The sequence below is a fragment of the Lontra canadensis genome, unplaced genomic scaffold, assembly GCF_010015895.1.
Source record: "Lontra canadensis isolate GAN:19392208 unplaced genomic scaffold, GSC_riverotter_1.0 scaffold23, whole genome shotgun sequence".
NCBI classification, from domain to species: Eukaryota; Metazoa; Chordata; class Mammalia; order Carnivora; family Mustelidae; genus Lontra; species Lontra canadensis.
The window spans coordinates 3089062-3233240 of record NW_022631017.1 but is presented as its reverse complement, the minus strand read 5'-3'; the positions used below and the strand labels follow the sequence as shown (position 1 = coordinate 3233240).

General features: G+C 45.5%; 1 protein-coding gene and 1 non-coding gene across 2 annotated transcripts; one reads left to right on the top strand and one right to left on the bottom strand.

Moving 5' to 3' along the window:
* Window positions 1-41033: 41033 nt before the first annotated feature.
* Window positions 41034-136977, bottom strand: LOC116870394 (chloride intracellular channel protein 5). Its single transcript, XM_032862020.1, has 6 exons — window positions 136777-136977; window positions 83948-84057; window positions 80468-80593; window positions 72535-72641; window positions 48138-48322; window positions 41034-41318 (listed from the first exon to the last, which is right to left on the bottom strand). Exons 1-6 carry the CDS (start codon window positions 136837-136839, stop codon window positions 41151-41153), a joined length of 759 nt encoding a protein of 252 aa, XP_032717911.1. The 5' UTR covers window positions 136840-136977; the 3' UTR covers window positions 41034-41150.
* Window positions 136978-139965: 2988 nt separating this feature from the next.
* On the top strand, window positions 139966-140072 carry LOC116870620. Its single transcript, XR_004383266.1, has one exon. It is a non-coding gene; the product is annotated as a U6 spliceosomal RNA (small nuclear RNA).
* Window positions 140073-144179: the final 4107 nt, after the last annotated feature.

Below are 144179 nucleotides of genomic sequence, written 5' to 3'. Positions count from 1 at the left end.
AAAAAGTTGCAATTCAATAGAGAGAACAGTAGCCAGTGTGTTGAGGCAGAATTGTTCATAAGATGGCAGGAGCCAGGCTGTCTTAAATCTCTTGATGTTAGAAGAACACAATGTAAATTGCCACACGATGTGGTTTTCATCTGGCAGCGTGGCTGGCCATGGGAGCCTATAGTTTTCAGCCTTCATAGAGGACTCTCTGTAGTGGCTTCATCCTGACTTTCCAATGGATTCTCTGTCAATCATGTAATATTTTACAGGAAATGGGTCCAGCCCAAGGCAAAATTCTTTATTCGCTCACTCTCTCATTTTATAGATGTTTATTAAGGACTTGCTATGTGCCAATACTGAGCTGAATACTGGAGATAAAAAGATGACTATCCCTCATGCCTGCTTGACCTTTACTTTCTAGCTATGGAGAAATTTGCAAACAAGTAATTATGAAACGATAAGGTAAACCCAATATAGAAGCATACCTTGGCTAATCAAAGAATCTGGTTAGGTGAGTTCCCATGGGTATCATCCATGAATTGGTCACACAGAATTTGGCTTTAGTATTATCGACTGGACTTGAAAGCTACACCTACATACATAGCTCATTCATTCATTCATTCATTCTCATTCATTTTATTTTGGGTGATTCTGACAAGAATTAATATACCAGACACCTTAGTGAGTACTTCTCATTCATTATCTTAGTCAGCCTCCCAACCACATTCTGAGATAGGTGTGATTGTCTCCATCCCTCAGGTCAAGAAAGAAGCTTCAGTATAGGGGTTGAATCTCTTGCCTGTGGCTATGCAACTACTCCAGGAATAGGATCCTAGCTTGGTGGACTCCAAATTTCATGCTCTTTGTAATAATGCTTCCTTTTAAGGTGCTTTGAGGTTGTGAATACCAGTGGCTCTTCGTGGACATCAACGATCATTGCCAGATATTTTCGAAAAAGCATAGGTGTTCCAATGAATATAACATTTGCTCTAATATATTTTTTAAATTTTTTTAGATTTTATTTATTTATTTGACAGAAAGAGAGAGATCACAAGTAGGCAGAGAGGCAGGCAGAGACAGAGAGGGAAGCAGGCTCCCTGCTGAGCAGAGAGCCCGATGCGGGGCTTGATCCCAGGACCCTGAGATCATGATCTAAGCCGAAGGCAGAGGCTTAACCCACTGAGCCACCCAGGCACCCCTCTAATAATTTATTACAATTTAAATCTCAAACCTGTTCCTATAATCTTAAGCTGTCACCTTAAGATGATGCTCAAGGCCTTCGGCTTAGAATAAGCAGTATATTATGCTTTGGTTCTTTAAAACGTATTTGCTGAGCCTACTATGTGCCAGGACTGCATTCGAGCTTTGTCCTTACTGCTCTAAGTCCCATCAATACATTGTCTCTGACATTATCCTGATTCTTTACCAGGAACTGTTGTCTGCCTCCCCACTACAGAATTTAAAACAAATACAATCCCACAGCATTTTAAACAATTTTGAAGACATTTGCCCTTTGTCATCGAATGAGAGAGAATAGTTAGAATGAACAGCTATTAGAAGGGAAAAAATCCGGTCGCATGTTCAGTTTGGTAAGCATATGCAATTTTACTACTTATATTTTAATTTATCTTCCTTTCAGATGCAATTAAATCTCTGTCATTAGGTCATATCTGGCCTGGCCAAAGAAAGCATTCTATTTAGAAAGTGGACCGTGGGTGCTGCCAGCTTCTATCCATTTCACTTAAAATAAAATAGACGCATGGACTTGTGACTTGCAGACTATTTCACCCAGTCGGTTTGCCTGTGCTCCGACATGCAGTGGATGTTAAGCTTGGGAAATCTGGATGGCAAAGGAAAGTCCACAAGGACTTTATTATATGTTATTTCTTTAGGACGCTTATCATTTGTTGAACAGGAGGAACACAGGGGAGGCCCGGTTCTGAGCATTGTTCAAGGGAAAACTGTGTGAAGCTCAGTTAGACTCAGTTTTACACCAAAATTCTATTCCTTGTCACCAACCCAGGACTTGTCATCTGAGGGCACCAGCCCACTTGGGGCTTTTCTGGAAACTTTGCTATTATTCTCCCACTTATGCCGAGAATCTGGAACTTTCAGTATAAAGAATGGCTCCACAGAGGCATAAAACTGTACTTTACGGCGCTCCATCACCTGGGGAATGTTAGGTGTCCTTGGGGGCAAGCAGTGCCACACCCCGAGCCTATGGCCAGAAGCAAATAATAGGTGTGCTATTTCACACGCAATTTCAGCAGCAGCACATCTTAGGAGTAGTTCATTAAGAAGCTCAGTGACATCATCCAAAGATCCAGATGCTTCTATCCCACTCCTCTGTCATCCTCAGAGAGCCAGCCTTACGCTCAGTTGTGTCCCCTTATGGTAGCAAGACATCTGCAGCTGCAGGACCGTCCTATCCAGATGTGGCCACATCTGGGGGGAGGAGATACCATTTCTTCCTTATGCCTCTTTTTAAAATCAAGGAATCCTTTCCCCCCTAAGCCCTCAGAGGATCTTGCCTCGATTCTCTTTGGTCAGAATTGCATTACGTGACCTGACTTCCACCAGTCACCACGGGGAATGGAGCCACCCTACGGGCTTGGGCCCATCAGAGCACCTGCCCTCAGGTGCGCTGCAGAGAGGGAGAGGTGGATCCCAGAAAGAAGATGAGACTGTGTTATCCAGAAGTTGGGCAAGTGGTTGTTTCAGTGGGTGGCCCACAGCATTTGCTACAAGTGGTCAGGCCTGGCCTGTCTAACCTTCAGACAACCTTGTGTGGAAAGCAAGTCCAACCTTACAACGTCCCACAGACAGAAGAGAAACCCAAGCATTTTCGTGTTTGTGCAAGGTCACCTGGAATTAAATGGCAGAGTGAAAAGGCCAACCACAGCCTTTAGTCCTTCCAAGCCCGTTGTGTTTGGCATTACTTCTGTCCTTGGTTTCAACATAATCGGTGACTTTCCACCCCACTGGTGCTTCCTCTGTCTGACTTCAGCTGGGATCTGTCTTCTCCCCATGATCGATGTGAGGTCAATCCTCACAAAATGCTTTACTATGCCAGGCACTGGGCTCCGCCATTCATCCCACAAAATCCCTAATCACACATAGAGTCTGAGAAGATAGGGTTCAATTCCAAGATATTGATTCTAAGATCATGTTCTTAACCATTACACTCCTCCTGTCTGTTGTCAGGGCTACCGTGGACTGGCCTGAGGTTAATTCAACAGGTCACAAACCGGTGAGGGCTTTGGGATGGAAACTGATTTAGAAGAATAGACCACGGGCCCTTGGTCCATGTGGGACCACTCTCATGTGGGATGGTAGAAGAGCCCTAGTATTCAATCCAGTTACTCATAGTTACTAGCTTTTAGATCATGGTAAATAAATAAATAAATAAATAAATAAATAAATAAATAAATTCCAACTGAACCTCAGTTTTCTGATCTGTACAATGGCGATTAAAGTAATTCCTACCTCACAGCTTTGTTCTTGCCAAGATTAAGGAAGATTCTACATGGAAATGCTCTGTGAGTTGTCGAACATTCTAATGATTATTAGTTGATAATTATTATGGGCATCACCTGCTTTCAGAGATGAGGGTGTTCCATGCACATAACTCGATTTCTCTGCCCTCTGAGATAGTTAGGGAGTTAAGAAATGAGAAGCTATGAAGTGATACTGACAGTCTAGTAGACGGCTGGGGACCATCAGCAGCTTCCTCCTGCCTGGGGCTCCTCGTCTCTGCAGGAGATTTACTCTCCCTCGCCCCGTCCCTCCTCCCAGGCTATCTTCCTCACCTCTCCACATGCCTCTGCTCTTGCCCTCAAAGCTGTTCAATGCTCTCCTTGTCTTGTAATTTTTTTTCTCTCGGTGGCAGAGAAGGGTAAGGTTGTACATGGCGCTAACACAAGCCATGGATGGACATCAATCCTAATACAGACACACTTTGGTACTGGGCACTGTCCTGTGTTGGCTGAGAATTTGTTCCTTGGAACTGACTTCACGTGGGCTGCAGGAGACATGGGCCGGAGAGGACAGAGCCCCAAGATGGGCCCGAGGGATATTACAGGTTAGAAGAGACCTCAGTGACCACCTAAACCCTCCTGTTTCAGGTGTTAGTGGATGATCCAGAAAGAGAATCAATATTCAAACATATTTCCCAAGAGTTAAACCCAGTTAAATAGGCTTCTTGATCCGTGGTTGAATTTTGGTCTTTGATGGGCTAATATACATCTTAGTTATCTAAGAAGGGATTTCCCAGAATGATCCGGTTCCAAGATAGCTTTTCACAGAGCATTGGATTAAACCAGTTTTCCAGAGGACACTGATTACTCCCATATTATTTTATATTTGGGGAAACTGTGGTTCACAGAAGTTCAATGACTTACTCCAGGTTTCAAGCTGGCCAGAGGAAAGGGCAGGCTCCTAGCCCACCATGCTCTCTGTAAAGTAGTTCTCAATCTTGAGGTACATCAGCATTACTTGCAAGGCTCCTTGGGTCCCACTCTTGAGTTTCTGCATCAGTGGGGTCTAGAGAGGGGCCCAAGAATTTGCATTTCTCATGCACTCCCAGGTGAGGTTCATGCTGCTTCCCTGGGGTTCACACTTTGAGAACCCCTTTGTTACATCCCTTGACTCTCCTGTTAGGTACTCTGGCAGAAAGCAGATGTGTGAGGTTTCTAATCTAAGGAGAGGGGTGAATTCTAGACATGGAAGCTGCTTTAGCCCTAGAGAAAGTAAGCAGTTGGCCCCAAGATGTGATTCATGGGGCGCTGGGAAACCAGCTCACCCTTCCCTGAAGTCTCCCACCCTTGTTGAAATTCTTCCCCTCCCCTTTGACCCCCTACCTGGAATCTTACCAATCAGAGATTCATCGCCATTTGTTGTTTGTCTTTGTCTTAGGCTGTTCTTTTACAATATAAATGCTCCTAGAAGGGTTGAGAAAGATTGTCAGTCATTTACACTTGAGTAAGAGTTAGTTAAGTCAGATTCCCCCTTTGTACTCAGCTGACAATACTCTCATGCGAGAACAGGAATTTTGATGGGGTTGGAGAAACTGCAGAGAGAGCCCCTATTTTTGGAGATTGGAGGGGAAATTTAACATGGGTTGGGGGATGTCCAGTGAGTGAGTGTGCCCAGGAGCTGACATGCCACTTTGGGTTACTGCTCCTTCTTGCCTTGTCGCATTATCCTAAGTCTCACTAGCTGCTGAACCAAGGTGGGGCGAAGGAGAGGAAAGGGAATGCAGATTTTCCTTTTGGATCACAAAGGCTTGCCCTCACTCAAATATGGGAATCTAAGGTGGTGGCATAGACCCGAATGACTCCCAGGGACCCTGTTGACTGAGAGGACTCCCTCTGGTGACAAAAAGGCAGATCTGGTGAAGGAGTCTGAGTGCTGGGTGGTCTGTGCCCTGCTGTGCCCTGTGTGTGTGGGAACATGTGCATGCTTCTTTGCTGAATTCGATTTCCCAAAGACTTTTGGTGTATTCTCTTGCACTGTAACAAAGACCATGCAGCCTCTGTCTCCAGCTTCCTCATTGTGTCTCCCTCTGGATCTTTCTCTCTTCTTCCTCTTGCCAGCCTCTCCATCTCTCTCTGTTTCTAATCTCCATCTTTCTTTCCGCAGATGGAGATATGAAGAAACTTTTCTGGAAAGATTTAAATGGTCAGCTCCTGGACTATAGCTTTGCCCATTTTCAGGGAACATCATTTGCAGAGAATTCCATCAAAACGTCACCTCTCAAAGTCATGACTCTTGGGTGGCAGTGGCTGGTGCCTTCCAGAGTTCCTGCTCCTGAGTAGTAAGGAAGAATCAGGTTGGGGAAGAGTAGAGCCCCCTTCAGCAGGCCAATCCCAGGGAAAATTATAATTCCCTTTCAGCTTCTCTTCTGCCACTTCAGGACATAGGCAGCTGCTCGTAGGGTCAACCCTAGGTAGTAGATGATGGGAATTTCAGACCCCAGAATGCTGGTTGGGGAGATTTGTAGCTGCCCGTAGTTCTTAGAGTACCTCTCTCACACTGTGTCTCAGAGAGAGATCTCAGGATTGGTTACTGACCTTCTACCGTAGTCACTGAGCCTTCTAGATCCCCCCAAGGACTGTCTCAAAGCCATCTTCTCCCCCAGTTCCTGTCTTTTGTTCCCCAGTCTCGGGCTGTGCACAGCAAGGACCAACAGCCGTGGAGAAGTGTGGAAATCATTTACTACAAGCCCCCAAGAGGAATGCTGAATTTCGGATCAAAGTTAGAATGGACCCATCAGGCAGTATTTATCCGCCCCTTTCTGAGTTCTGATGACTGACATTGTTCTGTTTTTATTACTGGCCCTTGGAAGCAATTGTTTTAGAAAAATATTGTCTAGACCTGAAATTGAGTGAATATGACATTAATTACAGAGGCTTTCCCCTGAGTGTCTCTTTGCCAGCTGTGTTCTCTGCGCGGGAGCTGCTGGGGGCTCGCAGGGGATGAGATGGTGAAGGGCAGGAACCACCAGCATAGAAAGCCTACAGGAGGCCAGGTTCTGGGCTCTGCCTTTATTTAACCCAGAGTCCTTCAGTTCGCCCTCTCAACAACCCAGGGAAGGTGGTACCATTTACCCTGTTTGACAGATTTGGAAACTGAGGCATGAGAAAGTCAGATATTATGTTCAGGGATGCACCAGGCAAAAAAAGGTGCTATAAGGAATCATATCCAGGTCAACTGAGGTCTGAAATGTATGCTCTTTCCATCTCTGGCCCATTGTCACTAGGTAGCTTGGAAGTGACATGCTCCATGCAGTAATAAAGTCACTTAAAATGATAAGTCCTTTGTATGGAACTGAAATGGGGCTCAAACTCAGGATGGCTATGCCTGACCTTTGTGTCATGGCACCAGTGGGTCAGGACAGGATGTGGAAGTACTATCCCTGCACACTACTCCCATCTTGGGAGGACTGGCAATCATGTAATCATGAAAAGGAGTGGCTATGGTAGCTTCTATCTATTTATCTCTACCTATGTTCCACTAAACTCAAACTAGATACATCCCCAACTCCGCAACTCAACTCGTGTTCAATTGGATTCACAAAATTCCCACATTCCTTCTAGCACCATCAAACACATGCAGAACAGTGGTGGAGAGAAAGCAGGAATAGAAAGAGACAATGGTCTCTACATCTTTGTGCAAATATTGCAAAATCATACAACCATGTGACCACATGACTGGGGCTCCTTCCAAGGACTTGTGCAAATGAGAGAGCCTGAAGTTTAAATTTCACTAACATCACAGGAAATCTTTTTCTCGTATGTGTGTGTGGGTCTGGAAGCATCTCCACTACAGGCATTAAGATGGGATTACTAATGAGAATATGTCTTTCCCCCCTCTGCACTAGAGTTACAGGAGGGTTGAGAACCAGAACTTTGGAGTTTATGAGACGCCAATCTTGGTGCTCTGGGGCTGGTATTCTTTCTAGTACAAGTGTTGGCAAACTTTTTCTATGAAGGATGAGAAAGTAAATATTTTACCCTTTGTGGGCCCTGTGGTCTCAATTGTAGCTACTCAACTCTGCCTTGTAGGGCTACAGCAGGCCTAGACATTGCGTAAATGAAGAGCATGGCCATGTTCCCATGTAATTGTATTTAGAAAACAGGGGTGGTTTGCTGACCCCTGTTCTAGTCCATCTCCCTTAAGCAGATCATTTGCTGTATTGAAGACTGGGGTGCCCTCAAGAAGGGGGTGTAGCTTGAAAGTCTGCTCTGTTGGTTAAAGTCATTTCCAGTTGCTACTATCCTTTGGTGCCTTTGGAGCAGGAGGGATTTGAAGGAAGAAAGGGAGATGCTTGTGAGAGGGACAAGATCAAGGACTATTTAGGTATGCAGATTTTTTAAATTAACATATAACGTATTATTTGCCCCAGGGGTACAGGTTTGTGAATTGTCAGGTTTACACAATTCACAGCACTCACCATAGCACATACCCTCTCCAATGTCCATAACCCAGGCTCCCTCTCTCTAACCCCCACCCCCTAGCAACCCTCAGTTTGTTTTGTGAGATTAAGAGTCTCTTATGGTTTGTCTCCCTCTTGATCCCATCTTGTTTCATTTTTTCCTCCCTACCCCTCATGACCCCCTGCCTTGCCTCTCAAATTCCTCGTATCAGAGAAATCATATGATAATGGTCTTTCTTTGACTTATTTTGCTCAGCACAATACCCTCTAGTTCCATCCACATCATTGCAAATGTAAGATTTTATTTCTTTTGATGGCTTCATAGTATTCCATTATATATATATACCACATCTTCTTTATCCATTCATCTGTTGAGGGACGTCTAGGTTCTTTCCACAATTTGGCTATTGTGGACATTGCTGCTGTAAACATTTGGGTGCACGTGCCCCTTCAGATCACTACATTTGTATGTTTAGGGTAAATACCCAGTAATGCAATTGCTGGGTCATAGGGTAGCTCCATTTTCAACTTTTTGAGGAACCTCCATACTGTTCTCCAGAGTGGCTGCACCAGCTTGCTTCCCACCAACAATGTAGGAGGGTTCCCCCAGGTACGCAGATTTTATTTGCTGCTTTCTCCTCCCATTTTTAAGTCAAACATACTCTAACATATAGAAGTAGACACTTGGCTCTTTTAATCTAACTTGGGTCACCTCACTGGATGTGATTGAAACACTGGGTCCAACGAATCTGTTCTGTCTATAAGTTTTTGGGTGTTTCCATAATCCTTCTGGCACCAACCCTTGTCATTCAGATCCACCAGTGTCTATTTCGACAGCCAACATGCTGGCATTACCAACATCTTACTTTTCCTGGGCTGAAATATTAGGATGATTAAGGTAAGGTTTCTGTATTTATCTTTTTGAAGAGAGGCCTTACAGGAAAAACACAGAAACTATTCTTTTTTTTTTTTTGTTTTTTTTTTTTTTTTTTTTTTTTGCTTTGGAAACTTCAAACTATTTCACCAAATCACTATGATTATTGTATACTTCAGAGTTAAAATTAGGAATAAATTTTAGTATTACTTTCCCTCTCTTTTCTTCTCCTCCCTCTCATTTTAACTGAGTTATAAGAAAGGACTTGATTAAATAAAGTGGAAGGCATCATGTTGTAATTTAAAGCATTTTGGATTTTCAGTTTTCCTCATATATACATGTCTTTATTATATTTCCACTCCCCCAATTAGATGTTTAACATCAGTAACAGATCCATATATTGCATCTAATGCACACTGAAGGGATAATGTCCAATATCAGTCCAGGGAGCTAGCTAATGTTCGACATAAATAGTATAAAAATATTATATTTAACCCTTCATGTATGAACAGTTCCATTTATCAACGCTACCAAGAGAAGTAAATGACGCTGCTTTTTATTTCAGTCTTGGCACAAAGAGCAAGTTTTGGCCAATGGTGAGTTAATTCATTAAAGAAAGCTAGTGATTATAATTTTTACAAATGTGAAGTATTTTGGTTCTGGTTTTGATTGCAATTGCTTCCCTGGAAATTATTTTAGAAGATGTTATATTTCTCCTAGGAACTGTGTAGGACCTGTGAGAAAGGATGGGTCCAGAGTTGCACTTTAGATAAGTGGTAAAGTTGGGACAGTCTGATGCTTGGTCCTTTATCCCAAGAATTTCCCTCATGGCAAGCAGGTTGGGATTCAGTGCTGGTTCTCTGGTAGCATGAGGGAGTGAAGGGTAAAGAGCAGAGCTTCTGAGTTCAGCCTGAATGAGGTTAGCATCCTATCCTTGGCACTCTGGCGGTGTATTTGGACCGTAATTAATCTCTAGAATCGCTGTTGTTTTTTCATGTGTGATTGGCAGTGGTAATACTCAATTCTTTTTGAGTTAAATGAGATTATTATGTCAGAGCATTTGATAAGCTATAACTTAACTAGTTAGGTTAGATATCTCATCTGTACCTCACCTTCTGTAACAGTGCTTACTGACTTTGGATACACCTTTGGATTACCTGGCTTCCACTTAATACTCTGACAGAACCCAGATCAGTAAAATCTAATAAATAATTGAAAAAAATCAGAGTACTTGTGTCTGAAATCATTTAACTGCTCCCACACCAAAGGTGGGCATGAGTGAGCCAGAGGTCTTAGCCCACCCAACAGTGTTTCATTTGTGTGTGGAAATTTGGTAGGAAGGAGGCGGGGATTGTATAACGATAGATTATATTTTCACAGCTCTTTCGTATTACTTTTTATAGAGCTCTTCATAGATGTTACTGATTTTATTCTCTTGGCAATTCTGGAAGATTTTTCAGTTTCAAAAAGATTTTCTCATTTACAAAAGTTCATACAGTTTTGAAGTGGCAGAACTGAGACTTGCTCCCAGATCCTCAGACTCCAGCTCATTCCCAGTCTCTAAACTTGGTGTTAATCCACTACCAGAAGATGCTCTGTTACCTGTTCTGTCTGGTGTTGCTTTCCACCCAGCAGACTGGTGAAGGCACAAGGAGAGGGACACCCCCTAGGTCTGGGAGGAAGTTACCTGTACCCACACCTCCAGTCCTGGGCAGCTTGGTGCTGTGGACAGCTGGGGGAGGGGACTCAGGCACTCCGCTGCCTCCTGTCTTCCTCCTGAGAACCCAGGAGAAGTGGTTCGTGGAGGTGTGGCTTTCCAGAAGAGAACAATTTCCCCCCAAACTGGAGGACTAACTAACATGAGATTGCCAATTTTTTATTTTACTGAATGAGGTCATAAGAAAAACAAAAACAAGAACAAAACATCAGTCATCAACAACCAATATCCTCTCAATGAAAACATTCAACACCACCTCCAAAAAGGCAGAACATAGGCTCAGAAAAAAGGATAGCTTTTCTATGGACAATCCCCTCTCTCCCTGTCTGCCTTCCTTTCTTCCTTCCACTCCCCTCCCTCTTTCCTTCTCTCTTTCACTTGTCCTCTTTTTCCTTCCCATCTCAGTGCTGTCCAGTCCACAAGCAGACCCAAGCCCTCTGTCATCCCTGGAAAGACATGCCTCTTCATTTTGGTAGAGGCCCCTGGATAGGAGTGAACGAAACCAACTGTGTGATTCTTGGAGTCTCTGAGGTCTGCGCATTTCCAAGGAATGTGAAGGATTAAAAATACTAGTGCACCATGATATAAGAAAGCATGCAGCAGAGCAGAGTCAGGCCACCAAAGTACTGAAATGGGCCCACAGAAAACAAAGGGGACCCACCTCTCCTCTTCCCAAAGGAGGTGCCAACAGCCCAACTGCCATAGAAAACATGAAGTCTGAGAACTGCCCATGTGTTTGACAGCCCTGGAGGGTTCCCTGAGGAACAGTCTGGGTGGGTCCTGTCAGGAGAGGGTGGAGGCTGTGTTGCTTGGAGAGGCTGCTCTGAGCTGGACATTCCACTCTGCAGTTGGGGGATTGGGTTTCTCTCACGCAATCACCGTTGAGCATGAATCACTTCATTTCCTTTATGTTGTCCCACCCTACTTACCCACACCCCTTCACACACACTTCAGCCTCCCCCAGAGTTCCCAGAAAATCCCCACCAAGCTCAGTTCTTCGATAGTCTGAACTATCTCTTGGAGTGGTTCCTCTGCCCATATGGGGAGCAGGGGACACAAGATCACAGATTCATTCAGTCTTCTGTGAAGACCGTTAACATGCTGTCCAGGGACCAGCGTAGTCAGCGTTATCTGAGGGCTCATGAGAAGTGCCCTACCCTAGAACCATAGAATCGGGATTGACACTTTAACAAGATCCCCAGATGATTCACGTATACTCAAGGGTCTGAGAAGTGCCACTCTAGGACTCTAGGGTTGACTTGCTTCTGCCCATAGCTGAGGTGTAGCTGATAGCTTTCAAAAAAAGTTCATAATCCCCATACTACTGTGGAGTGAGCACGAGTCAGTGATTCACTGAACTCAATCAGGAAACCTGCGAGATCCTAAAATTAGTTTCAAATAGAATAAAAGAGACTGCAGTATAGTCAGTGCAAGAAAGATTGCTAAAAACAGAAACTTTAAATACAACAGGAGTTAATGTTCTACAGGACAACAAAAACTTTGAAGTTATGTCTTCTATTAGGCAGATAGTGTTTGCATTTCTATCAGATAAAAATTATACATAATATATCAATCTTCTGTAAATCAACATCTAACTTTACAAAGTCTGGACTCTTAATATTAAGTAAGTCAGAAAAATCTATGTCCTCAAGGACAAAACCAGATGGTTCTTAGGAAGGCTTGTGAGACATGCTTTAACTCTGAACAGGAACTGGCTAATCTTTTGTGTCATTTCCAAATTTTGGATACTCTTTCTTTTTTTTGGATACTCTTTCCTAACATGAAGTTTGACCAGAAGGATGTTGCCAACTTCCTTCTGCCACAAGAACACCTCTAATTTCCCAGCACACATATCCCATTCTACGAGGCTTCAACTCCCCTCATTGGAGATACTTTGAGATCAGAAAATAAGATTGAGGTGCTGCCTCCAGAAACAAGCATGAAGAACATGGGGTCTACCTGGGACAGAAATGGGAGAAATGAGAGACTTCTGTATTGTTCTTCCTTTAGCATGCTGGCATGGAATTCTTTAACTGATTGACCACTGCGATTCCAGACAGAGTCCAACCCTAGGAGATGAGATGCAAAATGGGCAAGTATAAAAGATGGATTCAAGGAAAGAACAAGTTATTGGATACCAGGATAGGGGAGACGTGACAGTAAGCAGTTCTATGAGAGTCTTCCCCACAAACAACAGGATCAGTTGGTCACTTAAGTCTGTCGCCTAAGGAGGGCAGACTGATGGAAGTCTCTAGGGGCCAAAAAGCAAGGGAGATACAGAATTCATTTTTAGACAGTTCATTCAGCCTTTATTGACCAACTGTTGTGTTCTTGGCATTGGGCTACTGGGATGAATAAAAATCAATCCACACTTCAGGTATGGTTCAGTCAAGGCGTTTTAACTTGGGTTTCATGAAGAGGCTTTGGGGGCCCCCTAAAGTTACAAGCATAACTTCATGTTTGTGTCAGTTTTTCTGGGGAGAGAGTCCCCAACTTCTGTCAGTTTCCCAAAATATCTGTGTCCACACACAGTTAGAATCCAATTATCAAGTAGAAACAAAATTTTAAGAAGAGGGCACAGACTCACAAAATCTGCCTTATTAGCCCCAGAGGCCAACAAAATGGGAAAAATAGTCAACATAGAATAAAAGTAATGCCTACTTAGAAAGCTTCCTTAGGGAGAGTCCCACAGGCCTCCCAGTGTGAAATGGACCCACAGAACAATGGTGGCTTTCACAATGGTGGTTTTCCTGACCTGCCTTTCCAGTTTACTGCTCCTTCTCCCTGCAAGGTTTCCTCACTTCTTTCTGCTTCTCTGGGGACCTAGCCATACTCCAGGGCTCAGGTCCTCCAGAGAAACTTCTAGAATTCTCTAACTTCCAAAGGGCCCTTTCTCCTCTAAACTCCATGGCCCTTGCTCTGTCTTGCCTTATTAATGGGTCGTGCCTTATTTTCTGTGTGTCATAAGCATTTTTAGAGCAGGGAAGGGAATGGAGAGTGTGTTACTCCTTTGTGTCCCAGCAACATTTGGGTCAGTGACAAGCTGCACTGTCCTTAAATGGTTGTTGTGCTTTCATTTTTGGGGGGTTTTTCATTTTTGTTTTGTTTTGTTAATTTTTGGGGGCTCAGGCCTTCTGCATTGGAAAGGGGGCATTCTTCGTGGGCGTCTCCCGACAGGATTGGAAAATAGAGAAGGACACATATACAAACCAAACAGCATGAGGCGGTAACAACTAGAAATCAATTCCGCCTTGTGCGTACAGCCCCCATTTTACTCCATTTCTAACTTGAACCATTTCCTTCGCAAATTCTTTGGCGCAGAAACATTTCAGTACCGCTTGAGGGAGTGGAAAAGAAGATACGTTCAAGAAAAAAAAAAAAGGAGTTTGGTAGGGCCAAAACTGTAAAAAGAAATACAAACTATGGATTCCGAAGAAATAAACAAAAGACAAGGAGCGACTTCTCCAGACAACCCGGGCTCATCACGGTGCATGCATTGCCCACAACTATGTTTGCACAAATATATCAGGGGTATCAAGAATGTTATAATGATACTCCATCACCCATGGTTCTCGTTTTAACCACTGTAATAAGCAAAACATACAGAGCACATTGCTGGCTTTAAAGACTATAATTTTCTCTGAGGAGAAATATTGCAAAAAGGGAAAAAGGAGAGAGAGAGAGAAGAAAACATGATACTTTGTTCTGTTCCTAAAAAAAGCATTTTTCCCTTTCTCTGCTGCTCTTTCCTTTCATTAAACTGTCCTTAAGTGCTTTTAGAGAAAACTAAGTAGGCCACAATTCTGGGCTGCTGACTACATAATTATAAGTCTGGGAGGCTGTAGGGATGGCCAGAGAGAGGCCTGGTCCCCTTCCTGAAATCCAGAGACCCGTGGGGATTGTGCCAGTTGTGGCTGGACTCCTCACGTTGAAATGATTTCTCATTTTGAAGGAAAATCAGGGACATTCTTATCCTTATTAGTCCTCTGAGAACTTGGGCCACTGCCAGATTTTATTGGAAAATTGCAACAAAAGAAATTAGAGATAGTGAGTTCTGCAGGGGTCTTATATTCGAAGGGTTACACTAGAGGCATATCGAAACCAGATTATTTCCAGATCAGTTCTGCTCCGTGAACTAAAATATATTTTTTGCCCTTTAAATAGTCACATTTCCTTCATATTGTTCATGTCTGCGTGTGTGTACAATGTGTGTGCGTGTGCGTGTGTGTGTGTGTAAGAACCAGTTATAAGATTACCAGTTATGATAGAGAGATGGGTGTGTATTCTACCACCAAGGGGTTCGCTTCAACTGAGCAGGCATCATCTCATCTGCTGGGGCCCAGGAGATGGCTGGGAGGACCCCTGAAAAGAGACACAACAGGAGTCAGGACACAATACCCTCTGGAAGAAAGCACTGAGATTTAGTAGAAAATGGTCATTGCAAAGGCCTCAGAACCAATGTGTCTGATGCTTGGATCTCTCCCTGGGGTCAGTGTCGGAGCTTCCCTGGGAAGGCACAGCATGGGGAAGGAGTCTGGGCTTGGAGGTGCACGCACCTGGCATTGTGTTTTAGTTGGGTGGTTTGTGTTATTGTGACCTGGGCAAATTGTCTATCTGGTTTCCAAGATGAAAGGATTATAGCAGAAAATCTCCTAGTCACTTCTCATTCTGAAATCCAGAGAGTGCTCATCTCCTAGGCACATCCAGATAGCAAGGGGGGACTCAAAGTAGACATGTGTCCTCTCTGCATCTTAGCCCTCCCCCCACCCATTACTCCCGTACCACAGCATAAACCCTGACAGTTCTTAAGGGGATGCCCTCACGTTCCAGAACAAAAACCATTGGGGGGAGGAAAATGTCAGAAATGTGAACTAAAACAAATCATAACTTCACATAAACTCAACATAGTGAAGTCACGTGCTATGTATGTCTTTATCCTCTGATAGTGTAAAGATCACAAGGATTAAAATCAGAAAGAGGAACTAAAAAGAAAGGAAAACCCTGTGCACAATCTCAGGAAAAGACCCACCACCAGGTTGTGTCTATCTCCCAGCCCCCAGCCTCCCCAATTTTGTCACTCAGCATCTCTGTAAGATAGGAGCATTCATCCCAAGGGAGACCTTTCATTCTTCTCGTAATCAAGAAATACCTTCTCACCTCATTTGATCCTGAGTTTTGCGTTGTGATTAGCGTCTCCAGGTTTCTGAACTCTGTCGAAGTTTCAAATTCTTCCCTCCAGAGCCCTTGGGGTTGGATGCACATTCTATGCAATTCTCATGAGACTCTAAATACCAGAGACATGGCCTCCATCATGAAGCATTTCCGCCACGTTGGCTCCACAGCATGGGCTGAATTTCAAGAGCCTTTGCGCCCAAGGACCATGGCCCAGGCCTTGGGAGGCTGATTTAGGTCAAAGACACTGGTTTGGGCACTCTTCCTTTGCATGTGGTGTTTCCATGGGCTATCAAGAATTTGAGGGACCGGCCTTAGCAAAGTTAAAAAATGTTCAGATGTGGGCTTGATAAGTCATAGTGTTAATAGAGAAATGTGGGTGCTTAAAATAGAACAAGAATTAGGGAGCTCAGGGCAAACCTTCTCTCCTCTTCTCCTCCAACTGTGATTTTTAGAGATCATAAAACAGTTGATTCCATCCAGGAGCCTCAGCTGGAGACCTTGGCCTTTCATCTCCCTGGCCCAGAGTGAGCCTGGCATCCTGCCGAAGGCCTGGCACTGGGAAGCAAGCATCAGGCTTTCTTTCAAATAGATGGTTTGTTCATCTCTATGTCCCGGTTTCTCCCACACCAATTAGAGTTTGGGCAACACATTAAAATCCTTCAGAAAAGCAGTTCCTTTAGCATTGTTATCAAATGCTTTTTCCAAACTTCGGAAACTTCTTCTTGCTCTCTTTCTTGCTCTCTTTCCAAGAAGTGCTTTGCACCTGAGGCGCCCACTTTATAAATGTCAGCCTGGCTTCCCTGATTGTTCTCTCACAGAATGCTCTGTGAAAGGAGGATTGGGGCCATATTTTATCCTGCTTGGCAGTGTTCCCATGAGAGCTGTGGAATGATTCTCCCCATGGATTAGAAGGGGTGCATGGAGTTATCTTGTTTGTGGTCATAAGCTGCACAGGGGCAGAGACAGAGCCTGCAGGCTGTGCACAGAGAAAGCAATCAGTGAATACTTATTGGATGCATAAAAATCAATTAATAACCCCCTTTTATACTTCCTTTTGCATTAGCAACATTGAGGTGTGGGAGATGTAGCTAAAGGGCACCATATTTTATCACACACTTCTCTTTGCAAACTTTCTGTTGGCTGGAACTGGAGTCCACCTCCAACAGAATTATTGGTGAGTGTTGTCTCTTTGGTAGAGACATCTACTGCCTATGCCTTTCTGGCACTTTCTGCCACAGCCTCCCCCACCCCAGTCATGGAGGGGCCCCTCCAGAGCCTTCCAAGGCAGGGCATGGTCACCACCACAAGTCTGCCACCATGTCTGACTTTGTGTTTCTACTTAAAACTATTCTGTGACCATCAGCCAAATCTTGATGAAATATATCACTTGGGTCCCCCCTCCTGGGATAATATATTTGCATTTAATAGGAGCTCTTAGGAGATCCTGTGCTCTCACGTCTAGAGGTGTTTTCGGAGTGACGATTTAGGCAATGGGAATTTAACCACAGGTATTATAATAATTTATCTCTCCTTTTGGCCTAAAATCCCCTTGAGGGCAGTCTCCTGTTTTATTCATTTAGGATGCCTGGAAACACCTATCTCTAGCCAGTCATCAGTAATATTTCATAAATAAATATTTCAAGAATAAATAACATTTCACACCTACCTAATATAATAACTTGAGAGATGATATATATGAATTAATATATATGTATTGATATATCCTGTCCATATGGCATATTTGCATCTTCTACAGTTCTGTTCAATGGTTTTAATCGCTTTTGTTGACAGAGAAAATGTTTAATATAGAAGTTCCCAGTGATCCGCATTTCTTAATATTCATGGTCTTGTATAATCCCCTTCTCTTGAGTAACTTGCTTCTGGCCAACAGAATATGGCAACATTGATTAGGTTATGTGACCAGACTCTACTTCCATGACTAGATTACAAAAGACTGTCACTTCCCTTAAGGTAGCAGATACCTTTGTTGGCTTTGAGGATGAAGGAAGTCACCATGTTGGAGAGGTCCAAATGTCCAGGAAGTGAGAGCAGCCTTTGGCCCTTTGGCTAGTAGCCAACAAGGAACCAAGACCCTCAGTCCAACCACTTGGAAGGAACTGAATTCTGCCACAACCACAGAGGCTCAGAGGCAAATTCTTCCCTGGTGGAACTTTTAGATTAGACCTCAATTCCAGCAGCCATCTTGATTGTAACCTTGGGAGAGATTCTGAAGCAGAGGATCCTGCTGAGCTCGGCTCCCACTCTTGACCCACAGGAGCTATGAGATAATAAATGTGTGCTGTTTTTTAGCTGCTAAATTTGTGGTAATTTGTTATGCAGCAACAGAAAACTCATATAGAGGTCTTTTATCCCGTTTGTCCTCCAACTTGTCACACATCCCCAGTGACATTTTAAATGAAATCAGCCCTGGGAAAAACGCCCAAGATTGGGAGTGATGGTTGGATCTTGGAGAGTTGCCCTTCCCATTCTGTCTCCTCCTTCAGCAGGAACACTTCAAGAAAATTTAGAGTGTTGGCCAAACTTCTCAGTCTCTAAAATCCTCTGTGGTTCTGATGGACAGAGGCTGAGTCACAGCCAAGAGAACCTTCCCTTGTGTCTCCCTGTCTAAGTTGAACTTCATGTCCCCCTACAGGGGACATGAGAGCCTTCCCCTGTGCCTCCCTGTCTAAGTTGAACTTCACATCCCCCCTGTGGGCTACTTTGGTCCTTAGAGGAGTGCTTCTCCTGTCCTAGGCCTTGTGCCTTAGGCCTGAAGGAAATGCCGACCCCTCCAGCAGTGGATACCAATCCATTTTCTTTCATAAATCACCTGGGAAGTGGGTGGAAGTGGGAAGCAGATTTGAGGCTTACAGATAGAGAACCTGATTCAGAGAGTCTGAAGTGAGGTCTAGGATTCCTAATTTTTAATATGCTCCCACGGGATTCTGATGGTTTGTAGTGAAGCCCCTTGAGAAATTCTGATCCAGAGTCTCTGACACATTTCTCAGTTTCCTAAAAGCACACCCTTGACATCAAGATGTCCATGTTTTAATGACTAACAAACAGTATTAGATCATCCTTGTGACCTTGAGAGTTTTAACCTCTTTAAACTTCAGTGACCATAACTGTCATCTGATTGACTGATCTAGATAAATCTCCATTAGTCTTATAATCTAGGCCCTAAGTAATGAAAGGGATAGTTCAATAATAAAGTAAGAGCACACAAATGGCATTTACTGTGCATCAGACACTAAAGTCATTCTACATGAACACTCTTAGCTCCGAAAATAATCTTATGAGGTAGGTACCACTATTATCTCATTTTACAGATGAGGATACTGAGCCCCAGGAAGACCAAGTGATGTGCCCAAGGTCATAAACCTAGTGGATATTGTGGGCAGCAATCAAATATTGTCAGCATGGTTCCAGAGTCCATGCTTTCAGGGGCCATGCTAGCCCACCTCTTGCGCAGTTTAAGTGTTCGCGAGTTTACAAAATGGCAATATTAGGGTGGACTGCACTTATTGGAGATGAATATGAGTTACGATTATCCTTTATTGTGGAATAGGATCGCTGTTGGCAGGAGGTATGGGAGGAAGCGATTATAAACACAGGGAACACCCAGAGAAGAACTGTGGAAGTAGGCCTGAGCGTGGTGGGTTTTCTCATCTGGGCCACTGACAACTAATGGCTGAGGATCCTGTTGCGCGGGGCTAAATGTATCCTAACCGATCAAGGTTCTACCAGGAAGCCAGGGTCTTTAGTGAAATAACACCAGTAAGAGTTAACAACAGTATGTGCTTCCACACACGTTATTTCATTGCATCAGAAATGAGAAAACAGGGCGCCTGGGTGGCTCAGTCGGTTAAGCATCTGCCTTCGGCTCAGGTCATGATCCCAGGGTCCTAGAATTGAGCCCCTCATCAAGCTCCCAGCTCAGCAGGAAGCCTGCTTCTCCCTCTCCCACTCCTCCTGCTTGTGTTCCTCTCTCGCTGTGTCTCTCTCTCTGTCAAATAAATAAATAAAATTAAAAAAAAAAAAGAAAGAAATGAAAAGTCACCAGCTTGGGAGTTGGAGAAACTATCCTCTCCAGCCTCTGTTTCCCCATCTGTAAACTTTGCAAAATACCATCACCTCCCTCAAGTCATGAGGATTAAAATGAAATCATATTTTCATTCCATTCAGCTCAGCATCCAGCACTGACCACCTCTAGAAAGCAGATAGGAAGACAGTGATCACGACAGCAAATAATTATTGAGCTCCTACTGCATGCCTACCTCCTTTCAGTGTATTCTTTCATTTCACCCTCTTGGAGAGAGGTATGGTTCAAAGCCCCACTTAGGATTCTGAGTCAGCAGAGCTCCTGGGGAGCAGGCATGGGGAGGGCAGGTGGAATTATCTTTCTTCCCAGTCGATAATTCAGGAAGCAGTACAGGAAATGGAAATGGCTTGCTGAGGATTACACGATGTCAGAACTGGGAACTTCAGGTTTTCTCCATCTAAAATCCTGAGTCTGGGCCATAGCATGTCAGTGGCCTGTCCCAGTGTCTTGGTGTCTCATGCCCAGTGGTGATCATTTGCCTTCTGCTGGCCTTTCTTGTTAACAAACTCAATAGCGTCTGTGGTTTTTATTAACAATATTCGCGGCCATAGACTCTGAAAGAGGAGACGCTGTCATGCCTTGCATGGCTCAGTAGAGGGCTGTGGCTCCCACCGGATGTGCCCAGAACACCCATCCAAAGGCCTGGACGGACCTGATTTAATGAGGTGGCTAGCTAGGTCTCCATGGTAGTGAGAAGGAGCCTTGTTGGGAGAAGCTTTGCATCCTCCAGGAGCTCTTTGCGGGGTGATGGACCAAACTGTCAGCAGTGGGAGGTCTTGGGGAAAGATCTGGGACTCTTCTTATGTGGAAAAATCCTCTAAGCAGGTACACCATCTTTTCCACTTCCCTGCAGGGACCACCCACATGCTGTGTACACTGGAATGGGGAGGGGAAGTGACCATGTGTTTTTACTTAGGTGTGGGTCGCTCAATTGTGTAAGTGTCACTGCCTACATGGTTTTAGCCCCCTCGTGGCCCCTGGATCCTGAACAGTGGCTCTGACTCCTTCGTTCTGGTTTTGATCATGCAAGTTGAAAACGAATCCACAGAGGTTAGAGGAGGACCGAGTCATCAGCGCACCTTCTTTATCTCCAGAGGGCCCAGTGTGTTTCATGAGCTCACGCAGCCCGTTGGGGCTAGAACCCGGCCGGCCCTAGAACCTGGAGCAGCCGCAGGCCAGGGTGAAAACAGCCATCAGGGCCAAAGAGCACCCAGCCCTGATTCTGTTTTCTCCAGAAAACAGAGTGGCCGGGTGACCTCCTGCATTCAGGAGTATACTTCACATCGTTCTTTCTGTCATCCCGCTGGGTCCCCACATCAGCCTACAGCATTCATGCTACTTTTCTATCCACTGTACAGATGGCTGTGGCCCAAGGTCACAGAGCACATGGGGGTAGATTTGTATGTGTGTGTGTGTGTGTGTGTGTGTGTGTGTGTGTGTGTGTGTTTCTCACACTGCTCAAGGCTAGCCTGGATCTGTTTGAACAGATCCAACATGTCCGGGACTGTCCTTTACTGTGGGCCTTACTGTGGCGGGAACCCTCCCTTCTTAGCTTTATTTTCAAAGACTTGAGGGATTCTGGAACTACATTGCAGGTGTCTCATTTTCACTCATTTTTTGCCCATACCCCTTCCCTGACACCCTGTGTCCCTTATTTGGAGACAGCTGAGTTTGGCAGTATGATGTGAAGGCTGCTGGAAACCCCTAGCCCTGAACCCCTTCCTCGGCTGGAGTCCGCTGTTACTAGCTAAAATCTGAAGCCCAGCTCTTGACTCCAGTCCCCTCTAAATGCAGACCTTCTTTGTGGAGACAGTGCACCCCATAATTCTTGACAGTTCAGCTTCTGTAATTTGTTTCTGGAGCTTTCCCAGCTCCTTGCCTGGAAAACTAACAATAGGAGAACATTTGGGTCCCAGGCAGTGAGGGAGGAACTGGATCGTGGGGAGAATGAGGGATCACGGGGGAAGTCGAAGAGCTGAACTTGGACTTCAACCACAGCCCCAGTGGGGGCCACCTCAGCTGAGCATGAGTCTGTACTCAGAGCTCCTTGGCACACAGTGTGGCCGAGGCCAAGGCAGGACTCACCCAGCCACACAGAGAGGAGCGACACGGCAGAGCAGGGGGACCTGCCGTGCCGCGGGTGTTGGCAGAGGCAACCAGGGAGGGTGTCTGTGGGTGGCACGAGGACCCGATTCTGGTATTTCCATTCCTGCCTGATGAGGCCAAGTGAGCCCAGTCTTCCCAGGGCAATTCCAGCACAGCTCATTTGTGCCTGTTTTACAATGGTGTTGATAAAATCCCCACGGAGCCCCGGAGCATGTGTGAGGAGTTCCCACCAGAAATCTAAACAACGCCCTGGCGTTGCTGACAGCTTAATAATGTGACAAAGTTCAACTCGTTCAATGACAGGGACAAGAATGCAGCTGGGCTGGTCTGACCTAGAGCTTTACACATAACCCCCCTCTCCCAACGCTGACCTAGCATTTGACAAATAACCTTTTCTTAGCCTCCTCGAAGGCACCAGACAGAACCAAGTGCCACGAAGGGGCCACATGCCACCGTTAAAATGTTAAATGGAGTGGCAAGGGCCACCAGAGTCCCTGGGGGCTGACATTTATCTTTATTATTATTATTAATAATAATGCATGTATTGCTTTTTGGTGCATTCCAGGGTTTTTTGCACTCCTAAATCACGCGGCTATACATCAGCAGGCCCGATAAATCACCCAATGAACCCAAATTCAATGCAGCTGTCAGGCCAGATCCTAGGGAAGCGGAGTTAGCTTAATTGAGCTACAGCAGGGAACCAACGGGCGTTGCCCAGAAAAATCAGAATAATAGCAGTGTTGCTGGTGACATTTCAAGAACTAGACGTGAACTGCTAGCTTCAGCTTTAATTTTATAAGAGGGAATGGGGGGGAAACGGGTGCAGGGAGAAATCCAGACTTCAACAAATATTTAAGCTTTTTTTTTTTTTCCTCAAAGCCGGTACAGACAATGAGTTCCACATTTAGAAAGTTCGGTAGAAGGAATTCCACTTTTTCTCGTTTCTCTAGCTTCTTCTCATTTCTTCTGCCTGCTCACCTCCTCCACTCCATGCCCCTTCCCTGTAAAAAGAAAGCTGAAAGCAAAGGAACAACGGGATTTGAGTTGGAGCCAACTGAATGGGCCAAGAGGTTACATATGGAGCTAACAAATCATGGAACCATGAAGGATATTACTGATTTAAAGTTATGTATGTTAAAGCCCAAATCTTAACAGCATTCATAAAGGTAAAGGTAAGTAATGGAGAGGCTTAACCGGCAGAAAATAAGCTTTTTCCCGGCTGCCCTGCCTCCCCCATCAGACTTGCAGTGTGTCTCAGCCAGAGAAGGCTGCCCAGCCACTGAGTCTCCCTGTCAGGTGACAAAAGGGAAGGCCTTACCCTTACCAACCTAGGAGGGACAAGTTCAGCTGGATCCTGCATTTATATACGAGGCCTCAGTTACCATGATTTGGTTTATTTTTGTGTGCACAAGTGTGTGTATTTCTTCTTCAGATGTTTTGGGGTTACCAGAAAAACCATTCCCTTTTCCCTCTTAATTTTTAAAACTGTGTGTAATTTCAGAGAAATTTGATCCATGTGTTTCAGATTCATTTGCACATAATCATGAAAAATCTTTCTGGAAAGAGCGATTTTCCTTCCCTAGGAGACTTTGGTGCCCTTTTTAAATAAGCCCCGGGAGTGCCCTTCTACCCCAGGTCATCCTCTCCCAATGCAGAAGGCTGTGTTTGGCCAAAGGAAAACCAGCCTGACCACCGAGGGCATGGGGTCTGGTGTGAAATGTTGAACACGTGAATTTGGACTGGGTTTTGGCAGAGGGAAAATTATTTCCCCTGGCCCCAGTGTTTACACAGAGAAAGAAGTCTTCCTTACAAAAAAAAAAAAAAAAAGATGTGAAGATGCACAGATCTGCTGGGGAACATGTCCTGTGGAGCTCGGCCTGTGAGGGTTAGCCTCCGGTTCACAAGTTCCGAAAAGGCAATTGCTGCTTTACTTTGAGGTTCTTTGGGAAAATGCTGTCGCCCAGAGACTCCCAACTACCAAAAACACCCCGGAACCCTCTTGGATGGGTTTCAAGGGCCGTAGCCTGTCTGCGTCCAGGACACGCATTTCCCCGCCCTCCATCCACAACAACCCAGCCACTGCACTGAAGCCACAATGGCATTCCTTCAATCCAAAACAAACATGTCATTACCAATCTCAGATTAATTGATGCCATTTGTGTGCCCTGCCTGTTGGGTTTCAGCTGGAGACCGCCCAACAGCAATGGCCACCGCCCTTTCAAACCTCAAGGCGCTCACAGCTTTGGCCCTTGGCAGAATTCCCTTAGCTGTTCTTTGTCACCCCTGTGACTCCAAGCCTTTTCTCCTTCCCACTCCCTTCCCACTCTGAGGCTTTGGGTAATTTTGAGTTTCTAGTGGAATGAGGTTATCTGTAGAGCAGAGTTTTGCTTTGAGTTAATGTCTCTTCTGTATTTCATGAATTTTAAGAAACACATTTGTTTTAATACCCCTGAAATCAGGATATTCCTTACAACTGATAATGAGAAAACATGATGATGAAGTAATGGAAAGCATTTCCCTTTTTAGGGGCACATGTGATAATGGTGCGTCTAGTCTGGGCCCCAAAGAGATATATGATCACTTCTCAAAACACAGATAAACTTTTACCTCTCTCGCTCATTCTCTCTCCATTCATTCTGCCGTAAGCATATACTGACCACACGTCTGATGCGCAGCGAGGGGATCGGAACCGTGTTGGAATGCCCTATCCCTTTCAGAAAGTTATAATTTAGTTCTAGACATAAGTGAATACATGACCAACCTCTGCAAAGTGCTAAATTAGTGGTGTGGCCAGAAAGTGGCCAAGAAGAGCAAGCTGGAGCCACAGAACTGGATGGAGAGACTGAGCCAGGGACCAGGCAGCCTCTTTGCTGGGTTGGCTCTGCACTCCCACCTGTAGAATGAGGGACTTGTAGCAGATCAGAGCATCCCAGCATGTGCCCCATAGAACAGAGTCCATGGGAATGCTGTGGGAGAAGAGGGTTCCACCGTCAGGGGTTGGGCCATTGAGAGATGTTGCCATATTCTTTTCTCAGAGACTCCCAATACATATTAGCTTATTATGAGCTCTGAGAAGTTGTACCATGAAAGACGTGTTTAAATTTTAACTCAGTGTTTCCCAAATATATTTGTTCCTGGAATCCTTTTTTTTTTTTTTTTTCCAGTCAATGTAGCTAGCACTGTAATAAACCTTAGGAAAGCTGCAAGTCTATTCCAACTCTAACATTCCAGGAACTCATGAGACAATGTGTAGTTGCGGTACATGGGGAGAAGGCGCTTGAGCTGTGCTCGTAGTGTGATGGGCTCCTGGCACGGGGGCAGAATGTACTTAATAAATAAGGTTTAATAAATATAGTATAACTTAACCATAACAGTATATGGTATAATAAATAGAGGATATGGGGTGCTGGGTGCCAGGAACTCAGAGATAAGTAAAACACTGCCCTGACCTCAAGTGGCTCCTACCAAAGGAGAAGCCTGGATTTTTCCAAATGTTTAGAAGAAAAGGTATATCTGGCTTGTCAGTTGTCATTGGAGGTAGAAAGAAAGGGCCTTAAGGAGGCAAAGTATGCCTGGAGGAAAACAGTGACGGCTCCCCGCAGGGAGAACCATCAAAACCGGATCTCAAAGAAGAGGGGTGACTATCTGGGTGCCTGAAACAGGAGCAGAAGGAGAGCATTCAAGGCAGGGAAAAAAAAAAAACATAAATAGTAAAAAAAAGGCAGGAGAATATTTTGGTAGCTTGTAGTAGCTTGAGGGCAAGATACATGATGATGAGGGCTGACTAGTTGGTTTGGGAACATACCATGAAGGGTCCAACTCAGCAAGTAGCAACAATAAAAGAGGAGACTTAATTATCTCCCATAATAAGGAGTCTGGAGGTCCATAATGAGAAGGTCTAGGACTGGCTCAGGAGTACAGGGATGCCTCCAGGGGCCTGTGCTCCTTCCATCCTTCTCCTTGGCCATTCCTCACCATGTTGGCTTTTCATTCACATGCCGTTGTCTCATGTCAACAGACGTTGCCATGGAATCAGGCATATTTCTGGTAGATCATACACCTTATCCTTAAACATAGGCATTTGGAGGTATCTTTTAGGCAAGGGAATCAGGCTTTTTTGCAAAGAGAAGTGATATGATCAGACGGGTGTTTTTGTAAGATGACTTGGTCGCCAAGTAAGGGCAAGAGGGGAAGAAGAGGGACTGGAGGCAGGAGACAATACAGAATTGAAATTATCCAGGTAAAAAAGTCTTGCATGCTAACACCAAATCCCTAGCAGGACTCCAAAGAAGGAGACAATAGGAAAAAAAATGCTTTTTTTTTTTGGTATGGAAGGCAACTCTAGGCAGCCCCAAAGACTTGCCTTCTCTCGCATTGGCTAGAACTTGGTCACATGACTACCAGCAGCACAAGGGAGGCTGAGAAGTCCAGTTCCTGGCAAAGGCAAATGCAGTAGGCATGAGACCATTCAGGATTCAGTCACTGCAGCTGGGCCGTGGCCCAGATGAGAAATGAGCCTTTTAGCTCATGAAGCACTAAGATTTGGCAGTTACTGGTTACAGCCATTAGATTAACTTTTGTAATACATGGGAATCCCAATGCTTAATAGTTATGGCTTGATGAATGAGGAATGGAATCAAAAACTGAGCTATGGCAACTGCAATTTTGGGGAGAGGGCGTATGTTGGGGGCCAGGTACCCTTCACCAATTCATCTTTTCAGAGGTTGATGACTTGTAACTACCCAATATGTGATGAGCTGTCAAAAGTACATATAAAGTGCTGTGTATCTCATGAAATAAGTTTTCAATAATTTCAACTTTCTCATTAAGGGTTAAAAATAAAAAGACAATTCAACGGAGAATTCTAATTGAGACACTTGCTGTCCCACCCTTGCCCCACTATCTATTTCAAGTGCTAGCCTCCCCTAAATATTTTAGTCATGTTGCACCCATGATGTCAACAGAAAATCACTTTTTTCCCCAAAGAAGCAGGTCTGATGGAGAGGGTGGGGCCTGGTCAGTCCCTCAAAGTGGAAGCGTATGGAAAATGCTTCCCTGTTGTGGATACAAATCTGACAGAGGAAAGTTGAAAAGATGGGAGGGAACTGCAACTCTCCAGTTGCCTCCTCTCGATTTGATTAAAAAACAACAAACAAACAACAACAACAAAAAAAACAAACAAAAAACAAAAAAAAAAACCCCGAGGCTGATGAAATGAGGTCAGAGAAATCCAGGGAGGAAGGGGTCCTCTCATTCTAGAGCTCTTACAAGCTAAGGGAACACCGCATTTGTAGGATATCTACAATAGACTTTGGGGAAGATATATTCAATAGGGTTCAAGAAAAATAAATATGATGCCATGTCAAGAAGTTCCAAATGTAGAGATAGTCCAAGTGGAATGGGAGGCCCTCAAAATTCTGAAAACATGAACTTTGTGAAGAAGCAGAACTCCCCATCCGAAGTAACCAATATGGCACAGGAACTTCTTTCACAGATTTCCATGGGATGAAAACAGGGAGACATAACTGAAGATGAATGTTGAAGATGGGATCGGTTGGCCAGAATAGAATCTGGAAGATTAGCTCCCAATGAATTCAGCCTTTTAAGCTAAGTACCATAAGAGCTTTCCTGGGTCTCTTCAGAGTAGGCCCTGAAATGGGCTGATCTTCCACAAAGCATGGGGAAGCCAAGTCCTCAATATCTCTCTCAGGGCCAGCCCACAGTCCTGATGCTGCCCAGGCTTCTATCTCTGCATCTGGGTCAGTAATGGAAGGTGAACCCCAGGGAAGACACTTGCCTAACCCTCCACCCTTGGGTGTGCTCTGAGCCGCCCCCCTCCCCATCCTTGTCCATGTAAGTCACACCTGCACAGACCCCTTTCATCAGCCCAACTTCAAGTGGCAATTTAAACCTTTTAAGGCCACCTGTCGAGCACCCACTCACTAGATTTCCTTTTATCACCGGCTCGAGGGGAGTAACTGGATAACATAATTATGAGGCAGGAGAATGGGGTGTTTTGATTTGTGTTCTTTGAGGATTAGCCAAGTGCCCCACTGCCAAATCCATGATCACCTGAGAGGAAATCTGAAGGGAGAACCTGCCAAATCAGTCTTCCAGGTGCTCTTCAGGCAAAGGGCTTTGAAAATGGCCTTTTCTGCCTTCTTCTCATCAGGGCAGAGCTCCAAGGCATTTGGGGTGGACAAAGCTGGTGGGTGCCTTCTTCCACAATGAGGTGGAAGTAAGCAAAGGAAGACGTTTTCCAAATACCTGGAGCCGGGACAAGACAGTTGGGAAGCCCATTGGTTGTGGGAATATGTGCAAAGTGATGATATGGAGCCAGACCTCTGATCTTCTGAGAATTCTCAGGAGCTGTGCCCCCTTTGGTGTGAAGACTCTTGAGTGCTTACTGGGAATGCCAGGGAGGTGGCAAGAAAAGGCAACTTGGTCTCAGACTTCAGGGTGTGTGATGCGGAAATCCCATCTTTGCTGCCGCAGACAGCCTCTCTGAAGATGCTTGAGTGACATTCCAGTTTGGGGTGAGAATATGTGGAAACATATCAAGAAGGGACATACGTGGGACATTTTCAGAAGTGAACAAATACACAGTATACTAGTTTCCAGGGCTTCCATAATAAAGTAACCATAACCTGGGTGGCTTAAAACAACAGAAATCTCTCTCTCCTGTTTCTGGAGACCAGAAGTCCACAAAGTGTTGGCATGGCCATATTTTTCCAACACCTCTGGAGGAGAATCCTTCCTTGTCTTTTTCAGCTTCTAGTGGCTCCAGCTATGGCAACATAATCTCCACTCTCTGCTTCTGTCTTCACATGGTCCTTTTCCTTTGGTGTCTATCTGCATTCAAATTTTCATCTTCTTATAAGGATGCCCCTCATTTGGATTAGGGCCCACCCTGATCCTGTAGGACCTCATCTTAACCTGATTCCCTCTGCAAAGACCCTATTTCCAGATAAGGTTACATTCAGAGGTACTATGGGTCAAGACTCCAACATTTCTTTTTGGGGGGACATAATTCAACCCCTCACACATGGGTAGATGAAAAAGCAAAGTTACCATTGGAATGTTGTAGAGTCGTGGACGTCTGTTACTTCAACTTTGGGTTCACCATCTAAGAAGCAATGGCTTTTTAATATTTGCTCTAATTCTAAAGAGAGATGATCTGTGATATGTAATATATATAATAAACTTAAAGGTAATAAAATTATAATACGAATTTAGAAGGTGGTTCTAAGCCTGAGGGGAAGGGAAGCCTTAGGGGACCTACTTGTTACAGGAAGGCTTTAGGAGAGAGGGGTAAAAAATATTGGGAGGAGGGAGGAAAATGATCCACTGACTAATAGAGTCCCCCCAGTACCTCCTGCTTATTATAGCATGACTTGTTGAAGGTTGCGGTCAAAGACGAACTAAAAGGCAGGGCCAGAATATATTATGTAGTCCTAAAATTCCCAGAAGGTCCAAGGGGTGTGTGGTGGGAGGGGACATTGCTGGATATTCCCAGAAATTGCGGTTCAAAGAAGCCGACTGAAGTGAGAGTAGTTCCAGAGGGTTCAGCCGGGCGTGGGGGGACCCACGGGGCTTGAAGCTCAAGGCAGTATGTGCTCCATCTCCCCTGTGGGCTCTCACCTGAGCTTGGCAAACCCAGGCTGCTGGGAAGTCTCCACAGCCATGTGTTGTCTCTTCACCCAATGCAGGATCTGTGTGTCATATGGGCATTTTCTATCAATTGCGCTTCTTAATTCAATTCTGTAGGAAGGATCTGTTAACTGGCACATCTACTATTCCTAGGGTTTCAGGAAAGTGATGATGGGAGCAATATTAAATTAACCAACTGGGGATGAAAACTCATGAAAAACCACACTGAGGTTGTGCCACAAGCTGGGTGGGACACGGAAGGGATGAGTTCAGATGAGAAGCATCATGGACATTTAGAACTTTGTCTCAAGAGCCTATGGATGTCCTGAATGGCCCATTTAAAAAAAAATCACCCCAAAAGTTCACAGGAACCTGTCATAAACAGATTTTGATACATATTACATACTTTCCAAAATAGGGACAGAATACAACACCACAGCATCTCTTCACATGACTTAAATAATAAAATATATAAAAACATGTACAGAGAAAAATCTCTTTCCTACCTTGTTCCCTTCCATTCAGTTCCCATCCTTCCCAGTAAGGAATACTATTATTAAGTTTTTGTTTATCCTTTCAAGGAATTGTCAAAAATTTGCCAGCCAGGGACACCTCAGTGGGTTAAGCCTCTGACTTCTGCTCGGGTCACGATATCAGGGTCCTGCGATCCAGCCCCACACTGGGCTCTCTGTTTGGCAGGGAGTCTGCTTCTCCCTTTCCCTCTTCCTCTGTGTTCACTCCTTCTCAAATAAATAAATAAATACATAAATAATCTTATTTTAAAAAACTTGTCAGTCAACAGAGATTTGTATTCCGTTTTCCTTTATTTATGGATTTATTTATGTATGCATTTATTTACTTATCTAGCTATCTATTCATAGAGAGAGCATGAGCAGGGGGAGGGGTAGCAGGAGAGGGAGAGAGATAATCTCAAGCAGCCTCCACACTCAGAGCAGGGCCTGATTCAGGACTCTGAATCTCGCAAACGCTGAAGGTCATGATCTGTGCTGAAATCAAGAGTCCATCACTTAACCAACTGAGCCACCCAGGCACCCCTCGCTTGTTTTCTTTACCCAACTGGTAACACACTTTATGCATGTTTCTATATTTATTTATATGAATGTAAAATTAAGTATGTGCATACTTATTAATCACAGCATTGTTTGCAGTAGCAAAAATTTAGAAGTAAGTTTGGTGTCCAGCAAAAGGGGATTGGTTAAGTTATGGAATAGCTACACTACAGAATGGTATGCAGCTATAAAAAATGTGGATAAACATTTTGTGCTTATATGGAAAGATCTGGAGGGTATATTAAGTAAAAAATGTAAGATACAGGACAATGTATGCAGTATGTGCTATTGGGGTAAGAATGGAAGGGATAAGAATATATATTTTCATTTTCTTGCAACTGAATAAAGAACAATCCAGAAGGATGCACAAGAAGCTAATAAAATCTTTACTTACAAATGATGAAGGAAGTATAATGATGAGGGATGGGGTGGTGAGATTTTTCAGTATTTAATTTGTTATACTACTTCAAGTGCTGAACCACACAAATGTATTTTCTATTTAAAATACAAATGAAAATAATAATAAATTAATTAAATGCATATACCTGGAATCTGCTAATCATACCATCAGGAACTTATTTTACAAATGTTTTCTCATATATGTTCAAAAATACCACCAAGAATGTTCACGACAGCCTTATTTCAATGGCAGAAGACTGGAAATGACCTTATTGTCTATTAAATGTAGACTGGTCAAGTGAATTAAGTTATACAGTGAAACACTGTGCAGATGTTATAGAAAATGTGAAATATATTGATATAGGAAGCTCCTTAAGATAGATTTAGTAAGAAATGCAGAATAAAAATTCAAGCTCCCATTTTTTAATAAAATAAATCTGGTGCATATATATGCACGCACATGTCCTATAGTCTTCCAAAAAACATGATGTGCAATATAACGTGTGTGTGTGTGTTTGTGTGCGTGCATCGAAAATTTCTGGAAGTTAATATAAGGAATTGTTAACACTGGTGTCCTCTGGGATGTGGGTGAGAGCATTTGCCATAGGAATGTTGCCTTCTTCTCATTGTAATGCCTCTTGAACTGCATGACTTTTCTTTGACTGTGCATGTTTTTTTCCAATTCAAAAATATTTACAAATTCATCAGTAAATAAACGTACAGGGGCGCCTGGGTGGCTCAGTGGGTTAAGCCTCTGCCTTCGGTTCAGATCATGATCTCAGGGTCCTGGAAGCAAGACCCGCATTGGGCTCTCCTCTTTCAGCAGGGAGCCTGCTTCCCCCTCTCTCTCTCTGCCTGCCACTCTGTCTACTTGTGATCTCTCTGTCTGTCAAATAAATAAAATCTTTAAATAAGTAAATAAGTAAACACATATCCATACAATGAAAATTGTACACCTATAAAACAAACAACTGAGGAAGCCCTTTATGTACTTAAATACAACAGTCTCTGAGAGGCATTGTTAAAAAAGAGTTTGTATTTTTAATTTTAGATGTTCTAAGGAGTCCCATACTATGTGTACCCGGTTCACAATTTTACCCGGTCACAGAGCATTGTGTTACTTTGGGTTTGATCGTATTACAGCTCCGCCTTTCAGACCTAGAAACGCTATTTTTCGTTTCAGTTCATCTTCCTCACCTCTTAGACCTTCTGTTGGTCTTTTGGATTGAAATCCCAGCTCCTAATGGCTAGTGAACTTGAGCAACTTGCTTAATGGCTACGGGCCTCTGATTCCCTTTCTGTAATTTTTTTTTTAAAGATTTTATTTATTTATTTGACAGACAGAGATCACAAGTAGGCAGAGAGGCAGGCAGAGAGAGAGGAGGAAGCAGGCTCCCTGCCGAGCAGAGAGCCAGATGCGGGGCTCAATCCAGGACCCTGGGATCATGACCTGAGCCGAAGGCAGAGGCTTTAACCCACTGAGCCACCCAGGTGCCCCTGTAATTTTTTTTTTAAAAAGGAGTACATCATGGGAATATTGCAAGAATTTGAGATGATTCCAATACATACTATTTAGCACGTGAGGTCCCAAGGACAGGCATTTAACATGGAGACTATTGCGGCCATTAATATTCCTTGGGATATGTCCATGCAAACTGCAGACAGGAGTGATCATACCCCGGTTTTGTACTAGAAAGTACAAAGCTTTGTGTGTCTTGGCCAACGCTGTTCTAGGAGATCCCAGTATTTGGCTGGCCTTTTTGCCCACAGTATATACTTGGGCTAGTATATCAGAGAATCAATATTCTGTGGATGCAGTTGGGGCTGTATTCTTACCTATATGGGGCATTTTACAGCCCCTGGTAGGGAAGCTTATTGTCACTTTTTAGACATAAATTTTACCCAGTGGCTTCCCCCTCAGGATGTCTCTTGTTGCCATTGGTTGCTCCCAGTCCTATTTGCGTTCAAGTCCATATTTATGAGAATATCTTTTTAAAAGAGGAAGTGAAGATGTCCTTGTCGTCTCTCTTTATTTTTAGAGAGTTAAAAAGAAAACAACTGCCTCTCCATTTTCTCTCTCAGGATAGCTCTGGGTCAAGTGGTCTCACTGATTATCTAGTTGGCTTTCTGCCTTGATGCATTTATAGACTCTTTTATTATTGACTTTGGAGCTCCTTGCAAGGTACTCCAAAAAAGCATTTTAAAATAGTCTCCAGTGGGCAATTTACATTTTAACTGCTCCTTTCATTACTCCCCTCAACACCCTCATATAGTTCCCCTTTCTAGAATTAAATAACCACATGATAGCTTTTGGGCTCCATGTCTCTCTTAGTTGTTGAACTTGGCCCTGTTGTGGTCTTAATTGTGCAATGGTTCAGTTAGAGTCTCATGATCTTTTACATTCATCACCTTTCTTCAACATTTGTTTCCAGGTTATATGGCATCTTGATAAATCAAGAGCTGGATAATTAACGCCATCTTGGTTTGGTTTTTTTTTGTTTTTGTTTTTTTTTTGAGAATCTCTCTGAGAATCGCTGGCACTATGAGAAGAGATGGTGTTCCAGGAGTTGTGTGAGGCATAAGAATGGGTTGGAGGCAACAGGAAAGAATGAAGATGACCATTTTCTGCAAGTCCTTTGGTTCCAGGTGAGTGTAAAGTCTCTTTTCCCCCTTAAGTCATCTAGAATTTAAGGGTGAAGATCTACCTGTCTCTTGGATGTTATTTTAGAGGCCATAGTACTCTAGAGATCATCACCCTTGAAATACAGACTTGGGATTTCAGGTTTTCTGGCTTCACTTTTCTATCACACTTTCATAAATCCCATGGCAGGCCCTGCCAACTCACCATTTTTCTCTCTCTTCACTTTATCCACATTCATCTTCTTGAAGGACAGACCTGACCTTCCTCTGAAGGCCAAAAGTTCAATGAATTTGTGGGAAAAATTTCTGGTAGAAAATAGCTCTTCGCAAGTCCAGTGCTAATGTTTCCCAAAGCTGGCCCTCTTGTGCACATACATACGCAGCTTCCCATAATGTTCCTGACACCTCTGAGGCTATACTGGCTGGGTATCAACTGGATTTGGTCTAGGGTGGCAATCCTTATGTTGCCAAAAGTAAGGATTTTTTTTTCTTTTTAAATTTTCTCATGTTTTATTCAAAGAAGGAATTCTACACGTGCCAAGGAGTCCTTGGGATGCCTGGGTATTGTAGTCTTTTAAGTGTCCTACTCTTGGTTTTGGCTCAGGTCATAGTTTCACAGTCATGGGATCAAGCCCTGTATAAGGCTCTGTGCTCAGCAGGGAGTCTGCTTGAGTTTCTCCCTCTCTCCCTCTCCCTCTGCCCCTCCCCCTGCATTCTCTCTCTCTCTCTTCCTCAAATAAATAAATCAATCTTAAAATGTACATATATATAGAAATGATGTATCAGATGAAAAAGGACATGGAAAGATGTTCATAATATATGAGTAAGAAAAAAAATTGAAAAATAGTATACAGAGTTGTTAGTTGACAATGACCAAAACAAATAAATGAGAAAAAAATCACCAGAAAAACTTTATTGGAAAAATCTACAATTATTAGATTGATTTCAATCGAAAAGAACACCTTTTCAATAGAGTCTTAGTATATTTCAGAAGAAGGGAGTTGGGAGGATATCTACAAAGTTTTAGAGCCAGAGCCCAGTGATTATAAGGTGGGTCTCACCAGGCAGGGAGGATTGGGCACTTTTGAACATAAAACTTTGGATTGGTGGGCACACCCTAACCCACCAGTTCCTAATACTTATGTATTTTCTGGTGATCAGTTTCTTTCCATTTAGGAGGGCTACAGTGAGACCTTCCAATGGACTGATGGTTCCAATTGGCTGAAATGTCATTTCCGTTTATAAAATTCTTTATTACCTCTAAGTACTCTTCATCAGGAAACTCATCATCCCAAAAAAGAGGCCTTAGTAATCCTGTTGGGGAAACAGTCCCAGAAAGTGGCTTTACTCAAGTTCATATAGTAATGTAGTGATACATTTAAGATCAGAAGTCTGATCTCCAGTTTCCAACTCTGAGCTTCCCCGAGTCTGACACCCCAGGCACTTTCCCACAGGTAAAATTTACTGGGAATTCTGGGGATCTTAGCTACTGGACATAAAAATGAAAGCGACACAGTTCACAACCTTTCCAAGTATAATGCAACGCTCTTGTTTCCAAGTTCAGTTTTGGCAGGTTTTCTGGAACAGGACTCCATTCTCTAGGCCAGATACAGGCATGGCCACTGGCGCACCCCTTGGTTTCATCACAGCACAATTAAGGAAACCAAGATGCAGAGAGATGAAGTCTCCTGTGCCCACAGCCCTTGGTCAACATGCAGAGCAAACAATGGAAACATAGAACACGTCTTGCTTGAGCAATCTGATGACGGAACCAGCTATTAAAAACAAAAACAGCAATAATGACAACAAATTCGGCTCATCCACCACTTGGATACCTTCAGCCACTCATAATAGCAAACAAACAAACCCCCTCAAACAATCCAGGATGTATTACAGAACAGGAAAAGCAGACTTAGAGCCAGGATCACAGTGGGCTGATTCAGAAACTCAGTGGTCCCATCAGGAGATGGACCCTCTCCACTCTTGGTGCCTTTTGCAGTACTTTGCCTGATGCTTGTCCTTCATGGTCTCTGGGGCAGGTGGGAGGGGGGCGAGGGCAGCATTTCCAGGCCTCAAACCCACATCCAGAGGCAGTGACTTAAGGAGACACTTGTTCAGAAGATCTTTCTCAGAAGTTCCTAAACAAATCTCTTCTCACAATACTGGGTGAAAGTTGGTCAAGAACACACTCCAAAACCAACCACAGCCAGGAGGACAGGGTCAGACCATTCATTCATGCTTTGCCCCTTGGAACTGGGGTGGGAACCACTTTTACCTGAATCTTGTGAGGGTGGGGACTAGGGAGGAGTGGGGAGGAGGACCCCTCGCCCAATCAGAGCTCTGCCAAAGGAACACAAGGGTGGTCGGGATGGAGGGAGACCATGGACAGCATCTGCTACAACCTGCTGTGACCTACAGGCCACCTCTCCTGTCAGGACTTCATCTGATATCAATGTTGGCTTCAGGTAAAACTGAAGACTCTGGAGACCTTATTCTAGAGTCAGTGATGTTCTAGGGGTGGGAATTTCGGCCAGGAACACTGATAGGGCCAGGCCACTGTCCGCAAAGAGGGAGTTTTGTGTGCAGGTAGACTAGTATTTTAAAGTATGCCTTAAATCATACGTGAACTGTCACTATTGGCTTACCTCGGGTATAATGATACAGATAGGAAATTGAAGTGAGAATCTTGAATGAACATCAGTCTATTTTTTTTTTAACCCAGCCCATGTTCTATAATAGAATTTAGCCCTGCTAAAATAAAAATTTTTGGATGACTGGGTCACAAGCTTCTTGTTTTTCCTTTTCTTCTTCCTCTTTTTCTTTTTCTTTGCTTCTGATTTTTAAGAATAATGAACATATTTTCTTTTATAATGGGAAAACAGAATAACTTTTATTGGGAGGGGAGGTAGTTCATACTTGTCATTTAAATAGCATAGGAAATCCGCACCTCAAATAAGCAGTCTGATGATTGCCTTTGTAATATTTGAAAATAAACCAACTTTATTTGAATCAGTTAATACCAATCAAGACTGGAAAACAAATTTATAACTCGTTCAGATTCATGAAGAGAACATTCAGCAGTATCTTCATCAAAAGGCAACTTAAATTTATTAAGGCTTGAAAGCAAGTCCTGCTATTTTGTCACCACAGTTAAAGGTCTTGAGAACATCAAGTAGCCATCATTTGGAGTGTCTTTAGAAAACGTAATGTTTGTTCTTTTATAAAAAGCTAGGCATCTTCTGCTAAATCAGTTAACCCCCAGCTTTTAGAATGGGACAAACACGAGGTCTGGAAAGTAAGACAAATTTCAAACATCAGCTGGATATTGTATATTTTAAGTGTATGCACAATTATTGTGAAATCTCTAACTATACATAAAATATTGGATATATATTAGATAATTGGATTCTTTAAACTATGTTTTAAAAGAAAAACAGATTGCTTTTATAGAAACACAGATTAGCCCAAACCCTATAATGAGGCAATGTTTCATTTTATTTTTGGTTGGTGAGGGGAGCATTGGATCTAATGCTGCAAGTAACATTAAATAAAATGAGGCACACTTTTGACCATACCTCCTGATGGAAGGAAAGCATCTTGAAACTAAGCCAGGAGAAGAATATTGGCATAGATAAAGGAAAATGCATTCATGAAGGGGACACACGTTACTTGGTTTGAATGCTAAAAAGCACTGGATAGAAGACAATGGGTCTTGTTTGCAGAAAGGGCTCCAAGGCCAAAGACATGACAATGTCTATCCTCCTAACTTTAGAACCAGGATGCTTCACACACACACTTCTCTCTCCAATGCTCACGATTCTTTTTAATGGCATGTGAAAAAATAAGGAAGTGATCCCTTAGGAATCCTTGAGCTTCAGTTTAATAATGAGGTGATACTTCATCTTTCCAAGGAGAGAGAGACAACGGCATCTTGACTCACTCTGCTACTTAAATAGCTTCTGGCCACAAGGAATAGCAGAGGGTCACAGAAGTAACTACTGGATTCCTGCTGCCTCTAGACCGATTTAATTTTAGACACAGACTCTTCACTGGTTTCTCACAATGGAAAACTCTTAAGAGATGGACCTGTACCTTTCTGACTCTCCGCCCCCACCCCAACTTTAATTCTATTTGTCTAAGCCTTACTGATTCCTGGGATTCTGAGATCTTCAGGGTCAATTCCAGGCTCGATCCATCCTGCAACAATGCGAAGATGCTTGGTCTTGTCTTTGTACAGAATGACCAGTAGTCATGGGTGCTGTGAAGAACTTCTGCCATTTCATTGACACGTGCTGGAAAATGCAGCTGAGAAAACTTCACTCTTGGAGAAGGCTTTTTCTAATGAAAAGACCAAGATCCTTGCTGGTGCCACCGGCAGGAGATGTGAACACCAGAGACTGGCATTTTCTGGGAAGCTGAAACCAGTCTGAGATTGTGCGGCTAAATAAAAGTGGGTTTTTAGGGGTTCGTCGCCTATGATTCTGAGCTGTCAGGCATTTGACTTCCATCATCGGGAGATAAAGACACACAATACAAGGACCATGCTCTAGAACACTCAAGCTTTTATTATCCAGCTCATCATATAAGGTTATTAAAATCTTACCCAATACCTTCTCAGGGCCAACCTGAGAGGTAGCCCAATCTGATAGATGGGTAAATTCAACAGTCATTCTGAGTTTGATTCTTCTTTCTGCCTTTGCCTCCCGCTGTGCTATTCCACAAAAATAAAATAAAATAGTGACATGAAAGTCAAAGGAGAAAAATAAAACCAAAATAAAATAAGATCTCAACCCAAACCCTTTCTAATGCCACTGAAATGCTTTCTGAGGGATCAACACTCATTCAAGACCAAAGATAGGGTTACTTTGGATGAAGACCAAACCTTCAGGACTCTCTGAGCGGGTTCTGGAGTCACCTAAGGACCTCATCATACTGAGGCCTGAAGATGATTTGCTGTATATGTGACAGGGTTGTGGCCAAAGCCCAGCGAGGCTAAAGGATCTAGAGAAGAAAATCTCTTTTGGGAAAAATAATCAGAAGGTAATATTATTGTTATTTTAAATATTCTGCTAAATCTGGTCATAAGACATTAAAGCTTTCAGTCAAGAGTCGGTTGTATTATGTCATAATCTTAAATTGAAATCAAAAGATATTCTTGAATTAAGTACTCAGAAGTGCTTTCCATCTCTAACTCCGTCCCCTGTTTTCCGTGGTTATAACTGATCATTTAACTGCCTCCCCCCACTGGTGCCTTAATAGCGTTATTTATGCAAAACGAAGTAAACCACAGAAGGAACATCTAGAAACAACAATATTGATTCAATTTGGCTTCTTTGTTTTTAAAGACTGTGTTTTAAGACCAGCCAATGGCTGAATTCTGACTCTCAAATCAGTCATTAGTATCAGACAACCCCTAGCCAGGAGCTGTGCCATCTGGGAGCCTGTTTTTTGTCCCGCTGCCTTTGCTACACCGCCGTGCTTCTAGAACAGCACCACCGCGGGTCTCTGGAAAGTAAATTGCCTCTTAGGTCACTGTGACTGTGTTGCTAAAGTCAGGTCAGGGTTTCTGAGGACAACAGGATTTACACTAATTAAAAGTCCTCTGGGATCATTCCAGACTTCATCTCCCAAGAGGCCAGTTTGGGGCTTTTCCCTACAGTAAAAAGAACTGTTTCCTCACCATGTTCCTTTTTGAAACATGTCTAGGGACTCCGTTCCCAGGGAATCCCTGGGAAGGTTTCTTTAGGGGAAGGAATGAATCAATGCCTCTTGCCCTTGCAAAGCTCTCAGGCTAATAAAACATCCTACTGAGAAATTTCCTCTTCCTCACTGGGCTCAAGGGGCTCCTGCTTCCTCCCCTCTGCTAAGATCACGGCCACGTGATCTCTTCAGAGATCCCTGGAGACAAAGTTCTGTCTGGGGGTGGCTGGGCCAACGATGTGCCAATGTTTCTATGGAAAGGACCGTTGTTGCCTGACATTCCTGGGCAACAAGCCATGTCCCGGGGCTTTTTGGCACTCAGGAACTTCACTCTGCCCCCCGGGCAGCCCGGATGGGAGAGCTGCTGAAGGTGACGGTCTATGATGTCTGGTTGTTCTCACAGGCCACCACTAGGACAGAGGGCTGATGATTAACTCATTTTTCTTAGTTCCCTCTGCACAGGTTCCCTAAGCTCAAGCCAGATGAGCTTTGAAGGAGGTAAAACTGAAGGAAAGCAACTGAGGAGAGAAATATTAGCTAAAAAAAAGTTCCTTTTTCATCTGGCAGGTGAGTCAGATGGCAGGGGCATCTACTTTTCTTCAAGTTCAAGCCACATGGTTTCCCAGTCAGAAAGGCCCATGGACTTTCTTCCTAAGGTGTTCCATGATCATGCCATCTCTTACCCATCAGAGGCTATAGCCAGCTCAGCCAGGAGCCCCACCGGGCTGGCAGACCCACATTCGGGAACCACTTGAAGAGACTGGAAAGTCAGTTTTGGCCAATTCTTGGTTAGTACTGACATGACATCAGCAGTTCAAGACTTTGTGAGATCATGAGAAAGAAGACCTGTGTGAAAGATTCCCAGGGAACCTTGATCCTCATAAAGAACTTCTCTATCTTCACCCGCCCCCCATCCCCTGCTCCCACCTTCCATCTGCTTTCTCACAGAATGAAATTCACTCGTGGATCTGTCAAACCTGGGCATGTCACCTCCAACAAAACTACCGCTAAGCAAGCAAACCCATGGCTAGTAGACCCCGTGGGCCTTTTGGCATCGACACTCTTCCCCCTCTCCTTCCCAGACACCCCAGTTTGCGACTGCATGCCAACTTCGCTTTCTCAAAAGGCCTGGACAGCATAGCACAGAGGTGGGTGTCCCCCAGATACATGAGAGCATCATGACCTCACCCTGCAGCCTACAGAGACAGTCTAAAATGGTGTTACAGTCTGGTCCTCAGTGCCCTGTGTGACCGGAGCGTCAGAAAGCAGAGAGGGACTGAAGGTGTGTGTGCCAGCCGCTCAATCCACAGCCTGCCTGTCCTCCTTTCACTCTCTCTGTCTCCCCCAAATGGGGTGGCTCTCTTTCTAGTAAGATCTTTGATGGCATCTGTCCTTGGCCAAGGAGTTACCAACAAGGAGGGGGAAGGAGACACAGGGTTGCATGTTGCTACCGCAGCCAAGCAGCGAATCTGGTATTGGCAGAGGGGCCAGGGACAGTCCCCTAGGCAGGTTCTCCAGGGCTGACCCCAAACACACTGAAAGCCGGACCAGGCCCAAAGGCTGAGAGCTTGAGGGTGTCTATCACTGCCGCCTGCAGATGCTGGTGGGATCAGATGGGGTCGGCTGGGACCTTCCTAAGACACAGCTGGCTAGAGTCCATGGGGCCAGCAAGAGGTGGCCAGCGACCAAACGATGTTTCCCGAGGCAATGCGGAAGGGGAGTCAGTGAGGCTGGAGTTGGTTTGGGAGAAGCGGAGTCCTTGTGCTACCAGTGGCAGGGCGAGGCGGCCGAGCTCAGGACCGGCTGAGGCGCTTGGCGACGTCGGCATAGGCAGACTCGATCTCCTGGTCAGCAGCGCAGGTGTTGGTGAACTCATCCCGCGCGTAGGCGTTCTTCAGGTACCGCCACAGGCCCGTCATCTCGGCCGGGAAGTCATAGTTCCGGTACTTCTTGGCCACAATCTACAATACAGACAGCAGGACCAAGATGGCGTGAAGGCAGGAGACAAACCCGGGAGAAGGAGTTAGTGGTGGGACCGGGTGTGCATGCACGGGGGGCGGGGGTGGGGGTGGGGGGTAGAGACCCTGCGTGCATCACGCCCCACCACCCCGCAGCAGAATGTGTATCGTGCAAGGTGGCAGGTGGAACTGCCTTCTTTCCATCTTCTCTAATCTTATTTATTTCATAAGTAAATGTAATTTTCCCTTTGACGTACTCATTCTTGTTTGAGGGACTTTCCTTGGGAAATCATCAGAAAGATTAGCTACGTATCTGTGATCATGGGATCAAGAGTAAAAAATGCAAGAGTGGAAAAAATGACAGAGAAAAGAAATGTCCAGCAATAGGTACATGAATTAATGCATTATCATAGGTAAATCCAATGCCGTGCTGGAGAGCCTTTAGAAATGATGCTGCAAAGGAAGTTTCAGCCATCTGGAAGACTCTTTTAGATCATTAAGTGGATTCCTGGGTGGCTCAGTGGGTTAAGCATCTGCCTTCGGCTCAGGTCATGGTCCCAGGGTCCTGGGATCCAGAGGCCCATTGGGGTCCCTGCTCAGTCGGGAGTCATCCTCCGCCCTCTGCTCAAATAAATCTATCAAATTCTATCTCAAATAAATAAGGAAAATCATTAAAAAAAAAAGATTGCTAAGTTTCAAGTGCAGTGCAAAAAAGTAATAAATTTTTTTAAAGTGCAGTATAATGCATTTGGAGAAATATACGCAGAGACTAGAAGTATCTATACCAATATGTTACCAGTGGTTATGGCTAACTGATAGAATTATAAATTTTATCTCCTCATCCACTTTTTTTACCTAAACACCTTATTCATAGGGGAGAACAAAAAGCATAAAAAGGAAGTTAGATGTTGGAATGTACATGCAGGTTCCATGTACGCTGCGGGGGTGAACAAATCGTGACTTCTCTTCGTAGTTTGCACACATGGGGGCTATGGCTGGGCATTCTGGGGAGGTGCTGTTTGTGCTGAAACAGTAGCATAGCAGTTAAGAACATGGGCTCTGAAGCCCCACGGACTGAATCTGCCATTTTACTCCACCACTTAGCAGCTGTGTGACCTTGGACTAGCTACTTAGCCTCCTTGAGACCCAATTTCTTTATCTCTAAAATGAAGGTCATAATAAGACCTACCTTGGAGGAACAGATTAATACACATAAAATTAATACACACAAAATGCTTAGAGGGATGGCTGGCTCATCCTGAGTGCTCAAGAAACATTATCTCCTGAGACCCATCTTTTGCCCATTTGCATGCAGAGAGGGTGACCTTTGTCTTTACATGGGGCCTCAAACTCAGAAGGGCTTATGTTTGGTTGCAGGCTCTGCTGTCACTGGCTGGAAATTCTGAGTACTTTTTAACGGGGCTCCTTTATTGTAACTGTACATTGGGGTCTGCACATCAGCTCCTCTTGCTTCTAGGCCTCTAGGGGCAGGGGTGGGAATACCAAAGAGTACTCTCTCTCCTAAGGCACTAACTTCTGACTCTTTTTTTTTTTTTAAGATTTTATTTATTTATCAGAAAGAGAAAGGGAGCACAAGAAGGAAGAGTGTCAGGCAGAGGCAGAGAGAGAAGCAGGCTCCCCGCTGAGCGAGGAGCCTGATGTGGGGCTCAATTCCAGGACCCTGGGATCATGCCCTGAACCAAAGGACGAGGCTTAACCAACTGAGCCACACAGGTGTCCCTGACTTCTGCCTCCTTTCCTTGTTTTCTTTTTAGAGAGGTCTTCAGACTGCTGGCCCTGGGATCCTCCCACTCAGAGAACCCCGGAGTTCAGCTACGCTGGGCTTTCATCTTCATTTTGGTGCCAGTGATGGTCAGGGTTCCCTGGAAAGCTGTGCTGAGTGAACACAATGATGACCCTATTGTGTGAAAAGCTCAGCCTCATCGGTTTGACCACATTCCCAAGGAGCATGCATTTTCCCCCTCCATTCTCCTGCATCAGTTTGGAAATTCTGTCCCAATAGTCAGCTCTATTCTATTCTGAATTGCAATTACTGTTTTAGTATCCTCTCTCTCTCTTCCCTAGCTTGTGAGCAGTATAAGGGCAGAAACTCAGCTTCTTCATTTCTATACTGCCTGCTCAACGCTAAGGCTTTTGTAAATTTTTTTTTTATGATTTTATTTATTTGAGTGAGAGAGAAAGAGAGCGAGCAAGAGAGAGAGAAGAGCCAGGGTAAGGGGGTTGAGGGGGGGGAAAGCAGGCTCCCCGCTGAGTAGGGAACCCCAGTGACAATGCAGGGCTCCATCCCAGGACCCTGGGATCATGACATGAGCTGAAGGCAGATGCTTAACTGACTGAGCCACCCAGGCGCCCCTCAGTAGCACTGTTTATAAGAGTAGTGACACTAACAAGCATTGATTTACTATGTGCTCTGCTCCAGGCTGTTCTGAGCACTATGCAATCCTCTTAAACTTCTAAATAACTCCATAAGGAAGAATGTATTGTATTCCCATTATAGAGATGAGGAAAGTAAGGCAAAGAGAAGTTCGATAAGTAAGGATTCAATAAACGGCTGTATTGCATCTTTACTATCTTCAGGTGTCCTAAATCAAAGTGCATCTAGAGTCAAATGTAAGAAACTCACCTAATTTTAGAGCCTGAAGATCCTTAACAACGAGCAGACTGAACCTGTCAAGTGCCCAAGTGGGTTCCACAAGATGACACGGGAAATGAATTAATTCAACCGGTATCTTTTGAGTAATCACTAATGTTTATTACAGTCCTTGCTTTCCTCGTTTTATTTGGGGATAGTTGACACCTAATGTCACGTCAGTTTCAGGTGCACACATAGTGACTGGACAGGTCTATATGCTCGGCTGTGCTCATCAGCTGTGTGGCTCCCATCTGTCACCAAAGGATGCTATTACAATACCAATATCATTACATTATATTACAATATCATTGCCTCTACACCTTCTGCTGGGCCTGATGTTCCCATGACAGTCCTTCCTCTCTCTCTCTACGTGGCCGCCCAGCCCTGCACCAATGAGAAAGGTAGGGCTGTACTCGGAATCCCTTGTGTGCGCCGCTTATCCAGCTGTCATTGCTTATCTCCAAACCACCCTCGTTTCTGTTTCTTTGGGACGCTGGGACACATGGGCGGGGAATCTGCAAATCACAGCTGTCCGGCCAGGGACTTCCCATTAGGTACTGCCAAGAGGGGGCGCTAGAGAGAGAGAGAGTCTGCAAAGCTGGAGGAGGGAGAAGGGCCGCCCCTTTCTGTCCTGGCCATCCTGTTCCCATCAGACTCTCCTTTGCCCCAGTAGCAACAGCTGAGTCCAGTTTTCTCCTTCTGCCACCACTAGTGGAACCAGTGTCCTCACCCTAGCTGAGAGAGGCCAGCACACAACAGTGACCCCACAGCAGGGGATGGGGGTCATCCCCTCAAATTAGCCCCCAGCAGCAGCTCAGCGTGCCCCACCTCAGAGGTCCAAGGTTGACTTGGCAAGGGCCCCTCATCAAAGTTTCCATGTTTAGATCATTCCAATCTCTTCCGTTTGCCTCCGCTGCCCTACGGTCGCAGCCGCCTCACTCAAGTAGAACCGTGGTATATTTTGCCTTCCTAGTTCTTCAGTACTTACTGCTTCTTTCTATTAAATTCTCTCTGTTAAGAGAACTGGTTCGGGCTGGTCACCAAAAAGCCATCCTCACAACGTTGTCCAGCTTAGGTGTGACTAAGAGGCAAAGGGGATGGCATCTGAGTCTCTGGCAGAGCACTGGCCATGAGCAAATGCTGGAGACAACACCCATTGCCAGTCCTCCTTGACCCCTCCCACTGCAGGGTGAGGGTCCCTTGGGTTTGTCCAAGAGCCTTTGAGAAGAAGCTGTCATGGCTAAGGAGCAAGACCATGCAGGAGGGGCGGGTCACAAACGGACAGATGGTGCGGCCTCAAGTCTCTCCATGCTGGGATTTGTTTTCCTTTTTAAAGGATGCACTGTGAGATTTAAAACAGCAGAAGGGCGATGTATGGGTATATACTTGTGCTTATGTCTCCTTTGCTGTTTGCTTCAGGGGCTAAAGCGGGTCCCTGTGCTAGGCACAGGTCCCAAGGACCCCTCCAGAAGGCCTGCCATTCCCCTCCCTGCCTGGATCTGCACGCCCTGAGACTTGGCCACGTCTCTGGTTCTTTCCTCACATGTTGGCTTGCTTTGAGGGGATGAGGACTAGAAGGGAGCCAGACAGTGAGAGTTCAAACCAGGCTCTCAGGGAGAATGAAGATGAACCTGAATGAGAGCCAGGCAAGAGAGGCAGAGAGCGCAAGATTGCGAGAGAGAGCGCGGGCAAGAATGAGCACAGGGGCTCTGATGTTCACAGGAACGTCCATGTTCATGGTCTGAATTTGCTCTTTCATATGAAAACAGTTAGCTCCCACAGCCCAGATTAGGTTTTGGCCTCAGGAGCCAAACTGGAGGCCTGACTTGGCTCCCCTTTCACTCTTTCTGCAGGACAGGGGTTTGCCAGGTCTCTGGGATCTGATAAGTTGGATCAGCAGAAATCCAAGGAGACAGAAGGCGAGGCCCGGCCTTTGTCCCCTTGCAGGCCATCCTCCCTCTGATCCCCAGCTCCCCCAAGTGAGGAACTCACTGAACTCCATCCAAGGACACGGGCGGAGCGTGGTTGTTTAGGGCTGGGGGGTACTGGAGGAGCCAGGGGATGAAGAACAGGGCCTTGGGGGGTCCATTTGTTTACCTTATTCAACAGGAAATTCTTGAGTGGGTAGTCAGTATAAGTTTAAGTAAGACAGAACAAAGAAGGAGTAAAGGAAGAGAGAAGAAAGAAGCTAGAAGGACTATACTTTATGTCTCTTCATTTAAGCATGAGAAAAATGAATTCCAGAAAGAGTCAGTGGCTTGCCCCAGCTCATGCTGTTGGTGGGTGGCAGATACCCAGCCAGGACGTGGGTCTCGTGACTTTCTGAATGGGGGTCTTTCCAATACGTCACACTGACACACTGTGACTGAACTAGAATTATACCATCCCTGATGGTGCCACTCGTTCCTCAGGAAAAGAGAATAAAAGATGTTTCCGGGGGTGTGGTGGGGCATGCAGTCATTAAGAACTTCAGAAACATGGAGCTTGGCTGGACTTACAAGTAACCATTGACTTGGCCCTGGACCCAAAGTGTCTTCATATTAACAGACTGCATTTTCCCAGCCCATCAGTAAGGGCCCAAGTGATTCCCGCCCAATCTCCAGCTCTGACCAAGTCCTGCGGGAACACTGGGGCCTGCACAGGTCAGATTTCAATTCAAGCTGGTTGTGCTCTGATTAGAGGGAAGCCCACATTTCTAGCTCAGGACTTCAGCAGGAAAACGATAGGCAGATATCCAGCTGATGAATGATTGAATCTGATTCTTCTTAGTGAAGGGCAGAAGGAAAATGGTATGATAAAGACACAAGTGAGGTGACTGAATGGTCAATCAATGAATATTTATGAAAGGGCTACCTTGTGCCCACCATCGTGCTTGGAGAAGCCACTGTCTCCACAGAGCTTGCTGTCTGACTGAGACACATGATATAATATAATCAGTCATATGTCTCACTGAGACACAGAAGTGTGTATAAAAGTATACACTAGAACAGTCTAGTGATATGGTCCTACTGTGTGTTTCTCTTGGCTGGTGAGGGCCAGGAAAGGATGTAAGAAGAAGCAATAGTTTAGAGAATGAACATCAGGACACGACTGTTGTCTTTGAATGGGGTGAAACAGAGCAGCCCTGTTCTGTGCTGCTCCAGAGAACAAAGGGAAGAAGGGAAGCGGTTTGGCTCAATATAAGAAAGGATGTATTTAGAGGCGTCTGGGTGGTTCAGTTGGTTAAGCATCTGACTCTTGATTTCGGCTCATGTCATGACCTACAGTTTGTAAGACGGAGCCCTACATCAGGCTGCACACTGGGCATGGAGCCTGCTTGAGATTCTCTCTCTCCCCTCCCCTCTCCTTGCCACCTCCTTTAAAAAAAAAAAAAAAAAGGAAGGATGTTTTAACGATCAGAGTCATCCAAAATGATAGGGCTGACTCGTTCGGCAGGGAGCGTGCAGCGACAGCTACATGGAAATCTGTCACAGACATGCAGAAAGTGGTCCAGTGGGGGTGGGGGACAGTTTAGGTAGACCTTGGAATTCCCTTCTTTCCAACTCTCAGATCCTAGAATTCTTGTAGGACAGGATTACACTGCATGTCAACATTGATCAGGGAGGACAACCATGGAAAGAAAATGACGTCACTTTCTTGCAGCCTCCACCTCTTCAACTGATAGATGAGGAAGAGGATACACGCCTGCCCTAGGGAGTTACTAGAGGGAATGAGAAGGCTTGCATATGAAGCAACTTCACAGAAATGTGGGGGTATGGCCAGTGGAAAGCTTTGAGGCAGAGGCAAGGAAGAGGCGCTCTATATATCTATCTATAAACATATGCATACACATATAAATGTATGTGTAACCACACAGGCTACGACAATAGCAACTACTATATGTATTGAGCCTTTATAATATGCCAGGCACTGTCATGCCGTATTTCTTCTCCCAGCCAAGAAGTAAAACTAAGACTAAGAAGTAAGTAATACATGCCTATTTTACGGAAGCCGGGAGAGTCTATACAGCCAGCAAGCAGTGGAGGCTGACTTTGGATTCCTATTCCTGTGACTTCAGAGCCCAGGCTCTGGACCAGCAGGTGGCACTGTCCCTGACTCATCCATGCAGCTGATGTGGACCTTTGATGGAGTTGGATATGGCAAGCAACCTGCAGACAGAGCCGTCTTACCTTGACCACATGGAGTTTGGGCAACAGATTGCAGTCGGCCAGGGTCAGCTCGTCTCCATCTAGGAATTTGCGTCGGGACCTCTTGTCTTCGTCTCCACAAGTGTTGGCGTCGATCTCCTCTGGGAGAGGGTTGTTCAGGTAATCGTCCAGTTTCTTCAGTGCCTTGGTCAGGCCTCTCTCAAGGGCTGGCATGAAACAGCAGAAGAAGACTCCTCAGTCAACCTTCCTGCCGCTGGAAACAACTAGTGGTCTTCAGAGTAAAGGAGCCTATCCTGAATTCTGTGCCCCCCACCACACAGCCAGCTCCCACACACTGTAGAACACCTGCAAGCCACTAACACAATGCAGCAGAAGAGAGTCAAGTGGTCTGAAAAAGCAAACCTTAACCAAACAGTAAACACTAACTAATCCTTTAAAATAAAAAAAACATAAATATAGACATGCAACCATTAGGATACATAGCAAAGTTTTTAGAGTGCTTATCTCCAATAGAAACAATAAGAGTCAATTTTCGTTTTCTATTTTGCTTCTCAATATTTTGCCAATATTCCACAATTAACCCCCATAATAATGCAGAAGGAAAGGGCTATTCACTTAGTAAATAATTGCTTAGAAATCCTAGGACAGAGATACGTGCCAGACTTTGTGGGAGCATTAACTATGGAAGCACCAACCGACTAGCATAAGAAGGGGAGGGGACAAGGCTTCCAGGAAGACACAACATAGCAAAGTAAGCCTCCCTGCTTCGTGTTGCCCTTACAGGGCCAATGGATACCAGAAGGGTAATACTTCGTGTAATCTGAAGAAGGTTGATCTAAACATCGGAGATGTCCAAAATGGAAGGGCTGGCCCACCAGGCAGAGAGCTCCACCATGAATGTACCGACACAGATGCATGGAAACCAGTCATGGACATAGTTCAGAGAATGCACATCCAAAGGATGACAATGTGGCAGAAGACTTTTACAGTCTTGCCCCAATAATTTCCCATCCATAATTCATTTAGATGCAAGAGTAGAACCAATCCGTCACTTGGAACCAATCTGTTGAAAATCTCACAGTCAATTCCAGACACAGAACTCTGACCACCCGAGCTCCAAGGACACCGACAGAGGAGATGGTAGGTCGGGTCCCCGGCCACTGCACCTGTATCATCACCCTATCCCCAAGGCTGAGGTTTTTTTTTTCTTTTCCCCAGACTCTGGTGTAGAGTATGATGCGGAGGTAACATGAATCAGTCTTGATGTTAATTCTGGCAGATGAAAGAGGGATGCTGCCCCTGTGGGAAAAGCCCAGAGGATGGGACTCTTATTTACTTTTTCCCAAATGTGCCTTCTGTTAGCCTCCTCCCATAACCCAAGTTGGTCTTTTCATAGAAGGCCTTTGTTTGAGACAATGAAACAACACCAGCCCAAGATAAATCAATTGAACACTTACTGGAATGTTTGAAAACAGGCTGGAGGTTGGACGTAGTTTCTCAATACTTCCTTCTCCCTGGTGTGGCATTTGAACTTGTACTTCATCATCTGCTTTGAGTTTCCCGTTTGGGAGAAGAGAGGGAACAGGGCTGGGAAAAATGCTTGTATTCTCCTTAGCAATTGTCTAGACTAGGACGGGATTGCAAGCCTCAAGGACAATGGTAGAGGCGGGTGCGGGACAATGGTTATTATGCTCCCCACTCCCAGCCCCACCGAAGCGCTTGTGATCTATATTGGGTTTCTTTGCTTCCTTGAATCCCTCCACCCCTTCCAGTTATGGCGCTTATGACAAAATCTTGATTATAATGGAGAAAGGAAAAATCAAATAGAGTGCCTATTGAAATCAGACCAACAGATATCAATCCAAGGGACAGAGACGGATGATGAAGGGAAATGAAATATTGCTGCTTGTAATTACAAAATGCCCGCTGGAGACCCGAGCAGGCCATTGCGTGAGTCTGTGCCCAAGTCCCCCAGTGCGGGAACGATAGTGACATTTGGTAAGAGGCCTAGAAGAGCAACTGGAGTTCCTTGGGAGGACAGTTCTGGATACATCTCAACTATGTCTCCTTGAGCTCTTGAGGTGCAAGGATAAAGTGTGGCAGTGGGCATGGCTGTCACCGTACACCGTAGCTATGACATCCATGTGACATACCAAGGGGGTGTGTGCTGAGGATGTCGTCTGTGTATCACCGTCATTGCTGGAGTCTGTGCATTTTTGATCAGGAATGTGAAGCAAGTAGTTGGTAAAGAGAAGAGGAGGAGGGGCAGCAGGGGAGGGGCTGCACGGCCTGGAGCAAAGTGTGTGCTTAAATTTCAACCCTGCCCAGGATGGATTTGTTGTGACACTGCTCAAGTCTGAGCTTTGTTTCCTTCATCCCATGGGCCCCTTCCAAAGCCTTGAACTAGATTTTTTAAAATTCCCTATTTATATTTATTCTATTGGCTTCAGACCCCACAAATCTTGGGAACGTCCCTGATCCTGGAACTTACAACGAAGTGTGACCTTGGGCAAGCTCCTCAATGTCACTGGTTTCAGTTTTCTCATCTCAACTGTGAGATGAAGATCCTAATCTTCCTGAGGCCATGGTGAGGCCTGATTCAGATTATGCAGGGAAAAGTACCTCCTACCACGCCCGCCCCATATTAAGACGTCTTTATGATTGCTTTTGCTACTGCAGGACCAAATGTGACAGCTGTCTGCTCTCTGTCCCTGACCCCATACTCTCCATCAGTTATATTCCTCAAAAACCCATGGGGCAGCATTGAATGGTTCTCAGATGCTCCAGTTCTGAGGCCCAGTCTCCAGAGAGGATAATCAACAGCCCAGAGCCTTGCCTCCCATCCTGATGTAACGTCCAGCCACACCCCCGTCCCTTATGCTCTGTCTGGATCATTCTTGGTGACGCGCTGTGTGAGAGACATGGCCGTGGTGGGGGGGTTGTGGGGAGAGGACAGACACAACACGTCTGTGCTAACACATGGCCATTTTTCTTGACTAACAGATGCCAGCACCAACACGTCCTCTGCCAGTTCTTTTCCTTCCTACCTGCCAACTTCTTCCTCTGACCCTGTCCTTGACTGGCATGCATAGAATTTAATTATCTCTTTTGGCCGACAGCACCCAGGTCACGAAATCACTAGTGTTGAACTTTCTGCTCTGGTAAGAGTGAGGAGGTTGTGAAAGAAACCAGAGGGACAAAGAGATGTTAATCCCCTCAGTTTTCACATTTGAAACCTTCCCTCCTGAAGATTTCCTCTGAGCAGCAGGACAGGGCAACCCTCAGACCCCAGCAAGCCTGAGGCCAGGGGACCCTAAGAGTCAGGAGCAGTAACACCCTAGGCCCTTGACGGCTCCCTCTGTCCTTTAACTGCTTCCTGCCCCTCTCTCCACCCGCCCTTCCCGTGAAGATTTATTCTGTACCACACGCAAATGCACCGGGTAAAATATGTGATGAGGAAACAAGGGGAATAGTTCATAAATATTCTCAGCCATATGCAAACAATCTCAAATTTATTTTTCTCCTTTTTAAGGAGGAAAAAAAATCCACCCATTCCATGATCACTTCCAGATTCATTGAGGCTGATATTACATAAGAACCAATATTGTTTTCTCGTCGTAGAGAAATAATGACTTGGAAACGGCAATTTGAGCTAAGAAAATAATATACTCTTACCACGGCATGGAGGCTGAATGAGGACCAGAGAGCCAAGACTCTGGCTCAGCCTCCAACAAGCTCTTGCAAGCACGGCTCAGCCCTGCTTTGCTGGCATTCTTTGTGCAGCAGGGGTCTCAGCAAGCAGCCACGCAGACTCTCTGGGGCTCAGAATTCACACAGAGCGGAACAGATGTCAAAGGCACTCTTTGGAAGGACAGGAGCAGCTCTGTGGGCCCAGCGTCCCGCACCTCAGCTCCTCACGTGTGTTTTCTCTCTGGCACGTGAACTTGCAGAGAGAGAGAGGTAAGAACCAGGGGGCCGCCTCCGACCACCAGCTGCAGCCTGGACAGGCATCTCTTCAACTCTCCCATGGAGAAGACAATCATGGCTATGGGGAGCTGGCCCCAGGCCAAGGACCTTCTGTCCCACTGTGTCTCTCACATGCTCAGATCCAGCACCAGCAAGAAATATACTAACTGAATTTCTCAAGTAGACTGGGGATGTTTACACAACCTATCATTTAAGTACACAGTGAAGTTACTGAGATGGGAATTTTATTTATATCCATTTAACAGATAAAAACATTGAGTCTTGGACTTTTTCAGGGCACAGATGCATGGGCAAGCTAACAGTTCCCCGGATGTACACTGGTTCTGTTTTTAACTGCTGTTGTCTTCCTTATGAGCCCCAACCCCTGGGTGATGGGAGAAAGACTTTATTTTAGTCAGTTCTGGATTACAACTTAGTCTGATGTCATAAATAGTCCTCTAGAGAATTCTTGGTCACTTTTGCATAAAAATGTTCAGTTTCTCATAAAGTCTCCATCTCCTCTGCTCTCCTCACTGAGTAAATGGGAAGGGGTGATTGCTGTGACCTCATGGCCTTGGGGAGATAAGGGTACTGTCTAGTGGGTGGAAGCTTCCACGGGTCCTATGTCTCTTCTCAGTTACTTCTTCTCAGGAAAACTTCCACTTCCTTCCAGAGTAAGCACAGGGGTGTTGACCCTAGGGTAGTGGTCAGAGGTAGGCTGTTTGGCTCCCTCCAAAGCCTTGGAAAGATACCCAAGCAAAGGGCCACAGGGGGTTTCCCAGATGCATCTCTGTTTCCCTGACCCTTCTACCTGTCTCTTCTCCTTCATCCCCAAGTCCCCTGGGCCAGGAGGGGTACACTTTCCTTTTTATTTTCCTAGGTCAAATAGTCCATCAACCAGCAAGCCTCCCTGGCCCACAGCACAGACCTAAGGGCTATTTCTTCTCTATGAGCTGAGTCCTCTAGACATGGTTCTTGATGTGCTAAAATTGAGAGATAAAGGAATTTAGAGCATTTTAAGACAATAGCTTGGCCTGTAAGGCTACTATCTTGTTGAAAATGCTACTTTGAATCAGCAACTAAATAGTGAATGCTCTTTTTGCTTTGTTAGAATTCCTTCTACAGAATTCTTACCTGTCATGGGGCTGATGGATGCTTAGGACAGATCAGAATCATGTACTCAAGAAAGACAAAGAGAAAGTATTTTCAAAATATTAGCCTTATTATCCAAATAAGGATGAAAACCAGGACTGTTTTCCCACTCCCCCTGCTTATATTCCCTCTCTTGCTGTCACTCTCTGTCAAATAAATAAATAAAATTTTTTTAAAAAATAAATAAAAATAAAAATAAATAAAGAAATAAGCCCAAAACTTAAATTTCTTTTACTCTGCAAAGCCATCTCTCGGTGCTAAGAACTGACCTATGGCTCTTGGGGAGTCCGCTCAGTCTTCCGTCTTCCTTCCGTGCTATAGACCTTTCTCACAGGCCCTTATTTACCTAACAAGAGTGTGGCTATTAGGACACCACGCCTCATCCCTTACCTTCCAGCTAATTCAATAAAATATTTGTGTTCTTCTACTAATGGTTTGATTTTAGCTGGAATTCTTGGCACTCTAAGTGACCGTCATTGGGTCTGGAAGGCGTTAGCTCTGAGCAGAGAACCTACCGGGACCCTTCACATCATTTCTCAGCAACAAATACTAACTTCGCCTCTACTCAAGGCCAATGCTGTCACATTGTCTGTGTGACAGCAGAATGTCTCATGAAAAAAGAGAAATTCACATGAGTGTTTTCTATGAAGAAAGAAATATCTAAATATTGACAAATACCTGGAGAACTGGAGGAAGCTTTTCCTTTTCATCTCCTTCGAGATCATGTCAATATAACCGAAAAAAAAAAAGCATAACTGTGGTTTGAGGGAGGCCACAATGGAGATTTCTCTGGTCATCACATAGTCTTAGAGAGAAAATACAAAGATGGCCACACCTGGTTGACATCTGATAGTTTTAAACATGAATGATAATGTGACGGGAACAACAACAACAAAAAAATCAAATAAGAAGAATGTAATATCATCTCTCTCTCATCTTTCTGGAGGAAGAAGCCTTTCTTCAGAAACAGAGAGGACATATTGCTTTACACAGATGCCCAAGAGCCAAAGATCCAAGAAAGAGGAAGAGGCTGGAGCAGCCGTAAGGCTCAGGAGAATTATAGGGGTGGGAGAAGAGGAGATGTAAGTCAGGTGGACAGAAACATAAATGCTCTCATAACAAGGACCATTTTAAGGCGAGACAAAGATGTTCTAAGGTGGAATAGGGGAGGGGACATTTGGCTTTGTGCTGGGCAATGTAAATCCCTCCCCCATAAGAAACCTTCCATAAAGCTCTACATTCATCTCTCAAGTTTAAGGAGTTGGAGTCATGTGGCTTTTCTCTGTTGCAAAAGTCCTTAAAGACAGAAAATATAGCCCAACTATAGTTGAATTACATAAGGACAAATGGTTGACCACGTAAAGGCAAAATTATTAGCAGATAGGGAACTGGGCTTCATACCCTCAGACCCACAGTGACCCTTCTGGAACACACAGTAGGTAAGTGGCAGCTGATCTGCACGGTCCTTTTGTGTTTTGAAGCATTATCTATGCCCAGTCCTTCAACCACAGAGGGAGAAATGGCAGCAGGTTTGTAGAAGATGGGAACGAAGCTTTGTTTCATGTGTGGTGCACCCTATCTTCCTGTGCCTTGGCCCTCTGGTTATGTTAACCCCTCACAGGTATCAACAGGGAAGGGGACAGAGATCCTGGGTTGGGGTGTCACATAGCCCTGCACTAGGCTTCCCTGACAGGTCTTGTGATCAGAGGCACAGTCACAGAGTGGCACATCCACTCTGCTTTTCAAGAGATCTGAGGCCGAATCCTGCACTCGTTACGGTGGTTCACGGGTTGCTGTCAAACATCTTCTGCGGACTCTGGTACATAGAGGGACTTAACAGAAGATTAGCTCTGACAATTACGGCTGTCGAACTTCAGTTTACAAGAGGACGTGAGGGAAGGAAAGAATGAAGCCGGGAGTCTGAGGTGAAGCTTCTCTGAGCATCCGGGAGCTTCCCAGGTGCAAGGAGAATCCTGGCCAGCTCGGAACAGAGAGTGCACTCTTGCATTCCCAACATGCCTGCCATCCCAAATTGCCTGAAATCATCTCTTTTGGATTTGGCATTGCTCTCTCCAAGCTATGGGAGTGTGTCAAACTTTCTTGGTCTGACAGTTTGGAGAATTCATGTCCACCTTTGGCATGAGACCAAGAACACTAGTCTTGGCCTCACAGCCAGAGGACATTGTCAGAGGGACTCTAGCTATGAAAGACCCAGGGGCTCCCGTGTGGGAAGCCATTCCCAGGCCTCCATTTCTAGGCACTGGTGAAAACAGGAAAGGTGGGAAGACAAACAGTGGTTTAGGAGAAGGCAAAATGCAATGGCAACTTCAACAGGTTCCCTACTGTTCCCTCTTGCGGCCTCAGCTGAGCTTGGCAGGATGGTGTAGCTCTTGCTGCCATGGGTATTATTTGTTTGTTCTAGAAAAGATCTCAGCCTTGACTTGGGGGGTGAATTCAATGACAAACTCCCATGGTTCTTTCCAGTAAGAAGGTAGGATTCAGGTCTTAAAACTATGGTGGACTGGAATATAGGACACTGTGGGAAGCCCCTTACCCCGCTTTGGTGGAGAGATTCACCAAGCGAATGGGTCTATACTTCACTGAGATATTTCTAAGGTAGTCAGGGATTTTTCCTTGAAGAAGAAACAGATCCTCTGTAGAGCTTCTTCCCCAAGCCCAATAGGGGATCGTCGTGTAGAATCAACACAGATCAACTTGCTGTTTCCTCATGTTGGAAAGTATGACTCCCAACAACAAAGAAACTCTGTGTGTGTGTGTGTGTGTGTGCGTATGAACATATACATATATGTTATATATAGGCAGATGTTATATATACATATATGTGTATATATTTGTACATATATGTATGTGTATGTAAAAGCACATGCATTGAAAAATATATATGTATGTGTGTATATATATGTACACACACATATATATTATATATATATATACATATACATATATATATATATATTTTTTTTAAAGACACATCTTTGGCAATCATTTGGCTGTGTTTAACATACCAGCATGGTAAAGAATTTAGGACAACCTTGGCATGCCTTTCATAAGATGTTTTTTCTTAAAGTATGAAGGGAGGTATGCATAATATAGATACTTCCAGATTCTGATAATTTTCTAAATCTGAAAGCCACAGTGAATTCAAGAAGAAAGATGATCACGTATGTCTTCAAATTTAGGCTTCCTCTTGTACACACACCTTGTACCCTGTGAGCTCCTCCAGTGATAACTTATCGACAGGAAGAGAGAGAGACGGAGAAAGACAGACTCTGACTGGAGCCAGGCAGTGGAAAGAGCAAGCAGCAGAAAGGGGCCAGGGAGGGCGTGGCTAGCCGGGAGGCGGGGTAGGGAACCCGCAGAGACTGTGTTCCCCGTTAGGGAGGCCTGCCCAGACCTCAGCCGCGGGGCGGCGGCGACCCCTCCTGGCCTGGCCGGTCTTCGCCCGACGCAAACGGCATCTTCCACGGCCAACGTGTAAAACATGTACGTGTGTTTTCTATTAGGCTTTCCAGAAACTCATAAATGGTTGTAAAAACCATTGTGCTAATAGAAAGAACGACATAAATGCTGACTGGAGCTATTAATGCTGGTTGTAGTTTATGTAGCAGACTGAATCAGGCTGAAAACTGTGAGATTTTTATGGTTATTTTGTAACAGGTTATTTTTAAGCCATAGACTAGGCTCAGTCTTCGTGTTCAAACACCCGGAATGAACATAGTCAAGGGAGATATTTTCTGCGTCCTCTGTCCAGCCTTTGGACCTAGACACTTTCTTTCTCAGGGCTCACTCCCACCAAACACTCAGGCTGAAGTGATTTAACCACATTTTGTCCTGTTCATCCTCAAATGCCTACATCTTTTCTATAATAGCCATTGACAAATTTAGAACGCGGCCACCACAGCTCTAAATCTGAATGATTACTGGTGTCCATTGTTCTGGGCCTGTCCTGTGAACTCTCACCTGGCTGCCCATGCTTTCCTTTGTTAACGCGTCTCTGTCCCGCACCCACGGTGGGTGGGCCGGCTTCGGTGTCCCTGGCCTCCCATGGCTGCTGAGTAAGGACTCCCCAAATGAAGCTGAGATTGTGCAGTATATTTGGGAAACACACATGGCAGTTCTTCCATGGTTTATGGACTGACTGGATCACAGTTTCCTAAATGACCCGCCTACTCTTGTTTAAAAACTCAGCACCACATGCCTTTTAAATAATGGATTATTTCAATGTATCCTGTATAGAGGTCAGGTGCAGAGACGATGGGACTAGCTGCCTGCGTGGGGATCCTGGCTTGGCCACCTATGACCTTGGGCAGGCTGCTTAACCTCTTGTGCCTCAGTTTCCTCCTCTGCGAAACAGAGATCCTCACAAAGCACACCTTGTAGGGTAGCCATGAGCGATGCCTTTTGGAGGCTTAGAACTACGTCTGCCATGCAGTGAGCCGTTCTTCTGTGCAAGGAAGGATGCTGCGTGATGTAGAAAATACATCAAGAGCATGCAAAAGAACTAGTAAGTTCCTAGAGTTGCAAGAAAAAAGTCTGCTGGATAAATATTATGCTTGACTTGTCCTCTACCCTGAGGAAGTCACTCCAGATGAGTTAGGCAGTGTTTTCTTGAATATTCAGCTGGTCCTTTCACTCTGACTCTGCTGTCGTAACCACAGTCCCACCCGAACGAGCCTTGTTCCTCCTAGTCATGCAACGCGGCGACCTTAAGGGGTAAGTTCCACAGGGGTGGGGGTCGAGGGGTACTTTTGCAGAAGTCCCCCAACACGCCACAATTAGACCCTCCACCCACCCTGCTCAGGGCAGCCCTCTGGGTGCCCGTACTTGCCTCCACATGGATTATGGTCTCAGAGGAGAAGCTCTCCGCTGGGTGCCTTAATCGCATGGCTTGCATCTTCTAAAGTTTGAAGTCAGAGTGTTGCAGATTAAGGGTACAATTTTTTTTAAAGATTTTATTTATGTATTTGACACAGAGAGAGATCACAACTAGGCAGAGAGGCAGGCAGAGAGACAGGGGGAAGTAGGCTCCCTGCTGATGAGAGAGCCCCATGCAGGGCTCCATCCCAGGACCCTGAGATCCATGACCTGAGCTGAAGGCAGAGGCTTAACCCACTGAGCCACCCAGGCACCCATAAGGGTACAATTTTATACTTCTATTTCTTTCTTTCTTTCTCTCTCTCTTTCTTTCCTTCTTTCTTTCTCTCTCTCTTTCTTTCCTTCTTTCTTTCTCTCTCTCTTTCTTTCCTTCTCTCTCTCTCTTTCTTTCTTTCTTTCTTCTTTCTTTCTTCTTTCTTTCTTTCTTTCTTTTAAAGATTTATTTATTTGAGAAAGGCAAAGAGAGAGCCGGGAAGGGGGGAGGGGCAGAGGGAGAGAATCTCAAGCAGACTCCCCACTGAGCACAGAGCCATTCATGGGGCTCCATCCCAGGGCCCTGAGATCATGACCTCAGCTGAAACCAAGAGTCAGATGCTCAACCAACCGAGTCACCCAGGCATCCCTATTCTTCTATTTCTTAAAATCAACGTGGAGAAATGATTCAGAGTTGGTCAACCCCAAAGGAGAATTTCAAATACTATGGCTTTTTTTGGCATGGCTAGATCAGCTATTTTCACTGTAGTCTCTCTCTCTTTTTTTTTTTAATCACCTTTAGCTGAAAGTGAGTTATATGCAAATATTCATGCTCGCCTTCTTTGTTACTGAAAGAACCCAGATTTCCTCAGAGTGGTAATGTCCCAGTTAAAAACGCTTCTCTTCCCAGACTTTTACTAGAGAAGACCAAATGCCTGGTATGTATGACCAATAAGATAGAAGTGGAAATTCATGGAAATTCATGGCTTTTGGGAGAGAAAAGACAGACACAACTGCCCTTGCCTAGAACTCAGACTTAACGTCTGGAAGTGGAGTATCTATCTTGTGACATGAGGATGAAAGTCACACATTAAAGACAGAGGGTTTGTGCTCTAAGGATCTAGACCCATGACTCTTTGAGCAACTACAACCACCCAGACCTCTCTACTCTCTGGACTTGTTATGTGAGAAAAGCAAACTCCTATTAAGAAATGAACATTTACAAAGGGTGCTTAGGACAGGGCATGGCACATAGTAAAATGCTGCCTAAGTTTTTGCTAAGGAAAACATAATCAATATTTGCTTTAGCATCTGTAATCAGGTTTCTGTGACATGCGGCCAAACACAACCTTTGCCAATTCACATAGACATTGTCAATATTTCTTTATTCCATTATTATTCTAGCACCTTGCACAGTGCTTGGTACTGAATAAATGTTTGTTGAAAGAATGAGCTCTTCAATGGGGTTTGAGGAAAAGTGAGGGCCCCTAAAATGTAATTCTATAAGTCTCTATAGGCTTATGCAACTGGCTTTATTTCATTAAAGGGCCTATAATGGTTCCCTTTTTTCGTGTAATGATAAACATTTGGTCTCTCAGGGATGGATGAAGGGAAATCATTTGTTTGGCCTGGTATGCCCTCCTGGGGGTTCATCAGAGCCAAACGAGTATAGGTCATCAGCAACCTGGCATCTCTATGCCAGGTGACACAGGTGAGACCAAGACCAGGGTCAGACGTGGGCCAAGTGTTGAATAAAACCTGCCTTTGAGGTCCCCCAAACAGAAGCCAAATGTGGGTAATTGTCATTGCAAACACCAATGGGCACGTGATTATCAGAGTCAGAGCTCAACACAAAGGAATCATGTGGTTCAACCCCCTTCTCTAGAATATTCAGGAATGGGAGGGGTTCTGGCGCAGAGAAATATATTTCTTACTATGACACGGATCATTAAATGCTTCTTTGACCGGGGCTTTCTAGAAGAATAGTCTGACCTCTGACTTCTGGCTGGAAGAACACAAGTATTTGGTTTTCTGTGTCTTCACTTCTGATTCTTGGTGAAATTCCACCTCTAACACTACGTTCAATGTTCCTTGAATGCATTTTATAAAAATGAGGATGATAAGAAAAATACCACTTAAGCAAACACCGCTACCACCACCACACTGACAGTCTTCATGAGAGAACTGTTCTAATTGTTCTTATTGATTGGTTTTATATGTGGTACAGAAAAAAACTCTTTTTTTTTTTTCCACCATGAGGCTCCATTTACTATAACAGAGGCTATGAAAGTATTATAGCTTCTCAGCTGAGAGACAGTTCCAGTCGTAGAACATAATTCCAAATACCAGACTGGATTTAGCCCCGGTTTCAATTCCCATTACTTAGTTTGTAGCAAAAGAGTTTGAAAGCTGAGAAATGCCTTGTTTGTCCTGTGACCATCATGGCTCCCTCACGTCTTCTGAACAATCGCTCCATGCGCCAACCTCTCCTGTGAGACATGGAGAGACCGTGGTCCATCCTGCCTGGAGGGGACAGTGTTGAACTTGACAAAGAGCGTTTATCATTGAGGTGTCTCAATGTATTCGATAGAAGGTTCGAGACACCACCTGGATTTCATATCTTGTCATCCCCCCCAAAATGGCAAAACCCATTCTACACGCTACTTTGCCCAGACCCACGTTCCACCAAGAGTCAAGACAAGAGAGAATTTTCCCTCAGAGCTATGTGCTAATCATAGATGAGGAGTTCTAAGCACAGATCCCATGTCACCAACTACAGTTCTCCTGACCCACACGCACACGATGGAGTATAAACAGACTCACGCACACACGACTGCCCTTCTGTGGTCTAAACACCATCATGGTAATACTGAAGATGTGAGGCCCATGTTGTGTCTCATCACGACATCTCATCAACTCCACATGTAAGCACGTGTTTTCAGATGAATGGGTACATGCCATTTATTTCAGGAGCTGTTGAATGGCCTTGGCTGGTAGCTAGAAATATCAGAACACACAAGAGCTGTGTGTGTGTGCGCATGTGCATGTGTGGAGAGAGAGAAACATATTTAGCTCCCATGTGTAGCCTGCACAAAGACAAGAGGTGTCGAGTACACAGAATGAGGTAACGGTAGCCAGGGGTGAAAGAGCATTTAACTAGGGTTCAAATGAGTCATTTAATGTTCCTTTATTCCCCAGGCCTTGATGTGAGGCCAGGCCAGGCCAGGCGAACTCATTCTGGTCAGACAGCGGGAAATTCCACCACATGGAATGGTGTTGGTGGTCTCTGCTCTACTCCAGCCGGGGAGCCCACACAGCTAACACCGGCTCCCTCCACTAATGAATGCGCCCACCCACGCAGGACCGTCCCCCCACCACCCCTCCTCCACGGCCCTGGCCCCAGTCAGTATGCCATGCCACCACCAACCGCCCTCCAAAGATTCGGTTCAGAAGCGAAATTTGTTAAATTAGAAATTGCCGGCATCCGCCTCAATAATGAACCAAATCAAAGGCCCTCTAGAGGAATCCCCTGGGCAACTCCTGGGAGGTGCCAGAAGGAAATAGTCAGCCCTTCCCCTCCCTCTTGCTCCCAGCCTCAAGGACCCGCTGCCTGGGAGGGGGCGCATGGGTACAGGACGCGCCAAGCCTCAGAGGTGGGTCCCACCGAGCCTAGGTTATTTATTTTTCCTTGTAAGAATGCTAATCAAAGCAAAACTTTAACCCAACAAACAAACAAACAAAATATCCTGAGTTGGCTCTTTGCATGCAGGGGTGGTCAAGGAAGGCAGCCTGAAGGGTTCCTTTATGACCAGAGGCGTTTTTGAAACGAGACAGCAATGGCTGCTTTATGAGGAAGTGGCAAGACAGTCACCTCGTTATCCTCACCACTGTGGTGGTCCAGGGACCACCCAGGAGCCTCCACCATGATAACCGCTCGGTCTGAGGACTTTGTCCGGGGAACCAGTTGTCCTGAGTTGGGACACAGCTGTCTTTCTCCAAAAGAACAGGTCAGTGTTTCTGACAGGATAGACCTGGAATCCCACGGCCACATAGACCTGGAATCCCACGGCCACCTCGCTGGGTTCTACGCCTCAGCGGAGTCATTAGAGCTCACATTCCTACCTTTTTCATATCGCCTGATCTCTCCCCCCAGAATGGGGGGGGGCTGAATGAGAGGCGGGCCATGCCCATCTCCCTGGTGAGGCCGCGGCCTTCAGACTGGGCCCACCACCAGAACATGGGGACGAGGGCTGGGAGGGAGGAAGAGGAGGAGGAAATAATCACCTCATGATTGAAGTGGCTTGGGATAATAAATATCCACTCTCTTTTAAACACGGCTCACCACATCCTGGGGGATCCGGAGAAACTTTCCGCTTCACTCCTCCTCACTCTCACCCCCCTAACAGCGGTCCGCATTCCAGACGCTTTGGGAGAAGGCCTTTGATAGTAGGGGGCTTGTTGGTTCTGGGCTAACGGCCCTCCTGGGCCGCTTTGAATTCTGTCAAACACCTTCCTATTTTAGGTCCAGGAAGTTCATAACAGTAAAGACTGGAGGTGGTGGAAGGGGAAGAGGGAAGGGAGAGAGAAGCAATGAGGGCATCTGGTTAGCAGGTAGCCAGCAGCCTCTCAGGAGATCCACTGGGCCTGTTGGACATGCCCCACCCTGGATGTGGGGGACAGAGAATGGAAGATGGCTTTGAGTCCCCAAGGAAGATGTGGCCTCTTCTTGAAGCCCCAGCCAAAACTTGGGTATAACTTGTTCTCCTATGAAGAGGATGCTTGAAAATCCACAGGCCTCTCCAAGCTGAACAGATCAGCCCCCTCTAGCGCAGATCCCTCCCGCTGCCAGAAGAGGGCAGCACATGCTGCTACATTCAATGAGAGCCGGGCCACCCAGGGCGGAGGGCCGACACCAGGGAATTTGGGGGAGGATTTATGAAATTAGCAGCAGCAAAGTAGCAATAGCTAACCCATATTGGTGCCTATGGTGTGCCAGGAACTGTCCTCAGGGCTTTACTGCCTTCATTCATGTCATTAACATGACAAGGCTACAAGAAAGAACACTGTTAGAATCTCCCTATTACAGAGGAGGAGGCTGAGAGGTCTAGAAATTAAGAAACTTGCTCTTAGAGTCTGAGATGTCCTGAGACAATGGTCAGCAAATTATTGTCCAAGGGCCAAATGCAGCCCACTGGTCATTTCGCACTGCCCTCAAGCTAAGAATGGTTTTTACATTTGGGGATGGGTGAAAAAATTCAGAAGACTATTTCATGACCCCTGGAAAGAATGTGAAATTCAAATGGTGGGTGTCCGTAAGTGAAGCCATATGGGAACACAGCCACACTCCCTTGCTTGTATGTTGTCTGTGGTTCCCTTATATTTCCAACAGTGCGCTGAGCAGGTGGGACAGCCTCTGTGGTCCGAAAAGTCTGAAATATTTATCTGACCCTTTATAGAAAATGTTTGGAGGCGGGGGAGACTGGATGGCTCAATCAATTAAGTGTCTGCCTTTGGCTCAGGTGATGATCTCAGGGTCCTGGGATCGAGGAGTCCCACATCGAGTCCTGCATCGAGCCCTCACTGGGCTCTTACACTGCTCAGCGGGGAATCTGCTTGTCCCTCTCCCTCTGTCCCTCCCCCTGCTCCTGCTCTCACTCTTTCTCAAATAAATAAATAAAATCAGAAATGAAGGAAGGAAATGCTTGCCAATCCTAACCTGTGAGACAGGTGTTATGTGTTTCCAGGCATAAGAGACAGGGACGCAACTGACCCTTCAGCCAATATGGAGTTAGGACAGACAGCCTAGAGGGATCTGAAAGTAATGCTGACCTCAATTCACTTTCTTTCCAAAGGCATCACTCAAGGCCAAGCGTAAGGAGGATCTGATGCTCCATGGCAGAGCTTTTAGCAAATTACAGAATGTTCCATTTGGGAAAGTTTATGGGAATCATCTACCTCTCATGTTTAATTTTTTCATACTTGACATCTCTGAAATCAGGCTGTTTCTCACAATCAACATGTTATAGTTGAAATAAAAGGATTTTTGTTTCTCTGAAAGCATCTTTTGTTTTTTACTGATAATTAGATAATGAGATGATACTTGAGGTCAGGCAGTTTCTACCTCCATAGGTCCAGCCTCTTTCTGTGCCCCTTCAGTGATGGGACACTCACTTCTTTTGTTGGCAGCCCATTGTACAGATTTAACTAAACTTCATAGCATTGGGATGAAGCCCATGAGCCTCAAATTCCATACATCAAGTGGGGTTGGCCTTGTTTACTTGTTTACTTGTTTACTAGAAGGGAGTGAGGGGTATAGCTAGGAAGCAGGTACTCAACCACTGGGACAGGGAGGTGCACACAGATCAGGGGGCCGGAGGAGCCCATCTGCTGGAATGTGCTGCGAGGTGGAAGGGCAGGAATGAACTCGTGTGGACACAAACCACTGGGCATGTGGCGCGGAAAGAAAGATGGCCAGGGCTATAGACAGAATCTTTTCCCATCAGCGTCAGCCAGCAGTATGGCTCACTGCAAGGGGCACCTTTTAGAAAAGAGAAGTCAGGACAGTTTGAAGATTCAGGCCTGAGTGCAGAAAGGAGCAAGGACAGCAGGTGCATATGGCTTGGTCATGCTACCATAGATGAGGGCTCTGGGGGAAGATGAGGGGAAGAGAGAGGGACAGGATGGGAGTAACTGATATTGTGTTAATATGTGCAGTGTCATCCTTTAATGACACGTCCATCAAGTGAGAATGATCATTGCAATGATGAGATGAGCTCACTGAGGTTTCTAGAACATTCCAAGAGTCCTCTTCCTGATATGTGGCTATGACTGCCAATTTTCTCAGAATAAGCCCACAGAGTCCACTCCGTGTTTCCAGGTCTCAGGATGGGAAGCCACTGATGCGAGTCTCAGGAAGGAGGAAACCCTGGCCTTTGTTTGCAAACAGAATCAGGATTGCTCAGCGAGCTTTGTGGCTAAGGAGCATGTGTTTCAGCAAAGGATTTGGGGTCAGGAGGTGGTAGGAACCATGATAGACTCTCCTTCCCCCTGTGGTGGCTGCCAGGTTTGGATTTGGGTTGGTGAGAAGGGGGAGCAGAGGGCTAAGCCCCAACCAGGTGCTTTTCATTTGGGGACATGTGTCCTGGATTTTCTGGGACAGTACCAATTTCTTATAATTGGATTATTTTCAATGAAAGCAATTTGTTAGACATCTGATCTTCAGTTTGGAAAATACAGGCGCGACACTTCTAACTAAGGAAGGGCAAAAGCTAGAGAGACAGCTCAGTCTGTGGTGTGGGACTTTACACTAAACACACAGCACTGTGTCCCAGCATACCTTCGGTACCCAAGGAAGGCTTTTAGGGCTTTATTTAGGAAGGTAGAAGTATTTTATTCGGACAAATACTTTAGGAAGGGTATGGTAGGATAGCACAAGTCGTCCATAAATGGAGAAGGACACATCTTTGCAAAGGCAGCCCGCTCAGGTGCCTGAGCCTCATGGTGAAAACAGACATGGGTGGGCGGGCTGATCTGAGTCTTGGAAATGACAAAAAGCTGGAGGAGAGCTGGTGGAATAGGCCTGAAGCTGCAGGGGGCTCTGAGGGCCCTTAAGATACATGGAGAGAAAAAAGAAAAAAATGCATTTGGAGGGGGAAAAGAGGTACAAGTCAAGAAAAGTCTGAAATATTTATCTGACCAGGGTGGGGGGAGCGGAAAGGTGAAGTAGGCACCTGCAGGGAAAGAGGACAGAAGTCACAGGAGCGTGAAGTCAGTGGCCTGGAGTCTACAGACAAGGAGAAGGGAAATCACACAAGGCAAAGGCCAAAGCCAATGAAAATAGCAGCTCCTCTGTACCAGGACTCCAGCCCCCAGATCGGTAATACTAGTTCCTCTTCTGGGAGGTCGGTATGTTTTTGTCTATGGGGAGAACCAAACTGTAGCTGACCAGAGGGTCCCTTTGGGCTTCGCGTGCTAGAAGGTTTAGTGCCAAATTTGTGGTCTGCGTCTGTGTGCAGCACTGGCTTTCCTTTCGCACCCCGTTCTCGTGTATGTTGCGTGGTTGTGCATCACGTGCCCCTCCGAGCAGTTATCAAGCCTTTCTGGAGCGAGCGGAGTGAGGATACATTTGAAAATAAAAATGCCCATTAGGCAGAAGAACACAAAGGCAAAAATACAAGAGAATGCTGCACTTGAAGAAAGAAGAGACGAAGGGATTCCAAGGAAGCCTTGAAACACCAAAACCATCCAAACTGGGCAAAAAACAATCATTCGGCTTAGAAACACGGGGTACCAGCAGCCTGACATGTATGTGTGTTTTGTAGCTAGGGAAAGCCATAAGGCTTTACATGATGTATGGGTGAGATAAAAGCGACTGAGGGGGGCTTTTTACGCACCGTGGGAGGTAAGGAAAGAGAGTCCCTCGGAAGCCAGCATGTGCACATGGATGGCGATGGCAGCAAGTGCAGGTGTGAATGGAACAGGAGAAACACAGGGATGTTGCCTTAGTCTACGTGCATATGTATGTCCACTCCCTCTCCAAGCAAAAAGAAAATGGGAAAATACCGACAACGACACGGTAATGATCCTGGGCAGGAATGTTAAGTGTATCTAGGGAAACGGAATGGGGCTGGAAGAAATGTAAAAGGGACTTGAAACATAGTGAGTAACAGAGAACTAAAGATGCAGTTTAGACCCCTTAGTTAATCACCCAGCACATGCCCTATGTTCAAAACCCGAAAGAAATTTGTAGACTGAATAGGATTGAAGCATACGGAAAAAAGAGATATTGTGAAAAATCAAGTAAAATAGAGTATCCTTCAGCCGGACTAGTGTCAGCAGCTAAAATGAATTTCTTAAAAGCCAAGGGGTTTGGCAGAGATTTTCAGTCTGTTCAAACAGCATTTTGAGGGTTACACATGCACAGTGTAAGGTGGGTACGCAGAGAGGAAAGCCCAGATCGCCATAGAGAAGACGGAGTAGGGAAGACATGTGTAAGGAGGGCGTGGGTGGAAACCCGGAAGCAAAGGGCTGGAGCGGAGGAGCAGGGTCGTCCCAGCGGCCCGGAGCGGGAGCCAGGGTGGGGCACGGGAGCCAGGAGAGCCAGAGCTGAGGAGTCTCTGGCCAGGGGAGCTCCATGCGCCACGATGGCATCTCAGAGGAGGGAGAATGCCGCAGGGCCAGACAGCAACACTTTTGGAAAGAGATGGAGGATGTGATGTGAGAGCTGGAGGCCCACACGCCGCTGAAGGTAGAGGCCATGCCACCGCCGGATTCTGCCTCTGGGCCACGCAGCAGGGCAGACAGCGGACCGGGGTGGGGACAGAGCTGACTGATGCTGACTGCCCCTGTGTTACCAGATGCGCCAAAGGCAGGATGGACAAAGCTGGCGCTGTCCCATGATCCTTCAGCTGCAAACCTTCACTACTGCACCCAGGAGGCTAAGTAGCCATCCTGTTGGATGGAAAAAGCACCTTGCAGGGGCTCAGAGGAGGGACTCCCACAGCCAAACCCACACCCAGTGCTGCTCTCTGCACGCGCAGGGATGTCCCTTCTCAGGGCCACAAGTACTGCCTCCCAGTGGGCTCTTGATCCCACTCAGAGTGGTCTCCTCCTGTGCCTACACCCCCTCGCCTCCCCAAGGGAGAAGGGCCCTGCTTCTCTGGCCAGCCTGGACGCCCACTTGCCGTGTAGGATCTGAGGAATGGGCTGCTGCAGGCAAAGGGCTGCCATCAGAGAAGGACGCCCAAGGACCCTTCCAGGGAGCTGTGCACAGCACGAAGCCTCCCATGATCCTTTCCATAGCATTCTGTACCACAGATCACTCTTAAAAACAAAACAAAACCAAACAAACGTTCCTCCCTCAGCTTCAGGATCTTCCCTGTCTTCTGCCTTTCCCAGCTTTCTTCTTCACTCCCTGGCCAATCCTTCTCAACCTTCCTCCCTGACCTCTCTCTCCCTGCTCTCCCATAAGTGTGGGTGAAACTTCATGCTGTCCCTAGTGCTCCCTTCCTGTCACTCATGGACTGTACTACACACACACACACACATATATATATATATATATATATATATATATATACCCCCTCAAACTACACTTTTACCCCAGACCTCTCTGCTGAGGTATACCTGTTTGCCTCTGGATAACAGGACAGAACAAGAGCTGACATTTATTTGTCTTTAAAAAAAAATTATGATGATGATGATGATGGTATTCAGTATATTATGTTACATGCAACTCATGAATCACTGAACACTGCATCAAAAGCTAATGTTGAACTGTATGCTGACTAACTGAACAGAATGAAAAAAGAGCTGATATCTGAACCCAGTGCCGGCACTGTTCCTGGCACACCTACAAGGTATGGACATTTACTGCCCCCAATTTACAGATGAAGAAACTTGAACCCCATTGAGAATTGCAGTAACTTGCCTGGTGTCCCCAGGCCAGCAAGAAGAGAGGGAAGCGGGGGTCTGAACCCAGGCAGTGGATTTCAGTCTTTAAGCTGAATGCCACACAGCCGCTGGTCTCTGAGATATGGGGAAACAAACTCCCTGCATCGCCTGCAAACCAGGGCGGTGATGGGAGAAATCCCAAGTGACCAGAAAGTAAGGCCATATAGCATCTTACTAAGTATGGCGTCTTGAGACTTTTAGTTATTTATTTAGAAAGCGTGTGCACAGGGGAAGGGGGAGTGAGAATCTCATGAGAAAGTCCAAGCTGTCTTTAAGCGAACTAAAGAGCACGTCTGAGAAGGCGACGTGGCAGGGCGTGGAGGGGGATCCGCTCTCAGCAAACCAACGGGACCCGGCTGGGGCGGCTATCGAGAGAGGAGGCCGTACAGTGACAGACACCAAACCAGAGCACAAAACCCTAACTTGAGGTCGAAAGCAACAATTCCGAAAGTGTGACAGGCAGGCCCAGATCACGGAACCTCCTCCCTGTAGCCTTTGGAGAAGAGGAGAAGACACCAAGAACGTGGGAGACAAAATGAAACACGCAGAAATGAGATGATGTGAATGCGAGATTTGGAAGTGCTGGCTGGGGGTGGTGGAAATAAGAACTGAAGTGGGATTTTCTGATGCCAATATTCATGTTTGCCTCGTTTTTTCAGTAGCAGCTATAATCAAAGTTAACAGTAAATGAGCATTCCCCACGTGTCAGAATTTGTAGGCCCTGACTTATAGAGTCAACGAATCTGCATTACAGAACTGGCCGTGCTATTAATCGCCTTATTTGGCAGATGCAGAAACTGAAAGCCTTCCTAAGTGTATTTTATAGATGCAGAAACAGAGGCTTAGAGAGAAGTCTCTCTAGTAAAATTGTACCGCTAGAAATGGCAGATGTGGAGTCCCAACACAGGCCAATAATCACCTGTTCATATGTTTTCCACCCTTCCCCCTCCCCCCCAGTTAGCTCTTTGAGGGCAACGACTTGGTCTCATTTTTCTTGACCCCTCTAGAACCTAGCATAGTACCTGGTACACAAGAAATGCCCTTGAAACATTAGCTTGGGCTTGTAGCCGTTCGAGGCAACCCGTGTTTGCTGAATGAATAAGTGAACAACCGAAGGTACAAACTAACAAACAGTTCTCTTGTGTGCTAGCTATGAATGGCTCCCCTGGATGGGGGCTGGGTCTCAGTAGCAGGGAACTTTTGAGGTTTTGTGAAACAGGGACATTTTGAATGGCAGTCCCAGTATCTACCACAAGAGTGGAGAGATGACCCACAGGGCAGGACCACATCACCGTGTTGGTTTTTTTCACACTTTGATCTCAAGAGGGAAGGAAAGGCACACTGCCATGGCCAGCACCTCTATGGGGACTGGGAGGCTTTAGGTGATAAGGTGGGAGGGAGGGCTCTTTTCAAGAGATAATGAAGCTGAAAACACAAAAGGGAGAATCTGAAGAAGGGATATTGAAGAAATAGATGCAGAGTTGAAGATCCAGAGAGAGAAATGGGAAAGAAGCATGTGGAGGGGTGTCAATGGAAGCCTGGGGTCTCTTGCTGCAGCCTCCAGGGGGGCCACCGGCGACACCGACGACAAAGCTGGCAGGAAGCAGAGCTGGGTATGACCTGTCTCTGGGGCAAGTGGCTGAGTGCAGTGGGCCACCGAGCTACTCTCTGTCTTGGCTTCTGGCTTGCTGAGCCTAAGAACTTCTGGACCCAGCAGACCAGAATTGGAGGGTAAGGGTGAAGGGAAGGGAAAGTGAAGGAGGAGGGTGGTGGGAGGGTAGCAGGCCATAGTTACAGGGAAGGAACAAATGCACGGAGTCCAGTTCAAGGCAGGACAGAAGAACCCCCATGCCAAGGGCTATTATGGGGACAGGCTCTCTGGGACAGCAGAAAGGCTAGGGCTCTGAAATGCACAGATGAGTCTGGGCATAAGGAGTCACAGGGACAGAACTCAACCCAGAGAAAAACAGGGGGAAAGAGAAGAAGTGGAAACAATGAAAATTGGAGAGCCTTGAGTTTATAAGAAACCGATACGGGATGTTCAGTGGAAACTGCTGCTATGGGGTTGGGATCAGAGAACTGTAAATATGGATACGATGTCAGTGCCATTTGTAACTTGAAAACTCTGGAAGGTTCCAATGAGATAATCCTTCTGAGGGTGCTTTGACAAGTCTGAAGGAAGGTATTTGTGGCTGAGAGGACAGGGCCTTGGATGTGGGATGTGCAAACCAGAGCTGAATTCCCTGGCACACGCGGTCCTGAAGGGCTGCCTTCGCGTCCCAGCCCCACCACAACAGTGGGTGGCCCAACACCCCAGAAATCTGTTCTCCCGGTGTTACAGGCCAGAAGTCCAAAATCAAGGTGTCAGCAGGGTCGCGCTCCCTCCTGAGGCTCTCCAGGGGGCCCTTCCTCATCTCTTTCATCTTCTGGTGGCCCCCCCAGTCTGGTTGTCACAACCCAATCCCTGTTCCACCCTCACACGAACCTCTCCCCGGGTCTCTGTGTTCCCTTCTTACTTGGACCCCATTTGCAGTTAAGACCTCATTCTTAAGTCCCCAGTGGACATGGCTTTGTTGGGGACACTTCTCTACCCACCAAGGTCCAAACATCAGGGAAGCAGGAGCACTGAACTTGTTTAAAATCTCTCCATATCCCTTCTTCTTCTTCTTCTTGTCACTGAAGGCTGGTTTCCTTCTCATGCCTCCTCACGCCCCTCGAATGGCTGCCGTGACCCCCAGGATAAAACCTGACCCTCAGGCTGGAGCTGCGGGCTCTGGTCATTTTCTTCAGTCTCTGCCGCTGGCATTTTCCCACTCCCACCCCCACGACCTCCTCCCTTTACTCAAAGCCCACTGACTCTCCCTTCACCTCCTGAAACCCAGTTGAAACCCCCTCAGAGCAGCTTTCTCAAAGGCCCTGTGGTAAATCCTTCCTGCTCTGAACACCCCTGGCAGACACAGCTTTCCCACTGCACCAACTCTGTTCCTGCCAAAATGTCTTCCCTTTCGCGTCATGATAGCTGCCCTTCCTGGTCACCTCGTCCATAAAGATGCCTTTCTCCTCTGAGCTCCTGAAACGTCTAGCATATCCCACCACGTGTGGGTCCATCGTGTGTTCATTTGATGGTCATTCGTTCACTCCTTTATTCACCAAGATTCGTGCAGACCTTGCTCTGTTTGGCCCTGTGCTGGGCTCCAGGCTTCTGCCCCTAAGCTTGTCTCATTCTCCCACTGGGAGGCAAGAAAACTTCTTTTTCCTCCTAAGTCTTAACCCAGTTTTTCAAGTGTGACACATACTCAATTTGATGGTTCTATTCAAATTGCTTTGTCTAGTTCTTAAAGGAAAGGCCAAATGTGGTACTTAAAGTGCGAGAAGCTTAAATGAGGCACTGAGACAGACCCCTCCGAGAAGCCCTCACAGGAGAACTAGTTTTGGGCTCTGTAGCCAAGGCTGGACGGGGATGGGCCAGGTTTTGAGCTGCGGCTCCCCTAGTATCCTCTGCACTTGCAGCAGGGGGAGGAAGCAGAGGACCGGGCTCCCTCTGCAGTGTGTACCCACGTGATGAGCGTGCTGTCCCACCATGACCTCTGCACAACCCCTTCAGAAGGCCTGCAGAGACCAGAAGGAAGCTGGGATATGTGGTCCCAGGTAGGGCCTCCCAAGAACACAGGCAAGGTCATGAATCTGGGACAAATGGCCAGCAGTATGGCCAAGGCAGGAAACTTCTGTGCAGACCATTATGGGCCCAGAACACAAATTACCTCCCTCCCTCCAAATTCAGCACAAAGGCCCACTGGCCTTTCTCCTGCACTAGACAAAAAGAAGGATCTACACCCCCACTCCCTGTGTCACGGGGGACATGGATGTGGGCAAACAGTGAATAGCACTGGTGCCAGATGCTTCTTGGACCCGGGTGTCTGAGATGTCCTGGGCAGTGCGCAGGGCTGTCAGGAGTTCTGAGTGGAAGGGGGTCACTCACCAGCATTGTTCTGCTGCTTTGTGTTTTTGATGTAGGCGGAGAACTTAGAGAAAATGTCAATGCCGGCCGTATTGGACTCCCGGTGTTTCGCAGCCAGTTTAGGGTACCTGGAATGGAGGGAGTGGTGTTCTAGAATCAGTGAGAACTTGGAGCTCCTTTCCCCCTTTCTAGTTTGATCTACAGATCTTTTGGGGATCTTACGCTGAACCTATAGGAAGGGTGGACACTCTCTAGGGCTGCCTATGGGGGATACAATCTGTGGGCAGGGAACCAGAAGACCCCTCAGAGGACCTGAGTCTCGTCCAAGACCACCATACAGAATTCTGGAGGTGCCCCTGACATTTCCCCAACCCGTACTAAATGAACTCTCCACTGCCAGCAGTTAGGATCATCCTAACTGGACAGAGCTAATTCTGGGAGCCAGGAGATACGAGGTACCTTGCCACCGAGGCTTTGAAGCTATTTCTCAAAAGAAAGGGTACCCCTGGTGCTCTTCTGAAGTAGCCTTCACACACTTCTTATTTGTATGCAGTAAGAGTGAAATTTACCAGGATCTCACAGCAGGACGAGTGTTTCTGATTACTTTATTTCCAGGCGTGGAGCTAGATTTGCAATGATCCAGCCTCTCACCTTGGCACAAGCTTTCATGTGAAGCCAGAAGAAGGTAAGAGGCAGACCCGAGTTAGGACAAGTTTCTATTGTCTCTAAAACCGAATGAGATACACTTGCCTGTGTGGGCATCCCTGCCTTCAACCCCTTAGCACCCTCATATTTTCTAGGAATGTCATTTCACAAAAATTTTATGGGTAGGGCCAGGTAGGGGTGGAATGAGATGAGGGACGGTGGCTTACTTATCATCATTATCAGTTATGTGGATCTTTGTGATCTCCGGGTGAATAACTGTCTACTGCCTACTGTTGGATTGCTTTGGGTTAAAATGAAAATACCTTTTAAATTTCCTTTAATGTTGTAAATCATGTGAATGAGAGTCTTTAAAAAATTATTTGTTTTCTTTCCTTTCCTCCCCTCACCTTCACTTTCTTTTCTTTCTTTCCTTCCTTCCTTCTTTCTTCCCTTCTTTCTCCCTCTCTCTCTCTTTCTCTTAATCTCTCTCTTTTTGGCTGCTGCTTTTCGATTGACCCAATAGCTAGCTAGGACTGACTACCCAGTCTTGTGCCTTGCTAAGTGACTGTTTAATTTCAGATATTGCCATCAGAGGACTCTTCAGAAAGTCACGGGGTCCAGCCCTCTGCCATTAGGCAGATATAGAAGGCATTCTGGTCCTCACACTACATGGAAGACAACTAGAGACCAGAGAGGTAAAATGGCTCTTGAAGGACCCACGGATCATAAATCATTGGGGGACCGTGAGAACCCGGCCTGCCCCCGGGGCAGCGTTCTTCCTGTTCCATCACACTACTGCTCTGATACCTGCGAAAGCTAACTTGTACTGAGTGCCTGCTATGTGCTGGGCACCGTTTTAGCCCCCTTACGAGTATGCATCAATTAGTCTTCACAATCCTGTTGGTACTCTGATCGGGCTCATTTCCCACGTGAGAAAAAGGAGGCCCAGAAAATTTAAGCCATTTGCCTAAGGTCACGTGGCTAGGTGGCAAAGCCAGGATCCAGCCCAGGCAGCTTCACTCTGGAAGCCCAGCTCTCCAGTTTGTGTTCTGTGGCCTCTCTTGGGCTCAGGTCTTCACCCTTAAAGGCCCACAGCCCTCCCTCCAGCTCAGCTGAGCACCATGAGTGCACTCTCCATCCGCCTGCAAATGGCACTCTGCACAGGTCGGCACGCATGTCTTCCTGAACATACTGGAAATAAGCAGATTCATCTGCTGTCCCTGGGGTACCAGGCAAGTTTCCTGCAAGATACTAGGTAAGCCAAGACCATAGCAATTTAAGATCATCCTTCCCCATTTTGGCCTTTGCACACAGAATCTGGCAGGCTCTCAGAACTGATTGCTTTAAATTATTATTAATAAATTCCAAGTGCTCTGTGCTCTTGCTTGGTAAGGTAAGAAGAGAAGGGTCTAGAAAACGCATTTTCAGTAGACTATTTGTTTGGGTTGGTTGTTTTGTTTTGCTTTATGCCATCATTTGACCAGACTGGCAATAATCTGACCATTTCTTCACCATCAGTGTGGACCCAACATGAGTAGATAGAACCAAATCTGAGACACGCGACAAGGGCCATGTGCTCAGAGAAAGCAGGCAAGAGCTGGCCTGTCTTCTAAGCGCTATGATTTCCTGAGACTTTACTGTACAGCTTAATGTCCCATCTGAAGTTTGTCTTTGTGGGAAATGCGTATCCAAATATTAATCTCACAGATTTCGGTAACTAGACTTGAGGAGGCTGCTCTACTGGGATGTTAAAGGTGTTCATGTTCGCTCCGTATTTATACCATATTTTGTATATGCATTTAGGTGGGCTACAGAGTACATTCTGTTTCTCTAGAACTCTGAGAAATACGTTTCATTCCGAGGAACATCTTTGAAATAAGACTGTGATGTGGTCTGATGACAAAGACGTGGTGAATTTTTCTTAACTCGGGAATTAGTGAACGGCAGCCCACAGGGCAGGTGCAGCCCAATATCTGTTTATATACCTCTCATGAGCTAAGAATAGTTTTTTAACATTTTTATTTTTATTTTTTTTAAAGCTTTTATTTATTTAGTTGACAGAGAGAGACACACAGGGAGCCCGATGCGGGGCTCGATCCCAAGACCCTGGGATCATGACCTGAGCCAAAGGCTGATGCTTAACAACTAAGCCACCCAGACACCCCCTTTTTTTTTTAACATTTTTAAATCACTGAAAAAAATCAAAAGGAGGATGGTATTTTGTGGCCTGTGAAAATAATATGAAATTCCTACTTCAGTAATCATACATTTTATTAGAACATAGCCACTTGCACTCATTGACATGTCATATATGGCTGTTTTCACTCTACAGCAGCATAGCTGTGACATAGACTCTATGGCCCCTGGAGCCAAAAAGACTTACTATCTATCCCCTTACAGAGAAGTTTGTTGACCTCTGCTCTAACTGATGACAATTTCTCTCCATTCTATTTTTAAGATCTCTTATTTCAAATGCATTCATCTTAGACTTACACTTAAGTTTCATTCTGGAATACAAAATAGTTGGCCTCTCTCACAAAAAAATTATTTTGTAAATAGTAGTGAAATATATATTATATAGATATATATGTATTATCATATAATTATATTATATATAAATATTATAATATATGTGTATTACTACTTATAATATATGTACCATATAATATATGTGTATGTGTGTGTGTGTGTGTGTGTGTGTGTATGCAGATGGAAGTGCTCTAACTGGCTTAGGGCCCCCACCGACTTCTCACTGACTAGCCCCAGGCCACCATGCCACCAAACACAAGGGGCCCACGCAATAAACCCAGCATGCATTAAGCATCCCCCATGGCCAGGTCCTGTCCCTGGTGTTGGGGATACACTGCAGAAAGAGAGATAATTCTGCCCTGATGGAGGGGCCTCTGCCGATCCTAGGGGCTCCCCTGGTATCTTGAACGTTGACCCTCCTTTTTCTAATGAGCTGAAAAGTTCTCTCCCTTTTCCTTTATTCCTGCTTCTTCATCTCATCAAGCCCTCACTTGAAAAGCAGGTTAATGCTTCTGACTCTTCTAATCCTTGGCCGTGTGCTTTTTTGTCTTGTCTCTGCTAATTAAGCAAATGATCCTTAGAGGTAGACATGGCCTGGCTTAATCATTAAGAGACATCCCTTAGGATCTGCGGTTTTAAGACAAAGGTCCTTAGGATTGCATGTGGAAGACCGTCACAAACAAGGTAGTGACTTAGCTTTCTAATACTTCAAGATATCGCTTCATGAGTTTTTTCCTCAATGTCCAGCACTAGGCTCAGTAGTATCATCTTTTATGACAATCCCATGAGATCAACATTACAATCATTATCTTACAGATGTGAGAATTAAAGATTAAATATCCATGTGCTTCTCTGCATTTCCAAGCTCTTGCCTCTCAGTTAAGTTGGGGTCATGCGACTGGATTCTGGCCAATAGGTTGAGAGGGGACGTGATATGACCACTCACAGACCTGGCCCTTAAAAACATTTGGCACAAACCTTCTTACTTTTTCTCTGCTGAAGGAGTCTTGGGGGTCACATATTCCAAAGGCTACAATACGGAAGAGGGCCATTCTGCCCACTTAGACTTGGCCAGAGTGAGGAATAAACTGTATTCTGCTACATTACCGAAATTTTGTGGCTGATTTGTGTGGCACAACCTCATGGTATGGATTGGAACGCAAGTCATTCTGACCCCAAAGTCCATCTTCTCAGCCACCACGTGATCCTGTCCTTGGTACTAACGCTGCTTCTCTACTTCCCGGAGGGTGAGAAGAAGCATTCCTATTTTTGTCAATTGTGAGATATCTACAAACACTTCTCAAAATAATAAATTCAAAGCGTCTTCCACTTCTGGCAATGTTCTGGACCCCACCTGTCCTCAGTACATACTTGCTAGTTGACTGACTACTTGCCGTAACATGATATATTATCAATCTGCCCTTCTGACTTCTTCTAACAGCATTTTTGCACGAGGGGTATTTTAAATAATAGCCAGCTCTGGAAAAGCACTTTGAGATCCTCACAGGATCATAGAGCTTCTGCTGAAAGGCATCTTAGGGACTACACAGTTCCACCCCCTCATGAGGAAATGGGAGAGAGGCTGACCCAAGGTTATCCACACTACGGAAAGGTGGCTAGAGTCTGTTCTCCTGCCTCTCAGTTCTGGATCCTCTGAGCTCTGGCCACTCTGTGGAGGTGAAAGGTGATCATAATCATAATCACAATGCTGATCCCAGTGCTTCCCTGTTGAATGGTAACCGGGCCAGTCTTAGGAAAGGAAGGGAAGTTAGTCTCATTTAGAAACTACTTGAGGGGCGCCTGGGTGGCTCAGTGGGGTAAGCCGCTGCCTTTGGCTCAGGTCATGATCCCAGGGTCCTGGGATCGAGTCCCACATGGGGCTCTTTGCTCAGCAGGGAGCCTGCTTCCCTCTCTCTCTCTCTCTCTCTCTCTGCCTGCCTCTCTACTTGTGATCTCTCGCTCTGTCAAATAAATAAATAAAATCCTTAAAAAAAAAAAAAAACTACTTGAGACTTCCTGAATTTCTTTTGACACCAAATGCTTTGTGGGACCAAATGTGATTAAAAAAAAAAAATGGTTGGAGTGGTTGCATGTGGTTTTTTTCCTTTAAAAAATAAAGCTAAGGGGAAAAAGGCTACCACAATTTCTTGGCTTTCTGGCAGTTTTTACAGTGGTGTGATGAGAAACATATGGCATAACAGCCTTCAGTGAAGAGTTCTGGGGGCTTTGCTGCCCCCTAGAAAGCCAGAAGGTCAAGCTGTGCTCCTACAGGGGCCTCCACTATGGGCCACAGGGGACTCTCTGCTCAAATCAATGGGCAGCCAGCTGGGGCTAGGGGTTTGTTGTGGGCAGCACAGCAGGTCTTCTTTTGTAAGGCCGAGGCACTGGCTTGGGGGCATTTAGTGGAAGGTAATTATGACCTCTGGCCCAGTATGACCCATACAAAGTCATCAAAAGGGCATTCTTATGGACTCCAGGACGTTGCCAGTCTCATCACTAGGCCCGCCATCTTGGTGGCATTCTTGAGACATGCATTTGAGCAGGTCTGAGGTTCTGCTACTTGGGTGTGGTGGACTGTTGCATCACTGACACGTTAGAAATGCATGAAGGAAAACCTCCCACACACCACTACAGTCCAGAAAAGGACGTAGACCAGAGGTAGCAGAACTTAGGACAGGTAATGTGTGTGGAGGGGGAAGAGAAGAGGGAGTGTCTGTGTCAGACACCAGGTAGCTCTATTTGGATCATGGCAACTTTTTGGAATCTGATGAAATGACGGTGGATCTGATGATGGTTGTCCTCTGGAAGAACGTACATGTGCACCGGGGGCATGTACCCTCTGGGGATCTCCCAGGCCCTCTTGGTCCCACTGTGGATGTGGGGCTGGACATCCCTGAGGAAGAAAAAGAGCCTGGGAAAGGCACAGCTGGTCAGGGTGGAGAGAGCCTGACTAACGTGGGCGTGAAGAACAGGAGAGTCTCTCCGGTCATCCTTTTCCACAGGATGGGACAGAGGCTTCGAGCAGAGAAGGAACATTCAAGGGGGCACACCACATGGCTGGTGGAACTAGGACAGCAGGCGTCAGGCCCGGGGGCTCAGCCCAGTTCTGCATACCTCCATCAACTGGCCTGGCAAAGGACCTGTGGGACAGCCTGCTCCCCACCGCTCCCATTTCCCATTCCCCACTGGCCTAGAGAGTAGTGGTCACTCCTGAGCATGAGTATTACTCCTCAGAGGAAAGTAGCTTCCCCCTGGACAGTCCCATCCCGGTCCCCCATGCATGGTCTAAACTGCAAACAGCATTCATTTTCTCTTATGGGCTTTCAAAACCAGCACCAGCAACAAGGCTGAGTCGCAGAATTGGGGGATGGCACCAGAGCCCTCCCAGGATACTTTCAGCACAGTGGCTGGCTGGCGTCCTGTTTGGGGATGCTGTGGCTTCTGGTGGTGGCTGAGATGGTGGTTATACCCTCATTTAAAGTCTACATTCAGCTGCTTCCAATGGGCCGGAGGCAGCTTTCCACTCTAAGTGTAAAATTAAATCATCCTAAGGTGGATGACAAAGAATACTTTTTAAGAAGAATGTATAAACGTTAAGGCTTAACCAGAGCATGGACTGGGAATTTTAATTTAACAGTCACTTGTTAGAGATGTGACCTTGGGCAAGTGACTCAACCTTTCAATGCCTCAGTTTCCCCAGCTGTAAAACAAGACTAGGTAATATCTATCTCCCAGGGCACTTGAGGACTATAAAAGTATTGATAAATAAATATAATTTCTAAATAAATACAAGATCCATTTATTTTGGTTTCCAGTGGCCCAATCCCTCTTATTTTAGGTGCCGAGTAGATACTGATTCTTCCCCTCTGCCCCCAATTCACGGTCACTGCCTTAGTTCAGCCACATGGCTTGTCTTTTGTGACCATCACCAGGTGGCTTCCACTAATTGATTTCTTCACCTCCGACTTTTCCCTCCTCTGCCTTGCTCATCTTCCTGCTCCCCCAAAGTAAGCCTGAAACCTGAGTCTGAACACTTTTGCTTCAAACTTTTCAGTGGCTCTCCTCTAGGGTGGAGTATGTGTGAGACTTACCTGTATGGAATCTTCCTCTAGTTAAAACAAAACAGTGTGTTTGTTCTAATCCCTGATTATGCTAGAGTATGAGGAATGAGTCTAGTTTCCTGTAACTTTCAGAATTCATTTTCCTTCCCTCTGCACCCATTTTTCCATCAGGAGCAGCTGGTCGACCAGAGAGCCTATAGCTCCCCAGTCTCTTCCCCCACCCTCAAACCTTCAGGGCTGACTTTAGAAGAGGAGTCAGTTTTTTCCTCTTTGATTATGGGCTTCAACCAGACCTGATCAGATTTGTGACTTTATACTTGGGTATGGTTTTAAGTCATAGGGTTACTTCTCTCCTGGCTTACTCTAATTTTGTCAGCCTTCCAGCTCTCATTCTAAAACGAGGGAGACTTCGCCCTCGTTTAGGGGTCTTGTAGGCATAACGAACGGGGGAGGACTCATGTAGGGAGACGGAGAGGTGGCACCCTTCCCAGACTTCTGTTGAGGAGGTATATCCTGTTCATAGGGTTGTCCACTCTTGGAGATGGACTTGGCGGAGCAGTTTTAAGACTGGCAGCTCTCTGGGTTTGAGAAGAGGGTTCTACGCTCTGGACTGATGAGGCTCCTTTGGAAATCTGCCTCCTCGAAGCTAACACTGTGGTTCTCTAATTCTAACACGGAGCCACCCCTGCCCTTAGCTTCAGAAATAAGCAGCTCATTACTTTTCAGGAGCCAAAGTCTCCTCCAGGAATTCCTCAATCTTATTGACGTCTGTCTTCACATCCCCGTTGAAGGTCAGGAAGGGCGGATGGGTGCCAGGGGCAAGGTTGTGCAGGTCGGCCGGCTTTCTGTAGAGAGATCGAGATTCAGGAGGTGGCTTACACTGGGGCACCTCAACTTTGGAAGAACCTACAACTTATAAATTAGACTCCCCGGTTTGTCCAGCATGCCTCTCGGCAAAACAGACTTAGGTTGGGGGCGGGTAGAGCAGGGGAGGTTCGAGAAAGTTCTGAAGGTTTGTGGTGCGACACAGGAGGCCTGTCCTGCAGAAGTCATGAGAATAAGTCACAATGAAGGAGTTGCGTTCTACTGAAAAGCAGAGTGATGGCAGGTGGCCGTCTAAATGAGCGCCAAGATTTTAATACCCAGGGCAAAGGCTGGGCTCTGCTTTCAAAAGGTCCTTCGCCACTTAGCTTAACAAAAATGAACTCTTCAGGATGCCAAACTTTAAAAATCAATGAATTACATCTTATGTTTATACTAAGAGCTATCTTCTGTGTTGTTAAGAGTATATGCAACAGGAGAGAAAGTGGCCTTGGGGTCACCATGGCCCCAATCATGCCCAAGGGCATGCTTCCACGCTTCCACCAGGTGGTGGAAATGCAAAAGCACGACTGGAGCACAGTGAGAGAAGGAGGGTTGGCGGATGGGGGGGCAGGGCAGGGGCATGGGGCAGGAGCAGTGCCAAAGGAAACAGTAAGGAAGAGGAGGAACTACAAAGCACGCGTCCCTACGCCCGGCGGGAACATCAGATTCACCCCAAATGCTCTTGCCGAGAACACAACCCTTGCGGGAGTCAGGAGTCAAAAACATTGGATAGAGCAACTGAAGAAAAGTAAACAAGGGGAAGAGAAGTCTGTAATGAAACAAATTCCTGGCGTAATCAGTTTGGGAGGGGAAGGGAAGAATTTCAATTACGGTGCTACTCCCCTGTCGCTCCCTAAACACACATCCTCTCCAGCTACATTGTGTGGCACTTGGAACTCCTGAGACAGCTGGGACCCAGAGTGGTTTTAAGATCTCATCTACTCGGTCCCTTTGTTTACTTGGTGGGTGTCCCTCCTTTGGACAATGAGAGGACATTCTTTCCCTCCTCCTCATGTTTTTCAGAGCTGACACAAGGCAGAAGTGCCTGGGTTCTCAGCGGAGCGGCGAAATTTATACTCATTTTATTTTTCGGCCATTACCTCTCTGTGGCTTAAAGAAACAGAGTTCTCTTTTTTTCCCGCTGTGACTCAAGAGAACAGGGGCCCCTGGAGTCTGGCATCGCTTGGGGGGTGCTGCCTACGGCAGATGCTGCTCTTCCGGCCAAAGAGAGGCTGGTCAGCTGCGGACGGACCTCTCTCTTCGTGGAACCTCTTCAGCGTTTTTGGCTCAAATTATGCAATTCGTGTTTAGGTGGATAGGCCAGGTCTAACTGACGGACTGTTTCATCTGTGTCGGTCCTCTGTCCTGACTGCCTCGCCAGCTCCGGAGGGAAGGGACGATGCTAAGAAAGTCAGTGTGTCCTGCCTGCTCTGAGCCAGGCACAGTCCCACACGTACCTGCTCCCCCAGGCCTGCCTCACGACATCCCCACAGGTCCTCTGCAGACGAGGCCGTGCTCCTGTCCCCATCGTACAGATGAGCAAACAGAGGCTCAGACCAACAGAAGGACCTCGTTCCAGGTCACTCGCCCAACAGATGGTGGTGCCAGGATAAGAAACGAATATTCTCTGAAATTGCTGAACTTTGTCGTTTCGTGTGTTTTTTTTTTTTAAAGTCCTTAACTCTATCTCATAGATATATTTTCTTTCTTTGCTTTTGTTTCTTTCCTTTTCTAATCCTTTTTTAAAAATTTGTAAATTAATTTATTAATTGATTTATTTATTGCAGTAAGAAAGTTTCCTTATCTATTGACCTGGAGTTGGGCTATTGCGCAGCCCGCCTCCACGGGCGTTGGTGGGTCAGATAACAGATATGAAAGAGCAACATAAGCATCTGAGGAACGCTGAGGTGGCTTCCTTTCCCATTCCGATCCCCAGCCAAGCATACAAGCGCACTCCTGCCAATGATAATCCAGGGAAGGGAGGATGAAATCTGGGGCCTGGGCATGGTCTGTCCATTCAGGAAGGCAGGAAAGCATCTGGGAAGCCGAGGGAGCCTCCTAGCCAGGACTGGCCGCTATAGGGGACAGGGCGAGAGGGAGTCCAGCCTGACAGATGGGGCTAGGTGGCGGTGAGAAGCGTTGGGAAACAATGTTGGGAACACTGAAGATCGGACAAAGAGCTACAGGCGGGTTTATTCCACGGGCAACGGGAAGAATCAGGTTTTCTCAGTGGGGGAACCACATGACTAAAGGACTATTTTAGGAAGAATGACTTGAGGATAACATAAAGGATGGATCAGAGAGAGAGAGAGAGAACCTGGAAGGATGATGTCCAGTTGGAAGAACAAAGAGGCAGTCGGCTGGCAGTGGTGGGACCTGACCCCAGTGTGAGCTTAGGGAACAGATGAGAGGCCTCAGAGGTGAGCCGCAGCACATTGGGACAATGCCCTGCCTTTGGCGACTGGTTGACAAGGGAGGTGCAAGAAAAGGGAGCTGGAAATTCTCCAGTGCTTAGAAAATGGAAGAACCCAGGGATTCAAGAGGGGAGCTCAACTCAAAGGGGAAACGACAGATAAAAGTTTTGACATCTAGATTTTAAAGTGATAATAGAAAACGCAAGTGGAAATTGCTCTAGAGATTTCTAGATGGTAGGGTCCTGGGTATAGCATAATCTACATAAAGGTGACATGTAGAATATGTTAAGCTCACCAGGGAAGAAGCTATACAGGCAGATGCTAGAGGCTCAGGGAGGGAGCCTTGAGCTCCTCTGCATTGAAAAGACAGGTGGAAGACAAGAAGCAGGATATGGGCCTGAAATGAGTGGCTCTTGATAGTGAATGATCCCTGTTATTTTTAACAACCATTAAAAGTGCATGAGCAACTCTCCATCCCAGCCTATAATTCAGAATGCTCACACTAAGGAATTCCAAAAATGAGAGCAATTGAGGGGAGATGGTCAAATGCCAACAGCCTGGAAACTCAGGAGTCTTACATCTGAAGTCCTACTAGGGTCCTCCAGCTTGGGATACTAGTACCGCTGGAATGGCTGACTCCTGGATTTTAAGATACGTATGTCTATCTCTGGGCCACTCTCTGTTGCATATCCAATATCTATTCCTTCCCACTTTCTTGCTACTAACACCTCGTTAGTTTGGGCAGAGAAATGCTCAGTCCCAGGTCCCTCTCTAATATGTGGGGATGGGCCCTGAGACACATGGTCCATGCGGTGAGAGCAGGAGGCTGCTGGAAGCCATGGGCAGGCTTTCGCCCTCCCTCATAGAAAGTTCTCCGTTCGTGTGGCCAAACACATCCCTCCTTAACATGGCATTGTTTACCTTTTCAGATCCACAGTGGTGACATTGAACACAACGCCTTTCAGCCAGAGGATCATAAAGAGACGCTGAGAGAAGGGACAGTTGCCAATGCTTTCCCCATCGATTCCAGCCTAGAAAGAAGAGAAAGAACCAGAGTCCTAAATCATCAGCATGTGCATATTGGGAAGAAGGAATATACGCCCAATGGAGAACTGACTAAAACCATGACCCAACCTAACTTCAAAGGCAGTTGCCCTAGGTTATTGTCCTTTTCCTCAAGTCTATGCCAGGCAACGCCTGGCACACGGTAAGGACTTAATAAATAGGTGCTGGACTGAATTTGAGTTCCCAGCATGGCAACTATGTAGTTATAACTTTCTGAAACCATAGGACCCTACATCTCAGGATAGAGGGAGACCATCCACATCTCACAGTCTAACATAAATGATGTTGGACCAACTTCTATACCCCCAGGTAATCATCTAGTTTATGCCTAAATGTCTTCACACACCAGTAATTTGTATCTCTCAAAACACTCCATTCTGAGGGTAGTTCTAACCATTAGAAATGCTTTTCTTTCTATACCTAGCCAAACTACATTCTTCTCTAGTTTACTCTGTTGTACCCTTTGGTCCTTGCTCCATGATATATCGTGAGTAAAAAAAGTTCAGACTTTGACCCCATCTCTCTATATCTAGAAGGCAGACTCAAGATTTTAATCAACAGCCCCCTTAGTTCTGACTAGTACTTGACCTTCAGCATCAATAAGCCATCATTTGTTAAACTATCCCTTTTACTTGATTAATGCAAATTCACTCTCAATATGTACAAGGCCCTGGAGAAAATTACACAGGGGATTCAAAAAAATGCATTTAGCCAAGGAGCTTGTGGCCTCCTGTGGGGTTGGCTGGCAGATAGGGTTGGAACAATATCAGATAGCCCTCCTGAGTGCTTGCATACTTCTGCTCACTAGATTTCCCTTTCTCAGGACCATTCTCAAAATAGTGTGGTTTTTTCATTTTTGTTTTTGTTTCTGTTTTATCATTTGAAAGGCAAGCCTAGTTTTATTTCTGAGTGGGCTGCAGAAACATGAATTTTATAACGACTTCATTTTCAGCAAATGCATGAACAAAAAAAAAAAGTTGGGTAACTGATCTCTGTATAATTCATTTCCACAGAGTGGTTTATGGGTCCCTGACATGGTACTTAGGGGGAGAAATCACCCATTCACTCAAGTTCACTGGTGGCTCCCCTGGAAACCATGGCCCCATCAGGTGGCTGGGAGGCCCCTGGGCTTCCTGGCAAAGCTGGAAACAACTCAAACAACATACTGGAATGAGGGTTTATTAAGATTTTTTTTTAAAGAAGGAGAAAAAAAAAATGCACTCCCAAAATGCAACACAATATTTTCCCCTCTGAGGTTTGTTTTGCTGTGGCATTTGGACGGGGAGGGGCTGATGCCTTCTTTCATACATAAGAGTCTAATTGTATGCTTATTTCTACCTTGCAAATTGCTCCCAGCAGAGGCTCAGGTTTATCACGGAAAACTGGCGCCTTTGACGGTGTTGGTTGTAGGTAATTGCTATGAAATTACAGTTATTCTACCTCTCTCTTAATGATCCCCAAAGCCCCATCCTTATTCAGGTCTCGCTTTTCCTCTGTGCGGCAAACAGACCCACTCCTGAGCAGCTGAGACACCACAGGCTCCGTTATACAAAATCGGAAAGGTGGGAGGCCACATTGTGGGCAACACACCTACCCACAGAGCTAGAGTTACTGATAAAGCCTCACTCAGACAGGCGACTATTAATTTAATAATAGCTTGGTGCTCACTGGAGTTTATAATGTCGGCTCCCTAAGGCCTTCCCAAGAAGCACTCCTCAGGCACCTGGTTCCTGGTCATTTAAGACATCCTGAAAAAGGAAATCTTCCCCAGGGCTCATCAGAAGTGACAAGGAAAGAATTAAAAAACAAAACCAAAAGCCATATCCACCTACTGTCACCTACTTTGCCTCTGGTGGGGGTAGCTGGGTGGGGAGGTAATGATAAGGGAATTGAAGGAGGAACTAGTAAAATACTGGAATTCTAATAAGCTGGACAGAAAATTCATAGAACAACAACTCATGTCTACATTGTCAGGCACTGTTCAAAATGCTTCACATATAATATTAACTCATTTATTCCTCATGAGAAGCCCATGTAGTGGGGTATTAGCACCCTTTTGCAAGATGTGGAAACTGAGGCACAAAGAGAGGAGAGAACCGGCCTAACGGTCCCTGGTTTGAACACAGGCGATCTTGCTCCAGATCCTGCAGCCATACCCGGAGCCCAACCTGAGGCCACCAAAGAGATAACCTGGTGGCCCCAGATCATAGAGCTGAAGGTGACAGTGCTGGGACTGTGTGCACACGTCCCGCCCTTCCACCCCTGCACCCGTAGCTGTGCCCGAGGTGCAGAGGATGCTGGCTTTCACAACTTCCCACCTTTTCCCTATTGCCGTAAATCACGTTAGGCCCAGACAACTATGCTCTATCGTAAATCATGATGCTACCCAGGAAACAAAAATTGCCAAAGAGCCATAGAAATAACATTTGAGGATGCTCAGCTTCCTTTTCTTTTTCCTTCTTTTCTTTTTTTTTTTTCTCTTTTCTTCTCCGTTCTTGGGGTAAGAGCATTACCATGAGACCTCCCCCCAAGACGTTGTGAGTGGACCATACATGACTATGACCACAGGCACAGCGTGGGACAGCAGAGCTCTAGAGCTGATTCACCGGGCTCACCTGGAACTTTATTCCCGCTGAATAGCAGCTCCTCGTTTCCCCTCCCCCCAGCCCTGGTGACCACCATTCCACTTTTTGATTCTATGACATGGACTGTTCTAGTGACCTCCTACGAATGAAATCGGGCAATATCTGTCTCTCTATGACTGACCGAACTCATCTAGCATCGTGTGCTCGAGGTTCATCCATGGCGTGACATTTTCGGATCTTCCTTCCGTGTTAAGACTGAAGACTATTCCACAGTGTATATATAGCACAGTCGGTTTCTTTATCCATTCACCGGTCCACGACACATACGCTCCTCCCACGTCTTGGCCCTTGTGAACCCTACTGCACTGATGGGGATCGTGCCGATATCCCTTCAAGATCCCGATTTCAGGGTGCCTGGGTGGCTCAGTTGGTTAAGCGACTGCCTTCAGCTCAGGTCATGATCCTGGATTCCCCGGATCGAGTCCCACATCGGGCTCCCAGCTCCATAGGGAGTCTGCTTCTCCCTCTGACCTTCTCCTCACTCATTCTCTCTCTCTCTCACTGTCTCTCTCTCTCAAATAAATAAATAAAATATTTTTTAAAAAAAGATCCCGATTTTAGTTATTTTTGGTAAATACCCAGAAGCGAGATTGCTGGATCATAGGGAAGTCCTGTTTTCAGGTTTTTGAGGAACCTCCGTACTGTTCTCCACAGTGGCTACTCCCAACTGCGTTCCCAGCAACAGTGCCCCGGAGTCCCGATTTCTCTGCATCCCCAGCAGTGCTTGTTGACATGGGGGTTTTTGATGACAGCCACCCGGACAGGTATAAGGTGGTATCTCATTGTGGTTTTGATCTGCATTTCCCTGATGGCGAGTGACATTGAGATTTTTTTTGTATACCTGTTGGTTCTTAACGTTTCCTTTGGAGAAATGTCTATTTAAGTCCCTAGCCCACGTCTTAAATCAGGGTATTCCGCTGGGGTTTTTTGTTTTTGTTGTTTTACTGTGGAGTTGTTCAGCTTCTTTCTTTCCCCCTTCACAACTCAGCAGCTATGTGGCCCAGAGAAGCCCTTTCTTAAAGTCATGGGTTAAAGGAAGGGAGCTTGTGACAACCACTCAAAACACCAACAGAGAACGGGCAGGTGAGGTTCCACGGGACCCCAGGCCCTGAAAAGTGTGAGGGAAAACGTGTGGGCTGGGGAAGAGGCTGCGAACAGTAAATGCTGAAGGCAGGCAAACAAGCAGTGTACTAGGTTAAATAATGCCTCCCACACACACCAAATTCATATCTTTCCAGAATGTTAAGTGCGCCCTTATTTGGGTCTCTGCAGATGTAATCAAGGTAAGATGAGGTCATACCGGATTAAGGCAGGCCCTAAATATGTGGATGTGCTCATAAGAAGAGAGCAATATAGACACAGACCTGCAGGAGAGAGGCTCATGTGAAGACAGAGGTAGAAATTGGAGTCCTGCCTCTACAAGGCAAGGAACACCAAGGATCACCAGAAACACCAGACGCTAGAAGAGATGAGGAAGGGGAGCCTCCTCTGAGCCTCTGGAGAGAGCATGGCCTTGCTGGCACCTTGATGTCCAACTTCTAGCCTCCAGAATAAATCTCTGTGTATGGGAAAAACCATCCAGTTTATGGTGATTTGTTATGACAGCCCTCAGAAACAAATGCAAGCCAGAAAGTGTCAGAAAGAGCATGGTATACAGCTGGTGGCAAACTTTCCAAGTTCACAGTTGTGCTTTGCCATGCTGTGCCCATGTGCAGAATTACCAGCCAACTGTGACCCCAAAGTCCTTCCCCTTTCCTAGATATAGAAAATGTATTTACTGTAAGTTATACTCTACTATATATATACTAGAGATACAATAAAACTTCTATAATATATAATATTGCCTATGATAATAATAGAATTATATAGGTTGTATGAATATACATTATATTACTTGCCTGGTAAGTCATATTGTATGCTATGAGATAGTGCGTTTCATGTAGTCTTTCCCTCTAAAAGGTGAGCTTGGTTACCCCCCACACAAGGGCCAGGTTTTACTTACTTTGCCCTCAGTGCAGTAAGCACAAACTTAGTCGGTCCTGTTCCTGTTTGAGCAGATGTATTTTGAGGGGAGGATGGTATCGCACCCTATCTATGGCTTGAGTATCTCAAAATTGCAATGTTGGTGCTCTGAAGAGCGTCCCAGAGAAGTCTGGGTTGTATGACACAACATAGCAGCAGATCACGGATCTCGAGCCATCTCTTGCTGATTCACTGTGCGACCTTGAGTAATGAAGTCACCTTTGTCTATTGGTCTCTACTACCACACTTATAAATTCCTACAGTTTTGTGATTTCAAGTGACTAATGGAGATTTAAGACAGCAGTCCTCAAACATTTTGGTCTCAGAGCTCTTACGTACTTTTTAAAGATCACTGAGAATCCCAAAGAGCTTTTTGTATTTATTGTTTTATAAATGAAAGCTAAAAAATATTTTTAATCTTTGTTTACTTATTCATTTAAATATAATCATGGCAATGATAATAAATATATTGTATGTTAACATAAATAATACTCTAAAATAAAAGAAGTATATTTTTTAAGGAAAGAAGTTGAGTGAGAAGAGTGGCATTGTTTTATGTTTTTGCAAAATCCTTAATGTCTGACTTAATAAAAGTTGGCTTCTGCCTTCAATCTTTTGCTTTTTGGTTGAAGTATAAAAAGAAAATCTGGCCTCACTCAGATATGTACTTGGAAAAGGGAGGAGTAATTTAATAGCTTTTTCAGGTAATCGTGGGCATTTTTCTTTAATACCATACAGAAACTCAAATGGTAGTTCCTTAAAACCTAGTTGGTGGATGGAATTTGAAACCCTATCAGCCAAGTTCTTCTGTTCCACTAAAACCCATTCATCTCTCTCGTACTATGAATGGGGCATTCACCCATGAATGGTTTTTTAACATCACAAATTCGTCATTTGGTAAACAGCGTTTCACTGAATGATACACATCTCCCAAAGGCCGATACATGTCATCGTACAATGTCAAAATATTTCATTCAGTAATAGCACCACTTGAGCTCATCAGAGAAGCTTAAGAGACACGGTCAAGTGCATGGGGGCTGGTATCTGTTTCCCAATATCCTCATTTTCTCTTGAAAGCTTGTATTGGATCATAGGCAATCAATACTGTCCATGGCTAGCCTTGAGATGCCAAGTTCATCTCCTGGATTTTCCAGAAAGAGTCTGGCAGACACCAAGCCTGAGGAGCCATAGTTTGTCTGCCACCTGCTCTTTCAGGTAAAAACCCTGGTCTGTGAGAGACCGGCTGGTTCGGCTTTCCACTCAAACAAGCAAGAGCTGCTCCTCCGACAACCATTGACTTCGGAATGCAGCCCAGCAGCTTTACATGCGTTTCCCATTTCTTCAGCCAGAATGTTTAAAAGACACGCACCAAGGGTTGAGGTTTTATTCCATTATATACTTTTTTTTTACCACTTCATCCAGGACATTCATAAGCAAGACTGGCTTCTTTTTTTTTTCTGCATGCACGTGACTCCTAGTCCTGTTCGTACCACTGCCTTGATTTGTGCTAAAACACCAGCAACCTTACTCATGAAATTTCAACCCCAGGAGGACGTTATATTCCTTTGAAAATAGCTGGGAGCTCCCAGAATTCCTGAAGGGGTCTCAGGGACCCTAAGAGGTCATGAACAACATTTGAGAAGTGTTGGTTTAAGACACCCCATGAAAGGACCAGGTACATAGAGCTTTGTCTGCAGATAAGAAGAAGCTGATTAACTGTCCCAAAGTCATCTGTAGGCACCAATGTCTGGAAGAGGGAAGAATTTTTCAGAGAAGAACCAAGAAAGAATAGCAGGGGATGGACAGATGACATTTAAGCTTGACAGATTTGTGTCGTTTATCAATTTATTGTCTCTCAGCTCCGAATGCCCTCTGTAGGAAATGTTCTGTGAGAATAGGGGGAAGTGACTCTCAGCATTTCTAAAGTGAGCATGAAGGTGTCTTTCTCAGGAGACAGCACCAGAGGGACCCTGCAGGAGGAAGAGGTTCTTCTGCTGTCTGTGGTGTGGGCTGGGGGTCAGCCATGTGGGTGTGAAGACATCCAGCAGAGCCTGCCCCAGCCACAGCCCAGAATGTGATCCCTGTGGCACCTTGCAGCCACAGCCTGGTGATAACCACTGTGTAGCCCTATTGACACAGAAGCCAAAGCCCCCACATAGCCTGCCTCTGGTCGGGGTGTCCACGCAGATGTGATGCTTCCTTTGCAAGCCTCGCATGGCCTGAAGGCCTCCTGCTCCTGCTAATACCTGGTTCCCGCTTATGCCTCTGATACCATTGCTGACCACCTGCTCCCCTCTGAACTCTGGATGGTAGCCTATTGCTTGTCCAAACAACTCCAGACCAGCTCTGGCCTCGCCAAACCAGTGAGCTTCTGTGCTTTTTGTGGGGCTGACTTTAACCTCTCCAGTGAGATCTGAACCCCTTCATTAGCCATTCTTCTACAGCTCCAGAATTCTCATATATGTTAGGGTCAATCTTCTATCATGGGTAATACTTTATGTTAAACTTCTCCTGTTTAAACTACTGCGTGGTTTCTCTCTCTTGATTGGGACCAGAATGCTACAGATATTTAAATGTCTGATATTTCAAAATGCAAGCTTTTTAGGTTCCTTGGTTCATTTATTTTTTAAAAAGATTTTATTCATTTGACACAGAGAGAGAGAGAGAGAGATACCACAAGCAGGGAGAGTGACAGGCAAAGGGAGAAGCAGGCTCCCTGTTGAGCAGGGAGCCTGGTGGTGGACTTAATCCCAAGATCCTGGGATCATGACCTGAGCCAAAGGCAGATGCTTAACTGGCTAAGCCACCCAGACATCCCTGTTTGATTCATTTAACAAGCTCTAAATGAAGCACTAGAAGACAGAAACTCCAGTTCTCTCCAGAAAGTTAATTTACAGCACATTTCAAATTTTTGTTGCTTTGGTCCATGAAAACTATCCCCAAATACTCAAGTGATTAGGCGATTTTTTTCAAGTTTAGAAATAAAAATTCTGCAGTAATGGAGCTAGGACTGAACTCAGGGATGATATGGTCTAACTCTATCATTTTACTGGTCAGAAAACAAGCCCAGAGAGGTTAAACAACTTGCCTATGGTTGATAGCCTGGTTCCATGATAGAATGGGGGATATAATCCCTGATTTCTGATTTGTAGCTTTTTTCCATGCTAGGTTGGTTGTTATCTTAGGGAAAGAGTATCAAGGTGACAAAGGCCACAGGAAGAGAACTTTCTTTCGATATAAAATGACTCATCTGTAGAGTATGAAACTGATTCCCATTACATGAAAAAGAAAGAATTTTTCTTTATAATGACAATATTTGGCTGGACCTGCCCATTTTTTCCTTATTAGCAAGTATTCCTTATTATGATTATTTCTTCAGTACAGAATGGACTCTAATAATTTGGTCGGTAAGCCTTCTGCTAGCAGGGATAGGACTTGTGGTTTGTGGTCTACTCGAGGACAGGGAGCTCTCCTCTTAAATAAAAAACAGCTCTTTTCTTAGCAGCCACATAAGGCTTTACTCACTGGGGTCATTTGGGCATTTTTCATTCAATGAACAGGTAACGAGTATATATTTGAGGCTTCAGACACTGTCAGCATTTCCATAAAGTGGATTATAAAGGCTGAATCAGCACTCTGTGGCTTGCTGCTTGTGCAATGCAATGTAAAGAATTCCAAGGCAGGGTTCTCTAGAAATAGGACCAACAGGATGTGAGGGCACCTGGGTGGCTCAGTCGGTTAAGCGTCTGCCTTTGGCTCAGGTCATGATCCTGGGGTCCTGGGATCGAGTCCCACCTCAGATTCAAAGGGAAATCTGCTTCCTCCTCTCCTCTACCTTCCCACCTACTCATGGTCTCTCACTTACTCATTCTCTCTATTAAAAAAAAAAAATGAACCAACAGGATGTGTATAAATGGAAGGGATGGTGGGTATGTGGATGGATAGATAGATAAATAGATATATAGATACAATTATTTTAAGGGGTTGGCTCACATGACTGTAGAGGTCTGGTAAGTCCATAACCTGATGGAGTAGGTCATTAGGTTGGAGACTCAGGGAAGAACAGCAGATTAAGTCCTGCTGATAGAATTCCCTCTCCTCACAGGGGACCAGTCTTTCTATTATGGCCCTCAACTAACTGAATGAGGCCCACACACATTAGAGAAGGTAACCTGTTTTACTCAAAGTCTACTAATTCAAAGGTTAGGCTCATCCAAAAAATACCTCGAGCACAGAACTATCCAGAACAATGTCTGACTAAATATCTGAGCACCGCAGCGCAGCCAAGTTGACACAAAAAATTAAACATCACGCTAGGCAAATTCAAAAGCATTTGCTGAGACAGGTAACCCAGCAGTGCACAGTCTGTCATCAACACCTTGTCACCAGATGGTTTTATAAACACCTCGATAGGGTTGCGTAACTATCCCCACCCAAAGGTCCCTGTGGGTGCCATACCCAGAAGCCTACTGTGTTCAGTGTCTGACTAAGAGAGCAGGGTCCAGTGGTGTCTTTGACACTGAGTAGTTACCGCTCTGGTCTGATGGTGGCTTTGGGCCCAAGGACAACCACGACTTGCTGAGTTGCGTAACGTGGCTGTGCTTGAGGCCTCTTGGGAGTTTCCTTCAGCCTCCCCCGAGCTTCATGTCATTCCTCGCCGAGTCTGTATTCACCTCCTGTTCCTCCACACACACTCTGAGAAAGAGCTGCCCTTTCCCACCCAACACCAACGCCTCCGCTCCCAGCCCTTCTTTCCACTCCTACGTGGATTTTTATTTCTATGCTTTCATGTCCACACTGTTTGAATAAATGAATGGGTCTCTTTTAAACCTCTTACCCGTCCTGCTTCTACTTCACATCCTCCTTTAAAATGATTCTCTTTCAATCACTTTCTGGGCCTAAGCAATTCTTTTTTCCCCTTTCTTTATAACTTATTCCTACTTGAATTTTCTCTTGTAGTTAGAACTTTCGATTATCCTCTCTTCTTAAAACTCAGGTTTCTGGGGGCACCTGGGTGGCTCAGTGGGTTAAGCCTCTGCCTTCGGCTCAGGTCAAGATCTCAGGGTCCTGGGATTGAGCCCCGCATAAGGCTCTCTGCTCGGCGGGGAGCCTGCTTTCCCCTCTCTCTCTCTGTCTGCCCCTCTGCCTACTTGTGATCCCTCTCTGTCAAATAAAAAAACAAACAAACAAACAACAACAAAAAAAACCCCTCAGGTTTCTGCAGCCTCCCTGTCACCGGGTGCCTCCTTTCTGCTGGGCTGGCTTTATGGGCCCACCATCTGTGTGGATGCACGAGGCCCGGGGCTCAGAAGGGCCCATGCTTGGCTTAATGCTCTGCTGTTGCTGCTTGCCCTGCATCTGGCCCTCATGTTCTTTCGCTGACAGCGTCCTCCTCCTGACCTTTGCCCCCTCAGCTAGTCGCTCTCGCCCTCCACGCTTGATGCCCTCTGGAGTGCCCCAACACGATTATCCTCCCTAAGTCAGCAGGAACACTTGCTCTTAGACCAAGAACATTCTATTCAACCCCTGAGCTTACAAAAACAGAAAAGAAGGAAAAGGAAAGAGAAAGAAAGAAGAAAAAAGAAAATGTGAAATGCTACAGGGCTTGCTTGTCTCCGTTCTTCCTGGTGAGTTCTGCCTCTCAGCCTCTCACTCCATTCTACATTATTCTAGATTTTGCCTCATTTCAATAGGAAGTTTGCCAGTTATTAGACACCTGAGGTTGTCTTATTAGTAAAAATCAGATATTATTCTTATTAATAATATTTTCAATACCAAACGATCTCCCTTTCTAATAAGACACTTGAGAAGCCTTCCATTAGCATGAGTGCGACTTGGTGATTTGTTTAATTTACTCATCCATTTTATTTTATGAGACCCCGAGAACCCAAGAGGTGTTCAAGAAATACAGAGTTCATGGCCCTGGTATGTCTTACGGGTTACTCCACAGTGCTTTGGGAGGCACAATGACTCCGCTATCACACACCTGCACCAGCCCCAGTAACCCCCAACAGCCAAACCTCTGCCTCTAAGTCAGGCTCTTTGTGATCCACTAGCCCCAGACATGATACTTAACAACTAAGTTCCATTGCACTAGGAGCAGGCTTTTGTCCTTGACCTCACAGAGTTCAGTAGTACAGTATAAAGGGCAGTGGGTAGAGTCAGGCAGACCTGGGTTCAAATTCCAGCCCTGATATCAAGCAGCTGAACGAGGCAGGTTTTATTTTCCAAAGTGGCGACAGCCCTATTTCCAGTTCCGTATATCTCCAAAGGTGGAGTCTATATTTGCCTTCTTCTTGAAATGGGGTGGATCTTTATTGCTGCCTCCACAAGTTGTAGAATGTCACGTGTATGACTTCTGAGACCAGGTCATAACAAGTAGTACAGATCGGGCCCAGCACGCTCTCTCTCCTTTGGGATGCCTGCCCTTAGAACCCAGGTCATGAGGAATCCACCTCACAACAATCGACTTCCAGCTGAGCGCTCGGCCAACAGGTGCATCCCCCACCAGACAGGTGAACGAGAGCAACTTCCGACGATGCCAGCCCCCGGCCTTTGAGCTGTACCAAATGACACCTAGTGAAGTAAAGTGAGTTATCTCCATCAAGCTCGAGCCAAACGTTGGGTTCCTGAGCGAAATTAATGTCTTCATCGTTTGAAGTCATTAAGTTTTGGGGTGGTATGTTACCCAGCAGGTAACACACACACACACACACAATGTCACGTTCTTTATCCGCAAATTGGGGACACACCCTCACCTAAGAGGGTTGTTACCAAACTGAATGGTAGGAGGTATAAAACACGTGATGTTCACTTTAGAAACTTTCATCTCTAGTCATTGTGACCACAAAAGACAAACATTGAGCAAGAGCTGATTAAACATCCCTGTTTGTGAAATGCTATGGCTTGGTAAAGAGTCAGTAGACCTCTCTTTGATGGCACAAAAATTCAACAATACCTTGGTGCTCAGGGTTTTGTGTGCAAAACAATCCACTCAGTAGAGAAAGCAAACACAGGGGCAACCATGGTCCCTGCACACTGGCTGCAAAATTATCCCTAAATGAGGGCAGTGTCACACTGACCATGAGGAAGACAGGGAAGAGGATGTACGTTGAGGGAACTGTTGGTACAATCCTAGGCACACGCATGCCTGCTCTCTATAAGATCATTGAGTGTCTATGCTGGGCTACATTCCTCAAGCACTGCTTACAAGTGGCTCAGGTGCCAAAGATGAGAACCCAAGGAAGATAGATGGATGGATGAAGGTGACAGTCAGGTTGTGGCAGATTCTGGGTGATTTTCTGCTGAAGTCCAGTGGAAGCCTGTGTGTCCTCTCATTATCCAAGAATCTTTGCTACAAATATTTATGGGATCATCATGCTATTCTTTGAGGCTTGACTGTGGGTCTCAGTGTTTGCATCAGGAAAGCGAAAAGTTGGAATTCTCCCACATCAGAAATGTACGAAAGCAAAGGAAACCAAAGAGCGATACAAATCTCCAGCCTTAAATAAACAGAACTCCTTCCTGCATAGGTTTCATTTGAAGATGTCTTCTGACTTAAGCCTGCCCCAGAGAACACCAGTCCTAGTGGAGAAAACACGCTTTCCAGTTAATTAGGGCACTGTCAAGAGTGGCTTTCCTCCCTTGACCTATTTTTTATTATTCGAGATGCTAGAGAAACTAGTTCCAGCTTTTGATCGTGAATCCATTTCCCCTACATTCCCAGAATGAACCTGCAACTCCTATCATCTTCATATCAGACAAGGGTATCTTGACATTCAATTCCACTTCTCCCACAAACTCAGGTGTTTGGGATCCTGTGGTAGTGAAGATCTCTCAATTATTACTCACCCCGCCCTCTGCTCTCGTCTGAACGTGGAGTTTAGGATACAGCATCTTGACATCACAAGCTGGTCTGGAAAGATGTTAGAGAGCTCACCAAGTCAGCCATCTGGCCTCTCACTTGGGCTCAGTCACTCTCATCTACCCCAAACTCCCCAATATGATGGAAGAAAAGCCTATGGCACTAACATCAAATCTGAGTGATGAGATTTATTAAAAAGGTTCACTGAAACCTGGGACCCTCTGGAAAAATTTTTTTGCAAAATTAATATTTTATAAAATGTCAGCAAAGTATGTTTATAGAAATTAAGAAGTCTAATACTCATTTAAAGATGCCATGCCAGAGCCCGTTAGATATTCTGACTTACCAATCTGGAGTAGGGCTCAGATCTTTTTTTTTTTTTTTTCCTCAAAACTTTCAAAAGGATTCCAACGTTTGATCGGGCCTGGCTACCTCTGACCTAGTGGGGCTCACGGTTAGGGATACAATAGAATCACCTAAGGGATGTGTTAAACAAGAAAAATGGACAAAAATGGCCCCCAGACCCACTCCAAACACAGAGTCAGAGTCTCAGGGAGATTTCAGGTGCTCCCCCTTACGTATTTGGTTTCCTATTTCCTGGTACTCCTGTCCTGGAGACACCTTCAGATCACGGCCCGCCTTCTCCCACCCCACTTCTACCATTGTTCCCCCCCACCATCAGTCCTTGCATACGCCCTGAAAGAAGAGCACCATTTGGAGCTGTTCCAGGAATGGAGAGCATATTTTGGGTGGAAGATGTCTGGAGAACTTCAAGTCAGTGTAGCAGCAACGCCAAGAGCCTCACTGACCAGCTTCAAGGTTACATCTCCACACGCGTTTGTTCTTGATCTCTGTAGTGGGGTCCTCCCTGAGGGTGACAGACAGCACTGGGACCAGGCCCAAGCTCTCACATGGTCATATGGGCTCACTCGTAGTTCCTCCTCCCCGGCACCATCCTCTAGCCAGCAATGGCTAGACATACCACTTCTTCTACAGGTAGGACCCCTTCAAGTCCTAGTTTAGCTTTCCTGGCTATGTGGAACACTAAGAGGTTTCACCCCACGCTGAACCATGTGCAGTCACCTGACCTCTTGGGCAGGGCAGCATCTTCACTGAGGGCCTGCTCCGTGCGGGGCTTAGGATTTCGACGATGAATGAGAACCAGTCCTTCTCCTTGAAAAACTGGACCACATGGAGGCAGCAAAAGGCAAGGAGATGATGTCTGGGTCATAGAAGAAGTGCTATAACGACAGCATGGGTAGAGCAGGGACACAAAGAGTTCAGGGAAGGTCTTGGGGTAGACGAGGATTTATTCAAGCATAACAGCGGTGAGGACCATGGAGCAGAAACGACTACATGGACGCAGGTCTGGCAGCTTGATTACACGGTGTGGGGTGTTTAGGGAACCATAAGCAGGTGGTCTTGTCCTTTGCGTTGTATCAGGGAACCCACCCAGAAATTCTCCAGTTTGAGGATATCAGTTCAATCACAGGGAAGGCCACAAAGCAGTCAAACCCTATCTTCTAGAAGTCTCTCTGTCTCCTAGATCTGCTTTTCCTGCCACCACTTGTCCCTGACCCATTTGCATGCCCCAACCCCGGCCAACATGACATCTTCCCCACTTCCATTTCTCAAAGCCAACTCTGAAAGCATTTGAATTTACGGATGAATTCTACATGATTATTTGCCATTGATTGTGGACCAGATAGAAGCAGAAGGAATAAAGCGTTGGTGGAGGGGGTTACAGGTATCTGCCAGGTAAGTGAGGAACTGGGAGAGAAGAAAGAATGGTAACAGTAGTCCCCCAGAGTCTGGAAACCAGACACATGGACTTTTGCCTATTAAATCCCATGTGAGATCCAATCAGTCCTTACCTCCACAACTTAACAAGGACAGAGCTTCTATAATGGGTGCCCAGGCCAAAGGGAAGAACTTCTTATCACAGAGCTGCTCCAATTTCCATTTAAAATACTCTATTTATGGGGTGCCTGTGTGGTTCAGTGGGTTAAAGCCTCTGCCTTCGGCTCGGGTCATGATCCCAGGGTCCTGGGATCGAGCCCTACATCGGGCTCTCTGCTCAGCGGTGAACCGGCTTCTCCATCTCTCTCTGCTTGCCTCTGCCTACTTGTGATCTCTGTCAAATAAATAAAATCTTTAAAAAAATAAAATAAAATAAAATAAAATACTCTACTTAAAATTACTCCAGTGCTGGTTGGAAAGGCAAGACTTAAAAACAAAACACATTCCTTTTTAATTACTCTGGAAGTAGGAGACTACAGCAATGTTTAACTTTGCCTTAGATGCGAGTGCTATGCAATTGGGACAGTTGCTTGCGGTAAGACCCTAGCCGGAATGTTTGGAGGATGTTTGAGTGAACTGAGTTCCCTGAGCAGCCCTTTAATCAAAAGAGGGGAGTGAATTAAAAGCAGAGGATAAGAAGTCCTGTGTTCCAGATCTAGCTTGGGCTCAAATAACTGTGTGATCCTAGGTAAGTAACTGCCCCCCTTCCCTGCCCCTGAGCCTTAGTTTTGTTATTTATAAAGTGGATAAGAAAGTAAAAAAGTAAAAAAGATGATCTTGAAAGACACTTTAAAATAGGGTCAAATGTGGCTCAGAAAAGGTAAATATCACTGAATCTTCTATCTGCAGTTCAGGATTCTACTGGCTGAATAGAAATCCTGTGAGCCAGCGTGACACCCAGATCCCAGCACAACACTGGCTCCTGGCACAGGCTCTGTGAATGTTTGCTGAGAGGACAGAGCTTGCAGACTGGCCCTCCACCCTGAAAGGTTCCTCCAAGGCAACGTCTTCCCATGATTTTCCTCAAACACCTTTCCATAGTATTCTGAGCACGTTACCTCAGAAAGCCATTGAAGAAGCTTTCTTGTTGGGAGGTTCCCCACCTTCAGCCCAACCCAGATCCCTCCAGCCTCATCCAACTCCTCTGTTTCTCAGAGGAGGCCAACCAAGAACCGAGGTCCAGGAAGTGCAGGTGACCTATCACCTGTGGAGTTAGCAGGAGCGCGGAGGCAATTGAAAGCTCAGTCAAAATCATCAATGTAAGTAATTCAGACATAATCACTAGAGCTGTGAGCACTGAATCCTGTCAAAATTCCTCTCTGGAGGGGTCCCTGCTAGCCCTGGCTTACCTGTCATTTGACTCTCTTAAAAGAGTAAAATACTGAAGTCCGACGAATCCTTCCCATCAAAGTGAAGGATTCACTCAAGGTAAAGACAAGAAGCCAGACTCATACTGAAGGTCCTGAGACCACGGGGGGAGGGAGTGGAGAAGCTGTGTGGCTAAATCTCCAGCTTCACATGTCCCTTTCTCCCCCAGGGGATGACTGGGAGGATCTAGGGAGATCACACAGGAGACAGGGGAGCACGAAACCCAGCGGAGAGCAAGCCTTCAGCTGTGCCTTCACTGTGGCTCTGCCCTCGGGCCCTTCCCTCCTTCCTCCAGCTCACCACAACCCACCACCACACTAAGACACAATCTGGGGAAACTCTTCTGTGCTACCGTGCAATATGGAAAGTTTCCCACCAACCGGTCCCTCCTATCCCACAAGCTCACCCAACTATTTCCTTTCAGGGTCCTACAGAAGGTCCCATGAAGACTAGAGTCCTGGATCATTATATCTTCTGCTTTTTAAAAAAGAACCTCACGGCTACAGACCTCGAAGCTGAGCCAGGTTTTGGTGTCAAGGAGACCCCATTTTGCTTTCTCTGCCTTGAGAAAAACACACTCTGAGCTCACCCCTGGCGGAGTTGTATGCTCAAGCTTAGCCTCAGTTATAACTGAAAAGAAGTCTGTCTTTTGTAATCCCTGAGACCCAGAGGGGAAGTGAAAAGCTTTTCTAAATGGCAGACTAAGGCAGGAAATGTTCTATTTATTGTGCTCCCATAAAGAAAATAAATTCACCCCAGTAATCATACCACACACACAACAGTCAAGGCCATCACCCAGGAAGCCATAACCTGAGATGAAGTCTGTGTTCTATTCAGAGAGGGAATTTTTCCAAGACCTACAATATTTTCTTTCACAAGTTCTACCGTTACAAAAGACAGGTTGCCCGCCCTGCTTTCTGTCTGGTCAGTGGCTGTCAGGAGACGTGTGTGCTGGTCCCAGATGTCTTACAAGATGAACGTGCCGTTGAGCTAGTGACTGCCTCAGTGTGGCTTTCTGCATCCCTGCCTGGGAAGTGAAGGGATGACTGCATAATGTCCAGCCCTGCTCCTGATCACTCACTCAGCAATATTATCTGGGCTCAAAAAAAGTTGGAAATAGGAGCCCCTGGGTGGCTCAGTCGGTTAAGTGTCTGCCTTGGGCTCAGGTCATGATCCCAGGGTTCTGGGATCGAGTCCCACATCAGGCTCCCTGCTCAGGGGAGAGCTTGTTTCTCCCTCTCCCTTGGCCTACCTATTTGTGCTTTCTCTCTCTCTATCTCTCTGTCAAATAAATAAATAAAATCTTTAAAAAAAAATGCTGGAAATTGCCCTTGCTGGTGAAGAACAGTCTATAAATTCTCCACTTTGTGCCTCAGAGGAAAACCTAAAAGTGGCCTTTATAAAGATACAAAATTACCCGCCAAGCGACTCCAAAATAAGTGAGGTACAAGAATTTTTCTCCTCCATGGGATCCTCTCTGTAAGTCTCGGAATTTAGCATGATGGTCTTGGGCTACTCAAATTCACAAGCACCAAAACCCCTATTTTTGCTCCTGCATTCTGATACTGGGATCCACAGGAAGGACCCCTCAGATTAACCACTAGGTAGATCATAGGATGTGAAAGTGTGTTTCCAGCTCTAACAGAATCACCCCATCCATAGGTTTGGAGTATAAGTGTATGTAATGTCAGTTTATGTCAACAGTCACCAAGCATATGATTTGTATCTCCATTTGGCTTGGGGGCACCAAATGAACTAGCTGCACACGGTTGTTAAAAAATCCTGTTAGAGGTCCTGCCCTCTAAGCCAACCCTCAACCATGTCTACTGTTTTAAGCCCCCTTAAACAGTCACAATAGCTTCACTTGCAAGCTCTTCCTAAGGAAGGAAGCTCGCTATTACTGAGCTACGTTTAGAATGGGTGATGCCAAGCATTGGCCTTCAAGAATAGCAGATAGATTTCTGAACTCTATCAAATGTTTAGGATCAGCCTCCTCCAAATTATCTTTTGATGGAGGCTCAGGAATGGCAAACTTGTGCTTCATCTCTCAAGTCTTGGAAGAGAATGCCAGAAGCATGATGTAGAAAATTCTGAGACCTCGACTAGGAACAGTGGGATGGAAGATCAGCGTCATTTGGTGATTACATGTCTTGTCTATAATGTCGACCTTAGATGGGACTCTGCAGACACTTCTCCACAGAGAGAGAGGACTTCTGAAGATGCAGAAGAGAAAGGACACAGCTAAAACGAGAAGCTTAATTTTCCCCGTGTTCTCCCAATTAGCTCTTATGAGATCTTTTTTTAATGAGGTTCTTTCTACTAAGTCATAAAACAGACCCTGTTCTATTGTTCTCTTCTCAGTCTTGTGGTAAGTTCAGGGCCAGACATATTCATTCTAAGTGTTCAAAATGTAGCTTGCATGCAAATACCACAGTCTTAGGGCATGACCTTGGGGTTGAAGAGAAATGAGGTCTCCGAAACACATTTACTAGAAGTGGAGCGTTGGGCATCGGGGACTTCAGTCCAGAGCGTCTGCAGTTCTATAACTAGCTGGGAACAAGGCGTTTCTTCTCTCAATCCCGTCCCAATCCGGGGAGGGGGGTACAGAGGAGGACAGAGAGGTGCTTGCAATGGCCTCCAAGCTCTGTCCCTCTTCTGTAATGGCAGTAACAACAGCTTCCCGGTGCTTCCCAAATTCTCTGTGAGGCTCGATTGGGGGTAATGCACACACCAGTGCTCTGGAAGCCTGTGGCCCGATAATACCACTGCCAGCCCAGATCCTTTCTTTCTTCACCAGTAGATTGACGTTATAGCTAGACTACTACGTCTTAGGAAAATGAATAGAAGCCCATTCTTCAATCAAGTCCCATCAAGAGTGTTTTCTCTCTCCAGGGCGCCTGCATAGCTTGGCTGACTCCTGCATGATCTCAGGGTCATGAGATCGAGCCCCGCGTGGGGCTCCATGATTGGCACGGAGTCTGCCCAAGATTTTCTCTCTTCTTCTACCCCTCTCCCACTAATAAATAAATGTTTAAAAAAAGAAAACAGTGTTTTAGCTCTCCCTGAGAATTCTCAGCAATGGCCCTAAGAGAAACAATTTTCTTGATAGGAGCAAATTCTAATTGTCTATCGCCTTGCTACTCAAAGAAGGTCCACAGCCCAACCACGTCAGCATTCCTCAGGAATGTATATTCTTGGTGGAAATGGAGCTCCTCAGGCCCTAGCCCAGACCTACTGAATCACAGTCTGCATTTTTAACAAGCTCTCTAGGTGATTTATCCCTGTTGTTATTTGAGAAGGCTGGTATTCAGCACCTTTTGAAGACGAAGCCTTCATAAGGCAACAAGGCAAACACACTAGGTCACTGATAACCAGCTTTTCTTTTTTATCGAAAAAAGTACATCCTTGCACATCTGGATTTCACATTGCTCCTATTTAGAAAAAAAAAAAACTCCACGTGGGCACACAGTAATCTGGCCCTCCCATGTTCTCAAAATGTCAGTGAATCTCAGCCAATTTCCATACCTCGTGCAGAGGAGGGGCGTACTTGCAAATAACAATGGCAGCCTGGTGCTGAAAGTGAACACCGGGGCTGAAACCAGAGCCAGGGTTACATTATTTATTGAAATTCCATGATGTGGCTTATCCATGGGGAGCCCGCAAAGCTTAGGATCACCGAACAGAGCCATCCTGTGCAGGTCCCATCCTCAGCCCCTTGAAGTCACCTGCCACTTTGCCAGTGGAACCAGTCGGGTGTTGGACCCTTGCTTGAGAGGTTAAGTTGTGGGAACCTGGCGTGTTGTGGTCAATGAATGGGGCTTCCGGAAGGCTCCATGCTGCACACTCATGGTGCCCATCATGATGCAATGCACTGGCTTGGCAGGCTACCTTCCTGCAATCCAAAGTGCATAGAAAACTTGCATAGGAAGTTGCAAAAATATGGAGGCTTGGGTGATGCCATTAGTTAATGCTTCCAACTCTTGGTTTTGGCTCAGGTCTGATCTATGGGTCATGAGATCGAGCCCTGCTTTGGGCTCTGTGCTCAGTGCAGAGTCTGCTTGAGTTTCTCTCTCTCCCTCTGCCCCTTCCTACCCCCTGATCTCTTTCTCACTCTCAAATAAATTAATTAATCTTTAAAAGAAAAAGTTGTAAGAACATAAGAAAGTCAGTATGTTGCGGCTAACTCTTAAAAAAAAACAACAACAAACAGAAACATTATCTGGCTCAAGGTTTCAGCCCGTATAATGCAGAGAAAAGGTTTCTTTGCCAACCAACATGCCAATATAATAAAGTGAACTAAACTTTATAGCTAGGTTGTCCTTTCATAATCACTAATATTTGATAGTCAAAAGCAAAATACTGCAAACATATGTCCACCAATAGCGGACTGGTTGTTTTCAGAATAATGTGGCCAGGTTATGGAATAGTATACAGCTATTTTAAAAGAGTGAGTTGCTGGATTCTTATGTATTATTCTGGAAGGGGTGTGTGATCCCTTTTTTATTTAAAAACACTACAACTGCCGGGCGCCTGGGTGGCTCAGTGGGTTAAAGCCTCTGCCTTCGGTTCAGGTCATGATCCCAGGGTCCTGGGATCAAGCCCCACATCGGGCTCTCTGCTCAGCGGGGAGCCTGCTTCCTCCTCTCTCTCTGCCTGCTTCTCTGCCTACTTGTGATCTCCGTCTGTCAAATAAATAAATAAAATCTTTAAAAAAAATAAAAATAAATAAATAAAAACACTACAACTATATCCTTCATGGGATTGAATCCAGTGGTTCTCAGTATTAACAATCACTCCAGACTCTGTTGAAATGGAGGATGGACATTGTAATGGCTCAGACCTATGAGTTTTCTTAAAATAACTAGAAAAAGTAACAGGCAGCTAGTCAGAAAAATAACAGCAAAAATAAAGCAGTACTGTTCATTCTCTCTCCGGACAGATCTTGCGTGCACTGTGTGTCTGCAAGGCACATATCATTTTTGCCCTATTTGCCTGACTTTTCACTGTTGAATGGCCCTGTGGTTCAAACAGACCGACCCTCTTCCCAAAAAAGGAAATTGCATCCTTTTAGGGCTTTGTCTTTTGTAAAGAAGCCCTGTTGAAGCTCTATGAAGACTTATAGTAAATATTTGTGATAGATATTTATTTTAAATAAATAGATTGGCTAATTGCTTTCATTCTGTCCCGGAATATCAGAGATCACAACTTCTTCTTCATTTTTGGCCCCATGGTCTTTTGGATTTTGCCTCCCTCTTTGCTAGGACAGTACCCCAGGCTTCTTACAGTAAACTATATAACCTCATTTTTATCAAAACCACTGCGAGCTTTAGTGACAGGTATATTGTAGTTACTATGACTGTATGTAAATGGTAATGAATCTAAATGGGGAAACTTGATTTTCTTGTTGTCATTCCAGTAAACTCCCTCAGATCTACAGTCCAGACAACTTTTCTCTGTCATATGTAAAATTAAAAACAATAAACAGATATTCTAGAACATTCTAAACTATTTCTTTAGTCCTTTGAGCCCATCCCGAGAACCCTCCAATGACCTTTCACCAATAACAGAATAAACTCCAACCTCCTTGGGCTGCCCTCAAATCTCCCACCCTCTCTTTCCTGCTTTACCAGCAATTCCCTGTCAGGATCCCCTCCTATCCCCACGCCTCCAAGGCAACATCTTGCCACTACCTCTGCTGGAGCTCCATTTGCTGCATTTGTACATTGTACCCTTCCTTTCTTCTGGATTGCCTTTTCCCTACATCTCTGTTTTCCAATGTCAACTCAGATCCCACCCTCCCTGGCAAGACTTTTCCACACTCCTATTAGAATTACTTTGTAGATGGTTCATTTCATCATTCACTTCACCAGTATTAGGCATCAACAATGTACTAAGTGCTGTTCTAGGGACAAGGGGCATCCACCACGTCTCCACTCAACATTTTCCCTGTGGCTTGCTCGATGTTCACGCTCCCCTCTGGAAGATGCAGAAAATAAGAAGCAAAATACAAGAGCAGGTAAGCCCTGGGCTTTGGAATCTTACCAGGCTGTCACATCTACGAACTTTGTGATCCTGGGCAAACTTCCTGGCCTTGGTTTTGCTCATTTGTAAAGTGGGGATGCAATGTGGTACAAAGAATGTCCTCTAGCTGTGGTGAGGATTAAATAAGTTTGTGTAAAGCACTTAAGGGTTGCCTATGGTACAAAATGAGAGCTCAATTAACATTCCTTACATTATGATCTTATTTCTGGACTACTGTTTCCATCTCTGGTGACTTCTTTTCTGTTTTCCATGTATAGAACACCATATTGGCCTTCCTCATCATGGTGGGATAAATTACTCCTTTCAGACTGGGGATTGGTTAATAAGGAGTAGTCCTGAGAAATCACTGGAATGTTTCAAATAAAAATATAAATGGGAGTTCTTGAACATTTCAAATATGTTAATGAAAGTCTGTGGGATTTCTAGGAAATATTCGTTCAACAGTATTTATTGCAAACTTCTGGAGGAGTGGTTCTGAAACTTTAGCATGCCTCAGAGCCATCTGGAAGACTTATTCAAACATGACAGGTCTACATAGCACCCAGTAACTTGTATTTCTAACAAGTTTGCAGGTGGTGATTCTGGTCTAGCAGCCACACTTTAAGAAACTCTGTTCCAGATGCCTGGGATAGAGAATAATTTTGACAGCAATGTGGGTCAGCCTTCCAATATAGCCAAGCACCAGGTCTGCAGAAAACACACAGCAGAATGGGATAAACCCCAGGTCTTGTTAGACTGCTCATATTCTAGCCTGATTCCATTCTTCCAGTGGAAAATGACCTTGGATGAGTCATTCACTTCCTCTGAGCCTTGGTTTCCTTATTCATAAAATTAGGATAGAACAGTCCCTTCATGCCTCACAGTGCTGTGTGGACCAGGGACAAAGGTAAAGTATTATGTGTACTGACTAGAAACCAAACTTGAGAGTCAGGGGAAGGGACATACCCTCCCTTTCTCCAGTCCAAAGTGACCCTTTGAATGGAAGAGAGACCTTCTAAACAAGTTGCATTCTTTTCCAGATCACTTAACTATTACTTATTGTCCTAAAGACCCAAGTACCTAAGTAGATTTTCCTCAAGACCTTGAAGTAGCTTTGAATCCAGAGCCCATCTCTGGAAATTGACATGAAGGAGGCTCCCCTAAGGGCCACAGTCGCTCTCTACCTTTTGGCCTTTCGCTTTGTCTTCCATCATTCTGGACCATCAGGAGTGAAATACTCCTACTGATTAAGATTAGCATCTGTGAAAATCACCTCACTAAATTACTTGTTAGTGTCCTGGCCTCAGGATTCACCGACGTCACTAGAATAAATCATCAAAGTTTTCTACTGCATTTGTTATAAAAAAATTTTTCTATTTTGTAGACATTGGTCCTTCTATTTCTCAGTGTTCCCTATACACTCCCCACAAAGCGCCTTGTGAGAAATTATCTTAGAACCCAGGGACACATGTAAAAGTACTACTTAATCTTAAGAGTAAATGGGGACCTGGTTGGTTCAGTCGGTTAGGCAGCCGACTTCCGCTCAGTGGGGAGTCTGCTTCTCCTTCTCCCTCTCTCTCTCCCTCGTGCTCTCTCTCTCTCTAAGTAAAAGAAAAAACAAAAGAAGAAGTAAATGCTAGTGATAACATGCTGGGAATAGAACACACTGCAAAATGCATAGGTTACATGATCCCAACGTTAAAAAACAAACAATAAACTGGAAAGAAAGATACCAAAATGCTACCAGAAGTTATATTTAGGAAATGGGTATGTTTGATAGTCTTCATATGTATCCGTTCCAAATTTCTGACAAAGAGCATGAATTACTTTTATAAATAGAAAACAAATAACATTATTTTTCAAAGTAATTCAGTGGCAGGGAATTTTATTTCCTTCCTCTTCCACTCTTAAAAAGAGGATTCTAGAACTGTGTTTTCTCTCCCTCCCCTGGCCTTCCGTGAAGCTCAAAATCATATCTGAGGCAGAGGCACAATGGCTTATGTTGACTCTCATCCCAGGTCCAGAGTCCTCACTTTCATGCTGTATTTTATTGCAATTCCTATTAAATGCTTTTACTTATTAGACAAGTAGGAACTCCTGGGGCTATGTAATTTCTGAAATTTCTGAACACTCAACTTTTTAGAAACTTGTTAGGGGCCCACATATAAATTCAATATTTAATCTAACAAATGAAATAATGCAGCTTCTAAAACCTAAAAAAATGGACATTGCTTCTCAAAGGCTCATTATTTAAGACCAGGGAGAAACTGAAGCAGTGGGCAGACCTGATTCACCATTTGCCAAAGACCCCAACATACACCGCGTCCCTTTGGTTTGAGCAGCCAAGACTCTGCCTAGATCTGTGAGGGCTTCCCCTGACTGCGGCCTCTGTGGCTATCGGGCCAGCGTGGGGAGCACCACCCCTTCCCCATCACCATCCAGCTTCGGTGGGCATCTACCAGGGGGACCATTCCGCAGAAAGATGCAGAACCTAATGGAACATGGCGAGTGGTCCAGGGTACCTCCAAGGCTATGATCTCAGGACAATGGGAAAGGCAAAGTGGACGTGAGAGAGGAGAAATATGAGGGCACCTGACTTTGAGGGGAAAGTTTTGATGTCAAGAGAGATGGCTGTGGAGCCAGCAGAGAAACGGTGAAGGAACCACTGGACCACAGACCATGCAGGGGCTTTTGTTCTGGTCCCAGGCACTCCCTGTCGGTCAGGGCGACTTGGGTTAAGTCTCTCCTGCCTCTCCCTGAGGCTCAGCTTCCTTATGAGCTGAGCCAGTTCATCTGTAAGGCTCTTCCAGTTCTTTTGGTGGATGAGTCTATAAATCTATATATATATTCATAGACTACATATACATAGATAGATAGATCTATACATACATATTCTGTACCTCACGAGAGATTTTGCGCACAGAGATAAAGGTGACAGCTCTGTTTGTCTCCAATTGCATGATTGCCTAGGTGAGTGGTTCTAATAAGAGACATTTAAGAAGTCAATGATTAGCTTTCAGTACTGACTGACCTTTCCCTCTGGACCAGGAGTCCCTCTAAAGGACATGCAGCTGGAGTGTGTGAGAACCAAAAAGGACAACCATGAATCTAGAAATGGACTAACCCTTGGTAAAAGGTGCACAAAGATTCAAGGGCAAGGTGAAGGCAAGGTTATTGAGGCTAGTTGCCTGATTTTATGGGCTGCTCAGGGAAAAGCATGCATGTCAGGGAAATGGACTATGAAGCAGTCATAAAACGGGAGCTGAGCACCCCCGTGGCGTATACCCAGAGCTGGTATTTTCCCCAAATCTGTTAGATTCCCAGACTTCCATCCGGGGGCTGCTTCTTCACAGGATGATCCCACCAGATCAGAAGTCGATGTGGCAGTGCAGGAAGAGAAGAGTGGGGGTGGACGGCTCCGGAGGGCTTTGCTAGTCTCCTTTCTGGGAAGGGGTGTGTTCAGTCATGCACAGAGTCAGCGAAGTGCCGTGGAAAGTAATGTCCCTGCCCTCCTCAGTGTGGCTGGGTGAGTGAAATCAACACAGGAAGCAGAGAGCTTGACACCATATGCTGTCATGGGCTGGTGTCCTCACCAGCTGCCGGAACAGTGAGGGGGGCATTCTGCAGAGCCAGCTCCAGCCTACACTGCTCCCCTACGTCAGGATGACCTCGGGGAGGAGCAGATATATCGGGAGGAGGGAGGATGAAGAGTCACATGGAGTTAGGTATGGACCAGCTGGTACAAAGGAGCAGCAGGTAGGTCAGGGTAGATTGGGGCAGGGGGAGGGGGAGTGTCTGGTTAAAAAAAAAAAGAGGAAAAATCACCATTCATTCATTCATTGACTTATTTATTTTAACTTATGCACACCTACATTCACTCATCAAATATTTCCGCAGTACCTACTTACCGGCTAAAATATAGAGCCTTTCTAAGATACATAGGTCTTTTATTCCCCTCTTCCATCTAAATTAGCACCTTATTTATTTCCTTAATAACAATATGTATAATCTGAGCTTACATTACTTATTTCTTTATGTCCTTATTTCTTTATTTGTATCTCACACATTGGACTACAAACCTTGTGAAGGCAGGGATCATGTCTACTTTTCTCAGTGCTATACTCCAGCACCTAGAATAATGCCTAGCACAAAACAGACCCTCAAAAAATTGTGTTTTTTTGAACGAATAACTCACAGAGATTAACCAAACCTGGGTCCTTGGAGAATATATTCTAAGAGAGTGTGGAAAAGCACCTACTGGGACAGGAAAGGAAAGGAGAAACCAGTACAAAGATTGAATTTCCCACCTCCTAACATTTAACAAGGTACTTGACATCAAAAAAAAAAAAAATCTGAGGAACCGTCAGTATACTGGCTCCCTGTGTTCGAGATGAGAGGGTTGAACAGTATTAACTCTTAAGTATTTTCCAGGGCCACCTGGTCTGTGATCTACTGTCTTCAGCTAGAAGATGCCAATGCTTTTTCATGTTGCCCGTGCTGTCCTGAGATGCCTGTGCTAGAGTGGGAAGGTCACCTGGCAGAAGGTCGGAAGGCACAACCCCACACTGATGTTTAAGTGGCTGTGTGGCTTTGAGACAAGTCACATGACTTTGGGACAAGACATGTGACTTTGGGAACCACAAATTTCTTCTGTGGTAAAATGGGGATAATGACATTTGAGCTAACGGTGCCCATTTCCACAGCATTGTTTTGAGGTCCAAGCTGAAAATGTAGTGCATGGACTCTGTAAACCGTGAAACCACAGGCAGACATTTGCTATCTGGCTGTCACCAGGAAGCCTCTTCCTGTGACTCACCCCGGAGGAGGCCTTCATGGGCTTGTTGCCTTCGCCAGAAGTGGTTACACACAAAACGGAATTCAAGAATGGACTTTAAAGGAAAAATCGAAATCATTTGCTTTTGTTGATAGCTGTTAATCAAAATCACTCATGAAGAATTCATTGAGCTTTCCATGATACGGTTTTCAAAGACAAGCAGACTGGTGGGCAAGCAATCCTTCTTTCCCTCCACAAGCATCCATTGAGCAGTTCCATACCAGGGAGGTAAAGTCAACAACTGCCATCCTTGACCTTGTGACTGCCTCTAGGGCAGGCGTAGAACATTCAACATGCTCTTAGAAGGCAATGGGATGGGAGTAGTGACAAAGCCATGCACATCGTGTTGGAGGACACCCAGGAGGCTTAAATCAGGATGGGTGGGAGGAAGAGACTGAAGAGTCTTCCAAGGGCTCAGTCTAGGCAAAAAGGATGAAAAGGAACTTCCAAAGTAGAGAAAGCAGCATGTTCAGGGACTGGGAGCCCAGAGAATCTGGCCCCTCTGGGATCCTTGAGCTGTTTGTTCAGTATCGTTGTCCCTTGGACAGGGCATGGTGAGAGATGGATCCAGAGACACACACAGGTAGCAGATCCTAAAGCAGTCTACTCTACCTAGAGCAGAAACATGAGGATCTAGTCTCACATATTAATGTGAAGCAAAGAATCTAAAAGCCACCACACCATTTTCGTACAGAAGAACAGGAAATAGCTATATTTACCCTCCTCATAAACTTCCTCCCATAGTTACCTTTCTGTAAAAAGCAATCTCGCAGAAATATTTGACCAGGAATCGCAACAGTGAAGTGACCACTTCCTAACCAGCTGTGTTGGAAATCCCTGTTTGTCCCTCCCAGCCCCCTCTCCTGTTGTTCTACCAGGCCTGCACCCATGGGAGGCTGGCACGGGAGGAACCATCAAGGACTTCCCTGAGGATGCCGTCGACCAGTGAGGCACGAGCAGAAGACAGGACGCTGAAGGAACGTAAAGTCAGGGCACTTACTGCCCTGGTTCCACCCTTGTAGGGCTGCTTCAAGTAGGCCTCATCCCTTTACTGAAGGGCACACACCTTCCACTGACTCTTTCTGTCTTTAGGTAAAGGTTCGAGCCTAAAGGTGTTAAAGGGCCTTCGTTGTTGCTCTCCTGGATATATTTCTCCACTCTCTCCTGATGGTGCCTCTAAACCCTGGTGATACCTTTGGAAATAGCCTCTTTCCCAAACTCTCTTCCAAGTACGAATTCTGAGGATTGCCAGTAGTTTCCATTGAGTTCCTGACTGACACACCATTGTTGTCTTCCGGTATCAGCAGGTTCTTTGGTGTATCAGGAATGGAGGGTTGTCGGAATTCTTAGTGTAATTGGTCGAGGCCACCCAGAGGGTAAGGAGCACTGGCTGGAGTCAGAAAACCCCGGTTCCAGTCCCACCGTGGTCCACGAGTAACTATGTGACTTCCGGCAAGAAAAATCCTTCTGGGTATTAATTTGGATGAGAGGACTTTGTTGCTTAAGAAAGAAGTCAGTGGTAAGCATGATCTGAGGTTTGGGGACCATCGTCCCTGGAGCTTGAGAGATGCCCAGGCCCACCTTCGGGTAAGAGAGGTGGACCAGCTCCTCTTCCTTCTTTCTTCATATAGCAAGGTTCTATATATGATTTAGCTTAATAAAAATGACAAGGATTCCTGGAAAATTATTAAGCTCGATGAAGCGTGAGGACTTTACTGATATTTAGAGCTGAGATTTCCCGTCTGCCCATCCATGGGGCAGAGAACCTGGGAAGGGTGTATTCTCCATTACTGTCCACAAGTATGCAGCCAAGAGACTAAGCACACATGGCATCATAAATGCTTAGATTACAAAGAGCCTGTGATTGTGACTTTGCCCACCATAAAAGGGCTTGTTCAGGGACAGAAAACCTGGAGCCGTACTTCTGGTGCACATTTCCAGAACACCATTTACCTGAGTCATCTTCCTTGAACTACTCCTATGTATCAGGGGCAGTGTGTCTCACTTGAAATTCAGTGTGGCTCCTGTGCTGCTCATGGAATGGAGACCTGATACTGTTCCATTGGCAGCAGTGGAAGATGCTGAGAATAGCAACATGAGTGGTACTGTGGACTGAACCCAAGCATCTGACCCCGTTAACTGAGCTGGTATGTGGGAAGTTCTGCAAGTGTTTGCTTCCTACAGACATGTATTAACATCACGTCTCACGCTACCAAGCCTTTCTTGATAACTCCCTGTCCAGAAGTCATGGCTCTTTCTCCAAACTCAACATTCAGCACTATCTTCTGCTGACCTTTGAAGTTAGATACTTGTTGGTGTAGACGTCCAAGCTTTCTCTCTTTTACTCAACTGTGGTTTCCTCTGGAGAAAGGAACATGTGGTGCACGCCTGAAGTCACTGGCAAGGGGGCAATGTCCTGGGAAGAAAACTGAAGGCTAATCTCAGTCTAAGGGATCCTGGTTATGAGTACAGTGGGTTAGTACCAAGGATCGAGGCTCTCCCTGTCCCAGGGAGCAGCATGAATCTCCTACCCACGTGGATAGACTGATCTGAAGCCTGGAGGTCCTGACATGTGGGACATGGTCTACCCTTCCAGGCTGCACTTGCATTTGAATCCTATTTCACGCTTATCAAAATGTTGAGGGGAGGAGGGAGCACACAACATGATTTGCTCTAATGGAAAACTCTCACGGTCCCCAGGGATATTTACGAGGTGTCATTCCTTATGAACAATGTCCTCTTTCCTGATTCTCATCACTGGGACCTCAGAGAACGCTGTCCAAATTCTCCTACAAGTAGCCCCAACATCCCATTGAGGTAGTATTATTCTGTAAATATCCTAAGTCCCGAAACTACCTCTGTAAATAAGAAATCATTTTGGTTGGCAAGAGTCCAGGGCTGCTCTGAAATTTTGGAAAAAACATTGAGGAAAATCCTCAGGCTAAAATTATGATTGATGGAAGTAGTTTTCTAGATTCACCACCTTTCTGTGTTGAATATCACTGTGTGATCGTGACCTTGGGTGCTGCTTTCACAGCCTCAGGTAACATGGAAACACATAAACCAGGCAGTCCAGTGTAATCTAAATGGGAAAATAGAAAAGGCTCATTTTGGTCTTTATAAGCATTCTCTGCCTGGCTCTGTTTCATAAATATTTAGGTACACCAAAAATGAATTTGAAAAAGCAAGGCATCCCATTAAAGGTACCAAAATCCCCCAAGGGGAAGACTGCAGAGCAAGTCACATTGTCCTTCAGGATGGGGGACAACAGTGAAGTACCAGCCCTGAGCTAGTGGTTTGAGTTTTACCAACAAGCTGCGGATGGCTAAATTCGGGGGGTCAACTCTGTAGTCCCATGATCGAATTGATCTCCCCTCCATAAGCTTGCCTTATGGCAAGTGACATCCCCACGCATCCACCGTTGCTCGTGAGAGAAGAGGACAGGTGGAGAGACTTCTAGTAAAGTCTGTGCAGTAGCCTCAGCTCTTCCTTGTGTGCAATGTGTGACCTTGGGCAAGACACCAAGTCTCCCCCTGAAACTTAACCCTGTCTGTAAGTAGGGACACGCAAACGGAGTTGTCCGGACTATTTGACTATATAATTATACACATATGCTTTACCTTGCAGTCTGTTTTTACAAAGGAAAGAGGTTATGAAGATCGAGCAAAACAAGGCAGGTTCCCTGCACTCCTCGGAAAGCCTCACTTTCTGTCTCCTTGTAGATGGCACCAGCCTTGCGCTATTATTTTTTAAAGTGGTTTCCATTCATGTTTAAGTCACTAGTTTCCATTCCAGCAACAGGTCAGCAAGTTAAAGAGGCAGTGAAACAAGTACCTGCCTAAAGCAAACAAACGAACAAAAAAATCCCTCCATCCTGATGTTTATTTGTGTTTCCTTTTAGTTTTAGAAAATGATTTGGGTTGGCCCATGGGTGCCAGATGAAACAAAGTGTGATAGAAAGATGGCAGATTTAACATCTGACAACTATAACTCCTGACAACTATAACAAGTCCAATGTCACGTACAACCTCCCTGAGCCTGCACCTGAGTTTCCTCGTAGCAAAAATTTGGATAATGACAATCACACTGCAGAACGGTTATAAAGGAATATATGCAAAAAGCCCTGTTATGTAGTAGTAGTGTCCCTTGTCCCTCAGAAAACCCAATGATGCCAAGTCCAAGATCATAGGTGTACTCTTGATCTAAGCTTGGGAAGAAAAATAAAGTAGGTAAGCATTAAGCATCCAAGAAGGTTAGAATAAAACTTTAGTTCCCAATATGGTGGTGTCCTAGGGGGACTTTAAGACTGTCTGTCAACTCACTTAAGTGGTACACAGACTTTTGGTTGATATCCGACACACCTGAATTCAAGAGCATATTGTGCTACTACGAACTGTGGGAACCTGAGGAAGGGACTGGGTCTCAAACCTCAGCTTCCTTTACTGTGAAATGGGCCTATAACAATTCCTTCCCCATGCAGTCATGGGGATATGAGAAGACGGTGTATATGAAGGGTTTGGCTAATGTTATTATATGTAGAGGAAAGTTAGCTCAATCTACCTATGACAGATAGACTCTAAGGTGACCCTCACACTAACTATGGCTCCTGTCTGCTAGCATTTATGCTCTTGCATGATCCCCTCCCTTGAGCGTGGATGGGATCTATGACTTGTTTCTAGCTAACAGAATATTGTAGAGGTGCAGGAATTTTGCACATAACCACAGCCCAAAATCAGTTGATTTTAATTTAATCAAAAGGAGACTGTCCTGAGTGGGCCTTACTTAATCAGGAGAAAGCATGGGAAAGACTTCCTGCCAGCCTTAAAGAATCAAGTTGTTACAGGGCACTTGGGTGGCTCAGTCAGTGAAGCATCTGCCTTTGGCTCAAGTCATGATCCCAGGGTCCAGGAATGGAACCCTCCATCGGGCTCCCTGTTCAGTGGGGAGCCTGCTTCTCCCTCTGCCCCACTGCTCTCCCTGTTTGTGCTCACTGTCTCTCTGACAAGTAGAGAAATAAAATCTTAAAAAGAAGAAGAAGAAAGAGGAGGAGGAGGAGGAGAAGATGATGGATGAAGAAGAAGAAGAAACAGCAGCAGCAGCAGCAGCAGCAAGCAGCGATTATAAGTGCCCATGTGGCAGGCAACTGTGAGGATCCTCAGCGCCTCAGTCCCACTTCTGCCAACAACACGAGGGCTTGGAAAGGACGCCCAGCTCCAGAGGAGGTCTTGAACAGAGAACCCATCTAAGCTAATGTCAGACTCCAAACCCACAAAGCTCTGCGATGATAAATGCATTGCTTTTAAACCATTACATGTGTAGCAAGTGTTACACAGCAAAGGGAAGCAAATACACGGCTGCTTCTGGAAGTCATTTCCTAGAGATAGGGTACGATGGAGGGAAGACAGGGTCTGCCTCTACCCCATCTGTTGAACTCTTGGACGAAGCAATGAGGGAAAGAAAAAGAAGCTTCCCTACACACAGAGGGTCCTCGTTCTAATGCAGCACCTGGGAAGACCTCTCACAGAACACTCTGGACCCTGCCCTGAGCCTCGCCACGCCGGCCACAGCCAGGTCTCTGTGAAGCTGTGCCAGGCCCACCGGCTCTGTGGCTCTAGTTGGCTGACCTGCTCTGTAAATTTGGGCTAATCTCTTATTTTCATTTTGGCGGTGGTGGGGGATGTCTTATTTTCCACATCAGCAAAAAAGGTATAATTATATGAGTTTTACTCAGCTCAGAAGGATGTTGTGAGGATAACAAAGTAATCACTGTGGAAATAGTCTTTCTAAAATTTCAAATCAAAAAGAATGTCAGTGGCTCTTCTACTGAAGACTGAGAGAGAGAGGACAGCCTCTGGCCCCTTAAAGTAAGGCTTCAAATGCCATCTGGAAGCAGCTCCTGCTCTCACAAATGGGAGAGCATCAGGTGCACTAGCTTCTAGGTCTTGGTAGCTCAAAGCCAAATAAAGAGAGCAACTATATGTTTTTAAGGAATTTTTTAAAAATTAGTCTTCAATGTCATGGTATTGATTACATATATTCTACCAGCGCTCCCCAAAATGTTTCAAAATCAAAACCAGCAATGATAGTAACAATAATTAACAATAATTGTAACTCAACTGATTTAGTTTAATAACTAGTTAATAATTCTTGTACTTTGCGACCACCTGGCCGCCTGGCCTGGGCCCTTTTGGATTGCCCCAGCTTCCAGCATTAATGGCTTGATGGCAGGCACAGTGGGAGTCTCCAGACTTTGCTCCAGTACCACGACGGGTGCCAAACATCAGATCATGTGATTATCATCTGGACAACCAACCTCTCCAGTGTAATTCTTAGTCCTCCTCTGCACATGGCCAAAATGGGTTTGTCATTGGACCTCCCCACCCCCACTCCAGTAACTAAACTATCGTGCTCGGTCTTAACTTTCCATTACTCCCTCCACCTGGAATGTTTTCTCCACCCCCCGTTCCTCTCTGCCTGACCATATTCCCCCTGAGATACTGAGAGGTGGTGACCACCTCTGTAAGCCTCAGTTTCCCCATCCTTAAAGTTTGGATTCTAAGAGGACCTACTTCATGAGGTAAGGACGCAATGGCAGCCTGGGTGATGCCCAAGTAGAGGGCTAGGTGCCAAGAGATAAGGTGTGGCCTCTTAGCATTACGGTCCTGTTCTTTTCCAGGCTTCTCTTCTAATGCCAGGCATCTAGAAGCCGTCCTCCACACCTCAGCGTGAAATGGCAGCTCCACGCCTGAATGCCTGCCATGGCCCCAGCTCCTGGCTGCTCTCTCTCGGGGGTGGGCATGCGCGGACATGGTATCTCCCCCTCCAGTCTGATCAGAGGCAGACACACTGACTTATTCTTGTCATTTCTGAGCCCACCACATGGAATACTAATAGCCTTCCATGAACCTCTGTTGATATAAAATGAAACGACGTCAAGGTAAGTGTTTGTGGAAGAAATGAAGGTCAGATGGTTTAAATAAGAAATGGCAAGAGAGTAAGTTGTAAATTTCTCATCACAAGAAATATATATATATATATGTATATATATATAAAATGATGTATGCTGATGGGTGTTAACTAGACTTATTGTGGTGATCATTTCATAATATAGGCAAATATCAAATCATTATTCTTACCCTTGAAAATAATATAATGGGGACACCTGGGTGGCTCAGTGGGTTAAGCCTCTGCCTTCGGCTCAGGTCATGATCTCAGGGTCCTGGGATCGAGGCCCTCATTGGGCTCTCTGTTCAGTGGGGAGCTTGCTTCTCCCTCTCCCTCCCTCTGTGCTTTCTCTCTCTCAAATAAATAAATAAAATCTTAAAAGTAAGAAAATATAATGATGTACATCAATTATACCTTAATAAGAAAAAAAAAATTAATGTTATAGAGCATGAGGAGAGCCGTTTAGCTATGTGATAAGCCAAATAATAACGGTTAACATCTGGGACGCCTGGGTGGCTCAGTCAGTTAGGCGTCTGCCTTCGGCTTGGGTCATGATCCCAGGATCCTGGGGTCAAGCCCCACATCAGGCTCCCTGCTCAGTGGGGAGCCTGCTTCTCCCTCTCCCTCTGCTGCTCCCTCTGCTTTTGTTTTCTCTTTCTCTCTGTCAAATAAATATGTAAAATCTTTAAAAAAAAAAAAAAAAAAAAGAACAGTCAACCTCTACAGAACACTTACTACACGCCAGGCACTACTGTAAGCACTTTGCAGACATTAAGTCATTCAATCCTCCCAACAGCTCTGCGAGGGAGGTGTGGAAATTGCTGAGTGACTGTCTACCTCACAGGGAGCAAGCTCACTGGGACGGTGTCCTTCATCTCCTATCCTGAGCCTGACGCAGCGTAGCTGCTCACCGGACAGGAAGGGCTCACAGATGTTCAGCTCTACCATCCTGTGTGTGCTCCTCACCCCACCTTCACCATCCCACCCCATATCTGACCTCAGATGCTTCTCTCACACAGAAGTGGAATAAGCATTTCAGTCTCCAAGGGGTAGCTGCAATATTTAGAAAAACTTGGGAGTTTTTCTTGGTGTGCCTGAAATCACACCTATTTTAATCATACACAAAGCTGGTATTGCAAATCCATATCATATCCTATGAACTGAGACAGGGGCACAAGACCCCAGGGGAGGAAGGCAAGGGTTCATGTCAATCAGAAAAGGGTTTCTTTAAAACAGCAAAAATCCTGAGCTGGTTTCTAAGAAGAGAATGGGAAAAGGAAAGAGAGAACTCTTCAAGTAAAGAAAATGGTGTGTCCACAAGCCAGAGGCTGCAAAGGAAAAGTCTGGCATGAATGCGACAGTAAATACAGATTTCTCTTTGCACACTTGGGTTGCCTGGTGGAGTCTAGGGGCTGGTCTTCTTCAGGAGCTCCCTGGAATGTTCTAACGTGCAGTCCTTTGAGGGACCTGATGGGTTAAACAAGTGATGCCTGGTTTGGCTGCAGTTAGGATGACCAAGGGTGTTTTGAGACATGTGGGTATTTGGGTCCCACTCCCAGGGACTCTGATTGAATTGGTCCAGAGTAGGGCCAAGTGTTAGCATTTCTTGAAACTCCCTGGGTGCCTTCTAAGGAGGGTCAGGAATATATCACAGAAGTAAGCAGAGGAGTAAGTGTGAGCAGAGGGTCACTATGGATGACAAAGGAGGTCACTGAGATGGGGCGCAAGAACTCAACAGTGGTTCCTGACAGCCTGGTCGGATACAGGTATTAGCTGTACAAATGTGTAACAAGACTTTTTCTAAAAATTAGACTTTAATTTTATGCTATGGATTTTATATATCCTACCTACTCCCAAAAAGGTTTGCTATCACTCTAAACCAAAACATGGTCTGATCACAGCAAAAATAATTAACAAGAGCAAAGACAAAGATCAGGATAAGGTTGATAAAGGGCAGTGAGAGAAGAGAAAATTGGATCAGGAGTCCCAAAGAATGTAAGGCAAACCCCCGCCCCTGTCTTGGACTATTCTGATCAACTTTGTCCTTCAGTGACATCAGGGGCGCTCATGCCTGTACGTCCCATCCCTAACCCTGACTCTGCCTTGGCAGCCCCAGACCCAGTGGCCCAGCGCTCCAGCTCTGCATCCCCTATGGGATACCCTGCAACACCAGGGAGGGACTCCTGGGAAAAAGACCTACACAGCTCCCACAGGAAAGGATCCCATCTGTCACAGCCAACCAGGAGAGCAGCTCTGGTCCAGAGTTCTTATAGAAAACAAATGTCTGCAGTCAGAAAGCTGGGGAACACTACAATTTAAGCTCATGGGGCAGGACCTCGTTTCCCAATTTTCAGAGTTGGGAGAAATTTCAAAAATCCACAGGAGCAGAAAATGTCTAATTATATATAAAAGGAAATTTCCTGAAATTCTAATTTTTCCATTGCCATTGTCAACTAATAAGTTCACATATCTATTTTAAAGTAAGTGAACAGAACACGTTTTGGACAAAAGAAAACCATCAGCATATTTAACACTTTCTGGAACTGGTCACCAGGATTGGCAAGATTTTATTAAACAAACAATCAATCTCTGAGAAACTCCTCGAGGATTTGACAAATGTTTAGGTCTCACAACAACTCATGGGGGATGTGGAAGTAAAGGTTAGTGCAACTGCCTTCAAATGCCTTACGGCCCAGTTTTGTTGTAACTTAAACCAAATATGATGCCTGAGCACATCAACTCCTATGTGAGCTACAGCAACCCCAGGACACAGGAGAGAGAGCCCTTCCCTTGCTCCTCTGAGTACCTCCAGCATGGCAAAAGCAGAGCCTCATTTTAACACATTTCTAACCTTAACAAACCCTTCATGTAATAGGTACTGACCAATTTAATGTCTTCCATGAAATAATCTTTCCACAAGAAGATTAAAATAACAGGCCGCGAGAGTGGGAACAGATTTGCTAACGATTGCTACTGTGTAATAAACACCTACTATGTGCCCAAGATTACATGCTAGGTCCAAATACATGGATTCTTTCCACACCAAACCCTATGGAAGTCCTCCGACCTCTCATCGTCAAGGGCGACTGGATGGCTCAGTCCATTACGTGTCTGACTCTTGGTTTCAGCTCAGGTCACCTTCTCACGCATCTTGGGATCCATCCTTGCATCAGGCTCCACGCTCAGCAGAGAGTCTGCTGGAATATTCTCTCTCTCTGCCCCTCCCCCCACTCATGCACATGCCCCCCCCCCCAAATAAATAAATCCTTAAGTAAATAAATACATCCTTCATGGGTAGTTCACCACTTCTCTCAAGGTATCTGTTCTGTTTGACAACTCTGAGTGCAAGGAAGTTCTTCCATATGTTAAATTAAAATCAGTCCCCTTCCTACTTAAAACTTAAAATCAGCCCTCAGCATAAGTTTACTTTCTTCTCCATGCGGTTGACTGAAAGCAGGGTGCATGCTCAGTAGATGTCCTCACTAGGGTCCCATCTTCAAGACAGGCTGAGGGGAGATCAGGAGGCTGAGGGTAAGGCTTTTGGGTGACCATCTGAAATGCTGTTCCTCAGTCAAGTGACTCGTATTTCACCGGACCTATATTACCCAACTCCACGTCTAGTGAGAGGGGAAAGAAGCAGATGAATCTGGGCAAGCGAGAGAAGGCAGCCATGTTGGGTGCCACAGCTCGCTGAGGGCGCAGCTGGTTCTCCTGAACCCTCAACCACGACCATGTCAGCTCTTGGCATGCGTCCATCCACTCACCCGCTCAGAAGACAATGACAGCCATGTGTATCGAGTGCCTTTTTAATTTGTTTGTATGAACTTGGGATATGGATGGTGAACAACATCCAAGTCTGCTACAGTATTCAGAAGGGTAAGAAGAGGAAGTCGTAGAAAGGCCCTGAGGTGGTCAGGGAACACTGTCCCTTTCCCCCCATACACCACGCAGCCTGCCCTGGCCTCTGGGCACTGCTTCGGGGAGGTGGTAGGCTGGGAACACTTAGGAGCTATGGGACTTCAGTTAAGCCACTTAACCCCTGGTGCCTCAGTTTCATCGTCTGCACCACAGGGCTACAAGTAGTAGTATTATTATGCAATGTAAAGCAGTTAGGAAGCATGTAGTAAGCACTTAATTAATGCTAGTTAATATTACTATTCTTAACTCTAGAAGGACGCTCTGGGATTATGGTAACTTGTTTTCACTCAGTGAAAAGGCTGCCCTTTGGCAACACTAAAGGGCATGGGGAGAGTGGAAAACGACTTCCTCCATGTGATTTGCTTTACCCCAGCCGACCCCAGGCTGGCCGGGTGAGTCAGATAATTCCACGTCCCTGGACCTATGTTTGGAACGAACTTTATTAAAATCACCCCCAAAGAATTTACTGAAGTTATAAAATAAATATTCGGTGTTAAATATCCTAATAGGACATTCTAAGGTTTTATCACTGATGTCCTAGGATCTGTAAGACTTCAAAGAAGATTCTGTTGTGCAATTTTTTTTTCTAAAGAAATACTGATAGGGATTCATTGTTGCAAACCACAGAATACACTCTAGCTAACTGAAGCAAACAGGAATTGGTCCAGAAAGTCAGTTCCTGGCTTCTGCTGTGAAGAAGCAGGTCCCACACAGTGCAGGGACACAGGGGAGAAGGACAAATGTGGGCTCTGCATGTCAGTATTGAAATCGGCTGAAAGTATTCTCCAGTACATGAGCATATGAATAATGAGTCCAAGTGCCCTTTATCAAGACTTGTTGGCATCGGAAAGAACCAATTTTCTGCCAGATCCCAGTATCTGAGACTGCTGAGAGAAAAGTCCTGAGTATGAGGAAACAAGGCATGCACACACATTTACACTCCTGCGCACACCCACACGCACACACATACACAAACATGCACACACACAATACAATTGGCTAATGGGAAAGTTAATCAAAATAAGTAAACAACAGCCACAGACCATAAGTGGATTCCATGAATGTACACAATTGGAGTTGAGGCCAGGATCCAGCAGGCCTAGGAATGCAGTCCCACCTATGTCATAGCTGAAAAATTCCCCAGAGAGGCCAAGTGTCTCAGTCAAGGGCACAGGGGAGTCAAAGGCATAAAGTGCCTGAAGTAGTTCGCTGTTAGGAACATTTGCCTCAGAAGACAACATTCTCCTTCCTCAGGAAATCAGCCTCCTGGAGCAGCTGAGGCCTCACAGACCCACCCGAACCGCTTACCTGTCTCCCTCGGTGTGCAAAACTAGTTTGGCGATGATGTCATTGTTGTATTTTCACACAGTGACATCCCAAGGTCCCTGTCCCAGCGCACAGATGTCCGAGCCCCGCCCAGAGATGCAGCACGTGGCAGTGAGCGGCACGTGGCTCAGTACACAGTAAAATCAAAGGACCCATTTTCAAGTTGACAGGGACCTCAGCTCACCTTTCATCTAATCCCCATGTTTTAGAGATGAAGAAACCCAAACAACCAGTTCAAAGTAAGAGGCTGCCAGAAAGCAGAAGCAAAAACCAAGTTCCCTGAGCTCCACTGTATTGCTCTGTTACTCAACGAGTATTTGGTGAATGTGGGATAAATGCAGATATACATATATTATTTAGCAATAGCATGACTGGAGCATACAGTGTATGCCCAATACCACATGCTCAACATACTGTTATAACATAGAGTATGCATGATACATGCAACCTCTAGACGTAGCCATATCAAGATGGTGGCGCACAGACTCCCTTGTAGGAAACAGCCAGCCCTGAGGAGAGGATCCACTTCATCTCTGACTTCAAGGTGGTTACTGTTCCTATTCGCTTGGACCCAACTAAAGTAAATTAGCACCAAGCCCAGAGAGCAGAGCCATGACAAGAGTGACATTTATCTTCCATCTCTGGCCTCTTTTTCCAGCTCCTCGTAGATTCTCCTTTCCCTATGTCACAAACCCTTCAGCAACTTGGTGCACTGAAAACCTCTCTTTTTCCCTCCTTGACTGATGTCTGGTTACACATCGGGAGGTCCTCTTTCCCTCCAAAGTGTTAGCCAGCCACGCATTCCCACCAAGGGCCATTTATCTCCCACTCTGGAATGAAAGGTGCCTCGCCCTTGATAGTGTAATTCTTGGCACCCAGGTAGAAAAATGCTTTCTGAAGAGCATCAGGCTGAGATAAGGTGCAAATAGCCCCTTGAGGGGACCTAAAGTGGGAGAGGGGCCAGCAAGCGTCCTCCAGGGCTGTTCTCAGTGGTGTCAAGAGAAATTCCTGCAGTTCTGATAGGGGAGGAGAACCTGGGTTCCCTTCATCACCTGCCCCTTCCAGAATCTTCCCTGGCAGCAGGGGAAGAGGTAGATAGCATCCTCCTCCTCCTCTGTCTCAGCCTGGCTGGAACTCTTGTTTCAAGTCCCACCTCTGAACTGAGTCCCAAGTCCTTCCCTGCATGTGTTGTAAAACAAGGCTTAATGCCTTCTGGATACCTGGTCCCCTTGCTTGGAGCTGCCATGGCCTTGTAATTTGCCCTTGGGTCACAGTCCTCCTGCCTACCCAGCATGCCCCGCCCTCTCCATTCCCAAGCTGCAACTTCCACAAGGGTCCAACTGTGCCTGGTTTCTGCAGCTTATTCCCTAACGGAGCCTTGGCCTGGCATCTGGTCGACCTCAATAAACAGCTGCCACATGGAAAAAGGTATTTCAAGAACTTTGACTTTAATTTTGTTATTTTTATTATTAATGTACACTGAAAATTGTGGTTGGTATCCCAGCTCTACCACGTTCCATGGGACCCCACGGTAAAAAGTAAACCTTTCAAGCCCCAGATTTCCCAATACACCTACCCCATGGTACCGTGGCCGCAGGGATGCTGAATTAAACAGAGCGGTTAGCACCATGTGTGGAGCAGAGCAGATGCTCAAAAAATTGTATTTCGCATAGTCCCTGTTACATTTTGCTCTTTGTCACCTTCAACCATGTCGTGTGTTTCAGAATGATTCAGAAAGGCTCTAGCATCAGTGGGGCTGGGCTGTCACATGGTGAACCGCAGCCAATAGTTCTATTCGCCACGCTGCTGTGTGGCATTATAAAATCCTAACCTCTCTGGACCTCAATGTCCCATACCATGCTCCTTGGAAGCTCCTGGAATCCTATGAAGACTCATGGAATTCACTGAATTCCACGAATAACATGGTTTATTTTCTTTCAAATAATTATTTTATCTTTATAATGCCATGGAACATTGTAATTTTTTTATTTTTTAAATTTTTATTTATTTTTTTTCTTTTCAGTGTACATTGTAATTTTTTTATTGCAGGACTCTACCATCAATCTGTGGTTGAGTCTGGTTCTCAGTAGTGGAGTAAGGACTGACTGGAACACACTCGAGATTTCTTTCAAGTCAAGGGCTTCAGCCTTGCAAAGATGAGTTTCAAAGCTTACCCTAGAACCCTAAGACGTTTTGGTCAGTACCCTGCTCTTGGGTAAACCAGCAAGGGGACAAAGTCTGCCCCTCGTAGCCACCCCCACATCACACAGCAGGCACCATTCACCCTTGCCCTGACAGACACCCAGCACTCGGTGCCCAGGGCACACGGCGAGACTCCTGGTCTCTCTCCACACTTGCTTCTGATCCTCTTCCTCTTGCTGCCTGACCTGATAAGTAATCCTAGCTAATGTAACATCTGGCGACCCAGTGTCCATGTGTAGCCCATTCTGGGTAACATCTATATATATAAAGGCCCTTTGGGAGCCATGCCTTAAACCAAGGGGTTGATGCTACTGTGGCAGAGAAGTAGGGAGGAGAGTTGAGAACAGGTGGGTCTTTAGGTGGCTCTAAAGCCTTTACCTGGTATTTACCTAACTACAGAACTCTGACTTGACCTTGGATTGTTCATGTGACCCACAGAGGATTTAGGAAAAACAAAGCCTTACATATCCTACTCTAGGTTTAGTATACTTTGTCTTCACCAGCTGGGAGGTGGTGGGGGAAATGAGGTAATAGAGAGAACATAGATCCTGATGCTCAGGGGTGGGGTCTGCAGCCGGTCGCATCGTGTCCTAGCACTGTGGCCTCTGTCAGGGGACACACCTTCTCTGAGTGATCGGTTTCTTATCCGCACACTGGGAGTAAGAACAGGACGTAGTCAAGGTAAGCAAGGTATTCAGACGAGGACACAGTCACGGCTATTATTACTCACCTTCCAAACTGACTGTCTGATTTCCAGAAACGCAGAGACAGCCAGTGCACCCAAGAGGACTGGAGAGTGAGGGCGGGGTTCTCTACCTCAAAGTTAAGTCTGTTTCCCTCCGTTGCCCACACCCATTGGCCCCCTGCCATCTTCTCAATCTCTTCCCCAACATCTTCTATTTCAAGCACCTTCTGATCTGGGGATGAGGATAAGCAGTTGGGAAAAAAAAAAAACCAAAAGCCAGAAACATGCCTGTTTTTACAATTGCATAAGGCACAGAGCAGATTCTAAAGGCATGGGCCAGTATGTAAGGTGACCGAGATACTATGTTCATTGGGATGCCCTGAGAACAGCTGGAAGACCCACTGCCCCTCAAATTTCTCTCCCACATTTGTGCATCACAGGGCCTTAAATTCCCACCTTAGATTCACTGCTCTGGGTTCTGGATATTCACATAGACCCTCGTGAATTTACAGGCCATGTTCCCATAATGGACTGTGCATCAGAATCACGGGGCACTAATGAATTACAGACGTCTGGGACCCCATCCCCTGAACACTCTGACTCATGAGTTAGTGCTGGAGTTTGGAAAGTGTCCCCATGGTTCCTAGGACCATGCAGGGCCGAGCAACTCTGTTCTGGGGGGACTGCCCAGCTCTGGAGTCAGGATCTCCGGGTTTCTCCCTCTCTTGTGATGAACAGCATGATATGCAGTGCCCAGCAAGCACCTTGTCTGTGATGAAGATGAAATCTCTTTCTTCCTCCAAGGGGTAGGGTGTGAGGATGAAATCAGGGAAGAGGCTCCCCAATGCATCACCAAGTGACAATCAGACACCCAAGGAACCATTTTCAGGGAGCAGGGAAAAGAAGGTCGGGAGAGGGAGTGTTGGCCTGGCTGGAGTCTCTTCAATACCAGGCTGATGCAATGAACTTGATCTGGCAGGTAGAGGAATGGGTGTGATAAAGTATTCAAGGAATATTAAGCTAATGGCATCAAACCTGGCAGACAGAAGGGGAGACAGGCTGCAGGCAGCATGATGCCATGAGCGGGAAGGTGTGATGAGGTAACGTGGTGGTAAGAAACAAGGAAATAAATCATTTTTATGGTGGAGAATGATTCGTTGTTCACCAACTTTCTCCCCTTTTTCCTAGGAACACAGCTAGATGATACCTGAGTTCAAGACTATAGAAAGCAGGGGACAATGATTTGGCCACTTTCTGTCACAGACCTTGCAGATCTTCCAGATGATCCCCCACCTTCCATCTCCCCCGTGTGCTGGCAAACATAGAGTCCCGCAGAGGAGCTGGCAGCCCTAGGGGGCGGCAAGCGTAGAGGGGAAGGAGGCTGAGCAGGGAAAACCATTCACTCAACACGCTCTGAGCTATTAGGTGAACAAGTTCATGGGCTGGGGTTTCCGTGGGGGCACACACCGACCAATGAAATGCCTCCATGGAAACTCCAGCATACAAAGGAGATTCCTGTTTCTATTGGTCCCTGTTAATATCCTGCCACACAGAGCAGATCTCTGCGATGCTCCTTAAGTACCCACCTGAGGGGAGGTCACATAACTTTGCCTGCCTAGTCCCCCTCTCCCAGAGTCCTGTGGTCAAGCCCTGCCCAAAACTCTTTATCCCCACAGGAAAAACATGAGGCAAGTGTGATCAGTGACCACAGATAAATGGTTCCTTTAGTTTCTAAGGCCAATTACACTGTGGATCCTGGATTTTATGATGTAACTAACAAAATGCTTACAGCGCCCGAATGTGAAAATGAATAAAAAGCCAGTGAGATTGCCCCCCACCCACGTGCTGTATGCACTCCCTGGGCCTCTCTGCTCCTTGTCTGCACTGGGTAGCAGAGGCGTGTGTTTAGGAGAGAGGAACCTTGAGCTGAATCAAGAAAAGTATATCTGTTGCCATGACAACCTCCCCAACTGAATTTTTAAGAAATAGTAACTGGGACATGGTTTTCACTTCCTCTGCCTTCTAGGTAATGGGTTCCCAGTTGGACCTCATTCACAATACATCCTTCCTCCACCTTTTGTGTCATTTCTCCAGCCTGATACTCGTTGCTTTCCTCCTCGCCATAGAATAATGATGATCAGAAGAGGAAAACACCATCTTAAGGTCTGTAGGGATTGATACAGCGGGTAGGGTAACCAGCAACGAAATTCTACACACACAGCCCGTGGGGGGCCCGAGACACACCACGAAGACCTCCCATTTCAGATCTCCTCAGACGCAACATGGGCAGGCACACCAGCTGCAGACAACGAAGTATTTTCTTCTCCCTTAAAACAGAATTGCCCCACAAGCCAGTGGTATGCATGCAACCGTCGACATTGTAAATAAGTGTCCAAATCTCTTGACCTGCCCTCAGAAGTGCCTCATGATCGGACCCCAGCTTATATTTGTCACCTTCCCGCTTCTCTTCACACTCTGTCACAGCCACACGGAACTCAGTCCTTCCAGGACACCTGGTATCTCCTGCCTCTGAGCGATTGTTCCCATAGTTCCCTTCGTTTAAGACATTACATTTATTTCCCTCAGTCTCTGCATCTTCATCAGTTTTGCCAGATCCTCTTGTGCCTCATTCCTCCCCCACAAATGGGTATTTCCTGAGCACAGTCCTTATCTCCTCACTTCTTCGTGCTCCCTCCTCCTCCTCCGGGAACTTATTCCTTCAACTGCAGCTCTGAACAGAACTTCAAACCCACACCCCTCGTCCTGGCCTTCCCATCATTCTGAGTGTGGGTTTTCCAGCACTCTGGTGGACATCTGCCCTTGACTGACCTGCCATCATCTCAAACAAAACACTTGTAATACCAGAAGATTATTTGCATTAACAACTACTCTTTTTTAAAATATGTTTTATTTATTTATTTGACAAAGATCACAAGGAGGCAGAGAGGCAGGCAGAGAGAGGGAGAAGCAGGCTCCCTGCTAAGCAGAGAGCCCAATGCGGGACTTGATCCCAGGATTGTGAGATCATGACCTGAGCCGAAGGCAGAGGCTTAACCCACTGAGCCACACAGGCACCCATCAACTACTCTTGTCCTCGATGCCCTATCATAGATTCATAGGGTTTCAGATTAAAATGAACCTGAAAAAGGTTAAGCTCAAGCCCACTTAATTTATCTGCACTCAGTCCAATCACAACACCTTGGACAATGATGGTCAAGCCCATCCATGGTGTCGATAAAATCAGGGAAGAGACTCACCAAATATGGAAACCAGTCTCTTGGGAGGTGAATTTACCATGATCCTAAGTTTCAGCATCCCTCACATATCCACACCATTTTCTTTCAAGGCCTGTGCCCTATTTTGTACGCACATCACTGTCCCACAGCATATCCCTCCTTTTAGCCCTACTTCGAGCTCATGAGGGCCACCTCACAGGGAACACTGGAGAATCCTCCTCATGATCTCTTCCTCAAGGTTTTCCTTCTGACATGGTCACGGCGAGAGCAACAGCAAACACAGAGAAGCTCACATTTTACTCACTTCTCTTCCTGAAAGCCATACAGCCATGTATCCTAAGAGGTTAGACTGTGAATTTTATCTGCTAAGAAGAGTTCAGACTAAATGACTTCTAAGAGGGTTCTCCAAGGAAAAAAACTCTATGATTTTTTTTAACCCCATTTTACAAAGAGGAAATTTGCTTTTAAAGACAGTCACACACCCAAAACTGTGGCCGTGCCAGAATTGGGAGTTTGGGGCTTCTTGCTTCAAGTTCATGAGTCTGTGCACCCCATCACGCAATACCGCATATGAACCTTTCCAAAGAGGGACTAAATCTAGGTCCCACCTGTGTAGAAACTTCTGGTTTTTTCCTATTTACCTAAGATGGACCCAAAACCATTTACTTGCCATTCACAACCCTTCCCATTATTGGGTTGTTGTTGTTTTTTTTTTCCTATCTTCTTTCCAGCTGCATCCCTCCATAGGCTGTTCTCTCCAGCTAACCTTAGCTACCCTCCTGGGTCCTGAACAGCCTTACCTCATACTGTTGCTAAATCTGAATCTGATATGGTTGCCACTCTCTGAATCCTAATTATTTTTCCAAGCACAACTCAGGTCCCACCTCCCCTCAAAATATGCTTGGAAACGTCCCTCAGGCCATATGGGTCCCTGTACCTACACCCCTCACTTCATCTCCTGTCACTCATGTGGCACTGATGATTGCTTGAAGCTCTATCCTTAGCTGCAAGCTCGTGGACTGTGGGCAACCTCCCCTCCTTGCTCTCCAGGGCCCCTCATCAGTTTCCACAGAAGATGGCTTCACAAACATGGTTGGTAATTGGTTGATTGGTTGATTGACTAACTGTTTTCAATCCCTTAACACTCAACGTTCTTTATCTTACCAATACCTCCTTCTTGCCTAACTTCTAAAAGTGCTCATCACTCCAATGTCCTCACACAATATTACAAAGGAATAAAAGCAAGTTATGAAAGAAAGGTGCAATGCATTCCTTTCCCCCCCTTTTTTGGTTTACTTGTGGTCAACTCGGATGATTCATGCTAAGAAGCTTTGTTGCCTCAGCCTTGCCCACCCAAGGAAATGCATGTCCCAAGGAAGGGCTGGATTTCATGCTGCCCTTTGGATGTCCCACTGTTTGTTTAGCTCTATTTACCCATGCTCGAGGCTAGTGGTTCTCAGTCTTTGATGAATCCCAGAATCACTCAGGGGTGGCTTCAGGGGTGGCTTCAGGGGTGGCTTCATGAGGAAACAGACACCCAGGCCTTACCCAAATCCTCCTAAATATGAAAATCTGGAGAAAGAGCATGAACAAGCCCATGTAAAGAAGTTATGCAATGACTTTTTCACACCCCAAAGCTGAGCACCATTGGCCTAGCCACTGTTCCCCATGAGTGCTACACCAAATGTAATTAAAAGAACCTTCTCACGTTAGAAGAGAGTGCTTCTAGAAGCTAAAACTCTATTTCTTTTTCCTAGGAAGGATTCATTTAACTTCTGACAACAGACTATCTATAGTCTTTATCCTTCAAGAACTTCACATCTCGGAACTAAGATACCCTTTGACCACACATGTGTTTCCAACATAGGTTACACTCAGGGAGCTGGCAGACAAATTGCCCAGTAGTTGGAGCTGCTCCCTCAGAATGCAAGCAGAGTCAGATCTAAGATGCCCTGGGTAGAGAGAACCTTCTTATCACTGACCCACATCTTCTGGAAAGCCATGCTTACCCACTTTGCTCCTTTGCTATTTCTAGTCCTCCAGCCCTGATGACAAAGACCAATGAAGATGTCTCCCATACGACAGTTTTTGAAAATACCAGCTATTGAGAGTCTGTTATGCTGTTTGTATAGACCAGCTAGACAATACCGTGGCTATGCAGAGCTAGAAGTTTGCTGGGAGGAATGGGTCCTCCTGAAACCAAAGGATGTAGACTCTAGAGCCTTCTTTCTCATCTACGGGCTGGAGTTATAGACATCTTCCAGGGGAGCCTGTGAAGCCCGGCCCAGAGCCCAGTGACAAGAAAGGGAAGGAAGCCACCGAAATAACAAGGTCAGAGCCAATGGGGCCCTCAGCGGTTTGAGGCCTCCTGGCCCTGCCCCCAAAGCTATGTGAGGGCTCCCTGGGATGAGAGAGGAGAAAGGAGAAAAATGGACAGGAGAAATTAACATCCCTGGAGCTTGCAAAGCCCAACCACTGGCCAGGGATCTGCACCCCGCCTGCAGCCAGGCCAACCACATCATTCAGTCAGTGACCTCTGTGGGCCTACAGCTCCCAGAGCAGCAGCTCTGCACAGACAATCAGAGCCAGTGATGGTCACACGCAGCTCCCACTCAGAGACGGGTCTGAGTCCTGTCCCAGTGACAAGGCAGGCACAGACAGTTTTGAGCCTGTGACTTCTCGGACATCCCAAGGAAGGGCAGTTCATGGTCTTGGCTTCTCCCTAAGGAGGCTATACTGGGCCTGCAGAAGAAGTTACATTTTTGCCACAGATTCATACTTAACTTATTCTAGTGCTCACACCAACACCTCAAAACGTGTCCCACCACCATCAGCACAGCACTGGTAAGAAAATTGGCACAGAGAGCCACGGCAGCCTGCTCCAGCCCGCCCAGCTGGAAACCCACAGCCTGCTCCCTAAAGTGGGCTGTCTCCCACCATGCCTCCTGCCACTGCGTGGCAACGGAAAAGGAATCCAGATGAGAAGGTATTTGCCAGATGGTCTAAATGGATGGAGTCTTTGCCCCGGCTGGAGAAAGGCAAGCTGGGGAAGCAAGAACTGTGGGCAGGGAGGCAGGAGCTGAGCGTGCTAACAGCGGGCTTCCACTTCTGTAGACCCACTGTCCCTGCCACCAGACCTGAGGCATGCAGGAAAAGTCACACTCACAGACATGGCACGGCGGGTGAACTTGTGTATTGGTTCCTGACCCCAACCCAAACCCGGACTCGTGGAAAAGAAAAACAGTTGCTTAATGTACTGAAGGGAACAGCAAAACCTAATGTTCCCATGTTTAGGTGAGATGTCCAAGGGGACCAGGCAGCCAGAGGGCAGTGGGGATCTGAGAGGGAATGCCACAAGATTTGATCTTGTCTGTTCTGGAAGTCAGATGACTATACAGTGGGTCACCACAACTTGACATGTGCTCTGTACCACTGTCAGAGCCTTCCAGATCACTCAATAAATAAAACAGCTAGTCATTTCCACCCAACAATCGGCAGGACTCCGTTTTATTTCCCCCAAGCTGAATTGATGGTTATTTGACTAGACCGACCCCATGCACGGATTGTTCTGGAGTCCTGTGGATAGAGCTTTATAGTCCGTCAGCATCTGTTAACTGAGCACAGATTGGGTACAAACTCTGTATCAACAACACTCCTGATCACGACACCCTGAAGCTGTTAGAAATTCTGGACACTAATTCCCTCTAGGACGGCTACCTATTTTAGCCGTGGCAGACACTGCCTGCAGTCAGACTTGCCTCTGATCATGACTCAGTGGCTCTCTACCCGAACTGCACCCTGGAGTCACCTGAAATCTGGTTCTGGTCTCCTTCCCCCACCCCAAGGGATTTTCCTGTAATTGATCAGGAGTTCTTAAACCTTAAATCTCCCCCAAAAACAATCTAACTATGTATCCAAAGTTGAGAACCACTGGTTTCTATTGAAATTCACACCCCTGGCAGCAAGAGATACTTGCAACCACTTTGGTGGTGTTCTACCTCTTGGGTCCCAGGATGGGACTGGCTGTCCAGGAGTCAACACAGAGGGGCAGAATGTCTTGATCTAACCTACTCAGCACATCCTGTATTTGTTTTTCCAAATCACTTTCTGTTTTGCTTTTACTTCCTTGCTCTTTCTTCTATAAACCACATTGGCTGCCACTGTCAACTGTCGAACCTGTTGTCTTCCCCTTACAATCAAAGTCCAAGCTGTATATGATCCCATTTATTTATTCTTGAAATAGCCTTGCAAGTGAGGAAGGAGGCAGGCTTTTGTTCCCTAGGGCAAATCGGGGGCCTGCAGATCAGGAAAGGTTTTATTTGCCATGGAATTCATATTGTTATTTTACTCATATGTGTTTATACCAATTTTCATTTACAAAGTACTTTCACCTACTTGCTCCTGTGGAATACTCACAGCATGTCCGTGGGGACAGTATTCCCATAATCAGGGTGGCCACACATCCTGATTTGCCTGGGAACAATTCTTGGTGACACCTGCTGTCCCAGCCTAATTATTCATAGCACCCCCTTTCACTCTCAAACCGAATGTCGTCGTCTGAGCCATAAAATATATGATCACCATCATATAATTGTGGTTATTTATAACCATATAACCATCCTCTTGTTTTCAAGAGGAGGCTACTGAGGCTCATAGAAGTTAAGTAATGTGTTCAGTCATGAGTTAATCAGAAGCAGGCACAAGACCCAAACTCATGTCCTGTGTCTCCAAGCCTCTGTCCCATCCATGGAGCCTCTATGAAATATTATATCAGAGCTGAGTTACTCAAGACTTTCTCGTTGGTGATGAGGAAACAAAAATGTCACTACTAGAATTCCCTGGAAGGAGGGCAGAGCACAGTGGGCAGCATTCTATGACAGTAGAATGGTTTAGTGCGGTATCAATGAATTGCCTAATTCAGCCAAAGAAGGTATAAGGCCAGACATGCGGGTCTTTGGAAAAGAAAGAGGAAGAAATTCGGAGTCAAAACAGTAACAGTTGAGGAGTGGATCTGAACGTTATTTACAGCGTACTTCTGAGCACAAGTGTTCACCATCGAACGGGCAGAATCATCCTTCTTACTTCCCTAGGTTGTGACATGGGGCCAACTGTGACTCACTGAACATCAGACAGCACGAACTCCCTATGACTCGCATTTATTGGTTTCCTTCATTTTTCACAGAAGTGAACCAAGGCTCACAAACAGGGAACAAGGTAAGGTATTTGAATATGTTTCAGAAATTCTAAAATGCTGCATTTTATTATTATTATTATTATTATTATTATCAAGAGCACCAGCAGTAGTAGTCATAGTAATTAATAGACGCTGATAACCAGGTGATGTGGGATAGAATTGTGTATCCCTGAAACTCCCTGAGTGACCCAGGTTTTGAACCACACACCCAGCATACCAGCTGGGTAGAGAGGAGGTCCCCTGAAGGAGGTGTTGAAAATGACACAACCCACTCTGGGTGGGGTCCCACCCAGCCAGGAGGCTTCCTAGAAACCAACCCACCCTGCTCTGCAGAAGATGCCTCAGGCCCCAGATGCCTTCAACAGGAAGGCCTTTCTCATGGGAATCACACAGCTAAGAGAAACGTCCAACTTTGGGTGGACCTGATTCTATAGATCAGGCCCTTGTTTCCCTAAAATAAAACCGTTCATAACCTGGGTGGGATCTTTACTTCACAACATTTTCAGCCTTTGTGAGTCCCTGGAAATGGTAACTGCAACCCAGAATGTCAAACAAGAGGGGGTTAAAAAATCAAGAGCTTTCCTATCAGCTTTTTGTCTCACAATCAATCCAGTTTTTGAGCTAATCATGAAGGCCTGCCTGGCCATGGATCTCTTTCCTTTAAGACAAAACAACAACACAGGCATTTTAGAATTCTTTTGGGGGCCCTGGGGGCTGTGCAGTGAGCTTTTTATATAAATGGAGAAAACCTTCAAAGCTGCCAACAAATCTGTCTCAGTGCCTAGTAGTGGGGCAAAGGGCTCCTTTGGCTCTAAAGAGTCAATTTGTGTTTCAAATAGCTTTCAGGAACTTGACACTATGAAACTACCTGCTCCCAGGAAATCTGAGAAAGTCCTAGAATAGCATTCTTCAAGGAGAGCAGGGATACTCATCGCTTTGTTAAAGCTCTCCCTGCTGGTTCCCTAGACCACAGACCTGGACACCAAGCTCCAGGGCCCCCATTTCTGGCCCTTGGTCCAACACTGCCAAACTTGCAAGAGGACGTGACCTCTTTCATCACCCAGGTCTGCCAAAGGACCTGGTAATCCTGCCTAGAAGGGTCGCAAAAACCAAACAAGACAAAGGCCAACTTTGAGGGGACAGAAATAGCCTTCGCAAAGCAAATGTCACTAAATGACATTTTGTGATTTCTATGGATAATTTTGAAGAAAAATAAACCCAAAGAAGGTAACACCTGGCTGAAGAAAATGTAACAGACTTTTGTGGTAGGCTGGGCCAACTGGGACAGGCCACTTACCAAGTGTAACATAAGTCACAACCTGAGGGGTTTATTTTTTTAGGCATCAAAAGATACCAAAGACCAGAAGGTGGTTATCAAGATTTCTGTAGGTCTTACACTTTTTTGTGACAATTTCTCTGTTTAATTAGCTTGGAATTCAGGGTAATTTACCCCAAATAACATCTTTCCCACTCCAGGGAATACAGATGCCTTTTAAATGCACCCCAGGAGACCTCTGAAAGGTACCAAGGACTCCCCGCTTCTCAGTTACCTGGGCATTTCAAGAAAACTGCTGTGAAAGGGTATTTTCCCCATTTGAGAAAAGTCCTGGAGCTCAGGCAGCCAGCGGACTCCCCTCCCCCAAGTCCTGGCAAGGCTTTCTGCACCACCCAGGAGGCAACTCTCCTGCCGCCTCAGGTTTCCCAGCTTCTGCGGTGTGTCGGGCCACAGCAGGGACTGATCAAATGTTTCCTTCTTACAATACACCACCAGCGGACCGGGAAACGCTGCCTAGCCGGCATCCATCCCTTTCCCTTCTACCGGTTGCAAACGAAGTGCAGCAGTGTTGAGGGAAGATTGTTTCACCCAGGGAGCAAGGCGACTTAACTTGGTTTTTCACTGTGCTCCTCCATCCCCTTCCGCCCCAAGTCCACCTGGGTTTCCCGCACTGCCCAACCCTTAGCATTTCCTGATCCTACCCCGCGGAATCATGATGACAATAATCGTAATGTGGGCGAAAGGAGTGTTTGTTTTCTGCTTTGCGGGTGAAAGGAGTGTTTGTTTCCTGCTTTGCGGGTCACAAAGCAAGAAACACCTTTGTTTCCTTCTGCTTTTCTTTGAAGTAGCTCTGAGCCGAAGAGAGAAAGGACCTTTGAAGAGATGTTATTTTTATTTTGCCAGAGAAAATTGTATCCGTAAGGTTTCCTTTTCTTTCCGTCCCTCTCTTACCTCCCTGTGCCCCCCAATTTGAGAAGAAAGGTTCAGGGGTCCAGCCATGCGCCTGTCACCTCCTTATACCTCAAGATACCCTTCAGGACTCGCCAAAATCGCACCGGGCAGGGCTCAGGACTGATCCACTGGCCCTGCAGCTGGTTTGACAAACTGCGGGCCAACAAGAAGACTGGCGGCCACCTGCCGGATTGCGCCTGACTCCCCGACACCCCGGAGATCCAGAGCGAGGCTGTCCCGCTTGCAGAAAGGCCACCCAAGGGAGCGCTAGGGCCGAGATGTCCTCCCTGGGGAGGGTCCAGTGTCCCAGCTCTGCCTGCGCTGGCACGTGAGCCCGCGCCTCAAGGAGCCCGACTGCTGGAGCGACAGGTGCAGCGAGCGCCTGGATGCCAACCTACCTTCACGAAGAGTTCGATCTCGGGGTCCCTGTCGTCCCCGTTAGCTGTCGCCGAGTCCGTCATGCCTTCGGCGCCCGGGGCCAGCGTCCCGGGCCGAGGAGGCGCCACCTCTGCGGCGCCCGGGCCAGCCCTCTGCGCTCCTGCTCTGCGGGGCCCTTCTTGAGAGCGGCGCTTATTATTATTATTATTTTTTTTTTTTTTCCAAATCTATTTCCCAAGCCGGGAACAGCAGTATCTGAGAGATCAGTGTTCGGAGAGATCACATGCAAAGGAGGGAAGCCAGAGGGGACAGGGGACAAGGGAGAAAGGTGGGTTGAGGGATGGCAGCAGGTCCCCCAGCAACAAGTGCCGGGCTGCAGGGAGGTGTCACAGGATCCGCGCTCGTCAGCTATCCCCGCGTCGCCGCCAACGCGCCCAAAATAGCCGGAGGCCACGGGGCGGGGTCAGCCCGGGCGAGGCGGGGGGAGGGGCACCCCGCCAGCGCGGCCCCTGCCCTGGCCCTGGCTCTGATCCCCGCTCCGCCGCACCACCCCAGCCCAGCAGCGCCCCAGGCGCGGCCCAGTCGGACTGCCACTGCCACCGGTTCAGGGGGACCTTCTGGGAAAGGTACCGGGAGGGAGAAGGAGCCCAGGCGAAGAGGAAAAGAGGAGAGAAAAGATGGCTTTAAGTCTTAGGTTTCATTAATGATGCTTTAGCACCATCCACTCCACCAGTTACTCCAAGACCAGCGTTCCCCCCAGGAAAGCCCCTTCCTGACTTAGTGGTGCTCAGAGTGGGGAGGAGCTTGGGGAGAGGGCAGAGAAGGAGAGGATTCCACTCCCCCCCATATAAGCCATCCACGTGCTGGGCAAATGGAGCAGGGCACCGGGGTGGGGATGGGCAGGGCTGGTGTGTGAGGTAGAAGGCTGAGCCAGATGCGTCCAGAGCCCAGGACCTGTGTCTTTCTCATCTTCTGGGCTTGTTTTTCCCTCCCTTTCTTTCCCTGTTCTTTTCTTTCCTTCCCTTGCTTTCCTATTCTTACTTCTGTTCTCTGTTTTGCAGTGAAGTATGATACACATGTAGGAAAACGCAGGTAAATGCTCAGTTCAATGAACTGAAGCCACGCATGGAGCCCCAGATGAAGAAATAAAATGTTAGCTAGGAAGCTTCTCCTGTTCTCTCTTCTCTTCCTTTCCTGCCCTTCCACCCACCCCTCTTCTATCCCTGTAACCATTATCCTGACCTGTAACAACGTAGGTTAGTTTTGCCTGGAATCTTACAGTAAAGGCTATATATACTCCTTGATGTCTGGCTTCCTTTGCTCACCATGACATTTGTGAGATTCATTGATTCTGTTGTGTGTAGTTGTAAATCATCCATTTTCATGGCCACATTTATGTATCCATTTTTTAGGTGATGAACATGTGCATAGTTTCCAGTTAACCACTACTGTAGATACTGCTGTTAAGAGCATTCTATCAAGCATCCTTGGGTAATACAAGGACACTTCTCTGTTGGGTATATACTTTTAAGTGGAATTTTTAAGTCATAGAGTATGAGAATATTCTTCTTGAATCAACACTGCCAGACGGTTTTCCAGAGCAGTTGTACCAATTTGCATTTCCACCTTTCACTTCGTTTAAAAATAGGTACTAAATCTTTGGTATCTGAAATCTGGTCAATTTTGGTTTGTTTTCTCTGCCTTCCCTTTCCTAGTCCTGTTTGTGCTCTGGCTTGCCTTGCTCACAAATATGTATGTATTTCACAGCTTTGTAAGAAAAAATTTAATCATTTAGTAATAAAAATAAGTAATAGTTCTTAGTATGTACCAGACAAAAATGCTCAGCACTGTACATCTTTACTTGTTGAGTCTTTACAAATAGGGTTATTATCCCAGTGTTCAAGGTGGGGAAACAGAGGCTGAAAGTATTTCAATAACTTGTCCCTGGACATCCAGCTAGAAAATGGTGGATTTGAACACAGAAAGAGTAAGCCTGTTCTCTCAACTACTCTACTAACTGCCTCTTTCCAACTTAGCGCACACTGGGTAGGTCACTTTGAAGAAACAAAGACACTGTCCTGGTCTGAATGGAGATTAAGATCCATTTTTGGGTAACCGTCAAACGGAAGGAAGACAAAGCTTATCACATGAGTTGGGCAGATACAGGAGCTCTATCAGTCAGCATGGAGGCAGACCATTCAACACAGCTGGAGTGGGTAGAGGGCAAGGCCTCATAAAGCAGAAAGCACTTTGACTGAACCTTCCTGACTGGTCGGACATCTGACAGGTGGAGAAGATGGTGTGGTATCCAGACCACCCTTTATGGCAGGCTGTTTCCCCATAAAGTCCAAGTACAATGCTTCCTTCTCACTGAACAGTCAACAAGCCCAAGTTTGCAACCCTCACAGTACACTACGGCTCAGTCTAGATGAGGTTTCATTGCCCTCTCCTCCTCCTTGGTTTTCGGCTTACATCACCAAAGCCTTTAGAGAAACAGTCACCTTCCCAGCTGTACCTTCTGAGCCAATGACTGCATACTCTGGGAAGGACAAGGGCACAGAGGGTGACTGATACCTTCACTGCGTGCCCCATAGACTCATCAATTCCCTGCTCTGGACTCTGGACACTATTTGCAATAGCAACTGTGGCAGAGGTAAATAAAATTATATGCATAAAATGCTTTTGAGGGTTATTTATTTTTAGATGAAAGATGCTTTACATGTGTGATCATTTTCTTGGCTATGATCTAAACAGTGTCTGGTATGACCTCCACTCTCCTTAATTCTACATCTAGCAGAGCCAGCTTCTCTTTCATCTTCTCCAGATATCTACTGCTTATTGGAAAATGGACCAATTCTCTTTTAATTTCTAGATAATACCTTCCATTTAGACATCCCTCCAGATAACTGGTAGTTTTCCTATTATAAACATTCATATTGCAAAACAAAACAAAAAATCAGCTTTGGTGATAAAACATTTTTGTGCATGTTTCTAGTTTTTGAATCTGCATTCTGCTTTAGTTCAGGATAACATGTCTTTATTTTATACCCTTTAATGTCAAATTATTATTGGTTAGAGTCAATTATGGCTTTGTCCCGAGAAAAACACATCCTTGGTCATAAACTGTACTTCTAATAATCATAGTTTCACAAAGTTGGTGCAAGTTTTGGGTAAATATTTACCTTCAAAGGACTTCAAAAACACCTTCAGTGCTCACTGGGGCTGCACATATACTAAAGTTGGAACAATACAGAGAAGATTGGCATGGCCCCAGAGAAAGGATGACGTGCGAGTCTGTGTAACATCCATACTTTTGTATGATTGTTGAAAGCAAAAATTATAACGTGTCTTGTGGGGTTTTCAATATATTCCGTTTCAATAAGATGTAAACTGATTTATATAATGGTAAGGTTTCTATACTTCACTTGAAGTGGCCAACTATGAACTCTAAGAAGATTGAGAAAATTTAGATATGTGTGTTGTAACCACCCTGAAAGCAACAACTAGAAAAGTTAAACAGAGAGATATAGTGAAAAGCCAATAGATATATTAAAAATGTAATGGGAAGAAATCTTCAAATAATATAATAGGTTTGACGGGAAAAAAAAGAGCAAACACAAAATGTATTGTAAAATGGCACATTTTCCTCCTCTGGCCTTCTCCCTGCTCATTCTCTCTCTCTCTCTCTCAAATAAATAAATTAACAAAAATATCTAAAAAAAAATATATATATGACAACTCTAAATACGTACCTAATACCAGAGCTTCAAAATACACGAAGCAAAGCTGATAGAACTGAGAGTAGAAAGAGTCAAATCACAATTGTAGTTCGAGGCTACAAAAATTTTCTCTTAGTAATTGATAGCACAAATAGACAACAACAACAAATCAGCACAAATATAGAAGATCTAAACCATACTATCAGCAGTTTGGCCTAATGAAGTTTTATAGAATATCCCATCTAAATAACAACAGAAAACACACTATTTTTAACCACATATGGAATATGCACCAAAGTAAACCATATGCTGGGTAACAAAGTAAACATGTTTCAAAGAATGAAACTCTGCTCATAATAGAATCAATTGCATTAATAAAAAATGTTTCTGGAAAACCTCTAGATATTTGGAAATTAAGCAAATCACTTTCAGAAATTCATTGGTCAATAAAGAAGTCTTAAGGATAATTAGAAAACATTTTGACCTGAATGTAAATGAGCACACAATGTACCAAAATTTGTGGGATGAAACTAAAGTAGCCCTTGAAAGAAATTTATGTTTGAAATATTCTGTTTAGAAGAAAATCCAGGTCTCAAATCTAAGTTTGTACCTTAAGAAACCAGCAAAACCTAAAGCAAGGAGGAAAAAAATAAATATAAGGCGGAAAAAAATGAAACTGAAGACAAAACAACAGAGAAAATCAATGAAACCAAAGGCTAATTCTTGTAAAGGATTGATAAAGTTAATAAATTTCTAGCTGGATTTGAAAAAAGAGAAAGAGAGAAGCTATATATTATCAGTATGGGTATGAAAGATGGGATAGCACTACCACAGTCATAAAAGGATAATAAAGGAAGGATATACACAACTCTCTGCACATAAATTGGAGACTTCTGTAGAAGCAAATCTTCAAAGACACAAACTAACAAAACTCATTCAAGAAGGAGGAGATAACCTGAAAAGTCCCATATACACTAAAGAAATTAAATTCATAGTTGAAAATCTTCTCCCTGCCAAAAAAACCTCCAAGCCCACATGTCTTCATTAGTGAATTCAACCAAACCTTTAAGAAAGAAATAATACCAATTTTATAAATCTCTTCCAGAAATAAGAAGAGGAGGAAACAAAGAATGTGTATCCAGAGTTTGTAAACAATTTTTACACATCAAAAATAAGAAAACAAACAAGCCAATTAAAAATTAGCCAAAAGAATCTGAACATTTTACCATAGAAGACATGCCAATGATAACTTAGCACATGAAAAGATGATCGACATCATTATTGAGTAGAGAAATACAAATAAAAGGATACCACAATATACCCATTGGAATGGTGAAAATAATACACACACGATAACCCCATAAGGTAGCAAGAAGGCAGAGCAGCAGGAACTCCCTCCCATACATTGTCAGTGAGAATGTGGAACTATCCGTCACTCTGACAAAACAATTTGGTAATTCCATGTAGAGTCAAATACAAGCTACCCATAAGACACACTTGTCACCTCCCGGGTGGTATCCTAGAGCAATGAAAAATTAGGTCCTCCCAAAAACCTGTACATGAATGTTCATAGCAGCATAGTTCAAAACTGACACAAACGAGAAACAACCGAAATGTCCCTCAGTAGCTAAAGGAAGAAAAGAATTGTGGTACATCCATACAACGATAGAGCACTTAGCAATAAATAAGAATGAACACATACAAAATGGACCAATCTCAGCTGCACTATACTAAGTGACTGGAAGAGATTATGCTGAGTGAAAGAAGTCAAGCAGAGACAGTCAATCATCATATGGTTTTTGGGTGAAGCATGGTGAATGCTTTACCAAACCCCAGGGTTCATTCAATGCTTTACTGGTGAAGCATGAGGAATAGCACGGAGGACATTAGGAGAAGGAAGGGAAAAATGAAGCGGGGGTGGGGGGGAAATCGGAGGGGGAGACAAACCATGAGAGACTGTGGACTCTGAGAAACAAACTGAGGGTTTTGGAGGGCAGGGGATGGGGGATGGGTGAGCCCGGTGATGGGTATTAAGGAGGGCACGTATTGCATGGAGCACTGGGTGTTATACCCAAATGATAAATCTTGGAACACTACATCAAAAACTAATGATGTACTGTATGGGGACTAACATAACATAATAAAAATTAATAAAAAAATAAAAATAAAATAAAATAAAATTTGAGTCACATAAAAATAAAAAATTGCATACCAAATGGTTCCAGTTATATGACATTCTAGAAAGGCAAAAATTATAGCGACAGAGAGCACATCTGTGGCTGCCAGCTGTTGGGACTGCGGGGAGAGGGGAACCTACAAAGGGGTAACACGAGGGAATTTTTCAGGTGATGAAACTATTCTGTATCCTGTTTTTGGTGACGGTTATAGGGGTTTCTGCATGATTAAAACATACAGAACTCTATACCAAAATGAGAATTTTCTGTAAATAAGTTTTTCAAATGATCAAGATTCTTAAACACTTCAAAAAAATGTAAAGCTGCTAGATTTTTTTTTGTACATCCCCTTTCCACACCTTCTTTGTTTCAGATCCTTAGTATCAGATCTTATCTTACCCAGGACTTCAGATACATAAAACAAGTCTTTGTTCCATGAACCTAGTGTTCCCAATTATAGTCAATTAAGTAAAACAAGCCTTCACTGAAATAAAAAAATAAAACAACAAAATAAGCACATTTAGACCAAGAGAGAGAGTATGTGTATGATAAATGGACATTTATTATGAAATAATGATGATCCTTTTAGGGAGTTTTTTTTTTTTTTTTTTAGAAATATCTCACCCAATACCAGAATATAAGCCCATCATCAGCTACAAGCTCCAACTTTTATATGCCTAGTGATATTTAGTTGAACCCACTCACTGTGCCCAGAGTAATGGTTTTTTATGAGAATAAGATTGTCCCTTTCTGACATTCTTTACAAAGGATCTCTTGGAAAATCTCCAGGGTTTAAGGTTCAAGCTGAAGGGACCATCTGGGTTTGATGACAGCTGCAGAAACCCCAGTTACATGGTATCTCTGGGGGAGGACCAGGTGGGTGTAGACAAGGGGGCAAGTTCTGGAGCAATTACACCCACATGAAGTCTCAGGTGGGGCTGTGAGGAGATGTTAGGGTGGGTTGCTAGTTCCATCTATTCCTTTATAAACCAATGTGCCCTTACGCATGCAGAACTTGACCAGTAACCTTGGTCCCTACAGCAGTCTGCCTACAGTCTCCCAGGGAGGGGCCTGAGAGCATGCTGGACTGAAGCCAAGTGTCCTTGTCAACAACCGGCACTCACCCACTGATTCACTCATTACTCATTCTCTCCACCAGTGTTTTGGGGGCATACTGCTCATGCTCATTCTAGAACCCTCCGAGAACAGGCTGTGCCTATTGCCTCCTGCTGACGAGCAATCTTTGCTCCTGTATTATGCCTTCATGGATTGCCTTATGTCTTTTCCACAAGATCAAGAACTTCTTAGGGGCAGGAATCCAGTGTCATGGGTCTTCCATATGACCTTCAGAACATAATAGTTCCCTGCTATAGACTTGTGAACAACCACCACCAAAAAACAAAACAAACAAACAAACAAACAAAAACCACTTGTAAACAAACTGTTAATAATCCAAGTACAGCCGGAAAAATAATTGTTGTTGGATGAATTAACGAGTATCAGGCAGCTCTTTTATTCCCAGGGTCCTCC

Bases quoted from the DNA above. Each gene is read 5' to 3' on its own strand.
- LOC116870394 (XM_032862020.1), bottom strand. From the start codon at position 136,839: ATGACGGACTCGGCGACAGCTAACGGGGACGACAGGGACCCCGAGATC. The intron at 84,058-136,776 runs GTAGGTTGGCAT...TCTTCTTTCTAG, and splicing joins AGATCGAACTCTTCGTGAAG to GCTGGAATCGATGGGGAAAG. The intron at 72,642-80,467 runs GTAATGAGCTGC...CCTCCATTCCAG, and splicing joins GAGACTTTGGCTCCTGAAAA to GTACCCTAAACTGGCTGCGA.